Source organism: Heteronotia binoei, chromosome 19 (assembly GCF_032191835.1).
Source record: "Heteronotia binoei isolate CCM8104 ecotype False Entrance Well chromosome 19, APGP_CSIRO_Hbin_v1, whole genome shotgun sequence".
Lineage (NCBI taxonomy): Eukaryota > Metazoa > Chordata > Lepidosauria > Squamata > Gekkonidae > Heteronotia > Heteronotia binoei.
The window spans coordinates 30,069,293-30,177,810 of NC_083241.1; the positions used below are offsets into that span (position 1 = coordinate 30,069,293).

General features: G+C 48.6%; 4 protein-coding genes across 5 annotated transcripts; 1 reads left to right on the forward strand and 3 right to left on the reverse strand.

Annotated features, from left to right (window-relative positions):
- Positions 1-1,195: 1,195 nt before the first annotated feature.
- On the forward strand, positions 1,196-13,333 carry PPIB (peptidylprolyl isomerase B). The gene is made up of 5 exons (XM_060260086.1): positions 1,196-1,538; positions 3,834-3,947; positions 5,080-5,173; positions 12,036-12,220; positions 12,930-13,333. Exons 1-5 carry the CDS (start codon positions 1,371-1,373, stop codon positions 13,050-13,052), a joined length of 684 nt encoding a protein of 227 aa, XP_060116069.1. The 5' UTR covers positions 1,196-1,370; the 3' UTR covers positions 13,053-13,333.
- Positions 13,334-14,541: 1,208 nt separating this feature from the next.
- On the reverse strand, positions 14,542-28,991 carry SNX22 (sorting nexin 22). Of its 2 annotated transcripts, XM_060259775.1 has the most exons (7): positions 28,650-28,991; positions 21,610-21,693; positions 20,263-20,367; positions 20,088-20,173; positions 19,469-19,501; positions 17,732-17,805; positions 14,542-15,410 (listed from the first exon to the last, which is right to left on the reverse strand). In XM_060259775.1, the coding sequence occupies exons 1-7, from the start codon at positions 28,776-28,778 to the stop codon at positions 15,280-15,282; spliced, it is 642 nt and encodes a 213-aa protein (XP_060115758.1). In that variant the 5' UTR covers positions 28,779-28,991; the 3' UTR covers positions 14,542-15,279. The 2 variants fall into 2 exon arrangements, with proteins under 2 accessions (XP_060115758.1, XP_060115759.1); XM_060259776.1 differs by lacking the exon at positions 19,469-19,501 and having other exon boundaries at positions 28,650-28,746.
- A 3,808-nt stretch (positions 28,992-32,799) lies between these two features.
- Positions 32,800-69,771, reverse strand: SNX1 (sorting nexin 1). The gene is made up of 15 exons (XM_060260286.1): positions 69,538-69,771; positions 64,725-64,827; positions 63,676-63,812; positions 62,569-62,635; positions 55,183-55,226; positions 48,236-48,377; positions 45,482-45,560; positions 43,172-43,247; positions 40,657-40,770; positions 40,392-40,485; positions 39,211-39,416; positions 37,769-37,912; positions 34,979-35,059; positions 33,995-34,066; positions 32,800-33,247 (listed from the first exon to the last, which is right to left on the reverse strand). Exons 1-15 carry the CDS (start codon positions 69,655-69,657, stop codon positions 33,197-33,199), a joined length of 1,530 nt encoding a protein of 509 aa, XP_060116269.1. The 5' UTR covers positions 69,658-69,771; the 3' UTR covers positions 32,800-33,196.
- A 4,980-nt stretch (positions 69,772-74,751) lies between these two features.
- PATL2 (PAT1 homolog 2) lies at positions 74,752-103,258 on the reverse strand. The gene is made up of 19 exons (XM_060260082.1): positions 103,164-103,258; positions 100,453-100,555; positions 98,252-98,685; positions 96,870-96,938; positions 95,668-95,748; positions 94,515-94,607; positions 93,678-93,761; positions 92,294-92,421; positions 89,957-90,037; positions 88,278-88,419; positions 84,604-84,721; positions 84,210-84,307; positions 83,803-83,847; positions 82,553-82,701; positions 81,400-81,559; positions 80,304-80,444; positions 79,485-79,582; positions 78,303-78,464; positions 74,752-75,142 (listed from the first exon to the last, which is right to left on the reverse strand). Exons 1-18 carry the CDS (start codon positions 103,194-103,196, stop codon positions 78,311-78,313), a joined length of 2,211 nt encoding a protein of 736 aa, XP_060116065.1. The 5' UTR covers positions 103,197-103,258; the 3' UTR covers positions 74,752-75,142; positions 78,303-78,310.
- Between the last annotated feature and the right edge of the window lie 5,260 nt (positions 103,259-108,518).

Below are 108,518 nucleotides of genomic sequence, written 5' to 3' on the forward strand. Positions count from 1 at the left end.
CACAGCCTGAGTTCGATCCCCAGCGGAAGCTGGTTTCAGGTAGCCGGCTCAAGGTTGACTCAGCCTTCCATCCTTCCGAGGTCTGTAAAATGAATACCCAGCTTGCTGGGGAGGGGGGGGGGAAGTGTAGAGGACTGGGGAAGGCAATGGCAAACCACCCAGTAAAAAGTCTGCCATGAAAATGCTGTGAAAGCAACATCACCCCAGAGTCGGAAACGACTGGTGTTTGCACAGGGGACTACCTTTTCCTTTCCTAACGAGAGGAAGTTTTGGAGGATGTTAATACAGACTGTTGCCATAAGTCAGCGGGGTTACACTGCCATAGGGTCTGCTCTCCAAAGCAGCTATTTTCTCTAGGGTAGGGTTGCCAATCCCCAGGTGGGGGCAGGGGATCCCTGGTTTGGAGGCCCTCCCCCCAGTTCAGGGTCATCAGAAAGCAGGGTGGGGGGAGGGAAATGTCTTCTGGGCACTCCCATTATTCCCTATGGAGACCAATTCCATAGTATAATGGAACTGCAGGTATCTGGGGCTCTGGGGAGGGCTGTTTTTTGAGATGGAGGCACAAAATTTGCAGCATAGCATCCAGTGCCTCTCCTCAAAATATCCTCCAAGTTTCAAAAAGGTTGGACCAGGGGGTCCAATTCTATGAGCCCCCAAAGAAAGTGCCCCATCCATTATTTCCAATGGAGGGAAGGCATTTTAAAGGTTCAATTATGCTTGTTACAACCTTGTCCCTGGCTCCACCCCCAAAGTCCGCAGATATTTATTGAATTTGATCTGGCAACCCTACTCTAGGGGAACTTGTGATTCCAACAGATCAACATGCCCGGCCTGAAGGCTGGCAACCCTAGATGCCCTTCAGTGGAAGGGTAGCCTATAAAATCTCATAGCTAGCCAGAAGTACAGGCAGAAATTGTAATGAGTGATGCAGCCCAGCATCCCCACCCCCCCAGTCCTAGAATTGCAGCAATTTTGCAAACAGGTTGCATAAAAGCATACACGAGCCACCTACAGGTCATGGGCGGTACTTCACCAAACAACGCGACGCCAGCCGCGCGCTACCTGCTGGGCAATGGAGTCCACTAACGGCACAGCCCCCTTTCTTTCAGGATACTTGGCCCAACCGTGGCGCCGCCGTCCTCCGTGCCCGCTCCTCATTGGCTGCTAAGGCTACCCAATCCGAGCCGGGTAACGTGGCAAATCCTTTGTCGCAGACCTTCCGGCCGTCCTCCCCCGGCCGTCTCCTCAGATGGGACGCGCCAATCCCAGCCGCTGTGCGCTTTCGCTCCGCCCGCTTTGGGATGTGCCATTGCTGACGGGACCCGGGGGGTGGGTGGGACGGGGGTCTCGCGGGGAGGAAAAGGGAGTGGATGGTGGTGGCGCGGCGGGCACTGTGGCCGGGCTGCCGCTGCGAACGTAGGAAGATGAAGCTCTTGGCGGCCGCGGCCTTGCTGGGGCTGGGCGGCTCCCTCCTGCTGCTCTTTTTCCCTGCCGCGCACGCCGAGGAGCGCAAAAAGGGCCCCAAGGTCACGGACAAGGTAGGCGGGAGGCTCCCCGGCCGGCCCTCCGCAGCCCAACGGCCAGGGTTGACCGTGTGGTCTAGTGGGGAGCGCGTCCGACTTCGGAGCCGGAGGCCCCGGGTTCGAATACTGACCCTCCACCCTCTTTTGAAAAAACGTTAATTCTGATATGTTTGAGGCCAGGGGTGGCCAAAACTTGTTTAACGTAAGAGCCACACAGAATAAATGTCACATGTTTGAGAGCCGCAAGAGAGGAACGTCAGATGTTTGAGAAGCTGCGAGGGAGGGAGGGAGGGAAATAGATGGGAGGGAGAGGTGCTAAGAAAGCAACTTTAAATGCATCCTCCAAGCCAATGGTGTGGTGAGGGCTTCAAGCGCCACACAATATGTGTGAAAGAGCCACATGTGGCTCCCGAGCCACAGTTTGGCCACTCCTGGAGGGTTTTGTAAATTGCTTGGTGTAATTTTTGCCCTAGAAATAGTCTTTAAAATGCCTAAGGAAGACTTATTGGCACATTCCTCCACCCCGCCCACCACCTAGTCTTACCTCGCAGGGTGGTTGTGAGGATTAAAGAAAACTGCCTTTTCTGAGTTCCTTGGAAAAGATTCAAAAAGGAGTTAATGGGGGGTCTAACCATGCCCTCCTTCCATCTGTGTGACATCACAGTCTTCTCAAGTAAACCCCACTGAACTTCTTGGAGAGCTTTAATAGAACCGAGGCCTTAAATGCAATATTTTGGGTTGCTGTCAAGTCTCCACCAACTTATGGCGACCCCACAGGGTTTTCAAGGCAAGGGATGCTTGGAGGTGGTTTGCGTGCGCACGGAAGTTTATACCTTGAATTAAACTTGGTTGGTCTTAAAGGTGCCACTAGACTCAAACTTCATTCTATTGCCTCAGACCAACTTGGCCACTTGGATCTGGGCCAACCCTGTTTAACTTCCAAGGTCATATGAGATTGAAATCAGTGCATTTCAAACAATATCCAAATCCATTCCAAGTATCAAAATTCATTCTAGAGGTAATATTCAGCAGTAATAATCACAAAGCAAAAGCCGTCTAGCGTATTCATGCAGAAGTCTACAGTGTCTTCAAAAAGTCCACTTATTTATTTATTTCATTCGATTTATATCCCGCCCTACCCCACCGAAGCGGGCTCAGGGCGGCTCACAACACAAAATTCTAACAATAAAAACAAAAATTAAAATACATTAATAATTTACACAATGAAATAAACACAATTGTCAGCGTGCTATGCTGCAGTCTTCCTTAAAATTCAGATATACAGATTTACAATATATATACCTAGTCCTTATAGTCAGTCATAGTTCTTACTGACAAACTGCTTCGCCGGACACCTGATACCACAATGGCACAGACTGGCAAGTATAACACAGACTTATATACAGAGTTATGTGTCCTTTTGCCCAATCAGTACAGACGTGCTGTGTCACTGAAGCACCACCCCGCAGGCTGATGCCATATGTCCAGTCATGTGATCTTTACCTGTCAGATAGATTTAGTCTTAGAAACAGTTCCTAAGCTAAATGCCGAAAAGAATCAAATAGTTCTTTCTTAGGAGCTGTTTCTAAGACTGTCTCTGCAAATCTAAATGGACTTTTTGAAGATCTTGTGGACTTTTCTATTAATATACTGGTGAACTTTTGCTTCATGATTAGTATTGTTGGATATTATGAGTTGTGCTAATGGCAAATAATTGTATGGACTTTTTGGACGCTTTGGTGGCATGTTTAAAAGCTTGTCAGATTTTCTGTGGCAGAAACTTTTGCGAGTTAGAGTGCTGGTGGAAATCAGTTGGTCTCTAAAAAAAAATTACTCCCCTCTTTTCCTCCAGGGAGTTCAAGGCAGTTTGTGTGGTGCTTCTCACAACAGCCCTGTGAGGTAGGTTAGGGTGAGAGACAAAGACAGGCCTGTTTAATATGTTGTCAAAGACTTTCACGGCCGGAGTCCATTGACTGTTGTAGATCTTCCGGGTTGTGTGGCCGTGGTCTTGCATTGTGAGACCTGACGTTTTGCCAGCAAGTGTGACTGGCATCCTCAAAGGTATAACCCAGAAAACTCTCTAGAGACCTCCAGTTTTCTGAGTTACACCTCTGAGGACGCCAGTCACAGTTGATGGCAAAACGTCAGGTCTCACAATGCCAAGACCACGGCCACACAGCTTAGAAAATCCAAAGAACTGTGCACTTTCGGATACCCAGGCTAAAGTATGTTTGCCATAGAAAAGGGAATAGGCTCTGCTACTCAACTGTGTGTTGCATCCTCTTTCTCTTTCTCTTTTTAAATCTTCAGGTATATTTCGATCTGCGGATCGGGGACGAAGATGTGGGGCGGGTCGTCATTGGCCTCTTTGGAAAGACTACTCCTAAGACCGTCAAGAATTTTGTTGACTTGGCGACAGGGGAGGTGAGTTGGATGCTGGAAGGGAAATTGGCTTTCGGAAGTGGCTGACTAGATTGGTTCTCAAGTGAGCAGAGGCTGCGGTTGTACCTTCAGAATGCAAACTGCAGCAGCCGTGAAAATGAACTTTGGTTTAGCGTGCGAAGATGTGTCTGCAGACAAAGCCGCTGTTCGACTGCGTGCGAAGAAATGTCCCCTCTATTAAATTTGTGTCTTATTGCTGCTTTTAAAAGAGCTGCATCACTACTCTTTTTTGAAGAACAATTGCAAGATGAACAGATTCCCCTGACAAAGCCTGTGATATATTTTTACCTGATTTTGCACCATTGGCCTCTGCCTTATTTTTAAATCTGCTCTTAAAATGGCTACAGCCCTGTATCCCTGAGTCATGGAATACAAAGTGATTCATCAGGCTCGGCTCACGGTGATTCCATAAGGGAATGTATTGCTCCCAGTACCTCCCTGTAGCATCCCAGCTAATGTGCTAGGGCTCCATAGGGGCTGGTAGGAGAAAATTGGAAGCAGCCCAGATTTTGCAAGCAAAAGTACCTTATGCTCCTCTCTTCTGCCAACCTTAATTTCTTCCCTCCACCTTGATATGGAGCAGAGATCCATCAGTGGCTATTAGCCATAAGGTATGGATGGAACACTATGTCTGGGGCAGTGATGCTCTGTCTTCTTGGTGCTTGGGGGGCAACAATGGGAGGGCTTCTGGCCATGCTGGTGGACCTCCTGTTGGACCCTGGGTTTTGGCCACTGTGTGACACAGAGTGTTGGACTGGATGGGCCATTGGCCTGATCCAGTATGGCTTCTTTTATGTTCTTATGTCTGGGGCAGTGATGCTCTGTGTTCTTGTTGCTTGGTGGGGAGGGCACAGTAGCAGGGTTTTTGGAATTCTGGCCCCACTGGTGGACCTCCTGATGGCACCTGGCCTTTGGCCACTGTGTGACACAGTGCTGGGCTGGATGGGCCATTGGCCTCATCCAACATGGTTTCTCTTATGTTTTTATGTTATCTCTTGTCCTGTATTTGGTGCTTTTAAGATCTTTCACTTGGAAGTGGTCACAGGAAGACTTAACCCAGGAGTGAATTTAATGCAATCCTGGCAATTCCATTCCCTCTCTTTTTTTTCCACAGAAAGGGTTTGGATACAAGGGCAGCAAGTTTCACCGTGTCATCAAGGACTTCATGATCCAGGGAGGAGACTTTACCCGCGGAGATGGGACAGGAGGTAAGTTGGCCCATGTGTGGCCTGAGGCGCTTACTGTTTTTGTCCCTGCTACGGGAGCTGGACAAGAAGAAAGTCTGTATGGAAATGTTACTTTGCTGCTACAGAGGACTGAACTACATGGTATGTGGGGGAGGCCCTGTATTCAGAGCTCTCAGTATTCAGAAAACTCACTAGGAGTACATGAGAAATGGGACAGCAGTGCAAGATGAGAGAGGGCTTTTAAGCCTTCACCTCTTCCAATTTTCCCAACCAAAAATGTCCTTTGGGATTCACTGTTTGTCCCATCATGACAATGCATATGCAGTGGGGTAAATGGGGTCGGAAAGACCTAAGTTCGAATCCCCACTCTGCTATGGAAGCTTGCTGGGTGATCTTGGAGCCAGTCACTCTCTTGGCCTGACCTAACTCATAGGGTGGTTGTTGTTGTTATCAGGATCTTAAAATCAGAGCATTTTATAATCTCCTTCCCTTCCTCTCCCCATAACAGACACCCTGTGAGGTAGGTGGGGCTCTGAGAGAAGAACTGTGACTGACCCAACTGCATGTGGAGGGGGGGGGAATCAAACCCGGTTCTCCAGATTAGACTCTGCTGCACTTAACCACTACACTAAACTGGAGGAGAAAGACATAAGCTGCTTTATGTCTTTGTTGGGAGAAAGGCAGAGTACAAATGAAGTAATAATTATAATTAGTTAGTGTATGGCATTGTGTGTAGAATAGCCAGGAGATCCTAAGATTGTCTGGTGGCCAGAAGTTTTGTGTTATGCCACTAGGTGGCGAGTTAAACTTGTTTTTGTAAGGCAAGGGACGTTTTCAGAGGTGGTTTGCCGTTGCCTGCCTCTGTGTCAGAACCCTGATATCGCTTTGAGGGTCGTCCATCCAAATACTAGCCATGGTTGACCCTGTTCAGCAAAAGATCAGGGTAGCCTGCGCTATTCAAGAAAGGTCATAAATGAGGTAAATAACATAAATAAAAGTTTTGATCGGGAAGACTACAAAGCGGAGGCTTAAAGTCCTGTTTTACTTGTGCTGGATCCCTGATTCTGATCAGGATTTTAGAGAAGTGCTGGGTGCTGCATACACAACACTCTCAGTGCATCGGTTAGATGTCAATGAGAGCATGTCTGGACTGTGGCCAAACAAGCGACACATGATACTTAAGAGGCTTTGTGTTCAAAAGCATTGTTTTCTAGCATGTATCTGCTTGAGCCAGTAGCAAGCAATGCAAATCTGGCAGCATAACCAGCCCTGTTGTGAGAGGATCTCTGGATCCATTTCTCTCTTTCCTGGTCTTAAATTACTGTTGCTACTCCATAGAGATGAGGATAGTGAAATTTCTCCCCAAAAGGCTTTCTAAAACAGATTTCTGGAGGACAGACTCGGTCCTGCTATTTTGCCTTCGGCCCTCCAAAAGTCCAAGAGTTAGTGCCTGAATTCATTTAATTACATTCCCCTTTCTGTCCCCCTTTCCTTCTGTGCTGTGCATTGTAAATATGAGGGTTTGGGGTTTTTCCTTGATTTGTATACTGCCTTGATTGAAGAGGCAGAGCGGTGGCATTTAAATATCTCAAATGTATGGGAAGATGCTGAGGAAGATGGAGTTCTGAGGCAACTAGATCCAAGGCTGAAGGCTTTATTATGTTTAGGATTATGTTTCAAAACCCCTCAGGGTGTTCCGTCACAGACTGGAACCTTTCTAAAATGGCCTCCGCTCTCACACTAGCCTCTCTATCGTTGAATCACCAGCTGCCCACGTTAATGAGTATGGGCAACACGAGTTGATCATGACGTGCTAGTGGCATGTAAGCCGTGTGTTCTCCACAGATTTCTTCCTCAGATGCTGTTATAATATTAGATGAATTTGTGAGGTAAATTTAGTCCCACGTTCATTAAAGATTTGATTGGATAGGTAGAACACAGGTGAAGGCAAAAGCAGCTTGTTTTATTCAAAAGAAGAAAATAAGTTTTCCTTTCCCTAGAACTTTTACCTCACATTTAGGAGGTGGGCAGCCCAATCCAGACATAAGTGGCGGCCGGCCACTTGAGCGTGGGCGGATCTATGGCGCCACTCGTTGGCTTCCAAAGGGGTTTGGGGTGCCGGAGCACGGTGCGCCCAAGCCCAGGCCGCCACCTGTAGATGTGTAAAATATGCTTGAGCGTGGGCTCCCAGAGCGGTGCGAGAGCAGGGATAGGAGCGGGCGCTTCCACAGGGATGTCCCTCGGCAAACAGCAGCCAACGGGGACGATAGCCGTCACTCACACCTCCCCATGTGCTTCCTGGGCTGAGCAGGCGCACCTTCAAGTCCACAGGTTTATCTCATTTGCATATCCAGAAGCCCCCGCGGCGGCCCTCACCACCCCCTGCTTGTGTCCCCTGCGTGACCCCACCAAGCCTGCTCCGAAGGGGGCCGGGAGGAGCCGATCATGCAGGACCAACCCCGCCTTCGGCATGTAGCAGCTGTAAGCCGCCTCAGAACACAGCGGAGGCGGCTTGGCTTAGTGAGCTACTCCCCCGCATCATTATGCTGGGCCTGCAGCAGGACTGCTCACATGCCCAGCTTCCCTTTTTATTGAGCCTGCCATCCAGCTGCCATTATTTTTGGTTGGCCAACTCAACTCCCTGGGCCGCCCCCCCCTTTCCTGTGGGCACTCACCCCAATCTCAGCTCCCTATCAGCTGCATCACAGACCCAGGCGAGTCGCTGGCTGGGCTGCGGAAAGCCGGAACATGTGTTGCACCCCCTTCGCCCCGGCATGAGGATGACCGAGACACGGGGTGGGGTGGGGTGGGGCCGCCAGCGGGATGGACGGCCAGGGTGCACCCCCACATGCACATGTGGTGTGGCTGGCACCCTGGCTGAAGCCACAACCACGCTGGACTGTCTTGGGGGCTGGGGGCCGCGGGGACTCCTAGCCGGACTTACCTGTGCATACAGGGGGCTCTGGAAGCAAGACCTGTTAGGACTAGGAAGCACAAGTGGTTAAACAGGCAGCCCAAACTTAGCTCACCTCCCAAGTCCAGCTGCTCTAACTTAACTAACATCCTTCTCTGTTCCGTTCCCTCCACCAAGTGCACCCCTCCTCACACTAAGTCCGCAAAGCATAGCCCTCCAGAGCAGAGTGCCGTGCCGTGTGCTTTGCCCTCCCTGGGGAGTTGTGCGTGGCAGGAGTCGAAACCTTTGTGGGGGGGGCACTGATTGGGTGCGGAAGGGGGGGCCGTGCTCAGCCCGGAGTGTGGGGGGATTGGTGGGGCGATAACACGGCTCTCAAAAGGGTTTGTGTGCTGCCGCACCGCCGCCACTGTGTGCTTTCTGCTTCCACTAGTGCCTATGGGATATGGCAGCATTTTGCCTGGTGCAAGTTTGCGCCTGGCAGGGGGGGGGGGCACGTTCCCGCACTGAAAGCTCTCTGGGAGCCGACCAGCAGCGGCCACACCTCTGGGTCAGCCCCCTCCTACGCCAAAGTGCCGCCCTGCGCCTCTGCTGTGCCCCAAGTGTGGCGCAGCGGCAGCACGCTGCGGCGGCCAGAGAGTGGCACACAGCCCATTTCCGCTGGCGCAGAGGAAGATCCGCCGGCGTAGGTCTCCATACCGCCGGCATAGTAAGTCCGCTTTCACATCGCTTTCAGCACACCCCCCCCCCCCCGGGATTGTGCTGTTAATGGACCAGGTTATTAAAACGCAGGTTCCGTCAGTGGTGTAGGTTTCCCTGTTCCCAGTCTCTGGTTCTCAGAAAGTGTCCAGATTTGGTGCTTCTGGCTCATTTATCACCTAAAAGTAAGCTTTTCTCCCTAAACCTACCCAAATCCAACCTAATAGACCATTAAAAATCCAAGCTAAACTGACATGCTTATCCAAAACCACAGATCCCTGGCTGAGGGAATTGGTTTGTACCCACCTATTTTTAAAAAATATATATAATTTTATTGTTAATATAACATAACTAACTGCATAAATCTAAAATGTAACAGTAGTAGTGTTCAGTCTAATCTTGAATAATAATAAACATAAGTATTGAGTTATATATTTTTTAAGATATTATATATTTTTAAAAAACCTAAATTGTTTTCACCACAGTTGTAATGTGGTGATTATGTCTGGGATCTCTTGTTGAGAGTTTATGTATTATAGTATAGGGCACCAGATAGAAATGAAATCATTATGATAATCAGAATCATATGCTTTTGTCTTATCCATTAGTTTATCCATAATATATTCCATATTTTAGTATGCCAGAGAGTTAAAGTTGGTCCTTGTTCTGATCTCCATTTAATGGCAATAGCCATTTTAGCTGCAATGTATGTATGTATACACACACATATAGTCATCATAACATCCTTTAATTCCTGTTGTTAAATTCCACAATATTACTTCTGGTTTTAGAACAAATAACTGACCAGTTATATCATTTACACTTTTTAACACCTATTTCCAAAATAAGTATCTTAGGGCAGTGGACCCAACAGCATGAATATGATCCAGTCTGTTAACGTTGTTTCTCTGTATTGAGGTTGTGAGTCTTTTCCTATATGGGAAAGTTGCAAAGGTACCAAAAATGAGGCTTAAATAATTTTGAATGTCTGAGGCTTAAACATAGTTCTATCCAATACTCCCTCTAAGCTGTGGAGTCTTGGGAGCAAAAATTATACTTTGTGAGCTCCTGCATAAATCAGTTTGTTCTGGGGCCATCCTTCCTGAGCTAAGACAAAAATGTGGGAGCTGGAGGCTAAAAAACCATGAGCTAGCTCACGCTAACTCAGTTTAGAGGGAACACTATCACTATTGTTTTCATAGTTACACCATATCGCATCCCATATATCAGGTGTGAGTTGAGCCTCGCATTCTTTTTGCCATTTTTCTAACATTAAGTAAATGTATATTCTTTTAGATGTTCCATTTTTAAATGGAGGCTGGTTCAGCCTCTCCCACCCATTAAAATGCCGCGGGCTTTGCTTATCTGATAATTGCAAGGATTGGTTCAGAGCCCTGGAGGAGAGGCGTGTCTATTGGGGATGATTGCCAGACCTCAGAGTATAGATTCGGGGGTGTAGCCATGTTGGTCTGAAGCAACGGAACAAAGTAGGAGTCCGGTGGCACCTTGAAGACCAATAAAGTTTAATTCTGGGTGTAAGCTTTTGCGTGCACACGCTTTTCTTCAAATACTTCAGATATCTGAAGAAGTATCATCTGCCAGGCTTTTAACTAATCCAGCGGGTGTCTTGTGAAAGTCATCACATCCCCCAGCATTTCGCCATTGTAGTGTTTATGTCTTACTCTTAGTCATCAGCCACATGCTGTTTGAGTAGCTTTGCCCCCTCTGTCTGTAAGCAGGCCTTGGATTCAGCAGGAGCTCACCGGAGCACAGCTCCTGAACCTTTCTGAGGGTCCCCCTCTTCCTCCCCACCTACCTTGTCCATTGAATAGTAGGGGAATTAGGAAAGCGGGCAGCCAGCCAGCCACCAGGGGCTTTGCTTGCCATGCCCCCAGCAGCCCTCATTGACCACTGGAGAAGCCTGCACCACCCGTTCTCCAATTCTTATGTGATTTTGAGCGACGGGTGGCTTGCTGGCCTTTTGACTGGGGGGGGTGGTGGCCGTCCAGGAGTCTCTAGCCATTCCAAGCAGGCCTCACTCACCCAGGGCTCTCCTTTCTTGCATCGGGTTGCTTTTGGCTGGGGGGGGTGGCATATGCTAATGAGCTTCACCACCTATTTTTCTACAAAACCACCCGTCTGTAAGATTGTTTATTGTGCTGCTCCTGATTTTATAACGCTTGTTTTTATGATATTATTTTAACGGGAGTTTACTGTTGTAAGCTGCTCTGAGCCCACTTGCAGGGTAGGGCGGGATATAAATTCTAAATTAAATTAAGAGGCGCACTGCACATGAAAACTTACACCCAGAATAACATTTTGTTGGTCTTAAAGGTGCCACTGAACTCAAAACTTTGTTCTACCCCCAGAGTATATCATAGATAGGCTAAGAAGCTTGCCCTGACCTGGATGGCCCCAAAGCAGACAGAGCAAATTATTTGGGAGGGCTTCTCTAAGCAGGCAACAGGGCTGCACTGTTGCAAAAGGCTTCACAAAGCTACCTGGATCAGGGACGGCGGTGGCAGTAGAAAGTGCCGTCAGGTCACAGCTGACTTATGGCTACCCCACGGAGCTTCCAAGGCAAGAGACGTTCAGTGGTTGGCCAGTGCCTGCCTCTGCATCCCAGCCCTGGTATTCCATGGAGATCTCCCATCCAAATACTTGCCAGGGCTGGTCCTGCTTAACTTCTGAGATCAGGCCAGCCTGGGCTAGCCAAGTCAGGCTGCTCTAGTCTGTAATACTGTCTATACTTCGCTGTTGTGTAATTGTTGTATCGCCGAATGTGTCACGGTTTTGCTTCTGTTACATTGTTTTTAGACTTCTGGTTGGATCTACGTACAACCCAACTCCTATGTCACTGTTTTAAAATGAAACATGCTTAAAACATTAGTACTCGGTGGTCTTAAAGTGGTCTTCTTGTATCTCTCCCATGGGATCCAGGGAGCTGGGCAGAGGAAGCTTTGGCTCTTTCCTTCCTTCCCCAGGGGACCAGGAAGGGGAGGAGCCTCAGCCAATAGAAGGAAGAGAGGCTTAGCTAGTACTGGGATTGGGGGTTGCGGAGGAAGTCCAGGGTTGCTTTGCAGAGTCAGGCAATGCCAAACCATTTCTAGACGTCTCTTGCCTTGAAAAACCCATCGGGTTGCTGCAAGGCAGCTTCTCCTTGACGCCACTTTCCTCCACCACGAAGCTCATCTCCTTTGCCCTGTACCATCTTGCATGTCAGTGGGACACACCGATGTTAAAATAAAACTTCTCTGCTTCCCCGGTTGCCAGGTAAAAGCATCTATGGGGACCGTTTCCCTGACGAGAACTTCAAGCTGAAGCACTACGGGCCGGGCTGGGTGAGCATGGCCAACGCCGGGAAGGACACGAACGGTTCTCAGTTCTTCATCACCACCGTCAAGACCTCGTGGCTGGACGGGAAGCACGTCGTCTTCGGCAAAGTCCTGGAAGGGATGGTAAGCGGGCCTCCTTGGGCGTTGCATTGCTGTTGCTAGGGTTGTAGAGAGTCATCTGCCAGCAGAATTCAGAAGGCTTTTGCATCTGGCTAGAGAAGAGGTTCAAGACTGGCTTGCTCCTAAACTAAACATCTGAGTGGGATTGAGAGGATTTTACCATCAATCAGGAATGGCTTGCTCCTAATAAAAATAACGCAGCGAGCGTTCAGCCGGCCAAATCCAGAAGGCTTGTGCATTTGGTAAGAGAAGGGGTTCAAGACTGGCTTGCTCTTACATTAATATGTGAATTGAGAGCATTTTGCCAGCAAAAGGAACAACTTGCTGCTAATATAAACGTTGCAGAGAGCATTTTGCCAGCAAAATCCAGAAGGCTTTTGCGTCTGGTTAGAGAAGACATTCAGGACTAGCATAAGCCTCTGATATAAATACGAACACTTAAGTGGTACTGAGAGGATGAGAGATTTTGAAGAAAATAAAGACGTTGCAGAGGGCATTAACATTGAATTGTAACAAGGGGCTGATCACCTTGAAGGAAACAGGAAGATTCCCGAGGAGGGGTTATAGAATGTGGCAGAGGTGGTCAGGGTGGTGGAGACAGACCAGTTAGGCTGGAAGATCCTCCATTGGTGGAGGGGGGGGTCATCTCAGTGTGAAGGGTCTATCAAGCAGAAGGCACTTCCCACCAATCCCCGGTGCCGTCTCATTTTAGGATGTTGTGAGAAAAGTGGAGAACACCAAAACTGATAGCAGGGACAAACCCCTGAAAGACGTCACCATAGTCGACTCCGGGATCATCGAGGTGGAGAAGCCGTTTGCCATCGCCAAAGAGTGACTCAGGCCCGTCGGAGGGGGCGGAGTCTAGCTACCAAGGGCTCAGAGGCCTGCGTTTCTCCGGAGGCCTCTTCTCGTCAACCTCCAGTGGGTGAGCCGCTGCCACTCCCCGCCCTGGCCTGCCAACTGGGGGCTCCATTCCCGTCATGGCAACTCATTCCATCCGCTGTTGTGGAGATCGGGGCCCTGATAAGCTTTGGGTGGGGGGAGGTGTCTCTCTTTCGGAGCAGGGGGGATAAGGAAGCACATGGACCAATAAATGCGACCATTGTGTTTTTGTAACACTGTCTGGTTTGGTTTTCTCAGCAAATGTAGCACAGCTGTGAGTCCCATCTACATTAAGAACATACGAAGATGCCTTATACCAGGGTAGGAGCCACATAGAATAAACGTCAGATGTTTGAGAACTGCAAGACATGAATGTCAGATGTTTGAGAGCCACAAGACAGGAAGGAAGGTAAGCAGGCAGGCAAATAGATGGGAGGGAGAGGTAGAAAGAAAGCAACTTTAAATGCATTCTCCAAGCCACCAGCTGACGGGAAGATGGGAGCTTTGAGAGCCACACAACGCGTGTGAAAAGAGCCACGTGTGGCTCTCAAGCCGCAGTTTGGCCACCCTGTTCTAGAAGATGTAGAGATGGCCATGGTTTTCAAAGGGGATCAGACAGATTCACGGAGAGGTCTGTCAGCGGCTACTAGCCATGGCAACTAAAGGGAACCTCCGTATTCAGAGGCAGTCAACCAGTGCCAGGAGGCAACCTCAGCGGAAGGCCTGGGGTCTCTATGCCCTGTTGCTGGACCTCCAGAGGCACTGGTTGGCCACTGTGTGTGTGAGACTGGATGCTGGACTAGATAGACCCTCACTGGTCTGATCCAGCTCTTGCATTCTTAATCTTCCCCAGCATTTCTCAAGGGCTACGTGGAAAAGGAATTCCAGAGGTGGGGCTGGCCGATGCCTGCCTGCAGCAACCAAAACGAAAGATTCCCGTGGCACCATAATCTAAATCTTGGGTGGTCAAATGGTGGCTTGGGAGCCACATGTGACTCTTTCACAGGGCTTTTTTTTTTTTTTTTAGCAAGAACGCACAAGAATGCAGTTCCGGCTGCCTTGGCATCAAGGGGTATGGCCTGATATGCAAATAAGTTCCTGCTGGGCTTTTTCTACGAAAAAGGCCCTGCTCTTTCACACATATTGTGTACCTCTTGAATCCCCCACCACCCTATTGACTGGCTTGGAGAATGCATTTAAAGTTGCTTTCCTTTCCACCTCCCCCTATCTATTTGCCTTCCTTCCTCACTCGCAGCTCTCAAGCATCTGACGTTCATGTCTTGAGGCTCTCAAACATCTGACATTTATTCTGTGTGGCTCTAACATTAAGCAAGTTTGGGCCCCCGTGCTCTAGAAGCAAACTGGAAGCACCGCTTGATAGCAGATGCTTAGTCTCGCACAGAGTGCGAGGCAAACTTGAAACACTCCCACTAGCCGCCATCTTTCCAGTTCAACTACTTTTATTGCACAGCCCTTTCGATTAAAGACATCCTCCAGTGCACTGTGCAGGAATGCTGCTGGCTGCAGCGATTCACGTGACAAAGAGCCTTAAAGGTGTTCGTCTGGAAGAGATGCTCACCTGTGCACCTTCCCCTAGAAAAGTCTGCAGCTTTCTGGCAGGCCCCCATGATATAGTTAAAAGGTTCTAACTAATGCACATCACTTTCAGCCTTCTGTGATGACTTTGAGCAGGTGGCGCATGGTAGAAAACAGGCTGTGCACACAAGGACGGTCAGAATTGCACTTCAGCAAGTAGTGTGTCTCAGTCAGCTAGGGGGTCACTGCAGGCCACCCAGCTTGTGACAAGGTGTCTCCCCTTATCTCTAGCCCCTTTCTAGGGCAATACAGCAGGCCAGGTTTTAATCCCATGCAGCCCAAAGTAGCTGTCAGCTGTGAAACCCAGGGTGTCCTTTAAGACAAGGACGGCGTGAGCCAACCCCACCATGTGTTTGTGGCACTGTGCCCTCTCCTCTCCGAAAACAAGCTCCGTTTTCTGTCTTTGTCTCTGCACTACACACAAAGCGGCTTGTATATAGCGCCAGAGCCACACGTGCGCACACACACACACTTCTCTTTTAAAGCCGAGGGGCAGGTGCCCAAGACGTGTCTCCCCTCCAAGGGCATCAGCTGTGTCCAGCTCGTCACTTTCCTAGAATGGTCCCAAAGGAGCGGAAGGGACGTCAAGGCGACAGCAGAACCCTGGGCGGCTCCAGGCTGGGTCTCGCTAAGAACTTGGCATCCAGCCTGAAACCCGTCTCAGGAACGTACAGGGCGTGCAGCACTCCAGTCAGAATCACATCAGGAAGCACATCTGGGGAAAGGAAAGCAACATGAGCATCAAGCGGCCTTCCACTGAATCAGTCCCTTGCTCCATCCAAGCCAATATTTGTCCACTCAAACCGGCAGCCGCTCTCCCAGGTCTCAGGCTGAGGTCTTTCCCATCACCTACCGCCAGATCCTTTTTAACTGGAGATGCCAGGGATTGAACCTGGGACCTTCTGTGTACGTAGCCAATGCTTTGCCGCTGAGCTACAGCCTCTTCCCTGGTTAAGAACAGGCTAATGATGGCACAAAGCCTCTAGCGGTTGAGCAGCTGAGAGCTGAACAGAGAAGGAGAGTCTCCTGTCTGAATCTCCCCTCAAGCCCGCCTCCCCACCTGCAACTTGGGATAACTGACCTGCCTTGCAGAACTGATGTAATAACAGCTTTTTAAAAATTATCTGTCCCCACACGCTTGAAGCTGCTCAGTTGAAAAAACAAAAAAACGTAACCTGGCCAATATAAAATTAGCAGCAGTATCAATAGTCTTGCACCAGCTTTCCTAAGGGTGAAATGGCACAATGCACGCAGCTCTGGGTTTATGCACGCAGAGGGTTTATTTCATTTGCAGCTTGCAGGAACTCTGATTTCAGCAATCTGTTCAACCAACAGGAAGCCAGTTTCTGTGGGGTGGTGAGAGGCTGGGTGTCCCCCTGCAAGCATCCTTTTCTGCCTCCAAGCTTTTCCCTTCTCTAACCAAGCAGACGATAACAATACACACCGTCCCTTTGCATCCTATGCAAGCATTCTTTACAAAAGGCCACCTGCTTTCTGACTAGGATAAAAAGAGTCAGACTTCTCAGTTTCTACTCTATTTGCGTCTGGCGAAGGAAGCTTGGACTCCGGAAAGCTCATACCCTGAAACTCTGTCGTTCTCTAAGGTTGCCTCTGGACTTGAATCTAACCCTGCACCCCCAAGCTGCTCTTAACACCAGTGGGGAAGAAAATGCAGGAAAGTTTTTGGCAGTGAGGATGGAAGCAGCCTGGGGGGAACCAGTTTTCAGCAGTAAACTCTCCCAGAAAGAATAAAGTAGGAGTCAAGTGGCACTTTTAAGACCAAAGTTTTATTCAAAATGTAAGCTTTTGTATGCATGCACACTTCTTCAGCCCTTTTTTTTCCCATCTGAAGAAATATGCATGCCTACGAAAGTTTACATTCTGAATAAAACTTCGTTGGTCTTAAAGGTGCTACTGGACTCCTACTTTGTTCTACTGCTTCAGACCAACACGGCTGCCCACCTGGATCTATCTCCCCAAAAGAAAACAAATAAGCATCCACCTTGGGGCGACATTCATTCAGAAAGGCAGGAAATACATACTTTAGTTTGAAAAATTCATAGCCTCTACAGAAGTATTCTGTCTAAAACAGATGGGGTTGGGGGAGGGAGGAGAGAATTCGCACCAGCAGCGTGTCATTCCACAATCGCTCTTAAGGGGCTTCAGCACGAAGGGAAAAGAAGTGCCCCCTCTCAGGTCCCATGGGTTTCTTTCATACACACAACATGAGCTCCTCTACCAAAGCAAAAGAAGAACTGCAGATTTATACCCCGCTCTTCTCTCTGAATCAAAGACTCAGAGCAGCTTACAATCTCCTATATCTCCCCCCCACACACACACACACAACAGACACCCTGTGAAGTGGGTGGGGCTGAGAGGGCACTCAGCAGCTGCCCTTTCAAGGACAACCTCTGCCAGAGCTGTGGCTGCCCCAAGGCCATGCCAGCAGGTGCAAGTAGAGTAGGGGAATCAAACCTGGTCTGCACACTTAACCACTACACTAAACTAGCTCTCCAGAAAGCCGCTAGAAATAGTAAACTCTACATCACATAAGTATAAAGTGGCACAAGAGGGGAGGGAGGGGTTTTTGACTCCAGCTCCCTGAAGAGGCAACAATCTGTAGTCATGGTTCACTCCCCCCCCCCAAACTGGCAGCACAGAAATTGACCCTCCAGCACTCTAGATCAGAGGTCCCCAACATGGTGTCCACAGGAACCTGGGTGGAGCCAGGAGGGCCTTTTGCCCAGTAAGGCTTCTGATTGGCTGTGCAGATTTTGTTGCTTTTGAAGCCGCTGCCGCCACAGCAACAGAGGGATCTTCATTCTGTGAATGAAGGTAAACTGTGTGGTAGCCCTTCTGCGGCCGGCTCTGCCTTCCATGGCGGCTGTTTTGCGGTGGCCGATCTGTGGTTATGCCCACCGGGCTGTGTGAGAATTCCAAGCGTGTTTGCAGGTTCCAAAAGGTTGGGGACTCCCGCTCTAGATCTCCACTCCCAGCCTCTTTAGATTGAGAAAATACGTTTCCCTGTAGGCTTACCTTTGGAAGAGGGGAGCATATAAGGATCCCTGCGGTAGCTGATAACCGGCCGATGGGAAAGCAGGAAACTGGGACTGCAAGGAAACACCGTAGGTTTTTGTATCCGAACAAGCAGACGTGGCTCTTGCTACCACCAGAAATGGCCACCCTCTAAAGGAGGGCAGCTGCCCTGCTTGCAGAATATAGTGGGGCCCACCACCCATGGAGTTTAATACGGGGATATAAACACTCTCTTCCGTCTGTTTAAGTGGTGAACTGCAATATCTATCAGATGCAGAATTTGCCAGGCTGGCGATCCTTAAAAACGTTCTAGCCCAGGGCCAAATGTGCACATCCAGCAACACCCCCGCCCTGCTCTGGATGGCCCACGTCAGCCTGAGCTCCTCAGATCTCGGAAGCTAAGCAGGGTCAGTCCTGGTTAGTACTTGGACGTTGGGCCGCCAAGGCAGTCCAGAGTTGCGATGGAGACGCAGGTGATGGCAAACCACCTCTGAACCTGTCTTGCCTTGAAACCCCACCAGGGGGCCCCATAAGTCAGCTGCAACTTCATGGCAATTTCCGCCATCACCTACATGCCCCTGAGTACATACTTGAGTACATCTAGTCATAGCTGACTTAGGAGCTTTCCAGGCAAGTGAGCAGCAGAGGTGGTTGGCCATTGCCTTCCTCTGCAGAGCCTTCCTTGGTGGCCTCCCATCCAAGTACTAACCCTGCCCAGCTGCTCCCAGCAAGGGGCTTTGAAGGCAAGTGAGAAGCAGAGGTGGTTGCCCATTGCCTTCCTCTGCAGAGCCTTCCTTGGTGGCCTCCCATCCAAGTACTAACTCCTGCCCAGCTGCTCCCAGCAAGGGGCTTTGAAGGCAAGTGAGAAGCAGAGGTGGTTGGCCATTGCCTTCTTCTGCAGAGCCTTCCTTGGTGGTCTCCCATCCAAGTACTAACCCTGCCCAGCTGCTCCCAGCAAGGGGCTTTGAAGGCAAATGAGAAGCAGAGGTGGTTGGCCATTGCCTTCCTCTGCAGAGCCTTCCTTGGTGGTCTCCCATCCAAGTACTAACCCTGCCCAGCTTCTCCCAGCAAGGGGCTTTCAAGGCAAGAGAGAAGCAGAGGTGGCTGGCCATTGCCTTCCTCTGCAGAGCCTTCCTTGGTGGTCTCCCATCCAAGTACTAACCCTGCCCAGCTTCTCCCAGCAAGGGGCTTTCAAGGCAAGTGAGAAGCAGAAGTGGCTGGCCATTGTTTTCTCCTGCAGAGTCCTCCTTGATGGTCCACAATCCAGATACTGACCCTGCTTAACTTCTGAGCTCTGACTAGATCAAGCAATATCATACCATGCCATGTCGCACCACAAACCCGTGACCTGCAATAACGCACAACAAGACCAACAGCACTCCTTTGCTTAATATGCAGAATTCTGCAGTAAGCGCAAAATTGGGGGGGGGGGGAGATTTTTCCCCACAGGATTGACACAATCTGCGCAATCTTTATGCCACCACGTTGTGGAGTGGGGGTGTCTTCCAGCTGCAGAGAGTGCACACCTTCCTGGAGAAGGCAGGACGCTTCTGGGCTACAAAAATCAAAGCTCTCGATGTGAAAGGAACGGGCTGGGCAGCTAGAGCCACAGAGCAGAGAGAGACCCCTTTTGCCTCCCCATTTCTGGCAGGGAGTCAGAGTGCAGAGGTCAGCCTCTGCTGCTGAATGACTACACAGACCACCCTCCAAAAAGTACAGGGAAAGAGAGAGGCTTGCCTGAGATCCTGCAAAGCCAGGTCTCCCAAAGAGCTGCAAAGGAAGAACAAAAAACAGAGTGAGATTCAAATGCTTTGGTGGAGGGTTCAGAAACAAGAGCTCCTGGACCCTTGGAAAGAAGCAGCTACGGAGGCTTCTAAGATGCACTTCTGGTTGACTCCCTGGGGTGGGGACTGTGGCAACCCTGAGAAAGAAAGAAAGAACACCTCTTTGCCCCCCCCCCCACTCTGGCTATAAGAAGCAGGTGTGGCTTAAGAACACAAAAGAAACCATGTTGGATCAGGCCAATGGCCCATCCAGTCCAACACTGTACACACAGTGGCCAAAAAGCCAGGTGCCATCAGGAGGTCCACCAGTGGGGCCAGGACACTAGAAGCCCTCCTACTGTGCCCTCCCCAAGCACAAAGAATACAGAGCATCTTTGCCCCAGACAGAGAGTTCCATCTATACCTTGCGACCACTGATGGACCTCTGATCGAGAGGTCCAATCCAAACTGGCTTCTGCAGCCAGAGAGAACCTCAAGGAAACAGAGCAGGGGCTCCAGTCTCTCTGAAGGGAAGCATTGCTGACGCCCTCTATTCTATTCCTGGAGAAATGACCTCTCTGAAAAACACTTACCTGCTCTGGGAGTTCTGTTGGAAGTGCCAGAGTTTCAGGAAGTCCAGCAGTTCTCTGGGCAGCTCTCTGTTGTACAACAAGACCCCCTGCAGCCAAGAGAGCAGCCAGGCCCGGTAAGCCAGGGAGGGTCTTTCCCGCTTGGATGGCTCCCTCAGAGGTCAGCGTTGCTGCTTACCTGGAGGTAGGCCTCCAGGCCCTGGCGCCTCTGCTCCATCACCTTGGCCATCCAGTTGGGCACCCGCTTGGGCGGGAAGTCGGGGACTTTGCATCTCTTCTTGATCTAGTCAGGAGAACAGGAGAATCCTCTCAAAGAGGGCAACGGCTCCTCTGGAAAGGGCTACAGGGGGCCAGGCTGGGACATGATCTTCCTCTTTGGGACCCCTCCTTCCACTGGCTGTGGGTCACCCAGAGCAGCTGGGATAACCCAACTCTCTTGAAGTATTTGAAGGGCTGTCACTTAGAAGAGGGCATAGAGGCCGAGGCCTCCATAACAACATCAGAAGAGCCTTGGTGGATCAGAGCAGTGGTCCATCTAGTCCAGCATCCTCCCTCACACAGTGGCCAACCAGTTCCTCTGGAGGGCCAGCAACAGGGCATGGAGGCCGAGGCCTTCATAAGAACATCAGAAGAGTCCTGCTGGATCAGACCAGTGGTCCATCTAGTCCAGCATCTTGTCTCACACAGTGGCCAGCCAGTTCCTCTGGAGGGCCAACAACAGGGCAGAGAGGCCGAGGCCTTCATAAGCATATCAGAAGAGTCCTCCTGGATCAGGCCAGTGGTCCATCTAGTCCAGCATCTTGTCTCACACAGTGGCTAGCCAGTTCCTCTGGAGGGCCAACAACAGGGCATAGAGGCCAAAACCTTCATAAGAACATCAGAAGAGCCCTGTTATACGAATGCTTTGGCAACAGAGGAGAGGACTCGCAATCATGGATTTAAATTAAAGGTGGGAAGGTAGTGGCTGGATATTTGGAAAAACTTTTTTACAGGGAGAGTTGTTCAACAGTGGAATTAGCCCCCTGGGGTGTTGGTGAGCTCCCCCTCACTGGCAGTCTTGAAGCAGCAGCTGGACAAACACTTGTCAGGGATGCTCTAGGTTGATCCTGCATTGAGCAGGGGGTTGGACTAGATGGCCTGTAGGGCTCCTCCCAGCTGTGATTCTATGAACCTCATCAAAACCTGGCAGAGACCTGTCAACCCCAGATCTATGGGGCAGCGTTATTCTCAGAGCTGGAGGACTAAGCTCTCTCCACCCCCCTTGGCTTGGTGCATTCTTAAAAGGTGTTCAACAAAAGTACAAGACCCAGACATTCCCCTCAGCCCTTTTGCTACACCGGGGCAGAGTCCAGGTGTGTGCCACTAATTCCACCGACCTCTGATGGATGTAGAAAGGGGCTTCCTAAGCTATTCCATGCGGGCTGTTGTGGGGCGGCTGAGGGGGTGTCCCCAAGGTACCCAAGGGCCGGTCCTTCTCTCCTAGAGGATATGGACCCAGGCTGGAACTACGATTGCAGGTTCTCACCCGCTTGTGAAGGGTGTGGAATTCGCTGTAGCGCTTCTCCAGGGTGTGCTTCCGCCCGTTGCAGAAGACATCCACCTTGAACACCTGCAACATCAAGACACAGAGGTGTCAGACTCACCCATGCCAGTCTCCAAAGGAAGGTCTCGCACCTGTTGTTGGCCCTCCAGAGGTCCATCTAGTCCAGCACCCAGTCAGGCTGTCCACATGGCTGCAGTCCTGAAGGGTCTGCGTCCTGCCGCTAAGAACGACAGAAGAGCCCTGCTGAATCAGACCATTGGTCCACCTAGCCCAGCATCTTTTCTCACGCAGTGGGTAGCCAGTTCCTCTGGAGGGCCAACAACAGGGCACAGAGGCCGAGGCCTTCACAAAAACACAAGAAGAGCCCTGCTGGATCAGAGCAGTGGTCCATCTAGTCCAGCATCCTGCGTCACACAGTGACCGCCAGTTCCTCTGGAGAGCTAATAACAGGGCATAGAGGCCGAGGCCTTCTTAAGAACATCAGAAGAGCCCTGCTGGATCAGACCAGTGGTCCACCTAGCCCAGCATCCTGTCTCACGCAGTGGGTAGCCAGTTCCTCTGGAGGGCCAACAACAGGGCACAGAGGCCGAGGCCTTCACAAAAACACAAGAGCCCTGCTGGATCAGACCAGTGGTCCACCTAGCCCAGCATCCTGTCTCACGCAGGGGTAGCCAGTTCCTCTGGAGGGCCAACAACAGGGCACAGAGGCCGAGGCCTTCACAAAAACACAAGAAGAGCCCTGCTGGATCAGAGCAGTGGTCCATCTAGTCCAGCATCCTGCATCACACAGTGACCGCCAGTTCCTCTGGAGAGCTAATAACAGGGCATAGAGGCCGAGGCCTTCTTAAGAACATCAGAAGAGCCTTGCTGGATCAGAGCAGTGGTCCATCTAGTCCAGCATCCTGTCTCACACAGTAGCCAGCCAGTTCCTCTGGAGGGCCAACAACAGGGCACAGAGGCCGAGGCCTTCACAAAAACACAAGAAGAGCCCTGCTGGATCAGACCAGTGGTCCACCTAGCCCAGCATCCTGTCTCAAACCAGTTCCTCTGGACAGCCAACTGCAGGGCATAGAGACCGAGGCCTTCCCTTGATGTTGCCTCTTGGCACTGGGATTCAGAGCTTTAGTGCCTCTGAACATGGAGGTTCTCCCGCAGTCACCACGGCTAGTAGCCATTGCCAGACTTATCGTCCATGAGTCTATCTAATCCCCTTTGAAAGCTGTTTCTCCTGTGTTTCTCATGCTTCCTTCCCACAATGCATCGCTGGGTCTCCAAACTGAAGCAAACTCCACTTGACAAAGACCTCTTTCAAAACAGAGGTTGGCTGGGCTCCTAGCCAGGCGTGGGGAAGAATGCTAAATAAACTCCACTTGGTGCAAAGAGGGGACGTTTCTTCTGGGCCTGCGAAGCGTTTGTAGCTAGGGTGTGGGCCACATAAGCCTGGCCTGCTCCTCATGGTGATGCTTTAGATCAGGGGTGGCCAAACTGTGGCTCAGGAGCCACATGTGGCTCTTGAAGCCCCCACAACACCATTGCCAGTGGCTTGGAGAAGGCATTTAAAGTTGCTTTCTTTCCACCCCTTCCCTCCCTCAAACATCTGATGTTCGTGTCTTGCAGCTCTCAGACAACTGACGTTTATTCTATGTGGCTCTTATGTTAAGCAAGTTTGGTCACCCCGATTTAGATGTTTTGGGCCCCCAGAAGGGGGTTTACATGCAGAAACTGAGCTGGAAACCTAATGGGATGGTTGGATTCTCAGTCAGGCCAGAGGCCCACTTTTACCCATCTGGAGCCACTGCCTACCCATCTAATGCCCGCCCTGCACTGCCACAGAAATGCCCATGTCAATAATCCCTCCATAATGTGAAGTCTTGTGAGCAAAAATGTGAGCTACTGACATTAAAGTTGTGAGCTACTGCATATACTAGCTTGCTCCAGGACCATTTTTCTTGAGCTAAGACAAAAATGTGTGAGCTGGAGGCTAAAAGCCTGTGAGCTAGCTCACACTGACTCAGCTTAGTGGAAACCTCTGGCCCTTGTGGTCCGTCCTCTGCCAAGAAACCCTACAGAACCCTCAGAGATTCTGAACAGATGTGTGGTACAGCCCTCACTGAAGCATACCATCTTGGGATGGCATCTGATTCAAGACTTCTCCCCTGATCAACAGCTGCCCTGCAGTTAGAAAGCTAGCTCAGCAGGGCAAAGGCAGTTTTTTAACCCCTCTCCTTCCATGCTCCCTCACCCGTAACAAGGAAGAACCCATCTTCTGCCCAGCCCTGTTTTGGCCAAGGCTGTGCACACAGAGCAAACAGTAAAATCCAAGTAAAGATACTGCCGAGTGAAAAAGCAAATAAAGTTGATTGTGTGTGTTTATTTCATTTCCCCCAACCGCAGGGAAAGCATTTGTATTTTATGGCACAAGGATGCCGTTGTTTAGACTTTGAAATATTGCCCTCTAAGCCAAAGTCTGCCCAATTCTGGTTTCTGAGATTTCAGCTATTGCCCAAGTACCTTATGAGCTTATCCAAGTTCTGCTGTAAGTACTCAAAGAGCAGTCCTTGTCCTTTGAAAGAGAGAGAGTCAGTTTGGTGTAGAAGTTAAGTGTATAGATGATTATCTGGGAGAACCGGGTTTCATTCCCCACACCTCCCACTTGCAGCTGCTGGAATGGCCTTGGGCCAGCCATAGCTCTTGCAGGAGTTGTCCTTGAAAGGACATCTTCTGGGAGAGCTCTCTCAGGTCCACCCACTTCACAGGGTGTCTGTTGTGGGGGAGGAAGGTAAAGGAGATTGTAAACTGCTCTGAGACTCTGAGATTCAGAGTGGAGGGCAGGGTATAAATCCAACAGTGGAGGGCAGCTGTTGACCAGGGTATCATTATCTTCTTCAATCCCCAACCAAGTAGTCAACATTCCCATGGAACAGAATAAAGTCTGAATGTAGGCACCTTTAAGACCAACAAAGTTTTATTCCGGAAGGACGATGGCTCAGTGGTAGAGCATCTGCTTGGTAAGCAGAAGGTCCCAGGTTCAATCCCTGGCATCTCCATCTAAAGAAGGCCCAGAAAAGTTGGCATGAAAAACCTCAGTTTAATACCCTGGAGAGCTGCTGCCAGTCTGAATAGACAATACTGACTTTGATGGACTGAGGGTCTGATTCAGTATAAACCGGCTTCATATGTTCATATTCTGGGTCTAAGCCTTCCTGTGAATGCACACTTCTTCAGATACAGCGAAACAAGATATCATCAACCATTACATAAAGAGAAGGATTAATTGCCAGGAAGGGCTTGTTAGAGTCAAGATGCATAAATAACTGGGCGGTTATAGCGGAGATTGGATTAAAGTGGTTGGTAAGGTCTATGAGTAGCAGTAAATTAGCATACAAATACAAAAGTTAACAAACAGATGTGAAAACTGAGTCCATTGGCACCTCCAAGACCAACAAAGTTCAATTTTGGGTATAAGCAAGAACGGAAATATATCACATGCGTAGTTGCACACTTCTAAGATACACTGAACCAGATTTCTTCAAATGTTACATTTGAAGGGGGGCTTAATCGCCTTGAAGGACTAATTAGAATCAAGATAACTGAGCAATAAGTACAGATAAGTTGGAGTGACACATTTGGCAAGACCTGTGGATAGCAGTAAACAGATAATAAAAGAGCTGACGTGATGTGAGAACTGAGTTTGAGTCCAGTAGCACCTTTTAAGACCAACAAAGTTTAGTTCTGGATCTAAGTGAGAATATACGCTAGATCAGTGGTCCCCAACCTTTTTGGCCCCCGGGACCGGTTTTGTGCAAGACAATTTTTCCACGGACCAGCGGGGTGAGGATAATGGTTTTGGCATGATACAATTGTGCACTTTATATCTATTAGTTTGGTGTCATGGTGAAGTGTGCGGACTCTTATCTGGGAGAACCGGGTTTGATTCCCCGCTCCTCCACCTGCAGCTGCTGGAATGGCCTTGGGTCAGCCATAGCTCTGGCAGAGGTTGGCCTTGAAAGGGCGGACTCTTATCTGGGAGAACCGGGTTTGATTCCCCACTCCTCCACCTGCAGCTGCTGGAATGGCCTTGGTCCAGCCATAGCTCTGGCAGAGTTGTCCTCAAAAGGGCAGCTTCTGGGGAGAGCTCTCTCAACCTCACCCACCTCACGGGGTGTCTGTTGTGGGGGAGGAAAGTAAAGGAGATTGTGAGCCGCTCTGAGACTCTGAAATTCGGAGTGGAGGGCAGGATATAAATCCAATGTCGTCGTCTTCTTATTACTACTGCATTGTAATATATGATGAAATAATTATACAACTCACGGCCCAGTTGCTAACAGGCCACAGACCGGTACCAGTCCACAGCCCAGGGGTTGGGGACCCTTGTGCTAAATCACTCAGTTCTCGTTCATCTTGATTCTAATTAGCCCCAATTACTTATGCATCCTGACCCAATGTTCCCTCTAAGCTGCAGAGTCTTGTGAGCAAAAATTGTGAGCTCCTGGCATTAAAGCTGTGAGCCGCTGCATCAATGATTGTGCTCTGGGGTCATCCTTCCTGAGCTAAGACAAAAATGTGTGAGCTGGAGGCTAAAAATCTGTGTGCTAGCTCACGCTAACTCAGCTCAGAGGGAACACTCTTAACTAGCCCTTCCTGGCAACTAGCTCCCCCCCACCTATATGTAATGACTGAGGATGTCTTGTTTCACTGTATCTGAGGAAGTGTGCATGCACACAAAAGCTTGAATAAGACTACTGGTCTTAAATGGTGGCTCAGTGGTAGAGCATGTGCTTGGTAAGCAGAAGGTCCCAGGTTCAATCCTTGGCATCTCCAACTAAAAAGGGTCCAGGCAAATAGGCGTCAAAAACCTCAGCTTGAGACCCTGGAGAGCCGCTGCCAGTCTGAGAAGACAATACTGACTCTGCTGGACCAAGGGTCTGATTCAGCAGAAGGCAGCTTCATATGTTAAAGGTGCCACTGGATTCTAACTGTATTCCACTGCTTCGGGCCAACCCGGCTGCCCACCTGGATCTATTCCCCTGGAATGACTCTCCTTAAGCCACAAGTTTCAAAAACAGGATGCAAAAATAGTTTTGTAGCCAGATCTCAGGCACAGAAACACGAGAAACCTTCTGCCTTGTGGCCATCGGCCAAGTCTTTCATGTCAGAGCGAACAGTTACTTACTTGTGTGTGCCCACTTATTTAAAGCCCTGGAGGGGAGGACTCTTAGAGCCGGGCCTCAGGGGAGGGCGAGCCATAGAAAACAACTCTCTGCTCGCAGTCAGAAGTTTGCAAGCGTGGGGGGAGATTTATTCAGTGCCCCTCAATTTGTGTCAGATGCATGATTTGTAGATCAGGGGTGGTTGTGGGGGATACACTCCCTTAAAGAAATCACTGGGCTGGAACCCAGCTTTAAAAAAGGAAAACTTTCCCTGCTACTGTCTGTACCGATGCCACGATCCCTCCACAGTGCCGGATTAAACCCTGTGGAGGCCCCTAGGCAGTCGAACTCTCAGGGGCCCCCTCGCAAATTATCTCACTGCAGCCTTGCAGGCACCTTCTCCAAAGCCCCTCCGACAAAGCTGCAAGGGAGAGGCAAACTTGGCGATGTTGCCAGCAGCAGCCACACCAGGCAAGTCAAGCAAAGAGCGGCTCCAGTCGCTGGTTGCGTGTGCAGGCTGGGAGGGCTGCAGGCACGGGGGGGGGGGGGGGGAGCCAGCCTGGGGCCCCTAAAGGCGTGGGGGCCCATAGGTCAGTGCCTATTTGGCCTAGTTGCTAATCCGGTCCTGTCCCTCCATTCAAAGTGGAGCTCTTCCTCACTAAAGAAAGCCAAGCTGATCCAGCCCTTCCCTCGCACCACGCAGGAACCGGCCCCACCCGCTTAACTAAACAGAAAAGGAGGGACTCTTACTCTCCCCCTCCTGGAAGGAGGAGAATGATTTCATGTCCCTTGTTTACAGAGTCCAAGTCATGCTATCCCGTTTTTGCTGCCTTGCATTTTCACACCCCCGCCTGTCACGGGCCAAGAAGCTGACACAGGGCCCGCTTGAGGGGGTTACTCATGTTTCCCAACACAGCCAACTCCTTGACCCACAGCTCCTTGGGAGGCCTACAAAATAACTCCACGACTTAGCATCCCCATCGTCCTCTGAAACAGGGATGGCCAAACTGCAGCTGGGGAGCTGCGTGTGGCTCTTTCACGTGGCTCTTGAAGCCCCCACTGCCCCTTTGGCCAGCTTGGAGAAGGCATTTCTCTCTTCAAATCACTCCTCCAAACCAAGGCAGCTCCAGCTCACACATTTTTGTCTTCGCTCAGGAAGGAGAGCCCCAGAGCGCACTAACTGATGCAGCAGCAGCTCCCAACTTTAACGCCAGTCGCTCACAACGTAGAATGTTTGCTCACAAGACGCTGCAGCTTAGAAAGAACATTGCCTGGGACCCCCAATTAAAAGCTTTGCTGCGTTTTAACACACCCACCCCTGCGTGGCCACGGGGCCCGCTGCGAATAACTGAGTTTGCCGGGAACAACTGATACCAATTCCGCACTAGAGCTTTAATCCTGGTTTAACTCTGGCCCCAAGCTGACTTTCTCCACTAAAACCACAGAGTCATAAAGTTGGTTTCTATGATTCTAGTGTAGAAAGTCAGTTTGGGGACAGAGTTAAATCAGGATTAAAGCTCGAGTGCGAAATGCTTGCCGTGAAAGCGCGAGCAACTGAGTTTGCAGAGAAAAAGCCGCGCCCCTTTCCATCGGCGCGCAGCAGGCTGCCCGTCTGAAAGTGCCCTCAACCAACACGCGCAACTGCCTCGGCTTTCTTGCTCGCTCCGCTCCGCAGCCCCCTTGATCTTTGCAACGCCTCGCCAGCCTCGGGCCGCCCGGTCTCCTCGAGAGGAGGCGAGGGAACCAGGGCTAGGCTGGGCCTCCGAGCCGCCCTTGCAGGCCCCAGGGAGCGCCCAGGACTTGGCCGGGTCGCCCTCCCAGCCGGCCGGACCTCCTCTCCAAGCGCAGCGCCCGCCCACCCGTCTCTCTCACCGTGTGCGCCTTGTCCGGGCTCCTGTCCAGGTCAGCGGCCCGCAGCCCCACCGAGGGGACGGTCACCTCCAGCTTCATCGCCCCTACGGCCAATTTCAGCCCCTGCCAGCGTCCCAGGGCCTCATTCATTGCCCGACGCCCCGCCCCGGGCCGGGCCCGCCCCGCCGCCTCCCTTCCTCCCGCCTTGGCTGGCTGGCTGGCTCGCTGTACTTTCCATACACGCAAAGAGCACGGGCAGCTAAAGGGAGCCGCCTGGACGCTGAGCCCGGCGCTTTGCACGCTTCCCTGGCCTTCCTTCGCGCTTGCAGGCGGGCTGCGGCGGGCCTCTGAGCGTGCGCAGAGTTCGCTTCGTCCCAGGCTGCGATGCATTAGGCCTTTATGGCCAAACTGGCTTAACGGAAGAGCCACATATAAACGTCAGAGGTTTGAGAGGCTCTCAATGAGAGCCACTGGACAGGCAAGCAGGCAGGCAAATAGAGGGGGTGGGGGGAGCGAAAGGTGGAAATAAAGCAACTTCGAATGCATTCTTCGAGCCACCAGCTGGCTTGGAGAAGTGATTTCGAGAGAAATGCCTTCTCCAAGCCGACCGACAGGGCAGTGGGGGCTTCGGGAGCCACACAATATGTGTGGAAGAGCCACGTGAGGCTTCTGAGCCACAGTTTGGCCAGCCCTCCATTACACCTTCATGGCCAAACCCAGCAGCAGAGCAAATCCTTAATGTCAGTCAGTCTTTGGTGTTAAAAAAGCAACCCAGCACTTATTACTCAGAGCGAGTTGTGACTTTTCTGTGCTTCTGCTTCTCTTCCCCCAAGATGCACAAGGGTCACCCAAAGCAGACCAGCCTTCCAGGGGGGGGTTCTTCAAAACAAAACTGGTCAGTAGCCAAACACAGCCAGGATAGGTGCAGGAGCAGGGAAGAAATCTGCCCTCATTCTGCACCTATCCTTCTGGTTGTGGTTTGGGTATTGCCCAGGTACCTTTCTTAGGGTGCCACTAGAACATCCGTAGGGAGGGATGGCATGGTATAGCCCAATCTGGTCAGAAGCTAAGCGGGTTTGTGCTTGAATAGGAGGCCACCAAGGAAGGCTCTGCAGAGGAAGGCAATGGCCAACCACCTCTGCTTCTCATTTGTCTTCAAAGCCCTTTGCTGGGAGAAGCTGGGCAGGGTTAGTACTTGGAAGGGAGACCACCAAGGAAGGCTCTGCGGAGAAAGGCAATGGCCAACCACCTCTGCTTCTCTCTTGCCTTGAAAGCCCCTTGCTGGGGTTGCCACAATTCAGCTGCAACTTGACTTGACCACTTTACACATTCAGCACATCCGTGTCTTTGCCTACCTGCTCCCTTATACACAATATGGCAAGCCTATACAGTGGTGGAGGGTTCTAGTCCCCCGATTTCTGTTTGTGGATTAATTTCAACAACGCACCCCTTTGTTACACCCCTTTCCACAACTGAACATCTGGCACCTCTTGTGCAGCGGATAAGTGGATGAGACACAAGCCAGTTCTCTCAACATGGCGTTCAGCAGAGTCTAGTTGCTGGCCAACCAACTACAGCCTGACCCTGGTGTGTTACAGGAGAGCCCAATGTCGCCACTGGTTGCAGACAGCTGCCAATGAAAAAGCAACCACCGTCAAAACTGTAAATAGATACTCAGGGCCTTCGGATCATGACTCCTGCTGGGAGAGATTGCACCTTTTCTCAGAATACAGGCACTGGCTGCAGAAATACCCAAGCAACTCACTCTGAAAGGAGAAGCAGCTCAGGACCAGGGGAAGAGAGGAAGCTGCAAAAGGGATTTGGCCTGTTCTTATTAAGGGAGGGGGAAGAGATTCTACACCGCTGCAGCTACACCACGTTCTGAAGACAGCAGGCCCCACCCACAGCATCTAGGAGAGCCAGTGTGGTGTTGTGCAGTGCTCCTTCTAAGCTGTGGAAACTTGTCAGCAAAAATTCTACTTTGCGAGCTGCTGCATAAAGTAGTTTGCTCTGGGGTCATCCTTCTTCCGCTAAGACAGAGATCTGTGAGCTGGAGGCTAAAAAAACTGCAAGCTAGCTCACACTAATTCAGCTTAGAGGGAACACTGGTATAGTGGTTAAGTGTTGGGATTTGAATCCCACCCCCCCATGTCATCAAAGATCACTGGGCAGAACCAGTCACACTTTCACATAAGAGAAGTCATGTGGGATCAGGCCAATGACCCATCCAGTCCAACACACTGTACACACAGTGGCCAAAAAACCCCAGGTGCCATCAGGAGCTCCATCAGTGGGGCCAGGACACTAGAGGTCCTCACAGTTGCCCCTCCCAAGCACCCTCACAGCCTAACCTACCTCACAGGATTGTTGCGAGGCTACAATGGAGAACGATGTTAGCTGCTTTGGGTCCCCCACTGTGGAGAAAGGCTGAGGTACCAACGTACAAATCACACACAGCCTTCATCGTTCCAGTTTCCAGCAGCGCTTGAACAAGCAAGCCAATAAGTACCCTTCTCCCAGATAAGGGGGGGGGGGCATTTGTCAAAGCAGAACATACTGAAGCCGCTTCTCTCTTCTGCGTCCTCGACTCCTTTTGACGTCAGCTCCAGCCTCTTTACGTCTGTCTAAAACGAAGCAGGTGGAATGTTTCTGAGATTGACGCCACTTTCTCCTAGCCAAGATGTACCAAGGCAGCCCACAGAGGGAAGACACAGCCGTCCGTAACCTTTTCGGTTTAAACAGGCCGTGCTGGAGGAGAGCAGAGAAGCGAGAGCGAGCGTGTCTTTAGGCGGAGGTTTTCTGAAGTAGATTCGGGCCTCAGAAGGGTTTAGGAACATGGGAGCCCCATTCGGGAGCTTACCCCCGACCACCAATGCAGCAGTAGAACCCAGAGCAAAAAAAAAAAGGTGGACAAGAACCTTCCTCTTCCCAGCTTGATCCTAATTCTACTGAAAGTAAAACCTGTAAGTCAGCTGCGGCAGGAGGGAAGGATTTGTGCAAAGCTGCAGCACAGAGCAAGTCTGCCAGGAAGCCTCCCCTCCCCAACATTCAAGGCCAGCAGCCGCTTACGAGACCCACAAGTGAGCTGAAAAGTAGCTGAATGCTGTGTTTTGGTTTACTGTGGGGCCCGCAGCTCAGTGATAGTTAACTTTCGCTTTGCAAAGACAAGGACCCAATTTTAGTCTTTGGTGGCATTGCCAGCTCTACAAGCTCAGGTTACGGGTCTTGGGAAGGGTCTGTCTCTAGCTGAGATCCTGAAGTGCTGCTGCCGGTCAGAGGAGGCGACGTTGAGCAACAGAGACCAAGGATCTCACCCTGTTGAAAGGATGCAGCTCTCTGAAGGGGCGAGAATTTGCGGCAAAGGAAACTGAAGCCCCGTAGTGCCAGTTTGGTGTAGCAGTTAAGAGTGCGGACTCTAATCTGGGAGAACTGGGTTTGATTCCCCACTCCTTCTCCACATGAACCCTGCCGGGTGACCTTGGGTCAGTCACAAGCTCTCTCAGAGCCGTCTCTCGAGAGCAGTTCTCAAAAGAGCTTTCTCAGCCCCACCTACTTCACAGGGTGCCTGTTGTGGGGAAAGGAAGGGAAGGAGGTTGTAAGTCGCTCTGAGACTCTGAGTGAAGGGTGCGATATAAATCCAATATAAATCCATTCATTTTAGCTGTGTTGGTCTGCAGGAGAAGAGCCGAGACCAGGTTTTTGGGCTATAACAGGGGTGGCCAAACGGTGGCTTGGGAGCCACATGTGGCTCTTTCATATATTGTGTGGCTCTTGATGGCCCCGCTGCCCCATCAGCTGTCTTTAAATCACTTCTCCAAGCCAAGCCAACCGGGGATTTGGAGAAAGCATTCAAAGTTGAAGTTGCTTTCTTTCCACTTCTCCTTCCTCCCAAATCTATTTTCCTGACTGGCAGCTCATTCTATGTGGCTCTTACATTAAGCAAGTTTGGCCACCCCTGAGCTTTCGAAAGTCAAAGCTTCGGAACCTGACAAAGGGCGCTTGGATTCTTCAAAGGAACGTCTTCTTGGTCTCGTTAAGGCGCTCCTGGACTCAAAATCTAGCTGTTCTACTGCAAAAGTCTACCCCCCTCCCACTCCAGCTCAGCCATTGGAGCAGACCAGTGGCTCCGCCCCCCCCAGAAGTCAAGAAAGAGGGAGAGTCGGCCACCACGCCCTGATGCTGCAGTTTTATTATACATTCTTTATGGCATGGCTGGGGTCACAGGAAGCTTTCCCTGGGCCCTGGACCAAAGTCAGAAAAATACACTTCAGACCCCTGCCTCAGCTTGGCTACCTACAGCAGGGCCTCAAGGCTTTTTTTAAAGCAGGAAAACTAGTTTCTCTTCAAATAGGAAAATAGATATATTTATATGTTGTGTGCATATGAACCTAGACGGGGGGGAGGGGGGAATATACAGTTAGAAGAGTTACTAGTTGGGGAAGCCGCTCTTTGGGGAGGGATTGAGTCTATCAGCTCTGAGGAGGGCGGGATCCATCTGAAAGGCCAAGGAGGTGTAACGTAGTCAAGGCAGTCTTGTCCGGAGTGGGAAGACGTTTGCTCGGTCCTGGTTAAGAGATGGCCTTGGCCTCCGGCAGGAACGCATCCCAGTACTTGACGAGCTGCAGAGGACAAGCGGGAGAGGACGGGGCAATGAGCAAGCGTGGCAGCCAACATGGGAAGGCGGCAAATCCCCCGCTCAATGTTGCTCTCCAAGGAGGGGGCAGCTCTTGAGAACCTGGCAGTCTTCAGGTTTGATCTCTGGGCCCCTGCCCTGGATGGCCTAGGCCAGGGGTGGCCACACTTACTTAACCACATACAATAAATGTCAGTTGTTTGAGAGCTGGGAGGGAGGGAAGAAGGAAGGAAGGAAGGAAAACAGATGGAGGAAGGAGGGAGAGAGGTAGAAGGAAAGCAACTTTAACTTTAAACGCATTCCTGAAGCTGCTAGCTGGCTTGGAGAAATGATTTAAAGAGTTGCCTTCTCCAAGCTGGCCGAGTGGACAGTGGGGGCTTTGAAAGCCACACGATACGTGTGAAAGAGCCACACGTGGCTCCCAAGCTGTCGTTTGGCCACCCCTGGCCTAGGCTAACCTGATTGCATCAGGCGCTAAGCAAGGTCAGCCCTGGTCAGTATTTGGCAGGGAGACCACCAGGGCCGTGGCTGGAGCCTGTCTCTCTTGCAAAGGGCCAGGGCTACCCCACTAGACAGCCCCTGCGTGAAAGCCGACACCCACGTCTGATAGGGACAGCTACGGGCACTGTGCGTGACAAGCAGCTAGCGTGCATCTTAACTGGGACACGCTGGTTTTCAGGGCCTCTCTAAAGTCAACCAGGGAAGAAGCACTCCGCCTTGTTCACTAGCTCACCTGTTGCTGCGAATGCAAGAGGGTCTCCAGGTACTTGGTCACGTTGGTCCGGAAGTCCTTTGTTTTTTCTCTCTGAGGAAAAAGGGGGTGTGGGGAAAATGTAAGAGCTGATTAGCGCTTTTCCACAGGGAAACAGCAACAAGGCAAGAGCTGGGGTTTGGACGACAGCTCCCGGCGCTCTCCTCCTCCGTTTGTACAGCTACATTAATGTTATCCATCTATACCAGGGGTGGCCAAACTTGCTTTACATAAGAGCCACACAGAATAAATGTCAGATGTTTGAGAGCCATAGGACATGAACGTCAGATGCTGGAGGGAGGGAGAGAGGCAAATAGATGGGGAGGGAGAAGGGAAGAGAGGGGGAAAGAAAGCAACTTTAACTTTAAATGCCTTCTCCAAGCCGCTCACCGGCTTGGCGAAGTGATTTCAAGAGAGAAATACCTTCTCCAAGCTGGCCAACAGGGTGGTGGGGGCTTTGAGATCCACACAATATGTGTGAAAGAGCCACGTGTGGCTTCCGAGCCACAGTTTGGCCACCTCTTATCTATACAATCCCAGGCCACAAAAGGAACTAGTCTTCGAGCTGATGCAACGATTGCTGAGCCAACAGCAGCTCTTCTACAGCCACCCTCCAGCTGTGAGGCCAGTTTTGTGGTTTTAAAATTTAAATTTAAAAGCAGGTGCCTGCCTAGTCATACATCAACCTGGCAGGAGAGACCCCATGCCAGAGGGGTGACCTGCAGCAGTTGCCAGAAATCCATGTGGAGCTGTGCCCTCCCTTTCCTTTGATTGTGCAACTCTGGCTGCATCCTGGCAAACACAAGGAGAGGCCAACGACAGCCTTGGCACAAGAACAGCATCCCTGTCCAATGCAGTCTGCCGAACTCTCCCACCCTCCCAGCAGCAGGTGGCCCACCAGCTCCACAGTTTGCCACCCTCCGACCTCCGGCCGAGCGGCTGCCATCTCCGACACGACCCCCGTACCTCAAACCGCAACACCTCTTTTCGGAGAACAGCTGAGATCCGCTCAAACTCTCGTTCGTACTGTGTCACTCGCGATTCCCACTGGGAAAGAGAAGCGATTGTTAAGACCAGCATTTCCTCAAAGCTGAGTTAGCGTGAGCGAGCTCACAGATTTTTAGCCTCCGGCTCAAACATTTTTGTCTTAGCTCAGGAAGGATGACCCCAGAGCGCACTCATTTATGCACAAGCTCACAACTTTCATGCCCGTAGCTCACAAAGCAGAATTTTTTGCTCACAAGACTCTGCAGCTTAGAGGGGATATTGGTTAAGACCAGCGCTTTTTTAGTAGCAGGAACTCCTTTGCATATTAGGCCACACACCCCTGATGTAGCCAATCCTCCTGGAGCTTACAGGGGTCTTAGTACAGAGCCTACTGTAAGTCCTTGGAGGACTGGCTACATCAGGGGTGTGTGGCCTAATATGCAAAGGAGTTCCTGCTACAAAAAAAGTCCTGGTTAAGACATATGTGCTTGTCACTTTTCTCAGGCACTTTTTGTTCAAAAAGCCTCACTGTGACTGGCAAAAGTTTATCTTGTGTGCAAGTTTAATGCTCCAGGAGAATCTGTAAAGTTATTATGAAGCCCAGGAAGCCTGATAAAACAGGCAGGCTTTCCTTCTGGAAGGCGGCTCCGCGGAGGAAGGGACGGCAGAGGCCGATTCCAGAGCGCCACAGCCCTTCTGGGCCTTGTGCAGCTTATCAGGACAGAACAGCCGCAAGCCCCACAGAGAACTACTGTAGCTGCCTGGGACTGCTGGGTGGCAGGCAGACGGCATTCTGGGACTTGCAGGCCTGCCATTCCCCACTCCTCCACTTGCAGCTGCGGGAATGGCCTTGGGTCAGCCGTAGCTCTCTTACGAGCTGTTCTGTTTCAGAGCAGTTCTGGGAGAGGTCTCTCAACCCCACCTGCCTCCCAGGGTGTCTGTTGTGGGGAGAAAAAGGGAAAGGAGACTGTAAGCCACGCTTGAGTGAAGGGCAGGGTTATAAATCCGTTATCATCATCATCTCTCTTCAACTGTTGGTCAATTTCGATGTCTTAAGTTCTAGCATTTGTTTACCGGGTTCGTTACAAGGTGCTGGTTATTACTTTTAAAGCCCTTTATGGTCGAGGACCTGTCTACCTTAGGGACCGCCTCTCTCCATATGTTCCCCAGAGAGCACTGCAATCAAGCTCAAAAAACCTACTGGAAATCCCTGGGCCAAAAGAAACCAAATTAAAAACTATCAGAGAACAGGCGTTCTCTACAAAGGCTCCCCAATGGTGGAATCAACTGCCGGAAGAGGTGCGGGCCCTACGGGATCTTAACCAGTTCCATAGGGCCTGCAAAACCGCCCTCTTCCAATTAGCTTTTTAAGACGGAACTCCCGATAATATCAATAACATCGAGCCATCTTGCACATATTTTGATTGTACTATAGTGTTATACTGTTTTATTGGTTTTACTGTTTAAATTATTAACTATTGTATTTGTTTATTGTATCATGGTTCACCATGTCTTGTTAGCCGCCCTGAGCCTGCCCAGGCGGGGAATAAATAAAAGTTTATTTATTATTATTATAGCATTTCAGAATACCCTTGACCGCTTGTCTTTTCCTAAGCCCTTCTTCTTGTGCCCCCTACCCAGTCATGGTTCCATTTTCCCAGCCCCCTTCACGTGCCTCTCCTCTCGAGAAAGAAACCCCACCCACCAGTCCAGTCATTCAGCGGCCCTTTTCTCTTCCGTCTCCGAAACAGCGTTTCCAACCATTTATACTGACTTTTCCCTTTGGCCACCGCTGTGCGTGTTTACACTGAAGTTCATTTCACCAAACATCTGAAGAAGTGAGCAGTGGCCCACCAAAGCTTCTCACCCTGCCACTGAGTTGGTTAGTCTTCAAGCTGCTTCTTAAAGAGAGCCGGTTTGGTGTAGTGGTTAAGTGCGCGGACTCTTATCCGGGAGAACCGGGTTTGATTCCCCACTCCTCCACTTGCAGCTGCTGGAATGGCCTTGGGTGAGCCATAGCTCTGGCAGAAGTTGTCCTTGAAAGGGCAGCTGCTGGGAGAGCCCTCTCCAGCCCCACCCACCTCACAGGGTGTCTGTTGTGGGGGAGGAAGATAAAGGAGATTGTGAGCCGCTCTGAGTCTCTGATTCAGAGAGAAGGGCGGGGTAGAAATCTGCAATTCTTCTTCTTCTGACTCAGTCATTTTGGTGCGGTGGTTAAGTGCGCGGGCTCTTTTCTGGGGGAACCGGGTTTAATTCCCCACTCCTCCACTTGCAGCTGCTGGAATGGCCTTGGCTCAGCCGTAGCTCTCGTCGGCGATGTCCTTGAAAGGACAGCTGCTGTAAGAGCTCTCTCAGCCCCACCCGCCTCACAGGGTGTCCGTTGTGGGGGAAGAAGATATTGGAGATTGGAAGCCGCTCTGAGATTCAGAGTATAGGGCGGGATATAAACCTAGTATCATCATCTTCTCCTGGGTTTTTCCTCTGGACCTGATGAAGTGAGCAGGCACTCATGAAAGTTCCTCCCCTGCCACAAAATGTCAGTCTTTAAAGTGCTACCGGTGCTTCATTTTATTGTGAGATTCTGGAATTGTTACCGGGGGTGGTGGTGGTGGTGGAATATGCTCCCTCCAAAGCCCTCTAGCAGTGCTTCTCCATCCCCCCAGGAAGCTGTCCCCTGCAGACCACTCCTTCTCCTGAAGGAATCCCAGCGACTGGCCTAGGGTTGGGACGGCTGGGCCCCTCCTGCGCAGGTGGACTTGCCTGGCTCACCTCTGAGATCTCCTCCTTGGCCTGCTGAAGCTTGTCGGGTTTGTTGGCCCACAGCAGCCTGGCCTCCGCTTCCCGTTTCTTCTGCAGCGTGATCTGGGCGTCCTGCCAGCGCTGCCAGGCCTTCATTCGCTGGTCAAAGGCACCCTGTGGGGGAAGGAGGGAGGGAAGGGCACAGATCAGAAGCCGTCTCTCTCTCTCTCCCTCTCTCTTGCCAGTTCTTCATTCTGTCTATAGAAAGGAAGGATCAAGTCAAAATGGAGCACAGCCTGGTGCTCCAAAGTCCGTCATGCTCAGTCTTCTTGGTGCTTTGGGGGGGCAATAGTGGGAGGGTTTCTGGAGTTCTGGCCCCACTGGTGGACCTCCTGATGGCACCTGGGCTTTGGCCACTGTGTGACACAGAGTGTGGGATCGGACAGACCACTGGCCTGATCCAACATGGCTTCTCTTATGTTTGGGGCAGTGGTGCACTGTATTCTTGGTGCCTGCAGGGGAGCAACAATGGGGAGAGCTTCTGGAGTCCTGGCCCCACTGGTGGACCTCCTGATGGTACCTGGGTTTGGCCGCTGTGTGGGACCGGACGGACCACTGGCCTGACCCAACAGGGCTTTGCTTATGTTCTTACGTCCCTTTTCACAGGGCAAGAGGTTTCTCTGAGGAGACGATAAAGCAGGACTTTGCAAAGAGCTTTCAAGGGAGCGGTGCTGGCAGTGTTGTCCAGGAGCTCTTGGCCTGTGGTGCTGCCGAATGCTGTGCTGCTCTGTCACAGAAGAGCTCTGCATTGGGGCCTCTGGACATACCCCCTTGGTGCTGCAAAGGACTGGGAAGCAGGTGATGGGAAAGACCTCTCTCTGCCTGAGTCCATGAAGAGCCGCTGCTGGTATGACTAGACCAGACTGACCCTTGATGGACTGAGGGGTTGAATAGGTCCATGCAACGGGGTCAAGGCAGCAAGGGCTACCAGCATCCAAGGCTGGCTACACAAGCAGCTTAAGTCAAGGACAGTGACCCTGCCAGAAAGAAAAGGTCCCACAGATCTGATATTATGGGTTTGAGATTTGGAGCCCAGGGGATGTGGTGTATGTTTCAGGACAGCAGAGCACAAAGTGGTTTGGGCTGCAACAGCTACTCCGTTACGTTGGGGCCGTCGTCCAGCCCACGGCTGCAGGATAAGGACAGCTTTTTGCACCAAACAATGACGCATGAAGCTGCCTTACACTGAATCAGACCCTCACAGTCAGTCTTGTTTATTCAGACTGGAAGTGGCTCCCCAGGGTCTCAGGCAGAGGTCTTTCCCATCACCCAATGCCAGATCTTTTAACTGGAGGTGCCGGGGATTGAACCTGGGACCTCCTGCGTGCTAGGTGGGTGTTCTACCGCTGAGCCACAGCCCCTTTCCTATTCGGTGCGCCCGAAAAGGCAGACAACACGCGAAGAGCGCTCACCCTGACGACCGAGAGGAGGCGGATGTAGTCGCTCAGCAGCTCGGCCAGGAGGAAGAAGTCGTTGTTGGCTTGCTCTTGATGCAGCTGCTCGATCTTCTCCTCCACCTCCGCCAGCTGGGAGAGCGCCCGGGACAGGGCCGTGTTGTCCTCGGAACTCCCCAGCATGGCCAGGCTCTTGGCAAACTGGGCTGTATTCACCGACAGCTCTAAAGGAAAGGAGAAAGAGACAGGATTGGAGAGCATCAGCACAGCCGGAAGGCCGCTAGAGAGGGGCAGGAACTCGGAAGGAAGGAGAAAACTCAGCACACAGGATCTTTCCCGGCCCTATTCCGATAGCCAGGTTCTGGACTTCCTAAATGTCTGTGTGGACAAGCGAACGAACAGCAAATAGATGTGGAAGGAAATGCAGGATAAATGTATCTCCCCATGGAGCTGCAACAATTTATGCAAGCAACAGTCTGCATTTCTCAGGCAAGAACATGTGTCTGGAGCAGCGGAGGATGCGTTTTGACACAATTTGACCCCTTGTGAACACTGTACTTCATGAAATCCACCACTGGCTTTGCACCCTGGCACCTAAAGGGGTCAGCAAACACTGCAGGAGACCAAAGCAGCTGCAGAGAACTCTGAAGGCTGGCACCCTGATCTCATAGCCCTGAAGACGAATGTTGAATGTGGCTGCTGGCAGGGCAGCATCTCTTCCTTCCCCCACCTCCCTGGAAGCTTTCCTCCCCCTCCCCGGCTGAAAACCAAAGGTGTTCCTGGAGGAGGAGGAGGAGATGGAAAAGAAGACTGCAGATTTATACCCCACCCTTCTCTCTGAATCAGAGACTCAGAGTGGCTTACAATCTCCTATATCTTCTCACCCCACAACAGACACCCTGTGAGGCGGATGGGGCTGAGAGAGCTCTGACAGAAGCTGCCCTTTCAAGGACAACTCCTACGAGAGCTATGGCTGACCCAAGGCCATTCCAGCAGCTGCAAGTGAAGGAGTGGGGAATCAAATCCCGTTCTCCCAGATAAGAATCCGCACACTTAACCACCACACCAAACTGGCTCTCCTGTTAGCCATGAAAGCAAGAGTGGCTCCACCCCTCAGCCTACTCAAGATCCCGCAAAGAGGGAGATTTTTTCACCTGGCTCAGGTGTCCCTGGAGCCCTATAAGCCGCTCAGACATTACCTTTCCTGTGGTTCACCAGCAGCTCTACAGCAGCGTGTAGTTTCCGCAGGCGCTGCTCCTCACACTCCACCTCCTGCAGCTTCTCTTCGAACCACTGAAAGGGAGAGATGGAGATGCCGAGTTCTCCGTTAAGTTTTGATCCTGCAGGCTCATGTACCCGTTCCCGAAACAGTTCCCGAGGAGGGGGGAGGTAGTTTGTATCATGAGTTGTGTATGATACGCAATGAGGCTAGACAGACTCCAAAGGAAATGTCAAAGGCCTTACGATGTCGGATTCATTCATCTTGATGGTCATCTTGCTGACCGCATCGGTGGCTCTGTTGAACATCTTCAGCAGGCCAGCTCCACTTAGCGTCTGGGTGCTGATCGCTCGGGGGAGCTGGAAGAAGGTAAAACGCTCATCACCCATCAGGCTACTGAACATGGGGCTAACTGAATTTTGAACACTGTTTCAGAGGGTAGCTGTGCTGATCTGGAGTAGAACATCTAGATTTGAGTCTAGTAGCACCCAAAGAGACCTACAAGATTTTTGGTGTATGAGCTTTTGACGAAGGGAGCTTTGACTCTCGGAAAAATCATACCCCCAAAATCTTGGTCTCTATGGTGCTACCGGACTTGAATCTAGCTGAATTCATGAACTAAGAGGCTGGCAAATGCAGTGGGAACGATGGGCCAATAAGAAACCTCTGGAAGGCCAGAGACAATAGAAGCCAATCCATTCTTGGCAAGCACTTTGAAAGCTTGGGATATAAACAAACTGGCACCATTAATATCTCCACTCTCTACATTTATAGGACAACCTGCTCTACATGACTACTCCTTTCATATTTGGCGGCAGAAAAATATAGAATTATAGACGTTGTAAGTCAGGGTAAAATATAAGACAAACTAATATTAGATGCAAAAGGTAATTTTGTCAACCCGTGGTATCAATAAATGCAAATAGGATATTTATTACACACCCCTGAAATTCAGCAATGTCTTAATGATAACTGCATTTTTTTGAAAACTGAAATTTTGATTTAAAAACCACATTTGTCATACAAGAGATATATCTCTGTTATTTATAAAATTCTACTATATACTTATGCTAAAGGGTTGCCCTCTTATGTTAAATACTGGCAAAAAGATCTTAATTTTAACAAACCACCAGATCGATGGAAACTAATGTGGAGGTCTTCAACATTTAGAGCTGACAATGTTTCAGTTAGGTTAAAAAAAAGTGCAAGCACCAGTCATTTCTCACTCTGGGGTGACGTTGCTTTCACGGCAGATTTTTTATGGGGTGGTTTGCCATTGGCTTCCCCAGTTAGCTACACTTTCCCCCCAGCAAGCTGGGTACTCATTTTACCAACCTCAGAAGGATGGAAGGTTGAGTCAACCTCGAGCCAGCTACCTGAACTCAGCTTCCGCCGGGATTGAACTCAGGTCATGAGCAGAGTTTAGGACTGCAGTACTGCAGCTTTACCACGGGGCTCTTTTCAATTAGGACACAGCATAAAGAGGCAATTCTTTGTGCATAAAATGAAGTTTTTGTGGGGTAAGGTACCATCGTATTAATGTTTTCTACAATTTAATTAGGACCCGTGGCGCAGAGTGTTAAAGCTGCAGTACTGCAGTCCTAAGCTCTGCTCACGACCTGAGTTTGATCCCTGGCAGAAGCTGGGTTTTCAGGTAGCCGACTCCAGGTTGACTCAGCCTTCCATCCTTCTGAGGTCAGCTTGCTGGGGGGAAAGTGTAGATGATTGGGGAAGGCAATAGCAAACCACCCCGTAAAAAAGTCTGCCGTGAAAACATTGTGAGAGCAATGTCACCTCAGAGTCGGAAACGACTGGTGCTTGCACAGGGATCTTACCCCACAAAAACTTCATTTTAGGCACAAAGATTTGCCCCTTTATGCTGGAAGAGCTGTAATGTTTTACGCACTGTTGGTGGGATTGTGCTATGATAAAAACATCTTGGAAACTAACAGTAAAACAAATCTATATTACTCATTTTAATATTCCTTTTAAAATGGAAATTCTGGTCTTGAACATGTGGAGTATAGGGCCTCCAAGACCAACCTTCTTAACACTCTTGGAATATTTATGTGCAGCCACGAGGGTAGTAATTGCAAAATTTTTGAAATCCTCTAAAAACCTCACAATTGGGGATTGGCTTCAAAAAGTTCTGGAATTTTGTATTTTAGACAAAATCTCAGATTCTCTCACCCAACAAGGAGATATATTTGATTCTAAATCTGTGACAGTCTGGTTTGGAAATATATATATGTATGTATGTATATGTATATATATATTTAAAAACCCAAGAAACCTAAGGATCAATTCCAAACAGAAAACAGACAATAACCACTAGAATGTTGATCGCCTTATTCTGCGCAATGTGGTCTTCGTGAATGCTAGGAGACCCACAGCACCCCACCAAATGCAGCAAAAGAACTATATGCAAAAGCCCTCCAGGTGCTCGCAAAAATCCCTTTACGCAAAACTGCTCCGGATGACCCCTCATTATGCAAACGGCTCTGGATGGCCCCTCATTCTGCAATCAGCTTCTTTTTGCATCAACTGAAACTACGATGGGAACTTTGTGGTTTTTCCCCCATTTCCTCCACTGGACTGGTCACGAACCCATCAGTGATTTGGAAAGTGCAAGTCCCTGCAATGCATTTAAAGCCTGTATATGTCTGACTTCCTCACAAGACGGGGAGTTTCCCCAAAAAGCCACATCAGAGAAGTTCAACCTGCAAGCACAGGCCCAGACAAGTGTGAGGGCAAACCCACCTCCTCTTTTTCCAAGAATTCGCGGACGTCTGGGTCCTGTAGCATAGTCGGGTGACTGACGGTTCTTTGAAGATACCTGGAGCAGAACGATAACACAAGGATTCTTCCCTTTAAAAAAAAAATCCCTGACACTGCTTCATCTCTTTAAAACACAGCACTTTGGATGAAGACAGCCATTTGTTGAAGAGCCCATGTTTAGGGGCACTCTCCTTTAACTAAATGTGGGGGTGGGGGGGGGAGAATTCTCTGATCTGTACACTCAAAACAGAAAGGCCTTTGCAAAACTATGGAGAAGTCTTGTGGGAAAAGCTGATTTCAGCTGCAGGGGTGTTTAGGCAAGGGCAGCAGTTTTGCTGCAAATGGGGCTGAGAGCAAGTAGAAGGTAAAGAAGGACTTTTCTCTCTTTCTCACAATACAAGAACTCGCGAGCACTCAATGAAATTGCTGAGCAGTCAGGTTAGAACAGATAAAAGGAAGTACTTCTTCACCCAAAGGGTGATTAACACATGGGATTCACTGCCACAGGAGGTTCATGCATAGACAGCTTCAAGAGGGGATTTGATAAGCGTATGGAGCAGAGGTCCATCAGTGGTTATTAGCCACAGTGTCTTGTTGGAACTCTCTGTCTGGGGCAAGTGATGCTCTGTATTCTTGGTGATTGGGAGGGGGAACAGTGTGATGGCCCCACTGATGGACCTCCTGATGGCGCCTGGCTTTTTTGTTGGCCACTATGTGACACAGGGTGTTGGTCTGGATGAGCCATTGGCCTGATCCAACATGGCTTCTCTTCTTAAGGATGGCAACCTGGATGGTGAGTCTACAGCATGTTCGAGAGTTACACTCTTGCTTTACAAGCAAAGTTAATCATGGCTTGAATTTGACTTTGCAAATGACGAGGACTCTTTTTTGAGTTGACTGTCACCGCTGGAAGGGGACAGCCCGAGGAATGCAGAACCAAAACTGGAAAGGCACAGCTTCCTCTATTGGTTCTCCCTTCTGGGGAGCGGGATGGGGAGGAGCATACAGGAAAGCAGCTTTCAGGATCCACACTTCGCTTGAACCCCAGGGCTAGAAGAAACACAGGATTCCTGAATGTATTCAAATCTGCTTTTAAATAAAAGGGATACTTTATTCATTATGGAACCAAGTCCAGGGTTGGGAGGGTGGCAGTCCAGAATTCTTACAGAATAGGGGCTGAAAAAGTTTCCGTAGGGAACTACTCCAGAGGCGTGCAGATGTAGCATGTGACCCTGGCTCCTTTGGAAAAGGCAACTCTGTAGCTTAGGAGATGCACTGTACACACAAAAACCCTGCGGTTCAATATTTGTGTGTGTGTGTGTGTGTGTGTGTAGGACTGGGGAAGCCCTCTGCTTGGAAAGGGACTCCGACCTCTTTGAGCCTGTGGGCCCCCCTGGGATTCCGACACAGCCCGGGAAGCACAGCCACAAAATGGCTGCTGCAGGAGTTGGAAGCCAGACATAAAAATGGCTGTCGCAGCTTCCCTTCAGTCACACTGCGAAGATCCTTGTGCTGCGGTGGCAGCGGCTCCTGCCAAAGCAGTGCTTTTCTTTCGTGATCTGCACAGCCAACTGAATCTCCAATAGCCAATTTGAAGCCTCACTCAGCAAAAGCCCCGTTAACTTTCTAAAAAATACTCGGGCACCAGAAAAGGCGTCAGCAGGAGCCATAACGCCTGTGAGCACAATGTTGGGGACCCTTCGCTTAGATTAACAGCCGGTGAGTGGAGGGCTAGATGGCCCAACGGCCTGACTCTATCTGAAGTGAGCAGTGTCTCACGGAAGTTCCTACCCTGCCGCAATCGTGTTAGTCTTTAAGGTGGCCAAACTGCCACTCGGGAGCCACGTGTGGCACTTTCACACATACTGTGTGGCTCTCAAAGCCCCCACCGCCCTGTCAGCCAGCTTGGAGAAGGCGTTTCTCTCTTTAAACCACTTCTCCAAGCCAAGCCAGAGAATGCATTTGAAGTTGCTTTCTTTCCACCTCCATCTCCCTCCCCCATCTATTCGCCTGCCTTCCTGCTTTCAAACATCCGACATCCATCTCTTGCGACTCTCAAACATCGGACGTTTGTTCTATGTCGCTCTTACATTAAGCAAGTTTGGCCGCCCCTGCTTTAAGGTGCTCCTAGATTCTTGCTTTTTTTTTTGCTGCTGCTGCAGGCAGACTGACATGGCTACCTGCCTTCGTCTGACTCTACATAACACAAGTAAGACATTGCCTTACAGAAGGAAGCAGGGCCAACGGAACAACTGGTGGTTTTCTTTGAGGCCATCCACGGTCGATACCCACCTTTCTAAAGCAGCTCGTCTTTTTTCTAAGAACTCTGTGGAGGAGGAGTCTTCTTTCCCAACTTTGACTTTGGTCATTCCTAAAGAGAAGGGGTGGGAGAAAGGAGAGGGGAGAAATTAAGGACAGCCGCATGCCGCCCACACCTACAGCCTGCTTCCGTTTAAGAATGGGAGGCTACCTTAGGCAAAAGAAGAGGAGCTGATTTTTCTACCCCACCTCTCTGCCTTTAATGAGTCTCAGAGTGGCTTACAATCACTCTCCCTTCCTCTCTGCAAAGGTAGGTGGGGCTGACAGAACCGTGATCAGCCCAAGGTCACCCAGCAGGCTTCAGGCGGAGGAGTTGGGAATCAAACCCGGCTTGCCAGATTAACCACAAACCACCGCACTGTGCCTACCCTCCAAGCACCAAGAATGCAGAGCATCACTGCCCCAAAGATATGTAAAGATATGCTACTTGAAGGTTTTTAAGCAAGTCGACGACACATTTTAACAGTAAGATCTCTGGCTTACAGGGAATTCGTCTCTCAGTCTGACTGATGCAATATCTACCACTTGTATCCAGTACTCTGTTGCCCGTTTATATATCCACCGCACGTGAAGAAGTCTGCCTTCTCTAGCTCCCCCCACAAAAAAGTATTTACAGTTCTCAGTTCCTGAGTGGCAAGAGCCTGAAAGGAGGTAGGTACTACGGATATGTCATTTTTGTATCAGATTTTCCCTATGAGAGAGGCAATCGTACGGAAATCGATGTCTCCACCTTTTATCATCTAATGCACTGCTTATCACTTTCAGCAGAGATAAAATACTAACATATAACTAACCGATGGAACTCACTGTCAAAAGATGTAGCGATGGCAACGTGATTATATGCATCTAACAAGGGGACTGAATGGATTAATGGATGTTAAAATAGCACCTCCATGTTCAGAGACGATGCCCTTCTGCTAGGGCAGGGGTGGCCAAACTTATTAAACGTAAGAGCCACATAGGATAAATGTCAGATGTTTGAGAGCCACTAGGCAAGCAGACAGGCATAGAGAGGGAGAGGTGGAAATAAAGAAACTTTAACCCCAGAGGGCACTGAGGTCAATGGGTAAAAACAAAGTGACCATCCCTGGGCCGAGAGAGGTCAAACTTCAAAACACCAGAACTCGGGCCTTTTCAGCCGCGGCTCCTGCACTGTGGAACCAGCTTCCGGAGGACGTGCGGGCCCTGCGGAACCTTGACCAGTTCCGCAGGGCCTGCAAGACCGCCCTTTTCAGACAAGCCTATATTGACATCGACTGCTGAGTTGCTAGGAATAAAGAACCGCCATCTATAATACGATTACGGAACTATCTAAACTGGCAGAACCAGCGCCAAACAATTTTATTGCTGCCAGATACATTTAATGCAATTTGAACTATGTATTTTAACTTAATTAACTGGTTTTTATGTTTAATTTCCTTTTTAATTGTTAAACTTAAAGTTTTATCTATTTATGTTAATTCTGTGAAATGTTGTTAGCCGCCCTGGGCCGCCTAGGCGGGGAGGGCGGGATATAAATAAAATCTATTATTATTATTATTATATTTAATGTTACATGCATTCTCCAAATCACCAGCTGGCTTGGTTTGCAGAAGTGATTTCAAGAGAGAAATGCCTTCTCCAAGCCGGCCGACAGGGTGGTGGGAGCTTCAAGAGCCACACAGTATGTGTGAAAGAGCCACATGTGGCTCCTAGCCACAGTTTGGCCACCCCCTCTGCTAGGAGTTCCAACTGCTGGGAGACCGGGGGGGGGGGTGACAGGATTTTGTTTTGGTGTCCTGCAGGTACGCCTTCTGAGGGTACCTTGCTGTTCACAGCCAGGACACTAGACCAACTGCTCTCATCCAGCTGGCCTCTTATGGGTGTGATACAGGTGATGGAAATGTGTTCTGTGCAAAATTGTAAAGAGTCCAGTAGCATCTTTAAGGCTGACATTGCAGCATAAGCTTCCGAGAAACACTGCTCTCTTCGTCAGACGTGTTCTGTGCAGATAATCCAGTTATTGGGGGAAAGCGTGCTCCTTAAGGAAGCCATGTGAAGAGAATAATGCAGGCATATTCCCGAGCCTTCCAAGAAGCCCCTTCTGACTTTGACAGACGACGAGGCCAGAAGTGATGGGTGGCAAGTGTCAGAACTTGTAACTGTCATGTATGCTGAGCCTAATGATATTAGCCTAACCGACTCCATATTGTAAATGCCTGCTAACCAATGTTCTTGCATTCATGCTTGCTAACCAAATGCCTTTTACATTTCAAACAAACTGTAACCACTGAAGGGTGACTGATAGTCTCTGGAAAACATCTGCAGGTGTCCTTTGAAGCTAGCCTGCCAGAGCAAAGCAGCGGGGCTCCTTCCTCTGCCTTGGAGATAAGGGACCCTGGGAACAGACAACTGTCTCTTGGAGTGTGAGAAATGGTTTTATTGTTTCTGTTACCACTGTATAAAGAATGTGCCGATAGCTGTACTGGTTATCAGAGTCAACTTGTGTCTTCCCTGAACATAGTTCTCAATAAACGTCTTATACTTTTGAAACAAAGTAATGAGTCTCGTTTGAAGTTCTCCAGTTCTGACAGCAAGTTGCTGTGCCAGCATTCCCAAGTTTCACATCCAAGCCATTGTGGGAAGGCAGCCGACATGCACGGAGGGAAAAGGGCATTTGCTGAAAGATTGTTAAGCATTCAAGCAGGGTCACGCAATACAGCTAGCAAAATTACTGGGCGTCCTCACCTATCAAGCTCTTCTCGGGAGGCGGGGGAACAATGAAACCGTTCTGTGCGTGTTTCTCCGACAGCTTCTCATACAAGCCCAAGAAGTCGCTGAATCTCCTTTTCACTGAGAACTGCTTGCTCCTGAACATGGGCAAAGTGGTCTGAGAAGGGACAGGGAGACAGTGATGGGCAACACTGAACAAAATCATTAAAGAAAAAAATGACACCTAAAAACAGTCACACGCAAGAGCCGCTGAATCACCAAAAGGGCAAAAGACATTTATGCAGGGCTCTTTTTGTAGCAGGAGCTCCTTTGCATATTAGGCCACACCCCCGATGTAGCCAGTCCTCCGAGAGCTTACAGTAGGCCACGGATGTCAAACATGCGGCCTGGGGGCCGAATCAGGCTCCTGGAGGGTTCCTATCAAGCCCCCCGAGCAACCGGCTGTCATCTGCTTCCTTCTCCCTCTCTCTTGCTTCCTTCTGCATCACAGCTTGCTTTGCAAGGCTTGCTCAACTACACAGGAGCTACAGAGCAAAACCTGTATTTTTCTCCATTGGCTGAGGCTCCTCCCCTGCGGAGAAAGGGGGGGGAGGAATAGCTTGCTTTGCCAAAGCCTCTCGATTGCACAGGAGAGCTACTGAGCCAAGCCGTTCTTCCTTCTATTGGCTGAGGCTCCTCCTCCTCCTGGTCCCCTAGGGTAGGAAGGAAAGCTTCCTTTGCCCAGTTCCCTGGATCACATGGGAGAGATACAAAGAAAGCACCTTTAAGAACGACGACTGCCGATGTTTAAAGCATTTAAAAAAGTTTTTAAAAACATCTTTGTGTTTGTCTGTGTCCTTTATAAAGTTTATATCTCTGCTACTTGGCATTACATTTCAGGACACACACAGCCCGGCCCGACAAGGTCTCACTTATGTCAGATCTGGCCCTCAGAACAAATGAGTTTGACACCCTTTCAGTAGGCCCTGTAAGAACCACCCTGGAAGCTCTTGGAGGACTGGCTACATCATGGGGGTGTGGCCTACTATGCAAAGGAGTTCCTGCTAAAAAAAAAAAAACCCTGCATTTTTTAATATTTTCCAGGAAAAATTAACGTCTATACCATGTTGATTTACCAAATGCTACTGCTTCTAACGTGGAAGGCATTTGACAAGTTAGCAGTTAACATGCAATCTGCCTTACTTGGTACATTCGTAAAGAAGAACTATATCTATGTACTACCTTTTTTTATTAGGACAAACCAAAACGAACACAGAACGCTGCACACAAGGGCCTGTGTTATTCTGGCCAGGCCCAGTGTTCATCTACTTCTCTGATTCCCCACTCTTCCCCCTCAATGAACACTCACAACAGCTAACATCATTCTCCTGTCCTCCAATTTACCTTCACACCCACCCTGTCAGGTAGGTTAGGCTGGGAACACACATCTGGCCCAAGGTTACCTAGCAAGAGCCCAGGGTAGAGTGAGGAGTCAGACCCGAGTCTCTCCGATCCTTGCTCTAAACGCAACACAACACTGTTGTGGGATCCTACAACCTTTGTTCTTCAGTATATTTACGAAGTATGAGTTCGTTCATGTCTATTTTATTCAGAAAAATGGCTCTCTCTCTGCAAAAGCTTCACAAGACCATCCGATACCAAAGAGAGAGAGAGAAAATATTGACTTTAATTATATCCTGCCAGGGTTGGCAGGTCTGTGTTGGAAAATACCTGGAGACTTTGGGGGTGGAGCTAGGAGAGGGTGGGGCCTCAGCAGGGTACAACGGCACAGAGTCCACCCTTCAAAGCAGCCATTTTTTTGTGTGTGTTATCCATTGTATTCTCTCTCTCAGATTGTATTCTGTTTTCTCCAGGGGAGCTGATCTCTGCCAACTGGAGATCGCTTGTAAAAGCAGGTGATCTCCAGGCCCCATCTGGAGGATGGCAACCTTATGTCCTGCCTTTCTCCCCAATGGGGACCCAACACAGCTTACACTGGCCTGACTCAACATGGCTTCTCTTATGTTCTTATGTCACACAGAGTGTTGGACTGGATGGGACACTGGCCTGATCCAACATGGCTTCTCTTATGTCCTTATGTGACGCAGAGTGTTGGACTGGAGGGGCCACTGGCCTGATCCAACAGGGCTTCTCTTATGTTCTTATGTGACCCAGAGTGTTGGACTGGATGGGCCACTGGCCTGATCCAACATGGCTTCTCTTATGTTCTTATGTGACACAGAGTGTTGGACTGGATGGGCCACTGGCCTGATCCAACATGGCTTCTCTTATGTCCTTATGTGACGCAGAGTGTTGGACTGGAGGGGCCACTGGCCTGATCCAACAGGGCTTCTCTTATGTTCTTATGTGACCCAGAGTGTTGGACTGGATGGGCCACTGGCCTGATCCAACATGGCTTCTCTGATGTTCTTATGTGACACAGAGTGTTGGACTGGATGCGCCACTGGCCCGATCCAAGATGGCTTTTCTTACGTTCTTATGTTTCACAACATGGGTGTACTTGGGTGTGTTCAGGATTCAAAAGGTTACACAATGTGACAATACTGGGGTGTGCGTTTGGGTGTTCTCTTTCCTTGGAGCAGAAAACCTCAGCGCTACATCAAAACCTTTTTTTCCTTGTTTGCCAGGCCAAAAAACAGAGACAGCCCTAGTTCAGGAAACAAGCCCTAAAGCTTTTGTTTGTTTGTTTAATTAGGTTAGTATGCACTGATTCTTTGGACCCTGGCCCACAGACGTTTGCCAGCTGGCAAACAGAGGCAAGAGGTGGAGGGGAAAGGAAGCTGAAAATAGAAGCTGTCAATATCGGGGCAAACACAACAGGAACGCCGTGGCTGGGCTTGCTGAGGCTGCAAATCGATGAAAAGATTTTTAGGTCACCGCCCACCTTTCCCCTGGCCTAACAAAAAAGATTCAGTGCAGATGTTTTGAGAACACCAGTTTGGAAAATGCAAAGCTACACCCCAACAGAATTGGGAAACATAATCCTGAATACTTTTGTTTCCACATTAATGAAATTCATCAGATCTCGAACGGTAGGAAGCTGGGGAGGGGGGGCTTCACTCTCGATCCACCGATTAAGGACTCAGGTGTTTAGAGAAACAGTTTGGAAATGCCTTGTCCCTAAAAGATGATGATATTGGATTTATATCCCGCCCTTCACTCTGAGTCTCAGAGCGGCTCACAATCGTCTTTATCTTCCTCCCCCACAACAGACACCCTGTGAGGTGGGTGGGGCTGAGAGGTCTCTCACAGCAGCTGCCCTTTCAAGGACAACTCCTGCAAGAGCTGTGGCTGACCCAAGGCTATTCCAGCAGCTGCAAGCGGAGGAGTGGGGAATCAAACCCAGTTCTCCCAGATAAGAGCCCGCACTTAATTTCACCCATCATGCTGAAAGAGTCAATGAAAGCCAGCGTGGCGTAGCAGATAGAGGGCTGGACTAGGATCTCAGAGGGCCAGGTTCAAATCCCCACTTTGCCATGGAAGTCTGCTGGGTGACCCGTGGGCCAGCCACCCACTCTCAGCCTCACCTACCTCACAGGGGTGTTGTGAGGATGAAAGGAACGTAACAACCTCAGAAAAGCCGTCCTGCTGGATCAGACCAGTGGTCCATCTAGTCCAGCATCCCGTCTCACACGGTGGCCAACCAGTTCCTCTGGACGGCCAACAACTGGGCATAGAGGCCTGATGTTGCCTCCTGGCTCTGGGATTCAGAGGTTCAGGGCCTCTAAATGTGGAGGTTCCCCTCAAGGCACCATGGCTGGTAGCCACTAATAGACTTCTCCGCCATGAATCTATCCAATCCCCTTTTAAAGCAAACTCTGGCAGCAAATTCCACATTTCAATCCCTCTCTATGTAAAACAGGATGTCTTTTGTCTGTCCTGAACCTACTTGCCCATCAGCTTCATTGGATGCCCTTGAATTCTAATATTTGGGGAGAGAAAGAAAAAAATATCTTTATCCACTCTCTCCACCTCATGCATCATTTTATAAACCTCTATCATGTCCCCCCTTAGTCGCCTCTTTTCTAAATTAACAAATACCCCCACCCTACATCCTCGTGACACGCTTTTCTCCCTGGTGTGGCTTTTTATTTAACCAGGGAAGGGGATATTCAAAAGGGACGATTCCCAAGACAAGAATAGAAGAAGAGCCCTGCTGGATCAGAACAGTCCATCTAGTTCAGCCTCCTGTCTCGCCCAGTGGTCCAGCCAGCTTTTCTGGAAGGACAACAGGACATAGAAGACAAGGCCTTCCCCTCATGTTGCCTCCTGCCTCACGGATTCAGAGGTCCTGAATGTGGAGGTTCCCCTCAGCCCCCACAACTAGCAGCCACTGACAGACTTCTCCCCCTTTGAAGCCGTTTATGCCTGTGGCCATCACTACATCCTTAGGTGGCAAATTCCATTTTAATCACTCTCTTGCAAACAGTATTTCATTTTGTCCACCCTAAAGCAGGAGAGAAGAATTACCATAAACTAGGGGGTGGCCAAACCCAATGTCAGAGTCCCAAAGAAAAAAACATCAGATGTTTGAGAGCCACAAGACATGAATGTCTGATGATTGAGAGCTGGAAGGAAGGCAGGAAGGCAAATAGATGGGGAGAGGAGGTGGAAAGAAAGCAACTTTAACTTTAAATCCATTCTTTAAGCTGCTGGCTGGCTTGGCTTGGAGAAGTGATTTAAAGAGAGAAATGCCTTCTCCAATGGGGCGGTGGGGGCTTTGAGAGCCACACACAATATGTGGGAAAGAGCCACACGTGGCTCCCAAGCCACAGTTTGGCCACTCCTGAAATATACCAACTTAGGTCCCCCATTAAGGAGAAAGGTAGCCCAGAAATGAAATGAATTAGGGAGAAATGAGTTTCATAAAATTCAGTAATCTCTGCAAAATTTCCAATTTCCTTTATAACAGCCTATGGGGGGGGGAGCCAGACTCCTGCAATGCATCTTTCTAGGCCGCACTCTGCTGTATAAAATCCTGTAGCACACACCCCCCCCCCGGTCCACCCACCCCTTTGGTGGAGCCACATACCCTGGAGAAAGAGACAGACAGTCCTGTCTCAGGAATGTGCTGCCTTGAAGCAGAAAGAGTGCCTCTTATGCTCCTTCCTTCCTACAGGAAGCCAGAATCGATAGGCAAGGGACAGGAACAGAAGAAACCGACATTGTTTTTGCCCCTGTCCAAAAGAGCTGTGGCAGGATCGATTCAGCTAAGAGCGCATGAGGCACTATTGCTAAGAGGCCACCAGGAACCTCTTGCAACGCTCAGCAACGCGTCTCCGAGAGACCTCAAGGAACGCTCTGCAAGAGTCTCCCATCAGCCCTTCAGATGGGGGGAAGGAAGAGGGGGCAGCTCTTTTCCTTCGGCACAGATTGTAACCCGAGCCTAGCATCCAGGAACACTGCCCACGCACCAGGAAACCTCCCAAGATACAGGGTGATGATGAGAAAAAGCAAATACTGCACAAGGGCCTGGTGAAGGCGACAGATGAAATCTGAACAGCCGTTTTGAGGGAGGATTGCTCATGGGGGGGGGGGGAATTCAGTGACCCCCCCCCTCAAAAAACCCCCCCTCCTCCAGGGATTAGCTTCTTAGACTGTTCAAATGACAGCCAGCCAAAAATGCTACTGAAGTCTGTTTTTCTTCAATCATAAGAACTTAAGAGAAGCCATGTTGGATCAGGCCAATGGCCCATCCAGTCCTACACTCTGTGTCACACAGTGACCAAAAAAACCAAGTGCCATCAGGAGGTCCACCAGTGGGGTTAGAAGCCCTCCTACTGTGCCCCCCCCAAGCAGCAAGAATACAAAGCATCACAGCCCCAGAGAGAGAGTTCCAACAATATGCTGTGGCTAATAGCCACTGATGGACCTGGCTCTTGATCAGCTAAGATCAAGAGCCAGTTTGGTATAGCGGTTAAGTGCATGGACTCTCTTCTGGGAGAACTCAGATTGATTCCCCACTCCTCCACTTGCAGCTGTTGGAATGGCCTTGGGTCAGCCAGAGCTCTCACAGAGCTGTCCTTGAAAGGGCAGCTTTTGTCAGAGCTCTCTCAGCCCCACCCACCTCACAGGGTGTCGGGGGGGGGGAGGTAAAGGACATTGTGAGCCTCTCTGAGATTCAGAGTGGAGACCGGGATATAAATGCAATATCATCATCTTCATCGTCTCTACTAAAGAGCACTGCCAAGCACTTTAGAGAACCAGGACAACCAAAGGTTAGCCCTCAAGTACAGGCAAACTGCCAGATCTGGAGAGCAGAATTGGAAGAGTCTGAGAAAATCTCGTCAGATTTTGGAAACTGATCCGGGTTGGCCCTGGTTAGAACTTGGATGAGAAACCCCCGAGGAAGTTCAGGATCGCGACACAGAGGCAGGCAATGGCAAACCACTCTGAACATCTCTTGCCTTGAAAAACCTACAGGATTGCCACAAATCAGCCGCTATTTGATAGCGCTCTCCACCACCACTACCGCATAGCTCAAAAAGGTAAAGGTAGTTCCCTGTGCAAGCACCAGTCGTTTCCAACTCTGGGGTGACGTTGCTTTCACAACGTTTTCACGGCAGACTTTTTATGGGGTGGTTTGCCATTGCCTTCCCCAGTCATCTACACTTTCCTTCCAGCAAGCTGGGGACTCATTTGACCGACCTCGGAAGGATAGAAGGCTGAGCCCACCTTGAGCCCAGCTTCCGCCGGGATCGAACTGAGGTCGTGAGGAGATCTTAGGACTGCAGTACTGCAGCTTTACCACTCTGCGCCACGGGGCTCTTCACCGCATAGCTCAGGAAGACAATATTCCCAGAATACCCACAATTTCCAGGGTGAGATAATGCCCATAGGACGGCTAGACTTCTGCAGCTGGACTGGAGGGCTGACTCACAGGAAGCCAGTCTTCCGTCTGGCACTCACCAGGGCCTGCTCACTCCTTTGCCCTTCCCAGCATGACCCCAAAGCAGACATACCTGTGTAGATACCTTGTAGGCTACGTAGGCATTCATGCCGTCCCCTGCGGAAAGGAGAAAACATGGAGAAGGTTTCAATGCCGTTATGAGCAGGCTACGAAGCCAAAATGGTGGCAAAGGTCTCCTCCTAGTGGACAACAGCTGACACAAAGGAATGTGTTGGAACCGATTGGAGACCTCCTTTCCAGGAAGCTGGAGAGGCTCCTCAAGTACAATTTGATTTTTTTTTTGCCTGCCCTTCCTGCAGGAAAGCTCAGGGTGGGTTACAACACAAATAAAATAGTACAGAATAGCAGGGCCTTTTTTTTGTAGCAAGAACTCCTTTGCATATTAGGCCACACCCCTCTTATGTAGCCAATCCTCCAAGAGCTTACAGGGCTCTTTGTACAGGGACTACTGGAAGCTCCCGAAGGATTGGCGACATTAAGGGTGAGCTGCCTAATATGCAAAAGAGTTCCTGCTACCAAAAAAAAAAGGCCCCACATAACAGAAACAGAAAACGTAGTTAAAAGGTAAACGTAAAAGTCTACAGCGTTATAAAATACCAATTTGAAGCATTCCCAACCAATACTAAAACTTTTTGTGGCATCTGGTGTATGAATCTGAGTGTGGTAACAAGAGGTGGAAGAGTTCAGCGCGAAGGGGTGGTTGAGTATCAGCCTCGATGGACTAAAACAAGGCAGAGGAGGGGAGGCCACTGGAGAGGAGCTGCGGGCCCCTCGACCGTAGGCCTGGTGGAACATCCCTGCGGGACTGCATCAAATCCTCTGGGGACCGGATCTCGACTGAAAGAGCGTTCCACCCGGCTGGCACTGGAGTTGAAAAGGTTCTGGCTCTTGTTGAGGCCAGGCCGGGGATAACCAGCAGATGTTGATCAAAGGAGCACAAAGCCCTTCAAGGGACGTGTTGGGAGAGACAGTCCTGGAGATATGTCGCTCCCAGTCCGCAGAGAGTTTTAAATGTTAGAGCAGGGGTGGTCAAACTTGCTTCATGTAAGAGCCACAAAGAATAAATGTCAGATGTTTGAGAGCTGCAAGACACAAATATCAGAGGAGGGAGGGAGGGAGGGAGGGAGGGAGGAAGGAAAATAGATGGGAGGAGAGGTGGAAAGAAAGCAACTTTAAATGCATTCTCCAAGCTGCTTGCTGGCTTGGCGAAGTGATTTAAAGAGACAAATGCCTTCTCCAAGTTGGGCAGTGGGGGCTTCAAGAGCCGAGCAACGTGTGTGAAAAAGTCACATGTGGCTCCTGAGCCGTAATTTGGCCACCCCTGTGCTAGAATACACACCTCAGTCTGACAACAGGCAAAGATGACCGCATACCTTCAGCGTGTGTTTATTCCATGAGAACTTCAAGCTGCTGTGGCCGAAGGGACATACATGCAAGCCCAAAGAGAGACACGCTTCATTAACAAGTACACATAGAGAATGCCACTGATGTCAGATGCCTCCATCATGAACAGAAGAAGCTCTCCGATACTGAATCAGACCATTGGTCCATCAATGTCAATATTATCTACTCAGACTGGCAGTGACTCTTCTGGGTCTCAGGCAGAGGTCTTCTACTTTACCTACAACCCGATCCTAAATAAAGATGCTGGGGAATCAAACCTGGGACCTTTTGCCCTCAAAGCACAGGCTTTCATACTAAGTCACAATCCTTCCCAAAGCTCCTGCCCAACTTCTACAGATTTCCCAGGGAAAACCCACATAGATGTCACAGATTTTGGCCTGAAATGTAAGTCAAGAGGGAAAAGTAATTAGGCATTGTAGGGGAGGGCAAATAGATGGTATAGACCAAAGGTGGCCAAACTGTGGCTCGGGAGCCACATGTGGCTCTTTCACACATATTATGTGGCTCCCGGAAGTTAAGGAGGAATTCAGTGCAGACTTAATCTCAAGTCTTCCCTATGCTGGTTTTATGGGGACTGTTATTCCCAGCTTTTTTTCTTTAAAAAGTCTACTTCTAACATGGTCATGTTATATAGTGCATACATAGGTATTTTAACTTTCTATGCAAAGAAAGTATTAGGAGTTTTCATCAAGACGAGTGTGTAATATTTGTTCATGTCTTGCGGTTCTCAAATGACTGATGTGTATTCTCTGTGGCTCTTAGGCAAAGAAAGTTTGGCCAACCCTGGTATAGACAGTAAAGTAAGGATGCCCACTTGCCGCAACCAAAAGGGATGTAACCAGCTGGAAACGTGTGGAACTTTTGTTCATAACTGTTATTGGCCATTTCGGATATTGATGGGAAACTGTACGGACTGTTGCGACCTTAAGTGCTTTGTAAATTATTTCTTGGCATGATGTATCTTGTTGCATTACACTGATTACAAGTTGAATTGGTGTGCTACACAGTTGTTTTTTCTTGCTTGAATACACTGTTAACCATGTTTCTCTATATTGCTAATTTGTCAACCAAAAGCCTGGCAAAATAGCTCCATCTTGCAGGCCCTATGTAATGATAGTAAATCCGGTAGGGCCCGAATCTCCATGGGGAGCTGATTCCACCAAGTCGGGGCCAGGGACGAGAAAACCCTGCCCCTGGTTGAGGCAAGCCAGACGTCCTTTGGCCCAGAGGTGGCCAAAAGATGTTGGGTGGCTGATCGCAATAATCTCTGGGCTCATTGCAAAGGGAGCTGCATGGGATACCGAATCCCACACCTGCTGCAATCTTGCAGAATTTCATCACAACGCTTTTGGAAAACACGCCCCGCCCTAACCTTCAACCGGCTGAGCTGCTTGAAGCATCGTTTCCCCCCAAATCTGCATGCATAATAAGAAGCAGGATGTAAATCTAAAGCAGGGATGTCGAACTCATTTCTTATGATGGCCGTATCTGACATAAATGAGACCTTGTTGGGCCGGGCTATGTCGGGCTGGGCCATGTATGTAGATGTTTAAGATTAGGTAGGTTTGTAAACTTTATAAAGGACACAGGCAAACACAATTAAAGATTTTTTTAACAAAAAAAACATACAACATGCTTAAAACACTAGCACTCAGTCTTAAAGGTGCTTTCTTTGTATTTCTCCCACGGGATCCGGGGAACTGGGCAAAGGAAGCTCTGGATCTTTCCCTCCCCAGAGGACCAGGAGCCTCAGCCAATAGAAGGAAGGAAAACTTGGCTCAGAAGAAGAAGAAGATATTGGATTTATATCCCGCTCTCCACTCCGAAGAGTCTCAGAGCGGCTCACAATCTCCTCTACCTTCCTCCCCCACAACAGACACCCTGTGAGGTGGGTGGGGCTGGAGAGGGCTCTCACAGCAGCTGCCCTTTCAAGGACAACCTCTGCCAGAGCTATGGCTGACCCAAGGCCATTCCAGCAGCTGCAAGTGGAGGAGTGGGGAATCAAACCTGGTTCTCCCAGATAAGAGTCCGCACACTTAACCACTACACCAAACTGGCTCAGCAGCTCTGCTGTGTGGTTGAGAGAGCCTGGCAAAACAAGCTCTGCCTCCCCGCCCTTCTTCCCCAAGGGAGGAGCCTCAGCCAATGAAGAAAATAGAGGTTTTGCTCTGTAGCTCCTGTGCGATTGAGCAAACTGTGATGTAGAAGGAAGCAAGAGAGGGAGAAGGAAGATGACAGCCAGTTGCTGGGGGGGGGGGGGCTAATAGAAGCCCTCCGGGGGCCTGATTCGACCCCCAGGCCGCGTGTTTGATATCCCTGATCTAAAGTAAACCTAAAAGAGCAGGCTGAACAGCTTGTCTGCTCTGAACAGTGAATCAGTTTAAGATCGAGGCAGCTAAATAAGCGTCGCCATCGTCAAGAAGATTCTGAGCAGTGCTGTGACTCAGGGGCCCAGCCAGTTGCTAACTGCGTGATGCCGTCACAAAGGCATGCCAAATTTTGGACTGCATCTAAGAACAACAAACAACAACAATGCTTGGGATAGAACAGGGTTCTTCAAGAGAGCTCCAGCTTGCTTAAAAAAAAACAAACACCTCTCAATATTACAAAGCCGGATGACTCAAAAGACTGAAGGAAGACTCTTATGATAAAAGATAACAGAGTGGGCATTGTGGTCACTTAATGTTGTGAAGTTTCAGATGGGTAGCCATAGTTGCTTGCAACAGAAGAGCAAGGTTCGAATCCAGCATCACCTTGAAGGCTGACAAGATTTTGAGGGGATAAGCTTTCAAGAGACTTGACTCTCGAAAAGTTTATCCCCTGGATATCTTGTTGGCCTTCAGAGTGCTGCTGGACTTCCAGTGTTGCAAACAAAACAGGTCACAATCGTGTGCCCTAGAGAAACCACTGGGAGCACTTGGCCTGGAATCACAGATTTGTACCACTCCTCCGAAGGTTTCCCAACTAAACAGTTCAAGTGGAAGGGTTGGGCAAACTGACTAGCTATGGGGCCTTTCACTGGTGATTCACTAACGGCAAACATTGGTTGTCCCCTTCTATCAAGTCACACCTAATTGCGAGGTGGGGGGAGAATGGATGGTACAAGAGATCTTCCTTCTAGAAATCCCAGCTGCACACACTCCAGGATGCTAATGGCTGGAAGCTCAAACAATAGCAGCTCTTGTGCAGCGCCGGGTCCTCCCAGAAGTTCCTACAGACGTGAGCGAAGGATAATTAGCAGCCTGTTGTACTGCTACGATCGGGGAGAGCTCTCCACATCTGCCCGAGTTGAACAAGTGAGTGGTTGTTATGGCACCGAAGGCAGCTGAGAAGCCGGCTGCGAGAAGGCCAAAACTGTACACAGCTTGCGATGCGGAATACAGAGAAGCCTTAAGCAAGCAGTGTGATATTCCCCAGGTGTGCAGCTGCTGCTGCACAACCTCCTTTTCTGTATCGACAGCTGCAATTGAGGCAGGAATTCTCAGAAGCACAAAGTCCTGCTGCAGCTGCTATTTCACCGGAGGACAACAGCGTTTCGAATGCATCCAATGTCTGCACCTCAGCTTGTTTCCCCGGCACACGCTGAATAATCCGGCATCCTGTCTGGCGACGGGAAGAATCGCCGCTATCCTGACCTGCATCTCTGCCCCCTTCAGCTTCCAACTGGGTGCAGGCGTGTAGCGAAGCACGGGGATGAAGGACACCGCTGCAAAGAGCAGCCACTCCCTCCTTCCGGCAAATACAAATTTAGTACTAAGGACTTCAAAAGATTGAGTGTTTCAAGGCAAAAATCTGACCCTCTTAAAAGATGTACTGAAAACACAGAGGAGGAGGTTCGGTCCCTCCCTCTACTTGGCCTCCCAGACTTCAGTAAAAAGGTAAAGGTTAGTCCCCTGTGCAAGCACCAGTCGTTTCCGACTTTGGGGTGACGTTGCTTTCACAACGTTTTCACGGCAGACTTTTTTACGGGGTGGTTTGCCATTGCCTTCCCCAGTCATCTACGCTTTCCCCCCAGCAAGCTGGGGACTCATTTTATCAACCTCGGAAGGATGGAAGGCTGAATCAACCTTGAGCTGGCTACCTGAGCCCAGCTTCTGCTGGGATTGAACTCAAGTCGTGAGCAGAGCTTAGGACAGCAGTACTGCAGTTTTACCACTCTGTGCCATGGGGCTCTTTGGACTTCAGTAGGCAGATGTATTCAGCACTAAACAACTCGAACTTCTGCACAAAGATGACTGTATCCCACTTTAAGGGGAGTTTTGTCCACTCTACTAACAAAACAGTTTTCCACTTATGACGCCTTTCCAGTCTGCTTTTCTTTAAGGAATCCAAGTTTTAGAAGTTAGAATCCCCAGACCTCTTTCTGAAAATCACCCCGGAAGAGTGTCAGAGCCTTCTCTGTGTGTCCTTAATTGTGCTTGAGCTAGACTGGACGCATCAGCAGGCAGAAGAAAGGAGCAAAGCACTGCACTGCTAAAAGCGTGTTGCAGAGGACTGCCTTAACACGTGCCCAGCGGTCCAGCTACCGCCGTCTAAATGGCCACTGCAGGCCTGATTTCAACAGGATGCCATGGACACGAACAACTCAGGCAAGACCGCACACACCTGGTGTCCAGTTTAAAATGCACTGCAATGCATGCAACATTAACATGGCTGACTGCCAGCACTGTGAATCTCTGACATGCTAAAGCATGGGGTGGCCAAACAGCGGTTCGGGAGCCGCGTGTGGCTCTTTCACACACATTGTGTGGCTCTGGAAGCCCCCACCACCCTGTTGGCCAGCTTGGAGAAGATAGCTGTCTCTTTAAATCACTTCTCCAAGTCAAGAAAGCGAGCAGCTTGGAGAATGCATTTAAAATTTATTTACCTTAAATTTCTATCCCGCCCTGTCTGCAAGCGGACTCAGAGCAGCTAACAGTCAGTTCAGACGTTTACACTTTGCTCTCTTTCTACCTCTCCCTTCCTCCCCCCCATCTATTTCTTTCCTCCTTACTTTCAATTTTTCCTTCCTCCCTTCCCTCCTTTTGGCTCTCAAACATCTGACATTTATTTTAGATGGCTCTTACGTTAAGCAAGTTTAGCCACCCCGTGCAAGAAGTTGTATTGGTTCATTATTTGTAATTAGATTCAACCGAGGTGTCTGTGTACAATCAAAATAAAATCTGAACACAGAGGTTGGTTCCATAACAGATCACAGAGCCATAGAAGAGGATAACTTTCCCCTTGGAAAACGTGCTTAGCATCTGTTCAAGGGGGGGGGGGGGTAGGCTGTGGCTCAGTGGCAGAGTATCTGCTTGGTACGCAGAAAGTCCCAGGTTCAATCCCTGGCATCTCCAGTTAAAAGATCTGGCAGCAGGTGATGTGAAAAGACCTCTGTCTGAGACCCAGGGAATGGCTGCCAGTCTGAGTAGACAATATAGACTTTGATAGACCAAGGGTCTGATTCAGTGTAAGGCAGCTTCATGTGAACTGTGCTCTAAAAGAAAAGGGAAGGCATTTGTATTCCTTGCCAAGGGCACTGCGTAACTATCTTTCTAGCCAGAGGCCCTTTAAGGCTTCCTCTTATCCAGGATGAACATCCACATCAAACATGGACACACGCAGAAAGTGGTTCAAAGGCCTGGATTACGGCCATTATGGTAGCAAAACCTTGTTCCCAAAAAAGTGCACTAACAACCACTTTGCAAGTCACTGTCAGTCTAGCATTAGCAACTGCAGTTCTTCCCGGCAGTGTTTAGTAACCGTAAAAATCCCACCAAAAAAAGCTTCATGTTCCTGAACCGTGTCTTGACTCCTCTGCTCAGGTAAGCAGCAGCAAATAAGCCTTTCAAAGAGACCTAGGGCATTCAACATTTATGAGACCATGGATCCGTTCCCTCTTCCTTCGGCATTGCCTGTGCAGATCTGAATACCATCAATAAAGACAACACTTCGAGCTTCCAGGCCAACGCAAGACTAGCAGTAGACAAACACCCACGCAACTTCTCCCTTCCCAGTTGTGTCCACTCGCTCCTCCTCCTCCAACAAGACTCACCAATTTTCTCTGGATCGCTCACTCCCACTGTGAGCTCAAACTGGTCTTCTTGCTCTTCTTCTTCCAGCTAGAAGAAGAAGACATACACTTGGGTCACAGTTAATCTAGAGACCTCTGGCAGGTCTTGTACAGAACACTGAGTTTTGCATTCAAGAGTTCGATTACAAATCTGACAGGCAAAAGGAGACGGGGGTACGAAGGACACCACTGCACAGAGCAGCCACTCCCTCCTTCCAGCAAATACAAATTTAGTACTAAGGGCTTCAAAAGATTGAGTGTTTCCAGGAATGGCTCGAGGCAAAACTGCGCCCTAGGCAGGGCACCCTGCCCCCTCCGAAAGCAGCGGGGAGCAGCCACACGCCTTCGCCACAGAGCGCGCTGTGACACTGCCCTAGCTCTGTCCTGCGTCTGATGCAGCCAACAGAGTGATGGGCAGCCCTGTGGTGGGCTCTGCAGCTCAGGTACATGGCCCCCCCCAGCTGCTTTCACAGGTATTTCCCTTGCCACAGAGGCGAGGGCGGGTGGGAGGGTGATTCCAGTGCCCTCTTGAGGCTCACACCGGCACCCCTGCCAGGGCCACGCCCCAGGCAGCCGCCTGGTTTGCCTAGTCCAAGGGCCAGCCCTGAGTGTTTCAAAGCAAAGTCTGACCCTCTTAAAAATGTACTGAAAACACAGAAGAGGAGGTTTGGTCACCTGGTCTCCTGGACTTCATACTGAGATGCAATCACAGCTAAACAACTCAAACTTTTGGCGCTAAGATGACTGTATCTCACTTTAAGGGGAGTTTTGTCCACTCTACTAACAAAACAGTTTTCTACTTATGATGTCTTTCTGGCCTGCTTTTCCTTACGGAAGCAAGTTTTAGAAGTTAGAATCCCTGGACCTCTTTCTGAAGATCACCCTGGAAATGTGGCAGAGCCTTCTCTGGGTGTCCTTAATAGTGCTTGAGCTAGACTGGATACATCAGCAGGCCGAAGGAAGGAGCAAAGCAAGGCCCAGTTTTGCAGGTTGCAGAAGGGGAGACGGTCTCCAGCTCCCACAAATCGCCCTTCACTGTCCCTCAGTAGGTACGGTAAACAATTCCATATGCAGCACAGAAGCAGTTACCTCCTCATAGGTTTGGGGCTGGTGTTCGGAAGACGAATTGGCTGTTCTCTCTAGAGAAGGGGTAGGGCTAAACACAGGAGTCGTCTCCTTCTTCTGGTTGTTCTGTGTGCTATCCAGAGACAGCTCCACGGTGGCATCTACAAGGGGATATGACCATAGAGTTATTTTCTGTTGGAAGAGGAGGAGATATTGGATTTATACCTTGCCTTCCTCTCTGAATCTCAAAGCCTCAGAGCGGCTTACAATCTCCTTCACCTTTCTCCCCCACAACAGACACCCTATGAGGTGGGTGGGGCTGACAGAGCTCTCCCAGAAGCTGCCCTTTTAAGAACAACTCCTACAAGAGCTATGGCTGACCCAAGGCCATTCCAGAAGCTGTAAGTCAAGGAGCGGGGAATCAGACCTGGTTCTCCCAGATAAGAGTCCGCACACTTAACCACTGCACCAAACTGGCTCCTCAGTTAGTAATTCTAACTAAGGAAACTACTAGAAGTCAATCGATCTAAATACCAGGATTTCAGGCAAATACCTCTACTGTGTTCCAAATGCTAGCGTGAACTTTCTGCCTGCTAGTGACTGGCTGTGCTTGAATTGCGTGATCACTTAAAGTACATGATCACTTTAGATACCTCAGAGCCCTGTGCTTCATATCTCAAAATCAAAAGACTCTTCTGCTGAAACCTATTTCTTGAAATACTAAAACTCTCAAACAAGAAAGCACCTTAACCAAGAAGGGCATGCACTTAAACGGAATTGTTCAGGAGGGCAATTTTAGAAAGTAAATAGGATTCTAACTTTAATGCCTGAACGTTTCAGACAGTTTTCATTTATTCTTGCATTGCTCGTCCCATGCATCGCGCTGTCCTAGCTTTTAAAATATTATTGTTTTTGAGGCATCATTGTCTCATTCGGTAATTTGCTCCAGGTCTTAATTAAATGGACTGTTTACTATGAAGAAAACACGTGTCCCCTTTTTCCCTTGGGCAACCAAAGAATCTGTAGCAGAGCTGTCTTTCTTCACACCTAACAGTTGTGAACGTAAAACATACCTGCAAATAAATCCTGATCGTCTTGGTCTTCGTGGACACCGTTAGTTGTGGAACCGTTTCTTACTGGTTCGGCGGGCTCCTTCTTCAGAGACATCGGTTTACTCTAGAAGTTCAGACAAGAGTACCTGCATAAATTGCAGAGTTTAATCCAGGGGTCCCCAACCCCTGGGCCATGGACCGGTCCCGGTCTGTGGCCTGTTAGCAACCGGTTCGTGAGCTGTAGAATTATTTCATTATATATTACAACCAGCATTCTCTCAAGCTGAGCTAGCTCACACGTCTTTAGCCTCTGCCTCCCACATTTTTGTCTTAGATGAGGAAAAATGCCCCCAGAGCAAACTGATTTCTACATTAGCTCACAACTTTCATGCCAGTCGCTCACGAAGTAGAATTTTTTGCTCACAAGACTCCACAGCCTGCAGGGAGCATTGACCACAATGTAATAATAGAAATGAAGTGCACAATTGTATTATCTCAAAACCATCGCCTTCCCCTCCCCAGTCCGCGGAAAAATTGTCTGCCACGAAACCGCTCCCTGGTCCCAAAAAGGTTGGGGACCGCTGGTAATCCATCACTGAAATTCATGCTCCGGAGGCCGTGAAACAGCCTCAACTACACCGTTCAGTCGCAGAGATGCCGCCGGCTGGACACAGCTCTATCCAACGTGAAGGTAATGCTCGTATTAGGAACAGGAAGTCAACCCCCTGAGACGTAAGTCAAGCTCAAAGGCCTTCTTGGTTCATTTCTTATGATATGTTTCTTTTCAGCCGCCTTGGAGAACAAATCAACCTCGCTTTTCTTGGCAGGGTAACTGCAGGTGCCCGTGCAATTTCATGCCATTGGCCACTCTTGTGTTTGACTTATAAAGACCCCATTTGTTTCCCCGACAGCTTTCTGAAGACACAATGCTCTGGCGCCCGGAGACAGCACCGGCATTGTTTGCATAGCTGAGCTGGCCATTTCAAAGGGTAGCAGGAACAGTGTCACGGACCCAAGAGGTGCCACGGACAGACAGCCGCCTGAGTTGCCTTTTCACAAGAGCAAAGAGTGGTGGGATCCAGCTTTGCTGAAAGCAGACAGAGGCACTGAAGGTTCCGGTTGCCTGTAGAGCTTTGTTTCTTAAGAAGCTGGGCCATGAAGGCCCGGGAGAACAGATCTCTATTCAAAAGACAGCCCTGTGGGTTTTTGCATGCTCCATGAACCCAGTTCTGTGAAGCTGCAGCTAAAGAACAAAACCCTTCTATTTAAGCCAAAGTGCGAGGTAAAACATAACCCTATCAAGAAAAGAGATTACACTGTCCCAAACAGAAGTTGAGAAAAAATATGAACTTTTCAAAGAATTTGTCAGACCAATTGTAGTTTGTCAAGCCAACTGTAGTTACGGTTTTATACAGAGAGATTCACCAGCACTGCACATAATGAAGCCAGTCTCCTACCAGCATTATGGGAGAGGCTAAGCAGGGTTGGTGCAACTTCTGCAATAATTATGCAACCTCCTACTCCCAAGCATCAGAATTGTTTTGCTTATGCAGTCTCTTATGAAGCCAGTTTCAGCGAACAGCTCTTTCCTCTCAAAAGGACATTTTTTTCTCTAGAAAAGGTAAAGAGTTACATTCTATTCTCAATTGATGAGCTGCCCCACGGGTGTTTCAACAACAAGGCCAACCTATATGAAAAAGTGAGCATGCGCACAAAAGCTTATACCTAGAATATAACTTCGTTGGTCTTCAAGGTGCCACCGGACTCATACTTTGTTCTGCTGCTTCGACCAACATGACTACCCACATGGATCTATCCCAGGGGCGGCTAAACTTGCTTAATGTAAGAGTCACACAGAATAAACGTCCGATGTTTGAGAGCCACAAGACATGAATGTCAGATGTTTGAGCGCCTTAAGAAGAAGATATTGGATTTTTATCTGGGAGAACCGGGTTTGATTCCCCACTCCTCCACTTGCACCTGCTGGAATGGCCTTGGGTCAGCCGTAGCTCGGGCAGAGGTTGTCCTTGAAAGGGCAGCTGCTGTGAGAGCCCTATCCAGCCCCACCCACCCTGTGAGGTGGAGGAAGGTAAAGGAGATTGTGAGCCGCTCTGAGACTCTTTGGAGTGGAGGGCAGGAGAGAGTCCGCACACTTCACCACTACACCAAACCGGCTGGAAGGAAGGAAGGAAGGAAGGAAGGAAGGAAGGAAGGAAGGAAGGAAGGAAGGAAGGAAGGAAGGAAGGAAGGAAGGAAGCAAGCCAAATAGATGGGGGGAGAGGTGGAAAGAAAGCAACTTTAATTTTAAATGCATTCTCCAAGCTGCTGGCTGATTTGACTAGGCAAAGTTATTTAAAAAGACAAATGCCTTCTCCAAGCCAGCCTATGGGGTGGTGAGGGCTTTGAGACACACACAATATGTGTGAAAGAGCCACATGTGGCTCCCGAGCCACAGTTTGGCCACCCCTGATCTATCCTATGGACTGTGAGGTAGTAATAGAGATATTAGCTCAGTTCTGACATCATGCAAAACTATGGCTTAATTAGACTGACTTCAATTTAGTGGTGTGAATCAAAATCAGACAGTCACACTAACAGAATATGTCAAACCTGCCTCTGAAACCGCAGTGCAAAACTTATTAACCACCATTATTCTTAACTATGGTTTCATAGAATATACAAATGTGGACACAGTGGTGGATTCCTGGGCACTGCCTTCTATATAAATCATGTTTAAGATACCAAGTGAGTCTCTGCAAAATGAAGAGCAAAGGTGATAAAGAAGCCAGTGTTTGCAGTCAAACCACATCTGACTGATCATCTGAGAGCCAAATTCTGGTCACACTTAAATTAAGGAACGGTTTCAAGTTAGGTCTGAAACAAGACATTACTAGGAAAAGAGCAGCACTTGTAGGAAGCCAGGTTGATGGATTACAGAACCATCCTTCATACTCCAGGAAGCCCTTCAATGCCGACTACCATGTTGGCCAAAGGTTCACTGGAATTTTTAAAAATTATTTGAGAAATCTTACAGAGCATAAAAGTAGTACACAAAATGTAATAAAATAAAGACACGCAGAATACATAATGGGCAGGCGGCAGGATAACTTCAGAGGTTAACTCACATTAATTTCTGTTCGCAAGAATGAGTGACTTATGTCCTTTCGCACAAGTGAGGCTCAGTAGGCAGATCATAGTTGAGTGAGGAAAAGACCACTGTCTTCAGAATAGAAGAATGCTACAAGTAAGTGGTTAATTATTAATAGGGCCATCATAACAAATGCTCAGCTCCTTTCCTAGTCAATGGCACTTGAAATTTTAAAAAGTCTTGTAATACTTTCAAGACTAACAAACTTATACTCTGACCTGGACAGCCCAGGCAAGCCCAATCCCATCAGATCTTGGGATGCTAAAAAAGAGTTGAGAGTGGTTAGGACTTGGATGGGAGACTGTCCTTGAAATACCCAATCAGGAGGCGGTGGCAGGCTTATTCAGCCAACTCACTGAACAGGCCTCCAGTAGGGGTCAGTCATCAGAGGTCAACATGACTTCCAAATGCAGGCACCCACCCCAAAATAAAATAAAGACTAACAAACTTATAAGACAGGATGGCCAAACTGTAGCTCAGGAGCCACATGTGGCTCTTCTACACATATTTTGTGGTTCTTGAAGCCCCGACCACCTTGTTGGCCAACGTGAAGGCATTTCTCTCTTTAAATCAACTCACCAAGCCATCCAGTGGCTTGGAGAGTTGATTTAAAGTTGAAGTTGCTTTCTTTCCACCACTCCCTCCCCATCTGTCTTCCTTCCTTTCTCCAACATCTGATGCTCATGTCTTGTGGGTCTCAAACATCTGATGTTTATTCTATGTGGCTCTCATGTTAAGCAAGTTTGGCCACACCTGTTATAGGGCATCAGAGCTTATTACTCAGAACTCACAATGAAAGATGCATGAAGTGGACTATGTACCTCCATAAGTTTGATTCAGGTGGGTAGCTGTGTTGGTTCGAAGCAGAAGGTTTTGGGGCACATGATAGCTTATACCTTGAACAAAACTTCGCTGGTCTTAAAAGGTGCCACTGAACTCAATCTTTGTTCTGCCCTATAAGTTTAGTAAGCTTTAAAAACAAATTTAAAATCTTGTGGCACCTTTAGAAAAGAAACAACACACCCACAAAAAAGGCTGACTTTTTGGTCTGCTGCAGCCCCAGCGTTCCCCAACTTGTGGGTCTCCTACAAAAACTAAGTTCCAAAACCTGCAAAGATCCAGGCTTTTACAGTTCTATCAATTTGTGCAAGTTCTGTTCTTTCAAAGTAGGTCATCGCACCAAATGCTCACAGGTCACGATGCCAAGAAAGTTGGGAAATGGTACTGCAGCCAAAACAAACTATAGAATTACTTTTAGAACAAAAAACCTCGGCACCCACTCCCTTTAAAGTTCCAGCATCAGCTTGCAAACAAAGAAGGGGGGGGGGAAGGGAGCACAACTTTTTAATCTAAGCCTCAACACTTCCACAACATGCTTTCTGGAAGGAGAGAGAAAGAAAAAAGGACGTGGATCAGAGTAGGTTTTCAAGCCAACCAAGCAGCTAAAGGCTAAACAAACTGAAATTAAAAAAAAGTTCTCAATAACTTCAAAGGGGCTTGCTCCAGAATATTCGGAACTTGAAAAGGTACCTCAGAGGAGCGCCCTCCCGCCCCCGACCAGAGCGAGCAAACAGAGACACAACAAGCCCCCTCCCTGATTAGCCCCACCTCCAGTCACCGACCAGAGAGAGCAAACAGAGACACAACAAGCCCCCTCCCTGCTCAGCCCCACCCCCTGTCACTCACAGCACTGCCGGTGAAAATGTCCTCCCCATCCGAGTCGCTTTCCGCCGAGGGGGCGCTGGCCACCTCCGCGCCGGGGAAGGGCGGAGGGAGCCGGTCTGTCGGGGAGCCGCCCGACGCCATGGCCACGGCCACTCGGTTGCCGAGGACGACCACTTCCGGCTCCCCCACTGCCCCCGCCGGAAGCGACACCAAGCTGGCTTTTGCAGGATCCTCGTTGCCCACAGCGCAAGGGAAGAGAGGGGCGGGGCTGCGCGCGGCGTTTAACGCCAGCTTCAGGCTCCGCCCCCGTGCCCGGGGAGAGAAAACTTCAGGCCTGGGCGGGGCTTAGCATGCAAATCGAGAGGGCGGGAGGAGGCAAGCGATTGGCCGAGAAAGAGAGCGAGCGCGTGGCCTTTCCCACCTCCCAATTTCAACCTAAGTGACTGACTGCTTGGGCTGGTGCTGGACAGTGGCCCCTCTAGCCCAGCGTCCTCTTTCGTACCAGGTGGCCTGGAGGACCGTGCAACAGGTCACAGAAGCCAAGCTTCCACCCTTACCTTAGTACTGGTAGAACAAAGCAGAATTCAAGTGTCACCTTTAAAACCAACAAAGTTTTATTCAGGTCTTATTTATTGTTGGTCTTAATGGTGCAACTTGACCCCTACTTTGTTCTATTGCTTCAGACCAACACGGCTGCCCACTTGGATCTACCTTACTACTGGTATTCAGCAGTTAATGAGCTGGAGATTCCCCTTCCTCAGTAGGGCTAGCACTAGCAACCATTCTGGACACATCCCCCCAGGAATGTCTTGGAGTTTTTAAGGCAAGAAATGTTCAGAGGCGGTTTGCCATTGCCTGCCTCTGCATAGCAACCCTGGATGTCCTCAGTGGTCTCCCCTCCAAGTACTAACCAGGGCTGACTCTGCTGAGCTCCCAAAATCTGACAAAATTAGGCCAGCCTTTGGCTAGCCAGGTCAGACTATCATCCAGGAACGTGTCCCATTTGAAGCCATCCCTGCATCAAATCCCATGACTTCACTGCTTCAGCCAGTTTGATGTAGTGGTTAAGTGCATGGACTCTTATCTGGTAGAACCAGGTTTGATTCCCCACTCCTCCACTTACAGCTGCTCGAATTGCCTTGGATCAGCCATAGCTATCGCTGGAGCTGTCCTTGAAAGGGCAGCTTCTGGGGGAGCCCTCTCAGCCCCACCCACTTCACAGGGTGTCTGTTGTGGGGGGAGAAGATACAGGAGATTGTAAGCTGCTCTGAGTCTCTGATGCAGAGAGAAGGGTGGGGTATAAATCTGCAGTCTTCTGCCCATCAGCTGCACCTGAGTGCTAGTGTTACGCAAGAGGGTGAAAAAGTTTCCTCTCTATGCACAGCTTTTGAGTCTGTCCTGTCCTTCGCTTAAGTCACTTCCTCTTGTCATTAAGAAGTCTCGGGTGCTTAAACGTGTCTTCAAAGGAAAGGTGCTGCAACCTTCTGAGTTCCCTCATCCCTGCTGCTTTTTTTTTGACCTTGGCATCAAAAAGGTCAGAAATTTTAAATGTTTGACAGGTGGGGAGCAAAGGAAATTTCAGCCCATGCCTGTCTGTATGACAATTCTTCTTCCTTTTTGTATCTTAAGCCTCAAAAAGTTTACCTTTGTCATTTGTTCCACCGTTTGCTATTTTTCTCGCAGTGTTGCTATCTTAACTTATGCAAGCAACAAAGACAAAACTTTAAGTTATAATTTTAGTGCTAGACTGCTGTCAATTTTTTTTTTTAAGCGCAAGCAATTTAACCCTCATCAGCATTGGCTCCAGGGCACAACTTCGTGCTTGGATGTAATATTTATTTGGACAGGGCTTAGTGACAGAAGAGTCCTGGCTTGCGGCTTATCCAACTCCAAGGCAAAATTGGCCGAGGGCTTGTTTGCTTGGGCTGCCAAAGGAATTGCTTATGATGAGGAAATTCTGAGCCCTTTCAGAAAGGAAGATTATTCTACGCCTTGAGGGGATGCTGCTGTAGTTAATGGCAAGCAACTTACTAAGGGCAAAAAACACAGACAGGTACCAAGTACAGACCAAAGGTCCCTTACTTTGAGGTTAGGCTACTAAATGCTACAATTAGGGTTGCCAGTCCCCAGGTGGGTAAGGCAAAAATAGGAAAACACTGTGCAATTTACAAAGCAAGAATAAATGCAACCATTCTGTGATGTTCCAATGAACTGGAAGCATAAGAGTGGTTGCGTTTATTCTTGCTTTGAAAATTGCACAGTGTTTTTCTATTTTTGCCTTACCAATTGTTACACTGTGGTTTCCTGTTTGCCTAAATCCACAGGCGGGGGCAGGGAATCCCCTAGTTTGTAGGCTCTCCCCCCACTTCAGGATCATCAGAAAGCGGGGGGGGGGGAGGGAAATGTCTGCTGGGCACTCTATTATTCCCTATGGAGACAGATTCCCATAGGGTATAGTAGAGAATTGATTGGCAAGTATCTGGGGCTCTGTGGGGGCTGTTTTTTGAGATAGAGGCATCAAATTTACAGCATAGCATCCGATGCCTCTCCTCAAAGCACCCTCCAAGTTACAAAAAAGATTGGATCGCAGGATCCAATTCTATGAGCCCCCAAAGAAGGTGCCCCTATCCTTTATTATTTCCAAGGTGGGAAGGCATTTAAAAGGTGTGCGGTCCCTTTAAATATGACGATCAGAACTCCCTTTGGAGTTCAATTATGCTTGTCACAGCCTTGATCTTGGCTCCATCCCCAAAGTCCCCAGATATTTCTTAAATTGGACTTGGCAACCCTACTCGTCAGAAGTAAAAAAATCATCAACCTCTAACCCCAACTGGTTAAGTTTGGACATAAGAACTGCTGACCAGGATGAAATTTATGGGTCTCTTTTCATACAATCAAGAAGGCTGTTGGGATCTGTTCTAAAGTGAATTTTGAGCCAGAATTTAAACACTGCAATTGAGGCTTTTGTCTCCCCCAAAGACTGACCCACTTCAGAGCAGAGCGCAAAGCAGGACACACATTTTGGCATACCAAGAATTTGTCTAAAGAATGAGGCTTGAATGCCCTCCACTTTCCTGGTAAACGCTGAGATCCATATAGGGATACCAGAGAATTTGGGCTAGCGTTTTGGCTTTGAACACCTTAATTGCTGCTGGAACTAATTGGTTGCCCCTTGCAAAGAAAAACTGTTTAATTTGAGCAACCGAACATTTAGTTGACGGTGTTGTTACGATGTGAAACCCAGCTTAACTTGTGATTAAAAGTGATCCCCAAGTATTTAAAAAATTTTGTTTGCTCAATCGTTGAGTTGCAAATAAACCATCTCTGTGGGAGCCAGCAATTTGCAAAGACAACTACTTTAGATTTGGCATAATTGATAGTGAATTACAATTACAGTAGTCATAGAAGGCATTCAAATACCTTTGCAGGTCCACACGTGCAAGAGAGGATGGTAGTATCATCGGCATAAAGTAATAAGGGGGCCGCTCGGCCTGCTAGTTTAGGCGGATGACCATTAATAGGGTTCAAAAATTGTACCAGGTCAGTTAAAAATAAATTAAAAAGATGCGGGGCCATGTTGTTCAGTTGCGCAGTCGAGTCCGACTCTTTGCAACCTCACGGACCAAGTCACACCAGGCCCTCCTGTCTTCCACCATCCTCCGAAGTCTGCTCAAATACGAGTTAGTTTCTACCTTACCTGGAGGATTAGTTAAGAGGTTCTAAAGTTTGCTTACAGAAGACACCGGGGGAAAAAATGGGGATGGGATTATTCTATGTGGCTCTTACTCTGCCAACAGTGTTCCCATGTCAAGACTCACAGACACTGCAGACCTAAGGGCATATGTGTCCTAGAACTCAACCCTATCAAATTCAAAAGGGATTTACTTCCTAGGATGGGGCAGACTAGGCCAATCTCATGATGCCTTGGAAGCTAAACAGGGTCGGCCCTGGTTAGTACTTGGCTGGGAGACCACTGAGGAGATTCAGGGTCACTGCACAGAGGTCGGCAATAGCAAACCTCCTCTGAACATTTCTTGCCTCAAAAACCCTGGGGGGTCACCATAAGGTGACCATGACTTGACAGCAATTCCCACCACCACCAAGTGTCTTTAGGATTGCACTCTAACCCCAACCACCGATACTCTGCCATTTTGGATCAGTCAGCAGTTCATCATTTTACCTACTACAAGTCTGGACCTACGCCTTGTAGTACATCCGGCCTTCGCTCAAAAAGTAGCTATTCGGAGCAGCCCTTATTGCAAAAGGGTTGTTTATACGGGAAGCCACTTTGCACTAAAGTGACAACGACAGGCAAGTAGAGATAGGTCTTTCTCAAGTTCTCAAGACTGTTTACTTGGGGTGCTTTGCATGCAAAGCACATGCTCCACGGCTGAGTCATGTCTCCTCCCTGACTTTACTCCAAAAGAAGGTGTTGTCATGATACTGAAGGTCAGGGAGCCCAAAGCAAGTCAGCCAGGCCTGAACAGAAAGCAGCGATAGTGTGCCTTACCACCCAAGACACCAGAAGCTGAGGGTCAGCTGCGCTCTCGAAACAGACTACAGGAATTACGAATAGGCCTGTAAGCCAGTGTAGTTTCTCCCCCTCTCCCAAGCTGGATCACAAGGTCATTGCTTCCCACAGTCTTTCTGCTGCTGGATCTAGTCGGACAGGTTCGGAAAAAATGCAAGACTTGCTTACTACAGGCATGAATGGGATGGATGGTGCACACGCCGACAGCAATAATAATCCTCCTTTCAAACCGCTTGAAGGAAAGAGAGGGCAGGGCTGCCAGCCTCCAGGTGGAGCGTGGAGATGTCCCGCTTTTACAACTGACCTCCAGCAGGCAGAGATCAGCTCCCCTGGAGAAAAATGGCTGCTTTGAAGGGTGGACTTTGTGGCATTGTACCATGCTGAGGCTCCTGCCTTCCCCAAGCTCCACCCTCTCCCAGCTCCGCCTCCAAAATCTCGAGGTATTTCCTAGGACTGTGGGAAAAAGGAGCCAGATTCAGAGGACAAGAAGTAGTTGACAGCAAGAGCCTTCATGGATGCGTCTACGTTTGCCAAGCCAAGTCTCTTATCAGTCTGCTGTCGAGCTCACAGCGCTGGACTCTGGCTATCAGGAGTCCCGCTGCCTTCAGGGAATTACAGATAACAATGCAGCGCTACATGCAGTTAGCTATTTAAGATGGCGTACGACGCCCACCACCCCTCCAATATTAAGATTCCAAAGTAGCTTCTGGTATTTGCTTTTATTTTATTAAGTGCTGTATATATACAAAGCCCCAAACACAAAGAATTTGCCCTCCCTTCCCACACCCAATGGCCATAATTTACACTGTACAGGTCAGCTGTTTGTCCACCAGCTCTGGCAGTTAAGTGTGTGTCGCGTGGTCTGCTGCCCAGATTGTCTATTGATAAACCAGCATAGAGCGCTTTAAGTGGGAAAAGAAATTAAACCCTAGGAAGAAAAGGTTGTGAAGTTAAATTATGCATCCCATTTGATAAGTGGCCACTGTATTTCAGTTCTCATGGTAAAGGGAGATGTCGCTACCGGTAGGAGTCCCACGCTGCTGCAGGGAATCTGCTCCAAGAATCCCAGAAGTTTTGGGCAACCATTTAGATCATCTGCAGCAATAAAAAGGCAAGTTAGATTTCAGTCCAGCAGCACCTTACAGATCAACAAGAGTTTCAAGGCATAACTTCAGAGAGTCCAAGCTCCTTTTATCAGATCCAGTAGAACAGAAATAGAGACCTAAGTTACACACACACACGTTCACAGAGCTATAATGGCATAATGAGACTGAAGTCCTTTTATAGTCACAAGGTGGGAGGGGTGTTTGCGAAGGGCGCAGAAACACAATGTATATTGTAATCAGCTTGATTAGAGGCAGGGCTTTTTTTGAGCAGGAACACAATTCTGGCTGGTTTGGCACCAGGCGTGTGGCCTAGTATGCAAATTCCTACTGGGCTTTTTCTTTTAAAAGCCCTGTGTCAAACAATGGCACTGTCAGGGGGTGTGGCCTAATATGCAAATGAGTTCCTGCTGGGCCTTTTCCGACAAAAAAGGCCCCAATTAGAGGTACAAAATATATTGTTATCAGCTTGATTAGAGGGGGAGAAATGCTTGGGTGCAGAAAATTAGCATCAGTAGGGAGATAAAAATCCTATGTCCCTATTCAGTCCTGGTGTCAGGGGTGTCCCACTGTTCTGAATTTGTGAATTAACTCAAGGTCAGCAACCTCACATTGTAGTTTCCCTTTGAAATTTCTTTGTTTGAGAACTTCCACTTTTAGAACAGAAGTCAAATGACCTGGAAGATTATAATGCTCTCCCACTGGCTTTTGAGTACTGTGTTTTTTTAATGTTGGGTTTATGTCCATTTATTCTTTCGTGTAAGGAGGGAATGACCTGTTCGTCCGATGTAGAGAGCGGAAGGGCCTTGCTGACATTGGACAGCATATATAACACTGGAAGATGAACAAGTGAATGAGCTGAGATGGAACAGCAACATGTTCCAGTGGTTGCACTGTCAAGAGTGGATATGGGACAGAGCTGCTATAACACTGGAAGATGAACAAGTGAATGAGCTGAGATGGAACAGCAACATGGTCCAGTGGTTGCACTGTCAAGAGTGGATATGGGACAGAGCTGCTATCTTGGTCTGTGTTGCAGGCCCTGGTCCATAACCAGGCAAGTAACTCAGAAGCTGAAGGCAGGCAGGGGGTCCCACTGCTCTGAGGGACCATCACAAAGCAGCCAGCCAAGTATGTTGTTAAGATGGACTGCAGAGCAGAGCAAACAGCTCCCACAGCAATCCCTACATGGTGCAGCATTTTACAGATCACTGTTGCATGAACAAAAACTAAAGTTCCTCTACCTGCTTTGGCCACCCAATGAGAAGGGAGCACTCACTGGAGAAGACCCTGATGCCGGGAAAGACAGAGGCAAAAGAAGAAGGGGACGGCAAAAGATGAAATGGCTGGACAGAGTTACTGATGTAACTAACATGAATTTGAGCAAAAGACAGGAGGGCCTGGCGTGACTTGGTCCATGGGATTGCAAAGAGTCAGGCTCGACTGTGCGACTGAACAACCACCAAACATGCTTTTTACCCCTTTCATGAATCAAGCTTACAGTGGTGAAGGGTGTTTGTGTGCTCATAATGGGCACCATACAAGGTACTTCAACACATTAAGTTATTTTTAACTGAATCAGACCTTTGATCCATCCGAGTCAGTACTGTCGTCTCAGACTGGCAATAGCTGTCCAAGGGTCTCAGGCGGAAGTCCTTGGAGATGCTGGGGATTGAACCTGGAACTGTCTCCATGCAAAGCAAAGGCTCTACCACTGAGCCACAGTTCCCCGCTCCCTTGAGTTATCACTTTCCCCACCCCTGCCTGCTCTAGGCAAAAATCCTCAGCAGAACCCACAAGATTTAGACAGCAATGCCTGTAGCTCTGGAGCAGCCAGTGTTTACACAAGTTTCTTCCTTCCTAGTCGAGTACCAAAAGAAAGTCTACCGAAAAAGGAATGTGATTTAGATGGAATCTCCTGGGCAGGAAGGGAACTGTCCTTTCAAGATGGATGCATCACTCCTCAGGTCAAAAGGGCACTGAATGCAGTCAGCAATAAGAGAAAAATTAACCACGATCTATTGGCTGTGCCACAGCCAAATGAAGCACGTAAGGACCAGAGGAAAGATGATGAACAAGCACACACAGGTCAACTGCAAATAGGAAGCTTCAGGGAAGGAACAGGCTTGCTAGAAAGCCGGAAAAGAAACAGCCCACCTGCACAGCACTGTGGAGTGCAGCCCTCTTTCATGTTGCTACGAAAACAACCTGAACCCTAGAACCAAGCACTGGATCAGGTGGGTAAAGCAAGAGGATATAGTTTAAGACAATAGAACAGGGGTTCCCAAACTTTTTAATTCTGTGGGGACCTTTGGAATTCTGAGAGAGGGTGCACAGCAAAACCACAAAATGGCTGCCATGGGAGGTGGAGCCACACACAGAGGAGGCCCAAATGCAAGGGTCAGCAGGAAAAAATTGCACTGTGAAAGAGGAGTGTTTGAGAATAAAATTAGTATTGCAGTGGCAGCTGCTGCCAAAATAATATTAATTTACTATGCACATCCAATCGGATCTCCGGTGACCAATCAGAAGCTCTGGTGGGCAGGAGCCACTCCTGGCCCCGTCCACTTTCTAAAAACATTTGGCAGAAATCACATTGGGTATCCCTGCTTTAAGCCATGCCAGCAAAGAAAACCAAGACGAGTCAGAAAGAGGCATTTGGCAGGAGATACAAACACAAACATACCAAGCTCAATTTCTATACTGAGATGGAAAAGAAGCTACCTGCAGCTACAGCCATCCAATCATGCTAGAGAGATTTACAACAAGCATTATGGCCTCTATAAGGTATATAGACCAGGGGTGGCCAAACTGTGGCCTGGGAGCCACATGTGGAACTTTCACACATACTGTGTGGCTCTCAAAGCCCCCACCCGCCCCATCGGCTAGCTTGGAGAAAGCATTTCTTTCTTTAAATCACTTCTCCAAGCCAAGCCAGCAGCTTGGAAAAGGCATCTAAAGTTAAAGTTGCTTTCTTTCAACCTCCCTCTCCATTTATTGTCCTTCCTTCCAACATCTGATGTTCATGTCTTGCGGTTCTCAAACATTTGATGTTTATTCTATGTGGCTCTTACCCTTAGGCAAGTTTGGCCACCCCTGGTATAGACATGCACCCTTATCTACTCCACGCCACCCTACCCATCTGGCCATACCCAATACTCTATTCCATCTTGACATCCAGACGATTCACCGTCTCTTTGTCCACATAGCGGCAGAACAGAAAATGAAGATTGGTGGGCATGTAAAGGGGCTCCACTATGTTGGCCTTGGACACTTGAGAGAGCTCCCTAGCAACAAGGAGCACTGTATCCAACCTATGAAAGGAAGGGAGATGCAACCATAAGAGATATTATACTGCTGCAGTCCTCAGTCTTTTTACGCCTGTGGGGCACCTTTGGAATTCCAACACAGGGCAGATAGCACAGTCACAAAATGGATGCTGTGGGAGGCAGAGCCAGCCACAAAATCTCAGAGAACAAGGTTATATATAGTTCTAATCAGGGCTTTTTTTCTGTAGCAGGAGCTCCTTTGCATATTAGGCCACACAGCCCTGACGTAGCCAATCCTCCAAGAGCTTACAGGGCCTACTGTAAGCTCCAGGAGGATTGGCTACATCAGAGGTGTGTGGCCTAATATGCAAAGGAGTTCCTGCTACAAAAAATGTCCTTGTAGCTCCAACATCTCAGACAGAAACTCTGTTCCAACAGGATGCCTTCTTATCCGCACAGCCAATCAGAAGCCCCCTGGAGAAAAGCCCTACAAAGTCCCACCCACTTTCTGAAAATGATTATTAGTCACTGGGAAAGGTGTTGGCAAGCACTGTGGCACCCACAGGCACCATGCAGGGAACCCGTGATCTATCCGATTAGACAGGGCCGGCTCACCCACTGGGCGGTTGCCTAGGGAGCCGGGAGGGGGGTGCCAAATCGGGCTTCCCCCCCTCCCAGTGTCCAAGACAACTGCCTAGTTTGCCTCTTCCCCCCTGCTGCCACCGCTGCCAGCCACAGACAGCCCCCTCCCTTCCGCTGTGCTCCACCCTCCCCCAAAGCTTGCCGCCACTGCCAGCCCCCTCCCTTCCCTTCGCCGCACTCTCCTCCCTCCTCAAAGCTCACTGCTGTTGCTGCTGCCAACCACCGCCAGCCTCTTCCCAGGCTCATTGCGCTTCGGGGGAGAGGGGAGGAGGGAGGGGGCGGGTGACAGAGACAGTGCTGCAGAGGGAGGGAGGCAGCGGGGGGTGCCAGGTAGGCAGCTTGCCTAGGGCGCCATGCACCCTAGGGCCAGCACTGGGATTAGAGGTTCTAGGACAGTGCCCATTCGCAGTCACGTGGCCTCACCATTTCTCAAAGTCTCCAATGCGGGGCTCTAGGGGCATGCTGGAGGAAAGACATCTCTCACCGTGGCTCAGCAGCAAATACAGGAGAGAGACAGCAAACTGTAGGGGATGAAGATAAGCCATTCACAGGAGGAAAGGAAGCACCGGGACCACCAGGGAGGTGGTTCACCCAGCATCAAGCATCCCAGATAATGTCCCTCTAACTCAGGGGCCAAAAACTTTGAGCAGGCAGGCACCTTTGGAATTCTGGCAGCATGGTGGACGCCCCCACAAAATGGCTGCTGCAGGAGGTGGAACCAGTCACAAAAATGGCTGCTGCAGCTTAACCTTCAGTTACACGGTGAAGATCCTTGTGCTATGGAGGCAGCTGCTGCCAAAGCAGCATTTTTTAAAACAAATCTGCACTGTCAATTAAATCTCCAATGGCAAAAGCCACCCTTGGCTACACCCACTTTCTCAAAACACTTGGCAGGCCCCAGGGAAGGTGTCTGTGGGCATCACAGCATGCACAAGCGCCACGTTGGGGACCTCTGCCCTGAATGCTGAGGTGGGCCACAAAGCATCCAGCCTCCAAGGGAGGCCTGATAAAGGCTAGTCTTTAAAACTGGTCCTGGAAAATCTGGAGGCTTTTTTTACTTTTTATTTTAAAAAAATTACCATTAACATCTGCCTGAAGAAGGGTTCCACTGAACTCAAAAGCTTGCACAATGTCTTAAAGCATCTGGGTTGGCCTCAGTAAGAGGTATTGGGGTATTTTGTTATCTCTTCCTGCACAAAACACTTGGCCGATATCCCCAGGGAAATCTAGGCCCCAACGCACCTTGTTCCCAAATATCATAGCAAGCGACTGCTTCACAGAATCCGGCTGCAGCCCGGTCAGCTCCTGAAGGATGTTCACCATCTCGCTGAAGGTGAGCTGTTCAACGACCTCGCCAAGGGGACCATATAGAATGGGCAGGGTCTACCATAACCACAAGACACAGTGGGTTAAGCAAGCAGGTATACATTCAAGGGGTAAACCCACTTCTCATACCCTTCAGATTTATATTCCATTTATGGTTCAGGGAGAAAAATATCAAAATGTAATTTTTTTTTACAAGTCTTCTCCCCATCTTTTAGCATCAACTGAACTGCAAACTTGTTAGAAACAGAAGACGACTGCAGCTTTATACCCCACCCTTCTCTCTGCATCAGAGACTCAGAGCAGCTTACAATCTCCAATATCTTCTCCCCGCACAACAGACACCCTGTGAGGTGGGTGGAGCTGAGAGAGTTCTTACAGCAGCTGCCCTTTCAAGGGCAACTCCCACGAGAGCTCTGGCTGACCCAAGGCCATTCCAGCAGCTCAAGTGGAGGAGTGGGGAATCAAACCCAGTTCTCCCAGATAAGAGTTTGCACACTTAACCACTACACCAAACTGGCTTCATATACTTCATATTATCCATCCTCCAGGGCTGTGCGAAGGCAGAGATTCTTTAAGAGCACATGCACTAAATTCCACGCCCAAAGACTCAGGTATATTTAAATAAAAACCCAGATCTCTAGCCCTCGTGGCTTCGAAGCGACACTAGAAGTGTCTACTGGAATTTGAGAACCGGAGGGGTGGTGGAATGTGATTTTTGGTATTCGGGAGTCAGGGCCTCTTGGCTCAACATATGGAGGGGCAAAGTCTGAAAAAAACAACAACTGCAGACTGAATTAGGCAAAAAACACTTCTGCAAATGTGCTAGACACAAAACTTAGCTTTTTTGCCTCGCATAAGAGTTCATTCTTTTGCACAAGCAGCTCTGTGTCTAGCCTCTGGATCTGATACTCAGCATCAAATAACCTCATATCAAAGCGGCCCACAGCACAAAGACCGTTTTGTCTTGTAAACAGTTGGCCCTTCAAGCCCCTCTGTTTCCCCAGACTAGTACCTCATCCAGTAGGTCCTTCTTTATAAGGAAAGGCAAGTGCTTTGTAACAGTGACCAGGACCTGCTTGGCCTGTTTTGGGGACAAGTGCGGCAACAGACGGGCCACCAGCCTCTTTCCTTTTCCCACCAGCAAGATTTGTAGGAACTCATCTTTCGTTTCCCTAAAAGAGACAACTAGTCCATCACATGCAAATGCTATACCGTGTCAAACCAAATCAAGAGTCTAAAACACAAGAGGGCCAGGAGCACATTCCAAATTCAACAAAAGACAATCCCACTAGACAAACTAAGTGATTGCCTAGGGCACTGGCCTTCTGGGGGCACTGAATTGGGTGCCTTCATGTGACTCAGTGAAATTATCAGTGTGAGGGGGGGAAGTGCCAGAAGTTAGCCTTGCCTAGGGTGCCAGACAAGCTAGGGACAGTCCCCTACATCAGTGGTCCCCAACCCCTGGTCCATGGACCAGTACTGGTCTGTGGCCTGTTAGCAACCAATTCGTAAGTTGTACAATTCTTTCATTATATATTGCAATGTAGTAATAAGACGACGACAACGACATGGGATTTATATTCTGCTCTCCACTCAAAATCTCAGAGTGGCTCACAATCTCCTTTATCTTCCTCCCCCACAACAGACGCCCTGTGAGGTGGGTGAGGCTGAGAGAGCTCTCCCCAGAAGCTGCCCTCTCAAGGGCAACTCCGCTAGAGCTATGGCTGACCCAAGGCCATTCCAGCAGCTGCAAGTGGAGGAGTGAGAAATCAAACCTGGTTCTCCCAGATATGAGTCCTCGCACACCAAAACAAAGTGCACAATTGTATCATCCCAAAACCATCGCCCCCCACCCCCTAGTCCGTGGAAAAATTGTCTTCCACAAAACTGGTCCCTTTTGGCACCTACATCATAGGTTGGCACCTACATCCTACTCTGGAATTCAGAGACCAGACTTAAAGCTGCAGCTCAGAAAGGGGGAGGGGACATCTCCTGACTTCTCCACTAGAGGGAGGCAGGACAGCGTGGATTTAAGCCTGCAAAAGGCTCTCCACCAACACGACCCAGGTTTCAGAGTACTCTTGAAGTTAATCTGACAGGCAGGAAGTCACTCAGTACAGCAGCTGCTTCAATCTTTCCCTCTGGACTCTTCCCCCACCACTCACTCTTTGTTGTTGCAGTCTTCAATTCTCAGAGTTTGATAGATGTGCCCCACCTCGTGAACCAGTTTATCACAGAAGTGAGAATGTTGTTCCTCTGGGGCCAGGACCAATTTCCGCTGAGTGTCCTCAATATCCAACAGTTGCAGGTACATCTGTTCCCAGGATGACATGGCTAATGTTAACAAAGGGTGGCAGATCTATAAGGCAACGTCCCAACCCTGCCTGCCTAAGGCATAGCTTTATCACCTCCTTTAAGGTGCTCCCTTCCTATGCGGTTTGTTAAAGATTCCATCCTCCACCTTATGTAGAATAATGACAAGGTAAACTGTTTTTATACCCACAAGTGATAAGATTTACAAGGCAAGTCCAGAATTTTGTGCTTCATAGGGAGTTCTTTTAATTTTGTCTGGAATCCAGTTGTATTATCCAATAATTTAAAACTGTTATGGGCCCAACCGTAGCCTTAATACAGAATAAAAGTGTACAATATACATAACTGTGACCCAAATGCTTCACTCAAATGGAAGATACAATCAGGTCAGAGTCAATGTACCATATTGCTACATACTGGCTCTGACTTGATTCTATAATCTGGACCAAAATAGGAAGGCTTATAATAGAAGATATTGGATTTATACCCCACCCTTCTCTCTGAATCAGACTGAGAGTGGCTTACAATTTCTTTCATCTTCCTCCCCCACAACAGACACCCTGTGAGGTAGGTGGGGCTGAGAGAGCTCTCACAGAAGCTGTCCTTTCAAGACAGCTCTGCAAGAACTATGGTTGACCCAAGACCATTCTAGCAACACATCTGTGTCCGAGTCACAACAGGTCCCACTTGTGTATACTGTACACTTTTATTCTGTATTGAAGGTACAATTGGGCCCATAATTGTTTAGCTATTTAATAAATACATTTATTTTGATAATATTTAAATTATAATTACTGGTTTTAGTCATTGGCTTTTTACTTTGGATATAACTAACCTTTCAGACATTGGATTCATTTGCTTGGGTTAAGCCCCCCCCCCCCTTTCCCCGCTCTCTCTCTGGAATCTGGCTGTGCCACTAAGCCACAAAGTTCTAGAGAAGGAGCATCCAGCTGCAGCATTTGTGGGACACTCAACCAATCTCCGGGGAGCCATTAGGGAATAAGGGACAGTCACAGTTGTAACAAACTTGATGTGAGCAGTAGCTGTGGACCACACATGCTCAGGCATCACTCACACACATCCCGACCCCCTCTGCTCTCACCTTCTCAATCTGATACAGCATTTGTACTCGCTGATTCCCAACAGCCTTCAAAGATGGGGGTGGGGGGAGAGAATAAAATTCAGTCAATATATAGAAACCAGATCTGGCTTAGCACTCCAAGATGCTATCCAAAAAAGCTTGGGAAGGCTTTGCAAAGCCATTTACAGAAATACCGTAGTTTGCAAATCTTGACCTTCTAGTGCTGTTTTCCCCCCTCAACAATAACAGAAGGGGGGAAGCTGATAAAAGACCCGGTACCAACCCCCAGCAGAAACCCAGCAACCCGCTATTGGCACAAGGGCCTCAGCTGCCTCCTATAAAGTGGTACAAACAGCCCCACTGAGCTAGCTGCCCACCCCCTTACTGTAGCTTCTGGATAAAACCAGTGAGGAATGACCAGTACAGACCTGCTCCAGTGGGATGTGATGTACAGCATCAATGGCCCTGCGAGGGCTATAGCACGTGGACACAGCCACCTGGCCCAAGGACCCTGGGATCCGCACCACTAGAGGAAGAAGCTATTGTCAGGATGAACCCATCTATGTTCCCTGAGCCAGATGGCCCAGGCTAGCCCCATCTTGTCAGCTCCTGGAAGCCAAGCAGGGTCAGCCCTGCTTAGTGCTTGAACAGGAGTCCATTAAGGGAGTCCAGGGTCACGACACAGAGGCAGGCAATGGCAAACCACCTCTGTTTGCCTCGCCGCAGGGGTGCCATAGATCAGCTGCAACACGACAGCACTTTCTACCCCCACCCCCATCTATATTGCCTACAGCCACTCCCCATTCCTTGCATGGGACTCACCTGATTCATATGTCTCCACTTTCTGGATATATGGTGTGACTAGCTTGGGGACTTCATGCTTGCACCTGCCCAGGAGTCCCTTCTCTGCCTGTTTATGCTCCAGCTTGCGATAATACTCCTGGGGGGGGGGGGAGGGGGGCAGGATAAGATAGCTCACTGCTGAAGGCAGGACAAGTAAACAGCACACCTGTTACTGCACTGTTTGCAGAAAAGACTGGTCAATGGGGTCTCTCGCTACCACTGCTGTTAACTTGTTGGTATTGACCTTTAAAGCCCTTTACGGTTGAGGGCCTGCCTATCTATGGGACCGCCTTTCTCCGCATGTTCCCCAGAGAGCACTGCGTTCAGGGATGCCAAACCTACTATCCATCCCCGAGCCAAAGGAGCCGCATCAGCTCAGGCCTTCTCGGTGGCAAGACCAGAAATGCGGAATGCCCACCTGGAGGCCATAAGGGCCCTGCGGGCTCTTTCTACCTTCCGCAGGGCCTGCAAAACTGAACTGTTTCGACAGGCCTTCGGCATCTAAACCGGGAGAGGACCGCCACCGCCACCCCACATTGCTGAAGAGCTACGGTTAGTATAAGGTCACCATCAGGATACGTGAGTCCGCCTATAGAATGTTTTTAAATTGTAATTGTATTTTATTGATTTTAAATTGTAATTATAACTGCCTGAATTGAATGGATTGTTAGCCGCCCTGAATCCACTTGTGGAGAGGGCGGGTTAGAAACTGAAAGCAATAAATACATTTTAATGATCGGACCAGGCTCAGTGACTCAAAAGGGCCAAGAGACCCCTTTAGAAAGTATTCTCAGCCTTCAGAGCAAACCGAGGCTTTCACACCATGCTGAAGCTTTTCAATACTAGAGAAGGTAGTAGAAGGAGACAGTAGAGAAGAAGTACTTTTCTCCCTTTCTCACAATACAAGAACTCGTGGGCATTCAATGAAATTGCTGAGCAGTCGGGTTAGAACTGATAAAAGGAAGTCCTTCACCCAAATGGGCAATTAACTCATGGAATTCACTGCCACAGGAGGTGGTGGCTGCAAGCTTCAAAAGCGGATTGGATAAGCATATGGATCAGAGGTCTATCAGTGGCTATTAGCCACAGTTTATTGTTGAAACTTTGGGGCAGTGATGCTCTGTATTCTTGTGCTAGGGGAGGGGTACAGTGGAAGGGCTTCTAGCCCCACTGGTGGACCTCCTGATGGCACTTGCGGTTTTTTGGCCACTGTTATGACACAGAGTGTTGGACTGGATGGGCCATTGGCCTGACCCAACATGGCTTCTCTTATGTTCTTATGATACAGACGCACAAAGTGTTGAGAACAAGAGCCAAAACGGTTGGTTGTGGTGGCAGGGGAGAAGAGGACTGAGGAAACAGCATGGAAGAAACAGTTTTTTTGGTATCAGAGCTCAATTTAAAGTATTGACTATCGCATAAAAAGCCCTTCACGGCCTTGGGCTCCCATTATCTACTAGCCCAGGGATGGCCAAACTTGCTTAACGTAAGAGACACATAGAATAAATGTCAGATGTTTGAGAGACGCAAGACACGAACATCAAATGTTTGAGAGACGCAAGGAAGGAAGGAAAGTAAATAGATGGGGGGAGGGAGAAGTGGAAAGAAAGCAACTTTTAACTTTAAATGTGTTCTCCAAGCCATCGGCTGGCTTGGCGAGGTGATTTAAAGAGAGAAATGCCTTCTCCAAGCTGGCCAACAGGGTAGTGGGGGCTTAGAGAGCCACACAATATGTGTGAAAGAGCCACATGTGGCTTCTGAGTCGCAGTTTGACCACCCCTGTCCTAGACTATCTCTCCCCCCCTGCTCCACCACGACACCTTCGCTCACCCAAGTAGGCCTTCTACAGGTGCCAACCTGCAAATGGGCAAAATCAACAAGTGTCCCTACACCTGTGATTCTCTGTTGTGGGTGCCACCTACAGGCTGGCCCGAGGAGGTCCAGAAGGCTCCCAATCTCTTGGCTTTCTGCACACGACGCAGAACTGAATTATTCAAGAATGCTTTTCTGCACAAGCTCTAGGGTACACCGCTGTACAAAATCTTTTTTCATTTACTTGGATAAATTATTAGGGACTGTGGTCTATATTACTGCATACAGTATGCTGCAAATTGGATCCTATTATGTAATTTTAAGAAGAGCCCAGTGGTGCAGAGTGGTAAGCTGCAGTCCAAGCTCTGTTCCTGACCTGAGTTCGATTCCAGGGAAGGTGGGTTCAGGTAGCCGGCTCAAGGTTGACTCAGCCTTCCATACTTCCGAGGTGGGTAAAATGAGTACCCAGCTTGCTGGGGGTAAAGGGTAGATAAATGGGGAAGACAATGGCAAACCACCCTGTAAAAAGTCCAGGAAAACATCCTGATGGGACGTCATCCATTGGGTTGGTAATGACTCAGTGCTTGCACACCTTTACCTTTTTTTACCTTTTATGTAATTTTGCACCATGTTAACGACCTATGCTTTGCTTCCGTTTCTGTTTTTGAGACCATGCTGGTTTCACAACCCTAATCCTATTTCATTGTTTATTGAATTTTCCATCTTTGTATTTTGCCTCGCTTTCTGTAATCTGCATTCAGCCCCAGGGAGAAAAGCAGACTATAAATAATGTAAATAAATAATTTGTATTCCCCCCCCCTCCCCAATAAACACCACACAGCTTTTCAGGGCCAAGTCTAACCCAGAAGAGTCAGGTTGAAATCCCTCGTCAACCATGAACCCTGCTGGATCATCTTGGCCCAATGATACTCACTCTCAGCCTAATCTAAATCACAAGGTCATATGGATATGCGTCAAACATGTGGCCCGGGGTGTCAAACATCCGGCCTGAGGGCCGAATCAGGCTCCTATCAGACCCCTGAGCAACTGGTTATTATCTGCTTCCTTCTTCCTCTCTCTTGCTTCCTTCTGCATTACAGCTTGCTTTGCAAGGCTTGCTCAACAACACAGGAGCTACAGAGCAAAGCCTCTGTTTTCCCCATCGGCAGAGACTCCTCCCTTGAGGAAGAAGGGGGGAGGAAGGAGAGCTTGCTTTGCCAAGCTCTCTCAATTGCACAGCAGAGCTACTGAGCCAAGCCTCTCTTCCTTCTACTGGCTGAGGCTCCTCCCCCTTCTGGCCCCCTGGGGAAGGAAGGAAAGAGCCAGAGCTTCCTGTGTCCAGTTCCCTGGATCCCATGGGAGAGATACAAAGAAAGCACCTTTAAGACCAACGAGTGCTAATGCTTTAAGCATGTTTTATTTTAAGTTTTTAAAAAAATATATATAGTTAATTGTGTTTGCCTGTGTCCTTTATAAAGTTTATATTTCTGCTACCTAATCTTAAATAGGTATACACACAGCCCAGCCCAACATGGCTCAGCCCAACAAGGTCTCATTTATGTCAGATCTGGCCCTCATAACAAATGAGTTTGACACCCCTGGAGCAGGGGATAACCAGGTATGCCACCTACAGCTCCTGGGGAGGATGCATTAAATTGTAATAAGCAAACCGCCAGGGAGAACCATTTATAATCTCTGGTGTAAATTAGTCTTAAACTTACAGTCACAAAACCCAAAGCAAAAACCTTACAGCTGCCACACTGAAGTTCCCTTCAGTCTCCAATTTTCCTACCTCTATCAACATCACCCAGATTATGAATTTTTACCTTTCCAGCTCTCACCTGATAGTAGTAGTCGTCCCTCTGGGGGTTTTCACTCTGTAGCTGCATCATCTGCACTTTTATTACCCAGTCCTTTTCCAGTGAAGTCATGAGGGCCCTATAAGGATCTGTCTCCGGAGGCTGAGGTTCCATAGAGGGGATTCTTTGAGAGAAAGAGAGAAAGACTAGCTCAGGAAAAAAAATTTGAGCCAATCTCCTGCTTCCATCGGGTTGGGCTCGATCCCACACAGAGTTAAAGGCAGCAAGGGACAGATTCACTTTTCTGCCACTGGCTCAGGTCACAACAAACCGCTTCAAAATAAATGGTTCTCCCCCCTCCCCTCAACATTTTCAATCATAATGTATACCTAAAATTTCAGAATGGCTCTTAAACCCAAATTCGATCAAGGATACACACTCAATCCCAGAACTGGGCCATTTTATCTACCATGTGAATGGTACCCTAGAACATGTTATTATGCCCTTTTCTCCCCGAAAGGATTTAAAAGCAGCTTACAAACACTTTTTTTCTCCCCCCTTCATACTCGCAACCACCATCCTGTGATGTAGGTTAGGCTGAGCAGCTTACTCCAGGTCACACAGTGAGCTCCCGTCGGGAAAATGGGGCTTCAAACCTGCGCCTCCCAGATTCCAGTCCAAAGTTCTACCACTACTTCATATAGACATTTAGCCACTTCTGGTTTGTTTTTTTTTAAAGAACTCAGCAGCAACTTAAAGGACAGAAAGTTTTCTTATGGGATAAAACTTGAACAAGCTCAAGCCTATTCCAAATATGCCTATTTAAACAGACAGTTGTGAAGAGTGGGGAGAGTTGCAAACAGTAACATTAGGAAACTTCTGTGCAAAATCATTCGTATCTTAGTGTTGTTTTTTTAAAAACAGAAGTGTCGTACTTCTTACATGTTGTGGCTAGGACTGTCAGCCACCTGGTGGCACCTGGAGATCTCCCACTATTACAATTGATCTCGATATGACCAAAATTAGTTCCCCTGGAGAAAATGGCTGCTTTGGAGAATGGACTTTGTGGTTATACACCAGGGGTGGCCAAACTTGCTTAACGCAAGAGCCACACAGAATAAATGTCAGTCATAATGTATACCTAAAATTTACCCTTTTCTCCCCAACAGGGTTAAAAAGCAGCTTTCAAACACTTTTTTTCCCTCCCCCTTCGTACTCGCAGCCACCATCCTGTGACGTAGGTTAGGCTGAGCAGCTTACTAGACATTTAGCCATTTCTGTTATGCTAAGCAAGCTCCTCCTAGCTAGCTGACAGGGCTGTGGGGGCTTCAAGAGCCACACAATATGTGTGAAAGAGCCACATGTGGCTCCCGAGCCAGTTGGCCAACCCTGTTATACACCCTGCTGAGGTCTCTCCCCGCCCCAAACTCCACCCCCCTACAAATCTCTAAGTATTTCACACCCCAGACCTGACAACCCTATTCATGGCCCACTGACACTAGTGACCGTCTCTTCCCTCCTCCCTTGCATGCGTATCTGCTCCCTAGTAAGGTTAAATGGGCCACCGGATGAAATGGATTCCATGTTGCAATAAAATCTGTAAAGCTCCCCAAGACTTCTGCAGCAAGCTGGCCCACCCGCTGGAACTTCAGCTGTACATGCTTCCCAAACACATGCCTATCTATCCAGATGCATTCCGCTTTCCCTTGAACTCCCCTCACCTCTGGTCTCCCCCTCGCTGTTGCCTTTGAGTCAGGATCCGCTGATGCAGGGGGTGCAGCTGAGTCATGGCATTGGCCAAGCTGTGAAAGAACAGGAGATGAGAATGAAGCAGTGGGAACCAATTCCCATCCTTTCCAGCAGCAGAGGAATAGGCCCAGGAGAGCAAAGAGCAGAGTGCCTTGGGCAGAAATATTCTTGAGCCTGCATCCCAAGAGAACCAGGGGTTTAAAAGGCCCTTCAAGTAGCAAAACACCTGCCTGGCCTGCATGGTTATTTTTTTTTAATTAAATTTATTTATAATCCACCCCTCTCAATGGACTCAAGGCAGATTATATTAGGGTGAGTCAATACAATTGATGGATGAGACATTTGACAGCACAATAGTATTTTTATTTTTATTTTAGTATTAGCTCATTCAATGCAAAAATACCAAAGCTTTGACAATTGAAACTTGGCTATTCAAGGTTTGGGACCAAATAATTATGGACAAAATTTCAGCAAGTTTAAATCAAGTCGATCTGTATCAAGCTCAACTAAATTTTATAGCTAAGTGTCCCCTATCCTTGAGAAAATAGACAATGATCCTTTTTATACGGATTCGCTTGCAAAACGCTCCATATATCGCAAAATCTTCTTATATTAATCAGTACTTGTCTTCTGTAAATGGGTTACTGTTTTTGCCTTTGTGTTTTATCATTGTCTACATTGTACATCTTCTTTGTTGTTGTTAATGATTATTAAAAATTAAACAAAAAAAGACAATGCAATAGTGTTAGGGTTCTAGAACTAACCAGAAGTCTAAAAACAGAACTGAAGCAAAGCATAAGTATTAACGTGACACATTAAATGATGCAAAATCCCATCACAGGATCCTAGTTCAAGAAACCGTACACAGTAATATAAACCAGGGGTGGCTTTGGTATCTCTCCAGATGTTTTTTGCCTACAACTCCCAGCAGCCCCAGCCATTGGCCATACTGGCTGGGGCTGATGGGAGTTGTAGGCAAAAAACATCTGGAGAGCTACCGTTGGCCACCCCGATATAGACCCATTTAGAACAGTGCCACTCTACTGCCTGTGTAGAAAGGCCTGCTTGAATAATTTAGTTTTGCATAGCTTGTGGAAAGCCATGACAGCAGGAGCCTTCATGACCTCAGACAGGCCATTCTACAAGGCGTTCAAGAATACTGACCAACGCATGAACACAGCAAGCTGCCTTGCACTAAAGCAGACTTTTTTGAGGGGTCTATCGAGTCAGTACTGTCTACCCAGACTGGCAGTGGCTCTCCAGGGTCTCAGTGCAGAGGTCTTTCACACTTAACCTGCTGGAAGATTCTTTAACAGGAAAAGCCAAGGATTGAACCTGGGACTTTCTGCATGGCAAGCAAATGCTCTAAGACTGAGCCCCGCCCCGCCCCTCACAATGGTCTTCCCCTCTTCTTTGACTGTGGCATGCATGAACACATGAAGTTGCCTTATACTAAAATCAGACCTCTTTGGTCAAGTCAGTATTGTCTACCCAAACTGGCAGTGGCTCTCCAGTGCAGTGCCGGATTAAACTCTGTGGAAGCCCTTAGGCAGTCAAAACCTCAGGGCCCTCTTTGCAAATTATCTCAGAGTTCGAGCACCTGCCCTGCCACCTGCGGTCCCTACTGTGCCTGCAGGCACCTTCTCAAAAGCCCCATTGACAAAACTGTGGGGGGGGAGGCAGAGAGAGGAAAACTTGGTGATGACTCCAGTAGCAGCTGTGCCAGGAAAGTTGGGTAGAAGAGCAGCTCAGTTGCTAGCTGTGCATGCACGCTGGGAGGGCTACAAGCAGGGGAAAAACCCAGGGGAAAAGCCATCCCGGGGCCCCTAAAGGCGTGGGGGCTCATAGGCCAGTGCCTACTTGGCCTAATTGTTAACCCGGCCCTGCTCCAGTGTCACATCAAGTACTGCCAGATTTTTTAACTGGAGTTGCTGGGGGACTGAACCTGGGACCTTCTGCATGCCAAGCAAATGCTGTACCACTGAGCATCTGCTTGACATGCTGAGCCACAGCAAAAAGATCTACAAGGTGGTTCAGGAACTCTCATGACCAGGAACTCATTTACATATTAGGCCACACCCCCTGATGCCAAGCCAGCTGAGACTGCGTTCCTGAGTGTTCCTGCTTTTTTTTTTTTTTAAAGTCCTGCTCATGACTAAAGTTCCCCAAACCATCCAGAAAATGAACTGACCACAGCTCTAACCAACATATCACTTGCATCCAAAGGCTTGGAAGCAGCACAGTCACATCAGTCATATTCAAAAAGCCAAGCTGGGAGACTCAACATCCTACCCCTGGCCCCACCATACCTGAACTTCTGTTGGCTGCTAGCTGATGGGCTGAAGAGCAGAGGATCAAGAGAGCGACTCAGAGGCCAGGTTGGGCTATTGACGTTTGAAAACCAGGGTCTAAAGGAGGGTGAAGCATAGCCCGATGTCTGGGCGGAAAGAAAGAAAGACAGCAGCTGAACAGAATCTATATACAAAACTCCGTATATAATGTATTCCATAAAGAGGTTCCACATGCAAGCCCACCTCCACCTGCCAACTAGGAGAAAGAGGTCACCAAGCAACTGAATTTTGGGAGGGTGTTCCATAAACAATAGACCATAATATTGTAACAGATGGGCCATGTCACTGCTAGCATCCAGGACTTTTTTTGCAGACAAAGACCTGCAGGAACTTATTTGCATATTAGGCTATTTGCATATTAGGCCCGACATCACCATTGTTTTGCACAGGGCTTTTTTTTTACAAACGGACCATGATATTGTAATAGATGGGCCATGTCACTGCTAGAATCCAGGGCTTTTTCTTGCAGAAAAATACCAGCAGGAACTCATTGGTATATCTGGCCACACCCCCTAACGCCAAGCAAGCCGTGTTCCTGCTCAAAAAAATCCCAGCCAGCATCAAGGCTTTAAGTTCTTAATGTATAGGCAGGCTTATGTAGAAGCTGGCAGGTATCTGAATGTCCTACGGCCAGGTATTTGGGACATAATAGGTCAAAATTAACACAGGAGACTGTTGACACCTAAAATCCTGCTGAGCAAAGGAAGCAAGTTAGGTACTCCTGTTATGTTTTACTAACTTTGAATCCAAATCACTTATTCCCATGCCTCAATCTGAAATTATAACCTTGCTCCTAAACAGAGGTTACTTTCTGTAAACGTGACATTAATGTTTCTGGCAGGACTTTTTGTAGAAAAGGCTCAGCAAGAACTCATTTGCATATTAGGCCACATCCCCTGACACCACCATTGTTTCACACAGGGCTTTTTTCAGTAGAAAAAGCCCAGGAGGAACTCACTTGCATGTTAGGCCACACCCCCGATGCCGAGCCAGCTGGAACCCCTGGAGGGCTTTCAAAGCAAGACAGTTTCAGAGGTGGTTTGCCATTATCTGCGTAGCAATCCTGGTCTTCCTAGGTGGTCTGTCTAACATCTCTAACAACCCAGTGCCGACCCTTAGCTTCTGAGAGCGGATGAGATCGGGCTGGCCTAAGCCATCCAAGTCAGGGCTATTACTGGTTTTACCCTTTCCTAAAATGAGGAAGAGTTCCCCTACTGGTCACAACCTCTTTTTCATCACTCAAAAATGGCAACTCGCATGAATGTCAGGTTTCTACTTCCAAGGAGCCAACTGTCACCACAACTGCTACTGGTCCATAGTAAAAGCTAACACGTTGCATTACCCGATTAAGGCTAAACGTGCACCGTGTCCTGCGGGGTGGTGTGAATGGATATGGCGATCGCATAGAAGGCATCATGGGAGACTGCTGTGGAGACAAGAGATTTTCTATTAGCAAGCAGTAGCAAAGGAAAGACACAGGCAGCTGCTCCAGCAAAGTTAGTGATGTTTCTTACTATAGTTGAACGTTAGAAAATACAAGAAAAGTAGCTTCCTAAGAGATACACCCAAACAACTCTTGTCCTCAGGACAGAATAGCCAGCATGGTGCAATGGTTAGGGTCAGATTAGACAGGACAGGGGTGGCCAAATTTTCTTGAGTCTCACAGAATAAATGTCAGATGTTAGAGAGCCACGAGACATAAACATCAGATGGAGGAAGGGAAGCCTAGAAAAAAAGCAACTTTAACCTTGAATGCATTTTCTGAGCCGCCAGCTGGCTTGGCTCAGTAATTTTAAAGAGACAAATGCCTTCTCCAAGTCAGCCAACGTGGTGGTTGGGGCTTCGAGAACCACACAATATGCGTGAAAGAGCCACATGTGGCTCCCAATCCACAGTCTGGCCACCCCTGGACTAGGTTATGAGAGAACCAGGTTCGAATCCCCACTCTGCCATGAAAGCTCTGGCCAGGTGCATGCCTAACCCACCTTATAACATTGATGTGAGGATAGAATGGAAGAGAGGGAAATTATGTAAGCCACCTAAGTCCACATTGCAGAGTAAGGGGGTGTACAAATGAAGAAAATAAATTAGAGAGGACAGGATCCAAAGGTGAAGATAGAGTGAAGACAGCAAGGATTAAAGATATGAGGAGGAATAAGCTTTCAAGGATTCCATTTACCGGCCGCATGAAGCGCTGGGAAGAGGGCTTACGGGACCTCCCACGGAAGGCCGAGCGCTTGAGGGGAGAAGCTTCTCCGTAAATTGTCTGCAGCTGTGGAATCAAGAAGAATTGCAGATTTATACCCCGCCCTTCTCCCTGAATCAGAGACTCAGAGCAGCTTACAATTTCCTATATCTTCTCCCCCCACAACAGACACCCTGTGAGGTGGGTGGGACTGAGAGGGCTCTCACAGCAGCTGCTCTTTCAAGGACAGCTCTGCTAGAGCTCTGGCTGACCCAAGGCCATTCCAGCAGCTGCAAGTGGAGGAGTGGGAACTCAAACCCGGGTCTCCCAGATAAGAGTCCGCACACTTAACCACTACACTAAACTGGCTCTCGGTTGCTGTGGGCCATGGCAGAAGCCCTGTCTAGTCCCAAAGGTAGAGATGCCCACCCAGCCTTTTTTGAATCTGTGGGCACCTTTGGGATTCTGACAGAGTGTGGAAGATGCAGCCACAAAATGGCTGCCACAGCTTAACTTTACGCATACAGAAAGTCCCTTGGTGGCAGCTTGGTGGGCACCAAGAAAAGTGTCAGCAGACATCACAGTGCCCATGGGCACCGTGGTGGGACCCCCGGCATAAGGCACGAGAGACAACCAATAGTAGTTGTTAAATTTCATCAGATGAGGTGTTTCTGGTGTGGCAGCCCTCTACGTAATAGCATGCCAAACGTGGATGTTACAAGAGTAGGAGACTCTCAGAAGATGGAAAGATGTTACTTTTTGCAGGACAGATTCCAAACTCAATAGGACAGGCAATATTTCTAAGCTAGTTAGCTACATTTTCTACTACCAAGATTTATTTTTGTATTCTGCTCCCCTAGACTTTCTACAATGCTAGCATTAGACAGGGGATTTTACATGAGTTTTTCACCCCCTACCTATCTGAGCTTCCACTTGCAAAGGACATGTCAAATGTCAGTCTTCTTGAACTCCACGCACCAAAGGCTTAATGACTTGGCGAACTTGAAAAAAACCAGCCTCTAGGCTACTCTCAAGTAACCAGGCACATCAGCCTTAGTCTGATTTCTCTCGTCAAATCAGTACAAGGAAGTTTTGTTCCCTAATTCAGCTCTGGGGGGAAAAAGCAAGGGTGCAAAGCAATGCTCACCTCCATCAGATTTCGGGATGAGGTACGTCTCAGTGCTGAGTTCCACAAATCGGATTTTGAAGCTGCCTCAAAGCAATTATTCTGGAGAGATTAATCCAATAAAGGTATGGATGGAAAAAGCGCAAAGGTGAGAGAAGCAGGCTGTTGAACTTAAGAGCCCTACTGGATCAGATCATCTAGTCCAGCGTCCTGTCTCACACAGTGGCCACCAAGAGCACAGAGGCCTAAGCCAGCGTTGCCTCCTGAGTCCTGGCACGGTAATTGCAGAAGTTTACTGCTTCTGGATGTGGAGGTTCTCCTTAGTCACCATGGCTAATGAACACTGATAGGCCCATCCTCCATGAATCTGTCCAATCCCCCTTTTAAAGCCGCTGATACCTATGGCCATCACTACATCCTTCGGCGTTATTAATTTCACATTTTATTCACTTGAGTAAAAAAGTATTTTTGTCCCGCCTAAATCTACTGCCCATGAACTTCATTGGATTGTCCCGCCTAAATCTACTGCCCGTGAACTTCATTGGATGCCCTTGAGCTCTAATATTTTGAGAGGAGAAAAGGTTCTCCCTCCGCTCTCTACCTCATGCATTATTTTATAAACCTCTTCTATGTTCCCTCCCCCTTTAGAAACCTCTGCTCTAAATTTAGGAGTCCCAGGCTCTCCAAACTTTCCTCAAAGGAGAGATGTTCCAGCCCCTTAGTTGTCCTGATTGCCCTCATCTGCATTTTCCCCAGCTCTGCTGAAACTGGAACCACCTCACCACGCACAGTCCTCTCTCGTCAATCCCAAACTAAGCATACTTCCCAATGCTTCTCATTTATTTCCTCTTGTGGACCCAAGAAGAAGAAGAAGAAGAAGAAGAAGAAGAAGAAGAAGAAGAAGAATTGCAGATTTATACCCCGCCCTTCTCTCTGAATCAGAGACTCAGAGTGGCTTACAATCTCTTATATCTTCTCCCCCCACAACAGACACCCTGTGAGGTGGGTGGGGCTGAGAGGGCTCTCACAGCAGCTGCCCTTTCAAGGACAACCTCTGCCAGAGCTATGGCTGACCCAAGGCCATTCCAGCAGGTGCAAGTGGAGGAGTGGGGAATCAAACCCGGTTCTCCCAGATAAGAGTCCACTCACTTAACCACTACACCAAACTGGCTCTCTATGACCCAAAGCATTTATAAAGGAAGAAGTCAGGATTGTATGCTTACCAAGTAATCAGTAGCGTAATCTGGAAGGCTGCTGGCAATCCTACGGTTAAGTACACCAGAATCCTCTCTCTGAAGACCAGAACAGAAAAAAAGAACAGACCACAATATTGCACCACCAATGCACCAAATGGGGGACAGATCACTCCTCAAGAATTCCCTATTTAGCTCAATCAATGAGCTTAGTAGGGTGTTAGCTCTGTTAGGACTGCACTCCTAAGAGTCAGGGTTCTAGGGGATCTAGGTAGTAAGAGTTATGCTACTGCCTGCTGTTGCAGACAGAGACCCTGTAAATATGTCTCTTCCTACTTTTTCCTGTTCACACAAGTATCACTTGGAAAAACATGCCCTTTGTTTAACCCAGACTTGCAAGCAATAGAGCGATTAACAGACATTTTATTACCTTTAATTGGCTTCCCGTGCAAATGCTATCCAGACCAAATATTCTTTCAATTTGTTAATTTCACTGTTTTGCCATTGGATTCTAACTTTGTACCATGTTGCATTCTTAACCACTGCCCACCAGCTATATGTAGCTCTGCTCACTGTACCCCATTCCATTGCCTGATGAAGTGTGAATACATACGAAAGCTTACATTCTGAATAAAACTGCCCACCTGGATCTATTTCCCTCCAGTGATAAGACACAGACAACATTCACAAGGAACAAAGGCAACTTCTGCCCTCTGCTTTTACCCCTAACAACTTCCTTATGCTCTCCTTTTATCCCAGAGCAGACTCTAATTTATTGCAGGATACTTAATGGACATCAATCTGCTATCCCAGGGGTGGCCAACGATAGCTCTCTAGATGTTTTTTTGCCTACAACTCCCATCAGCCCCAGCCAGCATGGCCAATGGCTGGGGTTGATGGGAGTTGTAGGCAAAAAACATCTGGAGAGCTACCGTTGGCCACCCCTGTGCTATTCTGATGTTTATTACTGTTTTTGGTTGTTTTTCGCCCAGTGGGCACAGGCTGGCAGTCGCTAGGCCCGGCTTGTGATTCTTTTAATCTAAGGGACACTTCCATGATTTTGCATGCTGATTCACTGCCCACTTTCTCTATATTTAGGACTGCATGCCATTCCATCCTACTGATCTAATGAAGTGTGCTCAGAGCACACGAAAGCTTACATTCTGAATAAAACTTTGTTGGTCTTAAAAGGTGCTACTTGAGTCGGCTTTGTTCAGCTTCCTTACTCTGTCACACATCTATACTACAACCAAAGATCATTTTGTTGTGGCAAGGTACTTCACCCCATGGCCAGCTCCATCCTAAGTCAAAAACCCTCAAGCACCTCTTGTAGACTTTCCAGACACAGCAAAGCTTAGATCATAGACTCCCAACGCCCCCCCCCCCGCCCTATGATTGACCCCCCCCATTACCTTTCCTTCCCCACCCCAGTAACTTCGCCATGCGGAAAGAGAAGGGTCATGGCAGTCAGACAAGCCTGACAAAGAGGCTGAGTGGAGGAGACTCGGAGGCCATCTTTCTTCTGAGGCAAACTGGCCCCGCACGGCTCTCATGACAGCAGGGTCTCCCAGGTCGTTCTGTTCGTCTGCTTCCTCCCCCGTAGGATCCTCTTCCTGTTCGGCCATGTCCATCTCCTCCTCCCCTAACTCCTCTATGGCTTCATAAACAATCTCCGGCTCAGAGTGATGGCTTTCATCTTCTGACACATCTTCTAGCATCAGCTGCTCCTCTGCTGTTTCTGAATGGCCCACCTCTTCCCCGGCAGGCACCGCTTCTTCCAATCCATTCACGGGAGCCTTTTCTGGATCTGCAGCCAAGGTTTTTGCCTCACTTTCCTCCAGATAGGCTTTAGGAAGGAGGGAGGGAAGGAGGGCCGGGAAGAAAAACAAAACAGTGACAACAGGAAAAACAGGGGTCTTGGACTGACTGAAGACTGTAGTTTGATTTTTTTTTACGTCATTTGTGGCTCAACCATGGATGCAGCAAGTTCACAGCTAAGATCCCGCACCACAGAAGAGAAAATCACCTGGTCAAAATTCTAGGCTAAACCAACCTCTGATTTGTTCACACAACTTCTGTACCTTTCTGTGCTTCACAAAGGTGATCTGCCTGACATGTGATCCAGAGCAGGGGTGTCAAACGTGTGGTCTGTAGGCCAAACCGCCCCCCCCCCCAGGGCTTCAACCAGGCCTGCGGAGCTCTCTCCCCCCCCCCCTCACCCTGTGAAGCTCCCAGACTGCCTACGACATTCCCAGCTCCTTCTGTCTTCTGTTTGCAGAGGCTGAAGCTGAAAGCAAAGATGCAAAGAAAATACAGAATGGGTTTTCTTTTCAGGCTTCTGGGCAGAGCAGATGTGAACAGGAAATCTACTCCAACTTTGTCTATCTGTTTCAATGGAGAGGAATCTCCCAGCTGAAGCTTCCTGGAGTTGTGTCATTGCAAACCAAGTTGATGCTTTGAGCCAGCTTTGTCTGTTCTCAATGAAGTGAGAACTGGTACCTACAGGGTACTATAACTTAGGAACCCACAGCCAAAGGGAAAGCCATTGCTAATCTGAGTAGACCCCGGGGGGAGGGCTTGCAATGCCTTGCCGTTTCATGTTTTTCCAGGCTGAGAGCTTTTAAAAAAATTTCTGCTGTGATCCTTGTGCTTTTCCTTGATGTTTTATTTTTAAAATTGCATTGCAATATCCCACTATCCCCCCCTTTTTGTTTTAAACAAAATATTGTAAGAGTATTAAGTATGTTTGTATTTTAAGTTAAAAAAATGATATCTTTAATTGTGTTGGCCTGTGTCCTCTATAAAGTCTATATCTCTGCTATCTGGTATTTACATTTTAGGACACGCCTAGCTTGGCCCCACAAAGTCCCATTTATGCCAGATCTGGCCCTCCTAGAAAATGAGTTTGACACCCCTGATCTAGAGACATTATGGATATGTCATTAGGATGCTGAACCCAAACTGCACTAAGGGCTAAGAGAATTTAAACTGAAGATTAGGTGGATCACACTGGAATAGAAGGTGAATAGCTCACATATTTGAGAGTGTTCAGCTCTGACGCAGTATGCTAGCGCTTTTACCTGGACACCTTTAGATCCAGGTGAGCAGTCCAGTTGGACTGAAGCAATTGAATCAAGTTAGAGTCCAGCGGGACCTTTAAAAGTGACAAAGTTTTATTCAAGGTATGAGTTTCCATGAGGTTTCGTATGCACAAGTGTGCATGCCCATGAAAGCTCATACATTAAATAAAACTTGGTTGCTCTTAAAGGTGCCACTGGACTCTAACTTTTTATACCATTCTATTTAATCACTTTTTCTGCTCCACGCAGTCACTTCTTGAGATCTTGCCATAGCCAGAAACTTTTACAAGTTCTGCAGAAACCACTTAGGTGCATCCACAGTCAAGAACCTTCAACACAGTTCACAAGGGATATTTTATATTGGAGGATTACTATGTTTTGAAGAGAACCTAACACTCTTATTTATTTGCTTCATTTATGGCCCAACTTTCTCACTGAGATTTGTACAGTATATTTCTGAAGCGGTATGACATCGTTATTGTATGAGGCTGAGTATTTTTAAATGAGATGGTATGGAGAAATTAAGCTCTTACCTGAGGAAGTGAAGGTCAAGTTATTGTAAAGATCAATCTCATCCTCTTCACCTGTTTTGTCAAGCAAAAGTTCTTCTTCTGCCATAAAGTAATCCTCTAGAATCTAGTTCAAAAGACAATATTATATGGGGGGGTGTCATCCTGTTGCCAACTCCTTCCAGGGAACTGGCTCAAAATGAAATATGCAGGATCCTAACTATGGCTAAACTGATAACCTCTCTCTTGGAGAGATGGAGCTGTCTGCCAAATCCGAGGCATGGAGAGTGCTGTCAATTTCCAGCCGAGTTATGGTGACCTCTCATGCCATTTTCAAGGCAAGAGGCAAACAGAAATGGTTTGCCATTGCCTGACTCTGCATAGCATAGCATTTGGTCAGCATCCCTCAGCAAGTTAATTGCAACATACCGGAGGGGGTTCCTTCCTGCAGTCGCCGTAGGACTTCTTCCTCAAAGGCAGCTAGATTAATGTTCAGTAGCACCTATCTGACAACTGGACCTTTGACTCTCAAAAGCATATATACCCAGGGCTTTTCTTGTAGCAAGAACTCATTTACATATTAGGCCACACACCCCTGAGGTAGCCAATCCTCCAAAAGCTTACAGGGCTCTTCTTCCTGGAGGATCGGCTACATCAGAGGGGTGTAGCCTACTATACAAAGGAGCCCCTGCTTAAAAAACAAACAAAAACCCTGTTATGTACCCTCAAAAATTTGCCGCCCCCACCCTCCCGACGCCCTAGACAACCGCCTAGTTTGCCTAGCAGGAGGGCCAGCCCTGTATATTTAATGAAGAGAGCAACACACATCTTTCCTTTTTAATAGAGAATGTTACCTGTCTTGTAGGCATTCTAAAGGTAAAGGTAGTCCCCCTGTGCAAGCACCAGTCATTTCCGACTCTGGGGTGACGTTGCTTTCACAACGTTTTCACGGCAGACTTTTTACGGGGTGGTTTGCTATTGCCTTCCCCAGTCATCTATGCTTTCCCCCCAGCAAGCTGGTTACTCATTTGACTGACCCCGGAAGGATGGAAGGCTGAGTCAACCTTGAGCAGGCTACCTGAAAACCCAGCTTCTACCGGGGATCAAACTCAGGTTGTGAGCAGAGCTTAAAACTGCAGTACTGCAGCATGCTGCTTAAATCAGAACTAGGATGCCTTTCCCAGGAAGCAAAATGAGCAAGCTTGCTCCCATGGGCTCCATCACCACATTCCATCAAAACAGAGTACTTCAAAAAAAAAATCCACATTTCAGTCTGCAACAAGCAGGGCTTAGCTAGCCACGTTGAAGGACGCAGCCCTCGAGCTTTTCATTCATTCATCTGGGGAGGGGGAAATCACCTCTCCACAGTCTTTGGGAGGCAGCTGTAGAAGGTTTTATTGAGGACTGCATTTAATTAAAGCAGTCCTAAATTCAGCTCCATAAGAAAGAAAGGCTGCTAAGAAATGTTTTAAATTTATTTATTGCTGTTTTCAGTGTAATTATTACTTATACCAAGGGTGGCCAAACTTGCTTGACATAAGAGCCATATAGAACAAAACCTCAGATGTTTGAGAGCAGAAAGGAAGGAAATAGAGGGGAAGGGGAGGGACAGGTGGAAAGAAAGCAATTTTAAATGCATTCTCCAAGCCACTGGCCAGCCCTGATTTATGCCATAAGCCACCTTGAGCTCCATAACAAAAGCTGCTAATAAACTTTTAAAATAATTAGTATTTATACCATAAACCACCTTGAGCTCCATAAGGGAAAAAAGGCTGCTAACAAATGGTTTAAACAGTAAAAATAAAAAAATCTGGGAACTAACAAGTCCCTAAGAACAGGGGTGGCCAAACTACAGCTCAGGAGCCACATGTGGGTCTTTCACACATATTGCGCAGCTCTCAAAGCCCCCTCCACTCCATCAGTCAGCTTAGAGACGGCATTTCTCTTTGTAAATCACTTCTCCAAGTCAGGCGGCGGTTTGGTTAAGGCATTTAAAGTTAAAGTTGCTTTCTTTCCTCCTTCCTCTCTCCCTCTATTTCCTTCCTTCCGGCTCTCCAACATCTGACATTTATTCTATGTGGCTCTTACATTAAGCAAGTTTGGCTACTCCTGCCTTAGAACTCTGTGAGCATGTGGGGGGCTTACTCCCGAGTCAACACACCCAAGGTGGGGACTGGCAGCTGCTTGTCTCCATTTAAAACAGGGGTTGGCCAAACTTGCTTAACTTAAGAGCCACAGAGAATAAACGTCGGATGTCTGAGAGCCGCAAGACACGAACATTAGACGTCTGAGAGCCTCAAGACAGGGAAGGAGGAAAGCAAATAGGAGGGAGAGGTGGAAAGAAAGCAACTTTAACTTTAAATGCATTCACATTTAAACACAGCCACAGCTTGGCCACCTCTGGTTTAAAAGCTCCCACCTTCCCTGGGGGAAACCCGCGTCCCCCAAGGATGCACCCAGAGGCTGAAGGAGCGCGCTTCTCCCTCTCAGGAAAGCCTCACGCAGAAACCAAGGGGGTGGGGGGAGCCGGCCTTGAAGGCGCCAACAAGTCTTGCCTCACTTCGACCGAAGGGAGCCAGTTGACGCCCCAGGGAACGTGGCCGCCCCCCTCGAGCAGCAGAGGAGGGCGACCCGCCCAAGGAGAAGAAGGCTTTGGGGGTGGCCAGCAACACCCTCCCGCCGACTGAGGCGTCCCCGAGGGGAGGAGAAAAGGGGGAGGAGAAGACGCCGCTTACCACAGGGCTCGAGACTCCGCCCCCCTCCGCCATCTTTCTCCCCCTCGCCCGGCATCATTGGCAGCGTCTTTTGAAGCCCCTTCTCAGGGCGGGGCTGTAGTACATTATCATTAGGCGATTTAAGTTGGGAGTTTAGCGGCACCTTGAAAACCGACAGGGGTTTTGTTCCGGGTGGAAGCTTCCGCGCGCAGGGCAGCCGAAGAAACGCTCACGCCCACGGAAGCTTTAGACCCAGAAGCAAACTGTTAAGTCTTGAAGGGGCTGCTAGACTCAAACTTCGTTCCGACGGAGACGGCTGCTTGCTTTCCTTGAGGAGAGCTGTAGCTGGTATCTTTGGTTAGCGGCTCATGACAGCAATAAAGCTCAACACCGTCTTTCACAGAGAGACATTCCATTTAACAAGAATGGTAGAAAAGAGCAAGAGTCCGGGAGCGCCGTAAAGCCTTAAGAAAATTTGTGACAGGATAGCAGCTTTCTTGGGTCACGGCTCACTTCAGCGAACAGTGTCTCAGGAAGGTTCCTAGACCTTGCCGCAGACTTTGTTAGTCTTTGAGGTGCTACCAAACTCTTTTTACAATTATTATTGCTTTTATTACTAAGCCAAACAACAAAGAAACAGCAATGCTTCCGTATAGGGGACAGCACGATCTCTCCAGAAGCATAAAAACAAATACAAGATAAATTGGAAATATAGTGTGGTAGATGTAAAGCAGATATGTACAAACAGTATTTCAAACCAGCTTTCATTGTTTTTTAACAATGAAGAGCAGGCATTCCCGGAAAGACATAACTCACTGCTTATATACATCAGGCAAGTCAAAAGTAAATAAGATCTGGCAGCATAGCATGCATAGTATGCATCCCTCCTCTCACAAATGTTAATTATTTCAGCTATACATCTATTTTAATTTTTTGTTTGTTGGTTTATGCATGCTGGTTTTTGACTGGTTTTATTTGGATGTAATCTGCCCTGAGCCCATTTGGGAAAGGGCAGAATATAAATCTACCGAAATAAAATAAATGCTCTGCTCTCCTCCCCAAAATTCTTTACATCCTCAGCTCCTTTTTTTAAAGCATCACAACAACCCTGTGAGGTAGACCAGGCAGGCTCAGACTGTGCAACTGGCCCGAGGTCATCCAGCAAGCTTCTATGGCAGAGTGGAGATTCAAACCTCAGCCTCCCTGTATTTGAACTTAATACTCTAACGCAGGAGTGGCCATATTTGCTTAACATAAGAGCCACATAGAATAAACATCAGAGGTTTGAGAGCTGTGATACATAAGGAAGGAAGGAAGGAAGGAAGGAAGGAAGGAAGGAAGGAAGGAAGGAAGGAAGGAAGGAAGGAAGGAAGGAAGGAAGGAAGGAAGGAAAATAGATGGGAAGTAGGGAGAGGTAGAACGAAAGCAGCTTTAACTTTAAATGCATTCTCCAAGCTGCCAGCTGGTTTGGCTTGGATAAGTGAATTAAAGACAAATGTAAACCAACCGACAAGGAAATGGGGACTTTGAGAGCCACACACTATGTGTGAAAGAGTCACATGGCTCCCGAGCCTCAGTTTGACCACCCCTGCTCTTAACATAACCTCTTAGTACTCTGACTACTACAGCACTATGGTTCTTGTAGTTAATATTTCTTTGCCTGCCTAGCAATAGTTAATAAACACTAGAGTTGTTGGGTTGGGAAATTCCTGAAGATTTTAAGGTGGAGGTTGGGGAGGGCAGGGTTTGAGGAGGGGAGGGACCTCAGTGGGGTATAAAGCCCCAGAGTTCACCTTCTGAAGCTGCCATTTTCTCCAGAGGAACTGATCAGTGATCTCTGTTGTCTGGAGATCAAATTTAGGGTCACCAACCTCCAGGTGGCACCTAGAGGTCTCCCTCTATTACAACTGATCTCCAAACAACAAAGATCAGTTCCCCTGGAGAAAATGGAACGTGGCATGATACCCCACTGGAGTCCTTCCCCCCTTCAAACCCCCACCCTCCCCAGCTCCACTCCCCAAATCTCCCAAGTATTTCCCAAAACATAACTGGCAATTCTAGCTGTAATTCCAGATGCTTGGAGGCTGGTAGCCCTAGGGCCTTCTCATCGACCTTGGATATGGTTGCCAGCCCTGGCTGGATGACTGGAGATTTGGGGGTTGGAGCCTGAGGAGGGCAAACTTTGGGGAGGGATTTCAATGGGGTACAATGCCATAGAGTCCACCTTCTAAAGCAGCCATTTTCTCCAGGTGAAATGATCTCTATTGCCTGGAAATCAGTTGTAATCCCAGGAGATCTCCAGCCATCACCTGGAGGTTGGCAGCCTTAGTTCTGATTGGTTGATTACTCTTTGCTTGGATCTTATGTTCAGGGCCGGTGCGTGGGAGTAGGCAAAGTAGGCAGTCGCCTAGAGAGTCACCAGGCCTAGGGGACATCACCACCGGGTGTCCCCTCCCCGATGCATGACTCTGGCACCTGACCACTGTCACCTCGTCCTCTCCCATCACCAAGCTGCCCTCAACAAAGCCAAGCCCCTCCTGGCCTCCCGCCTCATCCTATCCCGCCACCCTCCTTCCTGGCGTGGCCAGCAAGCACTTATTCTCACAATTTTTTAAATAACTTATCACATTTTTTGAAACATTAAAATTAAAAATCAGTAAATTAAAAATGTGAAAGGTTTCAAGTTTTGCATTCTTCATTTCCCCTATATTTTTTAATAATGGTGTGTGTGGGGGGTGCCAGTGGGTGATTTGCCTAGGGTGCCAGAAAGCCTAGCACCGGCCCTGCTTATGTTTAATGGGTCCATCTTTGTAAGTCTTCTCCCCTCCCCTGCTTTTTTCTTGTTTGCAGTTTTTAAGAATAAAGACATCCGCCTTATGGTTGATTGCTTTGTGCCTGTGATCTGTCACATGAAGATTTATGCCAGAATAAATAATTTTATTCTTTAAAGTGACACTGGAATTCTGTTTTATTTCTCAAAAACCAACATCAAAATGAGACCTCAGACAGGTAGCTATCAAGACAAGTCTGCCAATCCCCAGGTGTGGCCTGGAGATCTGGAATTATAACTGATCTCCAGATAACAGAGGCCAATACCCCTGAGAAAACGGCTGCTTTAGAGGATGGACTTTACAGTATTATATCCTGCTGATCTCCCTCTCCTCTTCAACCCTGCCCTCCCCAGGATCCACACCGAAATATCCAGGTAATTCCCAACCCAGCTTCTGAAACCCTGTGAATGTCTGCTACAAACACTCATCAGAAGCTGAAACACTACAAAACAGACTTGGTCAGTTTCTTTAGAGTCCAGTCCTGTTCTCACTGACCCAACCTGTTGGCCTGGCCTTAAAGAAAATGTTTGATGCAATTCAGCAGGCTAATTTCTGCCCTCTTCCATCGCCGATCTCTGCGCTTTCATTTGCTCCGTTTCATATCTATAAGGTTGAAGTCTAAACCATGTTTACTCAAACCTATTTCTCAGAGCCAAATTAGACACAGCACCAGGAGATTTATAAATAGATCTGCACTTTACACAAGTGTAAAGACAGTAACGCTAGGAAAAGCTGAAGGCAGCAGGGAAACAGAAAGACCCAACCCATGATGGGCTGACTCTGTCAAAGAAGCCGCATCCTTAGTTTGCAAGACTCGAGCAAGGCTGCTGCTGATAGGGTGCTTTGGAGGACATTAACTCATATGTTTGTTCGCCATAAGTTGGGAACAACTTGATGGCACTTAACACACACACACACAAGTAGTTTCGGGAAGTCCAAGTTCAGATCAGGGTTGTATTGCAACCATTTTCCCCACCCCAACAGAGGAGATACTATTTGCCTCATAGGAAACAAAAGCTATACATGCTAGGTATTAAATTCCCCCCACAGGGCAAAGAGTAACTACAATTGTGCCCAGGGCAGAGACTAAAGTCAGGAAAGCAACTCATAAGGATTAAACATGCTGTGTTGTTGGGTACAGCCAGGGATAATTTTGTAGAAAAATAGGTGGTGGAGTTCATTAGCATAACTCATTAGCATATGCCACTCCCCCAGCCAAAAGCAACCTGATGCAAGAAAGGAGAGCCCTGGGTGAGCGAGGCCTGCTTGGGCTGGTTAGAGATCCAGCCAGCCCAAGCAGGTCTCGCTCACCTGGGGCTCTCCTAGGCCACCCCCCAGTCAAAAGGCCAGCAAACCACCCACTGCCCAAAATCACATAAGAAGTGGAGAAAGGGTTATGCGGGCTTCTCTGGGGGTTAATGAGGGTTGCTAGGGGGTGGAAAAGCCCCTGGAAGCTGGCTGGCTGGCTGCTCTCCTAATCCAGGGATTGTTATGCAGCTGCACCTACTATTCAATGGACAAGGTAGGTGGGGAAGAAGAGGGGGAACCCTCAGAAAGGTTCAGGAGCTGTGCTCCTGTGAGCTCCTGCTGAATCTGAGGCCTGGGTGCAGCAAGCGGTAACTTTACTGACAAATTCTACAAGATGCAGCGGGAAACTCAGCATGTATGAGGAAAAAAACAGGTTACTCACCTGTAATTGATGATCTTCGAGTGGTCATCTGTGCAGTCACACACATGGGTTTTCCCGTCAGGACGAACCCTACCTCGGAGATTTTAAAAGCTAGCCTAGGCGTTATTTTTGGCGCGCACTCCCTTCCGTCCTGGGGAGCAGGCATCCACTGCGCATGCCTGGAACGGGAGGGAGGCGCCCCACCCAGCCAGTTTCTTTCCCCGCCGCCGATATAGTAGATGAGCGGTTGCAGAGTACCAGTGGCCAGCAGCGGGGATGGTTGGGCGGGCGTGTGTGACTGCACAGATGACCACTCGAAGATCATCAATTACAGGTGAGTAACCTGTTTATCTTCTTCGTGGTCTCTGTGCAGTCCCACACATGGGTGACTGATAAGCTGAACTGCACGGTGGTGGGTGCTGGCACTAAAGTAGGAGAGAAAAATTAATGCAATGTTAATGCAAATCAGTCAAGCAAGTAGTGGACTCCAAGGTAAGTTGGTACTTACCGGATCCAGATCGTATCTTAGTCGAAGATAGAGCGGAGTACTGCCTGTCCAAAGGAGGCATCTTGCCTAGCACGAACGTCCAGAGCGTAGTGCATAGCAAAGGTCGAGGTGGAAGACCAGGCGGCGGCAGCGCAGACGTCTTCCATGGAGACCCCTCTGGCTAAGGCAGATGATGTTGACAAAGCTCTTGTAGAGTGAGCTCGTAGTGTAGTTGGAACCGGCTGCTTTGCTAGTCTGTAACACAGCTTTATAGCAGCAACCAACCATTTCGAAAGTCTCTGAGGAGATATCTTTTGTCCTTTATTGTGCCGTCCATAGGCCACAAAGAGTCTGGAGTCCTTCCTGAATGATGCTGTTCTATCTATGTA

What these genes read in the sequence shown, in the direction of transcription:
- PPIB (XM_060260086.1), top strand. Translation starts at nt 1,371, where the DNA reads ATGGTGGTGGCGCGGCGGGCACTGTGGCCGGGCTGCCGCTGCGAACGT. An exon ending in CCGCGGAGATGGGACAGGAG is followed by an intron (nt 5,174 to 12,035) that starts GTAAGTTGGCCC and finishes CCCGGTTGCCAG; the next exon opens with GTAAAAGCATCTATGGGGAC. An exon ending in GCAAAGTCCTGGAAGGGATG is followed by an intron (nt 12,221 to 12,929) that starts GTAAGCGGGCCT and finishes GTCTCATTTTAG; the next exon opens with GATGTTGTGAGAAAAGTGGA.
- SNX22 (XM_060259775.1), bottom strand. Translation starts at nt 28,778, where the DNA reads ATGAATGAGGCCCTGGGACGCTGGCAGGGGCTGAAATTGGCCGTAGGG. An exon ending in TCCACACCCTTCACAAGCGG is followed by an intron (nt 20,368 to 21,609) that starts GTGAGAACCTGC and finishes TCTCCTGACTAG; the next exon opens with ATCAAGAAGAGATGCAAAGT. An exon ending in CAACAGAACTCCCAGAGCAG is followed by an intron (nt 19,502 to 20,087) that starts GTAAGTGTTTTT and finishes CTTCCTTTGCAG; the next exon opens with CTCTTTGGGAGACCTGGCTT.
- SNX1 (XM_060260286.1), bottom strand. Translation starts at nt 69,657, where the DNA reads ATGGCGTCGGGCGGCTCCCCGACAGACCGGCTCCCTCCGCCCTTCCCC. An exon ending in CGATCAGGATTTATTTGCAG is followed by an intron (nt 63,813 to 64,724) that starts GTATGTTTTACG and finishes ATCCCCTTGTAG; the next exon opens with ATGCCACCGTGGAGCTGTCT. An exon ending in AAGAGGTGTTGCGGTTTGAG is followed by an intron (nt 34,067 to 34,978) that starts GTACGGGGGTCG and finishes CTTTTTCCTCAG; the next exon opens with AGAGAAAAAACAAAGGACTT.
- PATL2 (XM_060260082.1), bottom strand. Translation starts at nt 103,196, where the DNA reads ATGGCGGAGGGGGGCGGAGTCTCGAGCCCTGTG. An exon ending in GCACGTTTAGCCTTAATCGG is followed by an intron (nt 92,422 to 93,677) that starts GTAATGCAACGT and finishes CTTTCCGCCCAG; the next exon opens with ACATCGGGCTATGCTTCACC. An exon ending in GAAGACTGCAACAACAAAGA is followed by an intron (nt 81,560 to 82,552) that starts GTGAGTGGTGGG and finishes TGTCTCTTTTAG; the next exon opens with GGAAACGAAAGATGAGTTCC.